The sequence below is a fragment of the Tasmannia lanceolata genome, unplaced genomic scaffold, assembly GCF_043159265.1.
Source record: "Tasmannia lanceolata isolate RefF3 unplaced genomic scaffold, GAP_Taslan_0.1 ptg000015l, whole genome shotgun sequence".
Taxonomy (NCBI): Eukaryota; Viridiplantae; Streptophyta; class Magnoliopsida; order Canellales; family Winteraceae; genus Tasmannia; species Tasmannia lanceolata.
Genome location: NW_027518692.1, coordinates 18,993,479 through 19,137,657, shown reverse-complemented (window position 1 = coordinate 19,137,657; position 144,179 = coordinate 18,993,479). Strand labels below are relative to the sequence as shown.

General features: G+C 39.8%; 3 protein-coding genes and 2 pseudogenes across 3 annotated transcripts; 4 read left to right on the top strand and 1 right to left on the bottom strand.

The window, feature by feature from the left end:
• Positions 1 to 33,133: 33,133 nt before the first annotated feature.
• Positions 33,134 to 33,679, top strand: LOC143891822 (secreted RxLR effector protein 161 pseudogene; annotated as a pseudogene).
• Positions 33,680 to 36,897: 3,218 nt separating this feature from the next.
• On the bottom strand, positions 36,898 to 39,062 carry LOC143893092 (3-hydroxy-3-methylglutaryl-coenzyme A reductase 1-like). The gene has a single exon (XM_077398046.1). It carries the CDS (start codon positions 38,914 to 38,916, stop codon positions 37,249 to 37,251), a length of 1,668 nt encoding a protein of 555 aa, XP_077254161.1. The 5' UTR covers positions 38,917 to 39,062; the 3' UTR covers positions 36,898 to 37,248.
• Positions 39,063 to 50,612: 11,550 nt separating this feature from the next.
• On the top strand, positions 50,613 to 52,789 carry LOC143846172 (3-hydroxy-3-methylglutaryl-coenzyme A reductase 1-like; annotated as a pseudogene).
• A 21,602-nt stretch (positions 52,790 to 74,391) lies between these two features.
• LOC143845427 (3-hydroxy-3-methylglutaryl-coenzyme A reductase 1-like) lies at positions 74,392 to 76,572 on the top strand. The gene has a single exon (XM_077353760.1). The coding sequence runs from the start codon at positions 74,672 to 74,674 to the stop codon at positions 76,337 to 76,339; it is 1,668 nt and encodes a 555-aa protein (XP_077209875.1). The 5' UTR covers positions 74,392 to 74,671; the 3' UTR covers positions 76,340 to 76,572.
• Positions 76,573 to 98,229: 21,657 nt separating this feature from the next.
• On the top strand, positions 98,230 to 100,226 carry LOC143846541 (3-hydroxy-3-methylglutaryl-coenzyme A reductase 1-like). The gene has a single exon (XM_077354996.1). It carries the CDS (start codon positions 98,406 to 98,408, stop codon positions 100,071 to 100,073), a length of 1,668 nt encoding a protein of 555 aa, XP_077211111.1. The 5' UTR covers positions 98,230 to 98,405; the 3' UTR covers positions 100,074 to 100,226.
• The last annotated feature ends 43,953 nt before the right edge of the window (positions 100,227 to 144,179 follow it).

The window sequence follows — 144,179 nt, the reverse complement described above, 5'->3', positions numbered from 1 at the left end:
GGAGAAGATCCAAGATGACGGTGGTATCAAGGTGTAGCAATTGAAATGAGCTTGATGTTGTGAAATGAATGCGATTTGTAAAGGTGACGGATTCCGGCGAAATGATCGGAGAAGCAAGCGGGAAAACCCCTCTTTTTCCTCTCTATTCCTTCTCTACCCAAATCTTAATCAGAGAAAGCCCCTCTCTCGAGCTTTCTCTCAACCCTGCTAACGAGAAACCGACGGTTGAGATGGGTTTTAATGGTTCTAAGAGGATGGAGGTAGTGGCGGCCATGGAGGAGGAGGAGAAGGGCGGTGGCGAGGTGAATATGGGTTACGGTGGCTGATGGTGGTTGCAGAGGTGGAGGTGGCTTAGGGAAGAAGGTGGGTTTGCAGAAAAAAGGGGTTGAAACATGGTGATGGTGGGTTTTCATGGGAGATGGGTTTTGAGGTTGAAGATGGAATGAGGGTTTGATGAGGGTGGTGGCTGGCTTGGACTTTGCCGAATTTCGGCCGGAGGAGGAGGCCGGAGCTCCTTTTTTCTCTTCTTCGCAGCTCTCCCTCAACTCCTCTCTAACTCTCTCTCTACAGCTGATGGGGTAAAAAAAATAAAATTAGGGCTTCTTTCCCCTCTCTTCGTTATATATAGGTAGGTTTTGGGGGAACGATATTGGCACACCAATCCTATAAGCGCACCAAAACCCACTCTTGATGAGAGCACGAATTTGGCTTCTTCTTTTTCCCGGGGACAACCCTCTTTTGGTTTATTTTCACTGGTTTTTCTCTGCCTAGGGCACCCCCCGACTTGACTAATTCGACCCTCTTCTGCACTATTTTTCGAAATAAACCCTATTACCCAGGTAAATTATGTTGAATCTCGACGAAACTTCATGGGGCCCACTGACGGTCTCGATCTATCCCAGATTTAACCCTGGAGCCTTAAGCTGCTAATTTATAGGTTATTATTATTTATTTTTTCTTTTCTTTTCTCGAGGACTTCTCCGGGTCCAGCTGCTCAGGGATTTTCTAATTTTTTAATTTTGTTTTGTTTTTGTTTTTAGGGCTTGGTCAAAATGTGGTGTCTACAACATGCCAGCCTTTAGTCATGACCATCTTATCACATCTGGCATGATGGAAAGAGACAAGTACCATAGACAAGCTGCGAATGACTGATTATTTGAAACCAATCAACTTGAGTCCTCCGAAGCTAAAATCTTGGAAGAGATGATGGGACATGACAAGCTCAAAGAATCAATTCTCTCTCCCAAGAGATTGTCAGTGGCCTTTGATAAAACATATGAGGCCAGACATGACAATATAGAATGGCTATAGATATAATTATGTAAAAGTATAGCCATAGGATCTTATCATGAAGAAAGATATATTTTTCTTCAAAAGCACATGATAAGAGACAACTTCATAGGTAATAACAATATCAACTCAAGCATTATCCAAAGAAGGAGAGTTCTAGAGATTTTTGAAACTCTAGAACAAGATACTTATCATTGGAAATGATGAAACCATATGAGTTCATCCAAGATAAGTATAAAGCCTGTAAGGATAAGAATTTAAGGCCCAGAATAAGGGATTTTGTCACAAATGAGAGATGATATCAAAATGTAAGCATAAGACAAATCCCTACTATCACACATATGAAGCAATAAAGTTCCATACGAGTGAACTCATCACATGTAGTGTGATACCCATATCAACCTACATATGACAAGATGGAAATGACAGCTATTTTAATGTATTGCTCCCATTTTGTCAGAGACTCATACATGGTATGAATCCAAAGAGTTGTCCTAACCACAGAGACACCAAGGGATTTAAAGATGAATGATTTTTCAAACCATCCTTGGGCCACTAATGCATGATTTGCTAGAGTTATTAAAGTACTAACCTAGCATACCATGCTCCCCCTAAATATGTGCATATTATATATATATATATATATATATATATATATTTGTATAACAGACAAGGCACATATGCCTTATCATGGTTAAGATGCTGGCTAAAAGCCAAAGAAATTAATATTTTAATTAAAGGTGAGTGTACACTCTCCATGTTACTAGGTAAGAGAACTAATAGTACCAATTGAGTGATTTTTAAATTAAGTTTACTTAGTAGCATATAAGGGGAAATAACTATAGATTATATAGATTATCAATTAAGCTTAAATCTATAGAACTTAGACATTATAAGAGGGATCAATAGAATTCCATGTCTAAGAGAGACATCCATGGCTCATGCAATGAGAGCATTCATGGATAGTCTACCACGTTTGGACACAAGAATCATGGTCTAAACATTTATGCCTACATCTACAAACCACTGTATATAAGATAGGGCATTTAAGCACAGAGTGCAAAAGGCCCATGAAAAATCAAGATGTGTGGGATACAAGTGTTCCCATCACAATGTGTTACATGATAACTACTACAATGAGTAGCTGCCCAATAGAGATACTAGATTCCTATGATATTTTCAATTTTACTCAATTGAGTTTCACACATTGAATCTAGACTCATTTTCAATTCTCTACAAGAAAAAAATATTCATGCAGGACTATAGAGAATAATCTAAGGACTTCTAGAGAATGTCAAGTGATGAACACCTTCGACACATGCATTCCAAAGTAAACTCCTATGACTAGATAGTTTTATCTTAGTTATGAGAAGATATTCATTTTAAGCTTTTTGGAATACATCAATTTAACCCATCAAGATTTCTTATGCATTTAATGATAATCATTAAGCATAAGAATGGGTTTGAAGGACAACTAGGTGCATAGTAATAAACATACTTATTCACCTAGGCCATAAGAGATGTCTAAGAAAGAATTTGAGTGGATTTCCTTAGACAAGGTTTTTAACACACAATCTTGCTAGAAATGATATTCTACCTAAGTTGAATATACCAAGATTTAACAAATGCCAAAATTATCATAAATAGAGTTCAAGAATGAAAGAAATGAACTTGAAAGATCAATTTGAACTCGAGGGCAAAAATGGTGGTCAATTTTTATGAAAGCACATATATGGTTTCCACATTAAATTTTCTATTGTGGATGCTAAGTGCACAAGTGATGTGATTTGCACTTAGATAGGCTTTTCAAAAAGGATATTCAACAAAGCACAAAAATATAGTCTAAGATAAGATATATCATTGAATTACTTTTAGACTATAGCAAGACAAAGATTTGATCATTTAACCACATATGAATATAAATACATTCAAGTTAGCACATCACACATATGAGTATCTATATTCAAGGATAACAAGATATATCAATTAAGCTCATGAAGACTAGATACAAAGAGTATTCAATGAATTAAAGTATCTAGTAAGAATGTTAATGATATAACAATTTAACATAGCCCCTAAACTAACTCATTCACTAATTAGTTTAGAGAAATTCTTTGGAACCCAAATTCCTTTGGTTCCATCCAAGTTTGTTTGTGGGAGTGTACATTTTCTTATTCAAACAAACTTGTTAGATTTCATAATTCTAAGCTTACACTCAGAATTGTGATGTTCAAATCTACTAAAATAATTACATGAGTAATGATTGATAGATGCAAATCTACCACAATAATTACATGAGTAATGATTGGTAGATGAGGAGCAATTAGAATCATAAAACTTTGAAGTATGTTTATCTTTTTCTTCATAAAGTCTTTGATTCTTAATGGAGAGTTCTTCATTTTCTTTGTTCTTCATTTTCACAAACATGTTTATGTTTTTCATTTAAAACGATGTTTGTGTTTGCAAGGCTTTTACTTTCTTTTCAAGGAAAATAATTTTAAATCTTTTTTAGTGCATTTCCTTGATAAAGAAAACCCATCTTCAGTGATATCTAAAATGTCATGATCTATGGATTTGAAATAGGCTTGCATTTGTGCTTTTCAAGCTCCATAATTCGTTCCATCAAAGAATGGAGGAATTAGGGTAGATCAGCCTTCCTCAAAATCCATTTGGATTGTCACAGATCTTTTCTCTTGTAGATTTTTAAAGTTAAAAATCTCTTTAAGAGCATAGGCTCTGATACCAAATGAAATGCAACTATGACAACTCAAGAGGGGAGGTGAACAATTAGAAATTTTAGGCTTAATTACGGAAAGATTAAAAGTTAACTACTAATTAAGCAATTATTAATCTAACCCTTGTTCAAATAGATATATTAATGAAAGCTAAGGTTTAGACATTCTAATCATGCACATTTACTAACCCTTGTTCAAATAAACATTATAATGCAACTAGGGTTTATATATTTCAATCAAGTGCATTTACTAACCCTTGTTCAATCAAAAACATAAATATAAGTTAAGGTTAGAGTTTACCAATCACCACACATGCAAAGGAAGAAGGAGAAGAAGAGTCATCCACAAAAGACACGAGATTTTTATAGTGGTTCGGTCTATCACAAGACCTACTCCACTCTTCCAAGTTTTTCTCCTTGGATGCTCCACTAAAGATGTGATTCTTGAATGGCGAATCACCAAGCCGTACACCACACCTTCTCAAACTCCAAAGGGCACACACCCTTTCTGCACGAAGCCTTGCGATGGACACTCCCTCTTACATGATTCACTTTTGTTAACGGGCCGAATCAGAGACCCTCCTCTTCACAATTCTTAACGGGCCGAAGAGAAGACCCTCATCTTCACAATTCTTAACAGGCCGAAGAGAAGACCCTCAATGAAGAACAAAAGAAAAGAAAAACACTCAATGCCTCTTAATAGGTGGATTACAACATTGTAAGCTCACAATCACTCCAAAGAAATAAGCAAATAAAAGCCCTATGGAGTGCCTCTTGATAAGATGTAGAAATACAAGCTCAAAGAGGTTTTTGCTTTTGATTTTCAAAGATGAAGCTCAAAGAGAAATGGGATTTTATCTTTCTCAAATGTTCAAAAGCTTGTTTAGATAGGTTTTGATAGTGTATATATAGTGTATTTAAAAATATGACCGTTTGGGGGTAAAACTGTAAAAAACTGGGTTGAAAAAGTCAACCTGCGCAAGCACCAACGGCTAGTTTGCCCGACCGTCGCGGTCGACCGAGCCACAACGGTCACCCGCCCCTATCGGGCGCCTTTTTTTATTTTCAAATTTCTTACCGTCGCGGTCGACCGGCCTATAGCGGTCATCCGGCGAAGTCAACTTGTTTGCTCAAAAATTCTGCTCAAAAACATATCTCGGTCAACCGACCTACTGTGGTCGCCCGCCCAAACCAATGACGGATTGTTCCTGGCGTTCCAGGGACACCTCCGCGGTCGCCCGGCCCAACCCGGTCGACCGGCCCGATAAAATTCAGCAAGTGTTGGATTTCCAGCTACCTTGCCGCGGTCGCCCGAGAGACCCCCGGTCGACCGGCCCTGGTAAAAATTCCATTTTTACTTTTAAGCTCAGGGGCTTTTGGGCCATGGTCTTTGGGCTTAAGTCCTAGGTTTTCAAAACACATTTTTGGGTGCGTTGATGGTTTTCAAGGATGTAAAATGTTAAGTGTAAAAACCATTTGAAAACCTTTTGAAAGTGCATTTAAACATAAAATTAAGAGGACTCCAAATACATTCTAAAAATAAGAACCTTGAGTCTTCATGGAATGTATCAGCTCCTTTGCACTTCCTTGGACTTCTTCGGCTTGAGTGAACACCTTAAACTTGATTCGGCTCTTATGACTTCTCTTCCAATCTTCAATACATGTTGAGGTACATGAGGTGTTATCATGGCATGTTCAACTCCAAGCTCCTTCTTGACACTTGTTGGAACTTGTGAAATCTTCATGATGAGCTTCTTGATTTGAACATCTTCAAATGAGGATGTCTTCACTGTAGGTGCAAGCTCTTGGTTCCTTTGCTCCTTGATCCACAAGCCATGTGTTGAGTTGAGTTGTGTAATGGCGATCATGACATGAAATCCTGTAAACAACACAACACCTCAAAGAAACACATCAGTCCATAAATGGTAATCAATTTTGTTTGCTAACATCAAAACAAGAAGGTAAGGTGAATGATTAACCCATGGGAACCCTTGAGCTTACAACTGCATATTATGGAAACTTTAATAGATTGGAGGGTTAGGTGTATCTTACCTTATTCTTACCTGTGCATATCTAGTAGGTTACTGTACTTGTCATTGTGGACCCCGATCCGACAGAGGCGGGGGACGAGCCCCCACGAGACAGAAGGTCTCTCTCTACAGATCATCCACGTGAATGGAGAGCTCTACTAAGGAACTCTCGAAAGAATATACCTCTCACAGCATGAGTGGCGATATAAAGGGAAATACCTCTCGATTCGGGGACTAGCCCGGATTCGAGGCGTATCTTAAACAAAGAAGAGTCGCCATCCAAGGAAGTGGGCACTGGATCCCATACTATGCTCTGTTGCAACGGATAACCAGAGATATAAAAGAAGGTTTATGTCTGGTTACGAATTTGGAAGGTCCGAAGAGCAACTCATCCGCCCAAGTGCAAACACCTGGTCTCTTATGCCATTTACTTAATGATTTTGAAGAGTTTTGGATGAAAGTCATGTGAAATGGGAACGAATATCACCGAAAAGACGTCTACCTAATCATGCATGTCTCGGAGATAATTAATAAGTACACATAAAAGAAATGAAATAAGTCTCACCTGAGAACAACTAGGTTATGAATGTCATACCTAATTGGTGTTTAAGTTCTAGTGTGCAAACACATGCATGCTACAGCTAAAGGTATAAGATCTGTACATGAAAGTAAGAAAACACAACAAAACACACAACACAAATCAACTCTATACATGACTGGACAAGACAAAATCCTAAAACTCTAATGCAGGACTTGACTCGGACCAGAATGGCCATCCACCCTGGCTGCTCTACGTATCTCGGCCTCGGGAAGAATCAGAGTCTATTCTAAACTACGATGCCTAACCATTTAGAACCGCTATCCTAGACTCGATCCACTAGACTCGACTAATTTTTTTAAAGCTTTTTGTACAATTGCTTAAGTTCATGTGAATTGGAATTTTTAAGACTCTCTATATGCCCTAACTAATGCAAATTGATTAGCCTTAAGCTAATGCAGGTGGGCCCTACATCCTATATGTAACTAGGCTATGAATCCTAACGAAAACCATGGGCTGACTATATGCTTCCTAGTCTAGCCATCGGTTCGACTAAATGTTTAACCGACAAACTTGAGGCTTCCTAACTCTAGCGACACTCACACGACAAGACACACCATATCAATACAAATCAGGACAGCCTCCTAATTCTGAAACACCCCAAATATCTAGGACAGACTCCTAACTCTAGGGGAAGATCTCTTTGAAAAAGGTTTTGAAGAATTTTTGTATTTTTGAAAATTTTGAAATGTTTATTTTGAAAGGTTTGGCTGGACCTGGGATAACGATCCCAAGCTGCACTACGTACCCTGTGGAAAGGGATCAAGCCAATGTAGTTCGGAACAGACTTTCCTAACTACTCCTATTGACTCTTGATTTTTGAGATTTTTGGGTTTTTCAGATATTTTTGAATTTTTGACACAAGAAGACAGAATCCTATCATCATAAGGGTAGGATAGACTCCTGATATCCCGCAAAGGTTGGACAGCATCCTATGCTTTGCGGGGGAATTGGACAGAAACACGACTCTGTAAGGGTTGGACAGCATCCTATACCTTGCAAGAGTGGATAAAAAAATCACATGATTTGATGAGAAGTTGGACGGAAATCTAACCCCTATGATGATAGGACTGACTCCTGAAACTGAAGGACTGACTCTCTAGCTAAGGAGAGATTCCTATGCTAAGGTCTGACTCTGAAATTAGTAATTCTAAGAAGGAGGTGTTAATGAGACAAAGCTTGTCTCTAAATGATTTGATTTTTTTACTGAGACATAGCTTGTCTCTTTAAAAATGGGTGGGCTCTAGATGACTCTTTCATTGCCCTTGCAATGAGTGGGTTTCTAATGTTCAAGGGTACATATCTAAAAAGACTGGGCAAGTCTTCTAAATGAGAGGGGAATGCTAGGTAAATCCCCTAAGGATGGGCTTGGGTTATCGCCTTCATCACCCTTGGAATAATAAGGGCAAGGGTTTAAAGGATATCTAAACATGTCTAAAGACTTGATAAGTCTTCTAAATAAGAGGGGGATTACTACTAAGACTGGGTAAGCCTCCTATAGGATGGGCTTGGGGTAACACCTTCATCACCCTTCCAAGAAAAGATGATAGGATTATATGAACTTTAATTTTAAGAAAAATTACCTATGGACTGAGAAAGCACAACTATTGAATCATAGAATTGCAAGAATTACCCTACCTCAATTGCATATAGTATCAACAACTCATATAATGAATAAGGATACATCCATTATGCTACACAATTTCCAAACAAACATAAATCACATCTATAGAATGGAAGAACCTATTTGGACAATAAATATATGTTTCGGTCATTACAAATTATAGATACAAAGTGCAGGAAACTATGGACAACAACTACACTGATATTGGCGTATCAAAATGAAAGGAAATGAAACCCCCTATGATCAGTTATGAGTTCTACAAAGTGCAGGGAATGATGGACAGCAGCTAAACTGATATTGGCATATCAAATATGAAAGGAAATGAAACCCCTATGATCAATTATGAGTGCTACAAAGTGCAGGAAATGATGGACAGCAGCTACACTGATATTGGCATATTAAAAATGAGAGGAAATGAAACCCCAATGATCAGTTATGAGTGCCACAAAGTGCAGGAAATGATGGACAGCAGCTATGTGCAACTGTAGACAGCAGTTATGTGCTTTTGAACTAAACCAATGGGCAGCAGTTATATGCGATAATGGACAGCAATCGTGTGCAACAACAGTTATGTGCTTTTGAACTGAAACAAATGGGCAGCAGTTATATGAAATAATGGATAGCAAGCAGTGGACAACAATGGACAACAGTTATATGCTTTTGAATTGAAACAATGGGCAGCAATTATATGAAATAATGGATAGCAAGCAATGAACAACAGTGGACAACAGTTATATGCTTTTGAACTGAACCAATGGACAGCAATTATATGAAATAATGGACAGTAAGCAATGGACAACAGTGGACAGCAATTATGTGCTTGTGAACCGAATCAATGGGCAGCAGTTATATGCAATAATGGACAGCAATTATGTGCTCAAGATTTGCCAAAGGATAACTATGATTATCAACACTACCCCTAGTGCAATCAAATCATAGTTAAACAAATCACAACATCTTACAGATAATATATTTCTACATTAATGCCTTGTGATATGACTAGAGTAAACCAAAATTGCATGAAACACCAAAATCTTTAACAAGGGTATGGTTAAAGTAGAAGTTGATAGTTAAGAGGGTAGTCACTCAGTCACCCTGAATTTGTAAACAAGATTAATGGGCCAAGAGATGCAAGACATTGGGCTGAAGCTTACGAACTTCAAGATATTAATAAGATGGGAATCCAGTAAAGCCATTGGATGTCACAAGCAACATCAGATTATAAGTTCAATCAAATGACAAAAATGAGCTCCTGTTTGAGTCAGCACCCTCACAAAATAAGATTGAATAGATGTTATGTGAAAATGAGTCAGCTTAGAAGATTCTTGGTTAGCTCAAACAATATCTAAGACACTATGTAGTGTGATTACCTAAAATTCCTAATGACCCTGTTTCAATGACCATATCAACATCATTTATTTTAAGACATTAACTGTCTGCAAGATTGGGAACTGATTTGGAAGGAAAGATTAAACTCTTGAAGAGGCTTCTTGACAATAGCAAGTCTAAAGATTTAACAAGTTCACCACTGAGATTTTACATCCACATACACAGAAGAATTCATACAAAAGTTTAAAGTTCTTCCCCCTGGCTTAACATTTTCTATTCATCCTTTTAGATTGCCACAGTCAAAATCAAGGTGAAAGGAAATTAAAAAAATAAAATAAAATCAGAGCTGGGCATTACATTTCTTTTTTTTTTTCTCTTTTTCTTCTTTAAACAGTACGTTCTCACGAGTCTAAAATCTATTCTTATATTTTCCTTTAAATGCAAATCCAAGTGCAGAGAAAAATTACATCCATGACTAACGATATAGTCAATTCAAAATTAAATTCAAAAAAAAAAAAAAAAACGAGCATTAGCAGCAATACTATGAAAGAAACATGAAGAAAAGAAAAATCATGTTATCTGCTTGGAGTAAATAGCAAATGCCAATGTCTCTTTGGAGCCTACCTTTCCTTCTCTGAAATTTTCTCCTCCAATCTCTCTTTTTGCTCTTCCTTTATATACAATAATTTTCCTGAAATGATAGCCGCTGTTCTTCTTCCTTTTTCCGAGCTTAAATCTCACTTTACCTCCTTTGAGCAACAATGTGATGTACTTTTTTTCTTTCTAAGGCATGCTTTAAGCTACAACAAAGATGAGGTTTGAAATTTCTGAAATTTTCGCCACAAAAATTAGACCTGAAACTTTTCTTCTCCAAGATTTCTGAGATGAAATCCTTGCCACAGAATTATCTACAAGATATTATCTTTTGACTGATTTTCAAAGAGATGAACTGAATCTAAAACTTTATGAAAATTCGAAAGGATTCCTAATATCAAAGAGTTAAAAATGCAATAACAATTCAAGGATTTAAAACAAGATCAAATTCTGGTGAGATTCCGGCAAGGTTGCCGGAATCAATGGTGACTAGGGCTTTCATTCAAAGAAAATGAAGAAGAAGAAAATCTGATCTGTTGATAGGGTTAGGGTTTAGAAAAATCTCAGATCCAAAGCTGTAGGTAAAGGAATTACAACTAAAAGGTGAAAATCATAGAGCTAATAAAGAATCAGTAAGAGGATGAAGAAAATTCGGCGAAGATTCTGGCAATCCTTGTCGAGGAAGATAACTCGAAGGTTAGGGTTTCGGAGTTTTAGATCTGAGATTTAGGGTTTGAAATTTGGGAAAAATCTCCAAGATCTGTTGAAAAGAGATGATTTCAATGGTGAAAAAGAAGGAATCAACTAAAGATATTATCGGCCGGAGATCGTTGGAGCTTAATCGGAGCGTGATCAGAGAAGAAAAAGAGGGTTTTGAGGAGTTTAGGAAGAAGGAAAATCTCTCGTCTTCTCTCTGCAAAAAAAATTTTCTTTCTTTTTTTTTCTTTTTTTGGAAAATGAGAGAAACTCAATATTTATAGGCATTTTCGAGAATTGATATCGGCACCCTGATTGATAAGGCGCGCGAAAAATTGATATGACGCGCCCGTAACTTTTGTCCTATTCGGCCCAGGTTCGGCCCCATCCAGGATAATCCACCCCCCTTTCTGGTTTATACTACGGTTCCCACTTGGCTAGTTCGCTAGGCAAACGTGCTCGGATTTCGACAAAATTTTGCAGGGACCTTGGTGGGACCCTAAGCTAGCTTGGGGTGAAATTTGGAACCCTAGTTGATTGATTTGGTGGGGTATATATTTACGCAAAGCCAATTAGGGCTCAGTCAAAATGGGGTGTCTACAGTCATTCAAAAAGGAAAAAAACAAGGAAAGTGGCCTTATCCATGGTTTTAAATTCCGACCGAAATCCGAACTGAAATCGAAATTCCCTAAATTTACAAAATTTCGTTCGAAATTTCAGAATCTCTTCGAAATTTCTATTAAAATAATTTTTTTATTGTGTTAAACTAATTTGGAACAAAATTACAGAAATTTCGCCTGAAATTTCGATCTAAATTTCGTCCCTAAAATCCGAGATTTTGTGCATCAATACCAAATTTCACCCGAAATTTTGAGATTTTGGCAGAAATTTTGGTTTTGGATAACTCTGAAATTCTAGCAGAAACCGAAATTTAAAACCATGGCCTTATCTAATAGTTAGTTGGTAACCTGGTAACTAGGTTACCATATCTTGGTAGCCTACGGTCGTAAGTAACAAAAGGCAAGGGTAAAAAAAGGAGGGAATGAGAGTTTCTTCTCTCTCTCTCTCTCTCTCTCTCTCTCTCTCTCTCTCCAATTTTTCTCTCCACTGTCACTCTCTTCATCGGGCCTTTTTGGGTGAGAATTAGGTCGCGACTTCGACACGACCATCCGGATGTCCAAATTGAGATCCACAAAAAGCATTGTGTTCCTTTCGGCATAACAGATAGATTAAACGGTTGATTCCCTCATATTTCAGCTCATAGATCATGAAGTAGTGGATAAGCGCTATTGGAGGTATTTTTCGACACCAATTCACAATGGCTTCACCATTTATTCCTTATTTTAATAGGTACGACGATGGCTACACTCCCTATTGTTATTATGAAGATGCATGTCGATGCTCTTGAGGTATACCATGAGTACTACGATTATGATCACCAAGCGGCGATCCGCTGAGTCTAGAGGTTCAACTCAGGTCAATTTTTGGGAGTTTGGGTCCAGCTTTTACCTTAAAATCGGGTCAGATTCAGGTTGATTCCTATTCATTTCTCAGCAAAAGCTCAACCCATCCCGACCCAAGTTGCACCCCTAGTTGAGTCAAAGTCACCGCGAGACGACATGCCAAGTTGTTGTGGAAACACATGGTGATGAAGTGCCGTGATTTAGGCGAACCTCCATTCCGTCGATGGGAGGAGGTCCATGATGAATTTATGAGGGCTTATGTGCCAGTGGCTCTTCATTGTAATGAACAGAGGTTGATACATGAAGAAGCAGCTCATCGTGAACGAGAAGCGAATATGAGGCCAGGATGAAAAGGGTGGAACTTCTCCTAAGTCAGTTTGATTTGCGGAGGAGCCGCTTAGCTACTTCTTCCCCTTTATCACCTGTCAATGATGTTAGTTCTCAAGGACAGGAGAAGGAAGTTGTGAGCACTGTTGAGGAGCCGCATGATGAGCTTAATGCCATTGTTGGTGAGACTGATGGTGAGCTCGAGCCTATTTCAGAACATGTTCAATCAGATCCTCTAGAACACCCAAAGAAAGAAGATTCAAAGCCAGAGAGTGCAGTGACTGATGAGACATTGTCAGAGTATGAAGAGCTGGAGCATTCCATTGAGGATGCATATTCCAGATCAGACAGGAGCATAGTTGCTGTGTTGAGTCTGCAGTACATGTCCAGACAAAAGATTTTAGCACACAGGATGACAACATTGAGCAAGATACGATACCAACATATGATTTTATTGGTGATTTGTTTTGGAGGCAGCTCATGGATTGGTATTGCCCACAACTATCACGCCGGTCTAGGAGGAGTACACTTCTATCTTCCCAGCCAATTCACTTCTCACGAGAGGTTTGAGTTCTATGGGTTCTAAATAGACTATTATTTTCCTATCATGCTGCTTACATTTTATATTATCTGTATAGGCGTCACAAAGTGTTATACAACACGATTGACTTTGACGGATTACGACTCCTACTGCTTAAATGGGTCGTCTACATATTTGATCCAGGCGGACTACCATGATGATGAGGCTAGTAAGGAACTCGAGGACGAGTTCTTTTCAAAAAGGAATAATGATGAGGATTGTAGGCGAATCGTGCCCGTGGGGCCCAATAAGTGGCATAGTTGCCCTTTAGACTTATTTTCGTCGCCCCTTTATATTTTAGTTTAATTTTATTCTAGGGAGTTTATTTTTCTTTATTTTATTTTATTTGTTGCCTATGTATAGCCTTGATGTCTTGGACTTTGAGTTTAGTTTTTGGAATAATATTATGTGAAATTTTCTCCCTTAAGATTTCTCCTTCTTTCCTTCTTTCCCTTCTTTCATTTCCCTTTCTTCTTTTCCCTTTCTTCCTTCTTCTTCCCCGTCTTTCCTTATCTTCCCTTGTTCCTCTTCTTCTCCTGCTATTCTTCCTCAATACTGCATCAAATAGCTATTCTGCTCAATTCAGATATGATTAGTTTGCACAACTCAAACAAAAAATATGCAGAAACAATGCAATAAATAGGCCAGAAACATTCATTTAGAATCAATTTGAGTATAAAATTTGAGTGAAAGCCCTAAAATCATAATCTAATCTGAGACTCAAGCAAACAAACTATAATCTGAACCAAGAATTCGTTGCAATAATCATCAGTACCAAGAATTCGTTGCAATAATCATCAGTATGTGTGCCTTTTTTTCCTATAATTCAAGAACAAATGTTCATCTCTTTACATGGCAAGCCAGGGACTCATCCAAAGTCTCAATTGCTAGTTCTTGACTTCCATCAAGGGCCACAAAACAGCCAATGGCATATTCCCTTTAAACCTGTTTAAGCTGGAATCAGCAAAATGATTTGAAGCATTAACCATTCTAGAGTTTAGAAAGGGTATGAGACTACCCTAGTCTTCATTTTTCAACACAAATAATCCAACTATACAGTACACTTTTAGAAGGGATTGTTGCTTTCCCATTGATTCCAATTCTAGTTCCATGCCTTTCTATTGAACTCTAATGGTGTTGGGCACCATCATGGTAGATCTTGGAGCTCTGCCTTGTCAAAGGAAAAGAAACTGACTCACCCATGCACTGCAAAACAGAACATTGCAGTTTTCTATTGCTTTTGATGGTGGGTTGCCCCAGCATATAAAATAGGAAAAGGATAGCATATGATTTTGCACGAAATATCAAATTACAGCCTAAATGAATGAAAAAAAAAATGCATTTATATTCCTCGGGAAATCCATGGTTAACACAGAGAACATCACTTAACACAACCAAATAAAAATCTCTAATGGTGCTGAGCCTCAATCCCATCATACCAAGCCGTGCATGCATTGTGCTCAAACGGCAATGCCCTGTCGTTTTGGATTTTGGAAAAAAATTGAGAGTCCAGAACTGATTTTTTGTCACAAAATTTAATGCCATTTTGCGCATCCGTAGGGAATAGTCCCGCCCTAAAAATTGGGGTGGGGATACCCTATGTAATAAAAAAAAATTGAGTCCAAGAACAGTTGGGCCTTCCTATACTGCAATTTTATGCTTGCCAATCTATTGGGTTCTTAGATAGGATTTCTTTGGGTTCGTATGGGTGGGAGGAAGTCATTGGGTTCATAGAGGGTTTGGATCAGCATCTACTTCTCAACTTGGATCACGGGGTTCGTGGGGGAGTTCAAGATGGGAGTGCAATCCGTAGTCGACCCCATAGTGTTTTGAGTGTTTCCAATAGGGTTCATCGTAGAAATAGTCTCAGAGGCAGGAATGATTTCCCTAGTCTCGTAGATGAAACATAAGTATCCCAGGCTTCCCTCCTCTGAAGAGGGTCTCATGTTTTCATCAGTCCCTAGCTATTGGGAGACCTATTTGGCTATTTTTATATCGTTGCCGAGCCGATTTGCAGGAGCTTCAAATCTATTTGTCTTGCTAGTGTTCCGAGATATGGGTGGAGGATTGTTCTTCCTAGCATTGAAAGAGAGACACTCTTTTTCCCCTTTTGAAAGTTTCATAGTTTTTTTCACTTCTCGCTTGGTTGAAGGAAGCATGATTGAAACTGTAGCATTGGGAGAAGATGAAGGTTTCCAATCGTAGTCTACTTTTTGGTACATGAATCCTTTTTGGATCTGAATAGGAAGATTTACCTATTTTGCTAAGGGCCTTTGGTGCCCAAAATTTTGGTCTTATCCAAATGGGTATAGAAAAATGTTGGATTTTGTTCTAATTAATTAGTTTCAAATTATCAAAATAAATTAATGAGGCTTTAATGGTTACTTTTCATAGTCATGGATAAGTGAATGAGTTGTAGCAATGAATCTATGTAATGGCTCACATTAATAGGCTCATGAAAGCTTTGACTCTTTGTGAGCAACTCTTCACATTCCATGAACATTTGGATTAGCCATTAATGGTGACTCTTGATTTTGAGTACCCCCATTAGTGATGACTCTTGGGATTAATTAGAGATTCATGTATGACTCGTAGTAGACTTTGAATCTACGAAGAGTCATCTAGAATTCTATGAATCCATTAATTGTCACATTAAATGGGTGTATCTCTTCAAGGAGTCCCTTGGTTTTCCAATGAGACCTTTGGGTTGCTATTTGAACTCTATAAATAGAGCCCTCATTCTAGCATCCAAAAAAAAATGAAAAGGAGACTACTCAAGAGCCTCAAGAAAAATAGAAAGTATTCAATGGAGAGCTTGCCTTATAGGATTGTTGAGTAGTGCATTACAACAATCAATTCTCATGCTGTTCCTGGAGGTGGTTCGGTCATGTGATCCTTGCACTGGAGTTAGGCCGAATAACACTTTAAGGTGGGCGTTCAAGGACGTACGACAGTATCGCAATCAAGATCGTTATTAATCCATCCTCCATTCAAGTCAGTATAATTTTATATTTTTGCACTGTTTTTCATTAGTAGATCCATTGTTTTCAACCGCTTGCTCCAACAATCTTAAAGTGTTATTCGTTGGAAAGCAATGGATGCTTCTACTATGGGCTTTAGCAACTTAAAATTGAAAACGTTTGATGGTTCTAATTTTAATGCTTGGTGCCAAAAAGTTGTTTTTGGCATGCAATTGCTTAAAATTTATTATACTGTGACCGACGCCAAACCTACATTTGGTGAGGATGATGCTACCGAAGATGCCCAATGGGAGCGTGAAAATGACTTCTGCAAGAGTTATTTGTTAAATAGCCTTTCCAACCACCTAGCAGATGTCTACACTCAAAAGGAGTGGTTTGGTCCAACAGTACCGAGATGATGAGAAGCTCTCCAAAACCCACCTTATCGACAAATTTCTTAACATGGAATTTGAAGATGACAAGGAGGTTTTACCTCAAGTTAAGGAGTTGGAGAAACTTGTTCAGAAGTTGAAAGAAGGGAAGGTGGAGCTCGACAACGTCTTTGTCGCTGGAGCAATTGTAAATAAGTTGCCTCCATCTTGGATGTCTTTCTCTACCGAAATGCACCGCAGAAAGAAGCAAGTGCCACTTTATGATTTGAGGCGTTTCATCAGGATTGAGGATGAAGTAAGGATTTGTTCCAAAAACGAATTGCTTGCTAATCAAAAAGCAATTGCAAACTTTGTAGTTCAGAATACTGGTGTAAGCCAGAAGAAGAAGAAGCAAACCAAGTTCCAGAAGAAAAAGGCGGTAGAATAGAAGTCTAACCTAAATGTTCAAAAGAAGACTTTTAAGAAGGAAATCTGCTACAACTGTGGAAAGCCTGGCCACTATGCTAGTGCTTGCAAGGCACCGAAGAAAGAGTCTGTAGCTGTAGTGGAGAATTTTGTGGCAATGATGTCAAAGGCTATGGATCCCTCTAATGTTTCGGACTGGTGGCTAGATACGGGTGCTACATGTCATGTCTGTGCCAACAAGTCCATATTCTCTACCTACACTGCACGATCAGAATCAGTGGCTATGGCAGATCGGTCTTCTGCTGCTATTCTCGGGGTCGGAACTGTGGTAGTGGAGTTCACATCTGGCAATACTCTTACACCGAAAGATGTGAAGCATGTTCCTTCAATCGCCAAGAATTTGGTATCAGAGAGTCTTCTTTGTGATGCTGGAATGTGCCTGGATTTTCAAGGCGGTAAGGCGGTGCTATCCTTTAAGAATTTGTACTTTGGGAATGCATACAAGACTAATGGTATGTTTAAGATGAGCGTTTTGACTCATGCCCCTGAATTAATAAATGAAGTTTCTACTTACTCTGAGTTGTGGCACAATAGGCTTGGTCATGTTAACTACAGAAAGTTGCATGACATGTGTAAGCTAGGTCTTCTACCCAACTGTGGGGGTGAGAAACCATGCAAATGTGAGGTTTGTGCGCAGGCCAAGATCACAAGGAAGCCTTTCCCCAGTGTCACTAGGAGTACAGAGGTGTTGGACCTAATTCACTCTAACACATGTGACTTCAAAAGTTTTGTTAGAAGAGGGGGCATGAAGTACTTTATCACCTTCATTGACGACCGGACAAGGTTCTGTCATGTCTATCTACTAAAGTCCAAAGATGAGGCTTTCGATAAGTTCGTCGAGTTTCTAACTCGAGTCGAGAAGCAGTTGGGATGTTCAGTGAAAAGACTTCGAAGCGACAGAGGAGGTGAATACCGCTCTAAAGATGTTGAGGCGTACTTCAAAGAACATGGGATTGCCGCTGAAACAACTGCTCCTTATTCTCCTTAGTGTAGACACCCCATTTTGCTCTACCTTAATCGATAAAGAAATTAGGGTTTGTTTTCCGTCGGTTTTCCAATGTCTTTCTTTCCCGCATCCGTTTGTTACATTTCTAAATATTTTTGGTCATTTCCGTCGTGTTTCGCATTTTCCCGCTAAATGTTGAGAAGGATTATTCAGAAAAATCTAAACTAGGCAGAATTTGTACCCGTTTGTGTGGGACCCGCTGGTGTGGGACCTGCTAGTGTGGGACCTGCTAGTGTGGGACTCGTTTGTGTGGGACCCGCTGATGTGGGACCCGTTTGTGTGGGACCCGCTGATGTGGGACCCGCTTGTGTAGGGCCCGCTGATGTGGGACCCGCTTGTGCGGAACCCGCTGATGTGGGACTCACCATTAGCATGACTTAACTTTCTCTACCATTTCCACTAACTTCATTTTTCCCTTTAAAATAACACCATTATCTCCATTACCATTATATATTCCATTATCCCCACCACCATTCCCACCATTACCATTATATATTCCATTATCCCCACCACCATTCCCACCATTACCATTATATATTCCATTATTCCCACCACCATTCCCACCATTACCATTATATATTCCATTATTCCCACCACCATTCCCACCATTACCATTATATATTCCATTATTCCCACCACCATTCCCACAATTACCATTGTTTATTTCCATTATTCTCCACCACACCCACCATTCACATTATATATTCCATTATTCCCCACCACAATTCCCACCATTACCATTATATATTCCATTATTCTCCACCACACCCACCATTCTCATTGTTTATTTCCATTATTCTCCACCACACCCACCATTCTCATTGTTTATTTCCACCTCTCCACTAAGTTTTTCACTATATAAAGAGAGGTGATGAGAGGAGAAAAAAAAAACAACACATTGTTTTTGGATAGTTTTCTCTTTCTCTCCCTCAATATCTCTCACTCTCTCACTCTCACATTATCATTATCTACTTTCTCTCCTTATTTGTTTCTCCCCATCTCTCTCCCTTGTTCCATATAAAAAAAAATATAAAAGAAAATAAAACAAAGAAAAAGAGAAAGAAAGCGGAAGCGGATCAAGCGGCGGTGCGATTTTCGAATTTTTCGGCTCTCGGATTCGGCGAGGATTTCGATCACAGGTAGGTACTTAATTTTTAGATTTTTCTAGAATTATTTGGTATATTTGCATGATTTTTAGTATTTAATTGGATTTAGTTGAAAATTAAATATGTATGCTCAAAATCATGATCTCCATGAGTGTTTCGAAAATAAAATATATACTAAATGAATTCCAAAATTAATGAAATTTCGTGGGAAACTAATATGATACCAGTACATTCTACCATGAAATTTTGAGAATTTTGAGAATTTGTTTGGTATATTATTTTATGCTTTCTTTGAAATTTACCAGCTTTTGGAGGAATTGTTACTGACATCAGATCACAACTTAAATTCTTAAAATTTTTACAGTAGTCTTCAATCTCACATTTCTAGTTACTGTAAAAGTTTCAAGTGATTTGGATCTGTTTTCATATGGGATGTAGGGTTAATTCATAATCTGGTCTGAAAATTAAAAAATCTGAAACTGATAGTAAATGGTTTCCAAAATTCATGAAAATTTCTCAGTATGTTATTTTTACTTATATCTTATTAATGTAGAAATTTCATTGAATTTAGATTCATATTTCTAGTGGTTTCTGTGTTATTTGTGCAATCTGGTCAATCAATTGTTAAATCGAAATTAAATATGAGCTTAATGTAAAAATCTGTAAAACTCTTTCCGTAAGCTACATTTCATCATATCTTGCTGCTGTAGAAATTTCAACTCATTTCGAATTCGTTTGCTACAATTTCACTTGTAAAATCACTCATATGTTTAAAATTGATAAAATTCATTGAAAATCCGAAATTAATTGAAAATCATCTGAATATTTCTAAAGAACCTTAAATCTCTGTCACACATTAACTCCTTAATCCATTGAAACAGAAATCTTAGGATCATTAGAATTCCCTGGAAAAATGGTCAGTGCATCCATAATCGTATCCCAATTGCAACCGATCTTTGACAATTTGAATACTTAAGCTATAGCATGTTGTTGGCTCCGAGGTTACTGTCCACGGAAATCCTGAGATATGCCAGGCAATAAGATGTTATAACCTAAGTATTAAATTGCGCAAGGAAAGAACGCACGATTCCCTTCCTTGGATGCTATTCTGGGCCGAAATTGGTGAACCCTAGAACCATTGGTAATCCTCAAGTGTCCATAAATCGAAAATCCATGAAATCTGAAATTAATTAACTTCAAGAATTTGAATTGATTTGTCTCGAGTCTTCCGGAACCATTGGATTATGGTTTCCAATCTAAGAACCATTAGAGCCCAATTTAGGAACACTAGTGTTGTGTCGTGTCCTAAGTTTTAGGGAGTCCTAGAGTTAGGAGTCCAGCCTCATCACGGACGTTTGTTATGTATAACAACCGTGCCATAGGTCTAGTCACACTAGTCACCCAATCTTTCCTTAAGACGAGCCTAGTAACCTAGGATGTAGGCAAACCTGCATTAGTCTAAGGAACAATTTGCATTTAGATAAGAATCATATAGCATCTCAGATGAAATCCTAAGATAATAAAATCCTCAACTTGAATTAAATAACTTCTCTCAAAACTGTTGAAACAGTCAATTCTGTCTAGGTCGGTGTCCTAGTTGAGTTAGGCATAAGTAGCTTGGCTTAGGTGCACCGAACTACGTCGACTCTGATCCCAGTGAGGCTTGGGTACGTAGGCAGCTTGGATGTCTGACGGCATACCACCCGCGAGTCGGCACCACAACAAATTGTGGTGTTTTGGATATTAATTTTCTTGTAAATGCTTAATCAAATCATTTAGGGCTTTCCATGAAATTAGAATTCTAGGAGAACTTTCACTTAGAATGAATCCAGACAAATTAATAAATCAAGATACACATCTAGGATTCACATTGAAATTAGATTCTAGGATGCATGTCACTTAGTTCGCACATTAACATAGAGTTGAATGAGCCATTTAAAATAAATTTAAAAGAGTTAGCTTTTGGAATCGAAGACCGATTATCGGACAAGAATGGTGCATGTGGTGGATAACTCCCCATACCTTCCATTCTCGTAACCAGGTAGCGAGTCTAGATTTCTGGTTAATTATGGGTCCTAGATCCCACATCTAGGTGGCGACTCTGTCAGTCTCTTTCGTGTGGAATTCGGATTGCCTTAGTGATCCCAAGTCCACAGGAAAGACGAATTCAAATCAATATTAAAATGCACACGCCAATCGCGTGGGAACGAGAGACCAAGAGAGAGAGCGCGGCGGCTCGCGCCCCACCCCTCTCGTGGGATCGTGTCCCACAGTCTGGCGACTCTGCTGGGGACCACCTAACTTCATTACAATTCCAAAGGATAACTCATTTGAATCTATTTTAACTGGCTCATAAAAACTCTATCTCTTTTATGCTTGTTAGATTAGTTTGTATGCTTTATTTTCTCATCACATATACTCAAACTTAATCTAACAAAACCTGAAGGCATCATAGATTGCGCGAACTTATTGCACACACTTACATCACTTTCATCTAAACCCCTGCATCTCACATGCACACACGTCCTATTTTAGGAACCCGGAGTGTTATCTAGCATGGTTGACTGGGATTTCATCACCTGGTGCCTCTGTGCTAGAGAAGCATTCCACCCTTAGCCTAGTACCTTTATGGTACGTAAACGGATCTCTTGTTCACGTACTGATACGCCGGACACTGGTACAGTATATCGAACAGGGATTCGCGCTAAGGGAACTCTTGGCCTTACCCCTAGATTAACCCACACATGCATGTAGTATACGAACACATGTGCATCACGTGTGTGAGCCTAGTTTAGGATATCTTACCCATTTGTGTCTAGATTAGGCCGTAGTCCATCTTCCAATGGCTACGATCGGTCCTAGGTACACAAACAAAGTCATGAGTCGAGATCCTCTCTCCACTCCGCTAGATTAGGATTAGGGTTGATGCCTTCAGGTAACACTGTTAAAATATGCGAAGACTAAAAACTTTTCCTTTGGGGTTAGGATATAAATCCCATCATTTCCAAAGATCTCATAGGATTAGTTATTCTTGATCTACCCGTTGAAAGTAATCCTATGCAATCTCACATTTTGATCATGTGTCTATCATTCGTCTCTTGTGGGATTCGATTGTATCTTCATTGGCGGAAATTGTGTCTCAATCATTTGATCGTGCAATCTTGATGATCCAATCTTGCCTATACCCTTGATCTCTTCCTCCTCTAGGGGCTACCTTTTTCAAGAATATTTCTGCTAAATCCTTCAGAGTTTACTCTCATAATCCTTGAACTAAGGGCATTCCCCTCATCATTTGGATTCATTCTATTGTCCCAATTACTTGATTAAATGTGTAATATTTTTCAGTCATTGAGAAGAAACACTCCATGAATGTCAAGCTCATATACCTCGTGTTCATTATTTCCATGACAGGGCACTAAACACCATAGCTAACCCTACTATTCCTTGGGTTCGGATCTCTTCTCGATTGCAGAGGAAATCTGTCTCCCCGCCACCTTCTCTGAGGACCCCAGCATCTCCTTCTTTCCCATCCTCATCCTCCCCAATGGCAGAAAACCAGAACAGTAGTCTTCCACCCGCTGCTATTACCGATACTCTCACCTTGATTCTCCGGCAGCTTCAAGAACTCAAAGAAGAGAACCAAGTTATCAAGGCCCAGCTTTCTGAAAAGTTGGGGCCATCGTTGTCCAAAGATAAAGGGTCCATGCACCATACAGTTACTTCAGCCGCACCTGCCCAGCCAGTGTTCATTCCTATCCCTGACAAAACTGAAGAAGATTTTGAAAAAGAGCAGTACAGCGAAGATCGCAGCAGGCCTTCTCAGTCCATGGTTGATAAAGTAGTTATGGAGAAATTAGAAAGTCTTACCAGGAAGGTTCAGGACATTCAGTTTCAGGACCAGGGTGGTTTCAATCCAAGTGACCTCACACTGTTCCCAGAAATCCGTCTCCCAGCCAATTTTCAAATGCCGGACTTTGATAAATATGATGGTGTGGGTTGTCCAATCACACATTTGCAAATGTTCACCATCATGTGTCAGCCTCAAGGCTTATCTTCTGAGCAAATGGCTCAATTGTTCCCGGTTTCCCTAACCAAGGTTGCCAGGAGGTGGTTCATGGTCTTGGACAAGACTCGTTACAGGACATGGAAGGATATCGGCGAGCAGTTCATCAGGCAATTCAAATATGATGACGGGACAGAAATCACCAGGAAGGATTTGGAAAGGACAAAGCAAGACTTGAGGGAATCCTTTCTGACCTTTGTGAAAAGATGGAGGAGAATAGCAGCTCAGATGATGGAGCGCCCTTCTGAGGAAGAGCAGGTCCAAATAATCATGAAAAATATTTCCCCCCAGCTCCAGTATCACATGTCGTTGCAGTATTATCCGGACTTCAAACACTTTATCGTGGCAGGCACCCAAATAGAGGAGGCTATGGCTCAAGGTGTGTTCAACCGAAGTAACCCGAATACCAAAGAATTCAGGAAGCCTCCATCAGCTGAAATTAATAACCTTTCCCGCTCCAAGCCTCAGCCTTCAAAACCTCAGAACCCCATGGTGATGGATTATACCCAACCTGCTGTCGCACCTCGGCCACAGGCCCAGACAGAATTTACCCCTCTCCCTCTTCCACCATCTGTGATACTCAAGGAGTGTCTAGCCTCAGGTCGCATAATCCTGCCCGACATTAGGGCTCTTCCTAATCCTTTACCAGCAAATTGGCGAACAGATCAACACTGCGAATACCATAGAAATTCTGGCCATCTCACTGATAATTGCATTGCCCTAAAATTCAGAATCCAGAGGTTGCTCGACAATAAAAGCCTTGTGTTTGAGCCAAGTTCCGTTGCTACCAATAACCCATTATCAAATCATGCAGTACTGCCGCCAGCCGTTCGCAATGCTTAAATAACTGAAGGTTCAAAGGGGCACAGGTCCGGTTGCAATGAAAAGAATCAGAAGTTGAAAGTACCATTTATGAGCCAGCTTTCGCCGAGCCTCCGAAGCTAGACAGTTGCGGCAGTTAAAGTTTTAGTCGTTTATTATTTTATTTTGAGTCAGCCATCATGGTCAGTACAATTGTTGAGTCCGGTTCTACAGTTCAAGGTTAATGCCTAGTCCAGGCAAGTTATCTTTTGCTTTTCTTTTAGAGTTGTGAATCCTGAACATGTTCAGGATAGGTTGTGAGATGTAGTATTTTTTTCTTTAAATAAAATTTCAAGTTTCAATAGTTCACTTGTGTCTGTTTCTTAAGTATGCTTCTGATCTTAAAGTAAGACTCCCTCCTCAAATGAGGACAAAATTGACGAAACTCCACTTGAGTCACAGCAATTACTTGAACAAGAGGAGGAGCGCCAATCTCAGCCTTTCAAAGATGAAATTGAAGTGGTAAACACTGGCACTAAAACCTTGATCCAGTAAATGCCGATTGAAAATACATTACCCTCTGAAGAGTGTGAAGAATTGGTAAACCCATTTTGAGGATAAAAAGATGGTCCGGTAAGCGTTACCATTAATGCCAAGAGAAAGACCCAGATAGAAGGTTCAAGAAAGAATGAAGTGAATATCATATGCTATGCAAAGGGCATGGAGTGGAAACAACTTTCATATTTCCAATCAATGACCTTGGTTCTCAAATTCATAACATGAAGCTAACAAATTCAAGATAAGAAGTTCAAGAGCAAGCATTGAAAAGTGATCATCAGATATCAAGAGTTACAAATCCATAGATGGAGGATGTCGAAGAACAAGTTTCGCTCTATGAAAGTCGAAGGCACGTATTAGAATCTTGAAAGAAGAAGATTTATTATCTCTTACCTGGAAATGCCGTCAAACTCCGTAAAAAAAAGAAAAAGAAAATAAAAAAATAAATAATCAGTACCAGAGGGACTCTAGTAAACTAGATCGACTCCCAATCTGAACATCGGAAGGCCTCCTTTGGCCGAATAAATCCCAAAATCAGAACCCAACGTCAAAAGAATACTGGTTTGCAAACCCTTCGAGCCTAAATGAAATTTTCTTGAAAACCCATCAAACTAGGGGCATTCGCCCCGAACTACGCGAGACCTGATCCCTACACTGGGGTACGTAGGCAGCTCGGTTAAACCGAGTTCGGTCGATTCAAAAAAAAAGAAAAAAGGAAAAGAAATGTAATCGTTCCAAAAAAAAAAAAAAAAAAAAAAAAAAAAAAAAAGAGGGACCAGTTCCAAAAGAAGCGAGGTCAATCATTCCAGAAAGAAAGAAAAAAAGGAAAAAATCAATTAACCTTCAAACAATTTATCTTCAAACTAGGGGCATTCGCCCTGAACTACACACGACCTGATTCCTATCTTGGGATATGTATGCAACCTATTCATAGGTTCGGTCGAAATCTTTGTCGAGCCTTAAGCCATTCTTTGAAAAACCCTATCCTACCTATAAAGTCCTTCCAGTGTTCAGAATTATTGATCTAGGTACCGAAAACACAAAAAGTAAAAAAAAAAAAGAACGGAGTTTGAAGATCTGCTAGACTGAAAACCTGAAAGGGCGGTCTAGGCAAAATTTAAGATCGTTCCCCTGCTAAGTTGAAAACCCGAAAGGGCGGCTTAGGCAAAAGCTAAGGGGATAGCCTGCTGAATCGAAAACCTAGAAGGGCGGTTCAGGCAAAAGTTAAGGCCACCACGGTCCGCCAAGTTAAAAACCCTGAAGAGGTGACTTGGTCATGATAAGAGAATCATTGTAAGAAGGCTACAGCCGGTATCAGGACTGAAGATCAACTGAAGTTCAAGCAAATTCAAGTGACATCCTCAAAACTGGGGGGCATTGGAGCTAAGCAATCCTAGGAGTTGTAATTAAATCATTGAGGCATTACTGTTTTAAGGAAAAAGTCCAGTGTTTACCAATTGAAAAAAATATTCCTTGAAAGGATAGACTTACCAAATAAAACGTTAACTAAGTCAGAAGCATTACTGTGTCTGTCAGTATAGTTAATCAATCGTTGTTATTCTATGTTCATTCCTTCAGAGCTCCTCAATCCTTTGAGTAGTGTCTTTTATCTAAGTTTTCTCTTTAAAAAGAGTCAATCGTCGTCCTTGTGTCCAAAATGATGCAACTGTCTCGGTGAAGGAGGCCCGGCTTCGTCAGCTCCCTGCGATTGTACCTGAAAGAGCTTGAGAATCCAGTCAAACAGCTTCATTTCAAAGATGATCAACCCAGAAGAATTCAGAAGTAGAAACATCAGAAAGCCCAGTTTCCGTAAAAAGATCATACTCCAGGAAGGCATCTTAAGCTTGGAAGAGCCTCAGATGCAATGATGGTCGAGCCAATTTCTCAGAAAGATGAACCGTTAAAATTCAGAATTTCCTTCCAGTTAGTTAAATACTATCTTGGTCAAGAAATGTTTATCTAAACACCTATCAAGAGGCAAGTCCCACTTTTCCATGATTATATCCAAGAGAGCCGTTGTTCTAGATTACCAATTTCAAGTGTCTTGTTCAAGGTTTCAGTCATCCAAATCCCCAAAGACAAGACCAGCAGTCTCTTTGAGAAAAATCTTGTTGAAGTTTCATAAAAGTGTTTCTAATCCATTCTTGTTAGTAATGGTTCTTTGGTTTGCCGTTTCATCATTCGTCACGGTTTGCCGTTTCATCATTCGTCAAAGTCCTAGTTTCCGATATCTTTGTCAAGCACGATCTGCAACATCCCCGATTTCATTAAGTTCAAAAAATCAAAAATTCATCAAATCCAATCCTATGTCAAATTCAAGTTCATGAAAAATCTCTAAATTCTTCGTTGTTGAATTCATCAATCAAAGCTATCTTGTTTCTTTGAGCCTGTTTGTGAATGGTGCCTCTTTTCTCGAGTCCATTTCTAAATGGTCTCATCTTCTCCTTGAACCCGTTTGTGAACGGTGTCTCATTTTTCTGAGTCCATTTATGGTCTCATGTCCTCCTTGAGCCCGTTTGTGGACGGTGCCTTATTTCTGAAAAATCAAAAATTCATCAAATCCAATCCTATGTCAAATTCAAGTTCATGAAAAATCTCTAAATTCTTCGTTATTGAATTCATCAATCAAAGCTATCTTGTTTCTTTGAGCCTGTTTGTGAACGGTGCCTCTTTTCTCGAGTCCATTTGTAAATGGTCTCGTCTTCTCCTTGAACCCGTTTGTGAACGGTGTCTCATTTTTCTGAGTCCATTTACGGTCTCATGTCCTCCTTGAGCCCGTTTGTGGACGGTGCCTTATTTCTGAAAAATCAAAAATTCATCAAATCCAATCCTATGTCAAATTCAAGTTCATGAAAAAACTCTAAATTCTTCGTTGTTGAATTCATCAATCAAAGCTATCTTGTTTCTTTGAGCCTGTTTGTGAACGGTGCCTCTTTTCTCGAGTCCATTTGTAAATGGTCTCGTCTTCTCCTTGAACCCGTTTGTGAACGGTGTCTCATTTTTCTGAGTCCATTTACGGTCTCATGTCCTCCTTGAGCCCGTTTGTGGACGGTGCCTTATTTCTGAAAAATCAAAAATTCATCAAATCCAATCCTATGTCAAATTCAAGTTCATGAAAAAACTCTAAATTCTTCGTTGTTGAGTTCATCAATCAAAGCTATCTTGTTTCTTTGAGCCCGTTTGTGAACGGTGCCTCATTTCTCGAGTCCATTTGTAAATGGTCCCGTCTTCTCCTTAAGCCCGTTTGTGAACGGTACTTCATTTTCTGAGTCTATTTGTGAATGGTCTCATGTCCTCCTTGAGCCCGTTTGTGGACGCTGCCTTATTTCTGAAAAATCAAAAATTCATCAAATCCAATCCTACGTCAAATTCAAGTTTATGAAAAATCTCTAAATTCTTCGTGGTTGAAGCTATCTTGTTTCTTTGAGCCCATTTGTGAACGGTGCCTCATTTCTCGAGTCCATTTATGAATGGTCTCATGTTCTCCTAGAGCCCGTTTGTGAACGGTGCCTCGTTTCTCGAGTCCATTTGTGAATGGTCTCGTCTTCTCCTTAAGCCCGTTTGTGAACGGTACCTCATTTTCTGAGTCTATTTGTGAATGGTCTCATGTTTTCCTTGAGCCCGTTTGTGAACGGTGCCTCGTTTCTCGAATCCATTTGTGAATGGTCTCGTCTTCTCCTTGAGCCCGTTGGTGAACGGTACCTCATTTTCTGAGCCCATTTGTGAATGGTCTTTTTATTCTCCTTGAGCCCGTTTGTGAACGGTACCTCATTTTCTGAGTCTATTTGTGAATGGTCTCATGTTTTCCTTGAGCCCGTTTGTGAACGGTGCCTCGTTTCTCGAGTCCATTTGTGAATGGTCTCATCTTCTCCTTGAGCCCGTTTGTGAACGGTGCCTCATTTCTCGAGTCCATTTGTGAATGGTCTCGTCTTCTTCTTGAGCCCGTTTGTGAACGGTACCTCATTTTCTGAGTCCATTTGTGAATGGTCTCTTATTCTCCTTGAGCCCGTTTGTGAACGGTGCCTCGTTTCTCGAGTCCATTTGTGAATGGTCTCGTCTTCTCCTTAAGCCCGTTTGTGAACAGTACCTCATTTTCTGAGTCTATTTGTGAATGGTCTCATGTTCTCCTTGAGCACGTTTGTGAACGGTGCCTCGTTTCTCGAGTCCATTTGTGAATGGTCTCATCTTCTCCTTCAGCCCGTTTGTGAACAGTACCTCATTTTCTGAGTCCATTTGTGAATGGTCTCGTCCTCTCCTTAAGCCCGTTTGTGAACGGTACCTCATTTTCTGAGTCCATTTGTGAATGGTCTCATCTTCTTCTTAAGCCCGTTTGTGAACGGTACCTCATTTTCTGAGTCCATTTGTGAATGGTCTCATATCCTCCTTGAGGCCGTTTGTGAATGGTACCTCATTGTCTGAGTCCATTTGTGAATGGTCTCTTATCCTCCTTGAGCACGCTTGTGAAAGATGTCTCATTTTCTTTAAAAAAAAAAAAAAAAAAAAAAAAAAAAAAAAAAAAAAACCGCTTGAGAACCATCAGGATTTCTTATTATGTTCTAATTCTAGGATTTCATTTAGGGCCTTGCATTAGGTAGTAAATGTTTGCGTCTAAGTTCCGTTTTGTGTAGAGTCTTTTGTCGATTAAAGCTACGCAAAATGGCTCTGTCATTTTGACTTTGGTATTCGATGACTACGTCATCTCTACCAAAGAGGGGCATCTGTAGACACCCCATTTTGCTCTACCTTAATCGATAAAGAAATTAGGGTTTGTTTTCCGTCGGTTTTCCAATGTCTTTCTTTCCCGCATCCGTTTGTTACATTTCTAAATATTTTTGGTCATTTCCGTCGTGTTTCGCATTTTCTCGCTAAATGTTGAGAAGGATTATTCAGAAAAATCTAAACTAGGCAGAATTTGTACCCGTTTGTGTGGGACCCGCTGGTGTGGGACCTGCTAGTGTGGGACCTGCTAGTGTGGGACTCGTTTGTGTGGGACCCGCTGATGTGGGACCCGTTTGTGTGGGACCCGCTGATGTGGGACCCGCTTGTGTAGGGCCCGCTGATGTGGGACCCGCTTGTGCGGAACCCGCTGATGTGGGACTCACCATTAGCATGACTTAACTTTCTCTACCATTTCCACTAACTTCATTTTTCCCTTTAAAATAACACCATTATCTCCATTACCATTATATATTCCATTATCCCCACCACCATTCCCACCATTACCATTATATATTCCATTATCCCCACCACCATTCCCACCATTACCATTATATATTCCATTATTCCCACCACCATTCCCACCATTACCATTATATATTCCATTATTCCCACCACCATTCCCACCATTACCATTATATATTCCATTATTCCCACCACCATTCCCACAATTACCATTGTTTATTTCCATTATTCTCCACCACACCCACCATTCACATTATATATTCCATTATTCCCCACCACAATTCCCACCATTACCATTATATATTCCATTATTCTCCACCACACCCACCATTCTCATTGTTTATTTCCATTATTCTCCACCACACCCACCATTCTCATTGTTTATTTCCACCTCTCCACTAAGTTTTTCACTATATAAAGAGAGGTGATGAGAGGAGAAAAAAAAAACAACACATTGTTTTTGGATAGTTTTCTCTTTCTCTCCCTCAATATCTCTCACTCTCTCACTCTCACATTATCATTATCTACTTTCTCTCCTTATTTGTTTCTCCCCATCTCTCTCCCTTGTTCCATATAAAAAAAAATATAAAAGAAAATAAAACAAAGAAAAAGAGAAAGAAAGCGGAAGCGGATCAAGCGGCGGTGCGATTTTCGAATTTTTCGGCTCTCGGATTCGGCGAGGATTTCGATCACAGGTAGGTACTTAATTTTTAGATTTTTCTAGAATTATTTGGTATATTTGCATGATTTTTAGTATTTAATTGGATTTAGTTGAAAATTAAATATGTATGCTCAAAATCATGATCTCCATGAGTGTTTCGAAAATAAAATATATACTAAATGAATTCCAAAATTAATGAAATTTCGTGGGAAACTAATATGATACCAGTACATTCTACCATGAAATTTTGAGAATTTTGAGAATTTGTTTGGTATATTATTTTATGCTTTCTTTGAAATTTACCAGCTTTTGGAGGAATTGTTACTGACATCAGATCACAACTTAAATTCTTAAAATTTTTACAGTAGTCTTCAATCTCACATTTCTAGTTACTGTAAAAGTTTCAAGTGATTTGGATCTGTTTTCATATGGGATGTAGGGTTAATTCATAATCTGGTCTGAAAATTAAAAAATCTGAAACTGATAGTAAATGGTTTCCAAAATTCATGAAAATTTCTCAGTATGTTATTTTTACTTATATCTTATTAATGTAGAAATTTCATTGAATTTAGATTCATATTTCTAGTGGTTTCTGTGTTATTTGTGCAATCTGGTCAATCAATTGTTAAATCGAAATTAAATATGAGCTTAATGTAAAAATCTGTAAAACTCTTTCCGTAAGCTACATTTCATCATATCTTGCTGCTGTAGAAATTTCAACTCATTTCGAATTCGTTTGCTACAATTTCACTTGTAAAATCACTCATATGTTTAAAATTGATAAAATTCATTGAAAATCCGAAATTAATTGAAAATCATCTGAATATTTCTAAAGAACCTTAAATCTCTGTCACACATTAACTCCTTAATCCATTGAAACAGAAATCTTAGGATCATTAGAATTCCCTGGAAAAATGGTCAGTGCATCCATAATCGTATCCCAATTGCAACCGATCTTTGACAATTTGAATACTTAAGCTATAGCATGTTGTTGGCTCCGAGGTTACTGTCCACGGAAATCCTGAGATATGCCAGGCAATAAGATGTTATAACCTAAGTATTAAATTGCGCAAGGAAAGAACGCACGATTCCCTTCCTTGGATGCTATTCTGGGCCGAAATTGGTGAACCCTAGAACCATTGGTAATCCTCAAGTGTCCATAAATCGAAAATCCATGAAATCTGAAATTAATTAACTTCAAGAATTTGAATTGATTTGTCTCGAGTCTTCCGGAACCATTGGATTATGGTTTCCAATCTAAGAACCATTAGAGCCCAATTTAGGAACACTAGTGTTGTGTCGTGTCCTAAGTTTTAGGGAGTCCTAGAGTTAGGAGTCCAGCCTCATCACGGACGTTTGTTATGTATAACAACCGTGCCATAGGTCTAGTCACACTAGTCACCCAATCTTTCCTTAAGACGAGCCTAGTAACCTAGGATGTAGGCAAACCTGCATTAGTCTAAGGAACAATTTGCATTTAGATAAGAATCATATAGCATCTCAGATGAAATCCTAAGATAATAAAATCCTCAACTTGAATTAAATAACTTCTCTCAAAACTGTTGAAACAGTCAATTCTGTCTAGGTCGGTGTCCTAGTTGAGTTAGGCATAAGTAGCTTGGCTTAGGTGCACCGAACTACGTCGACTCTGATCCCAGTGAGGCTTGGGTACGTAGGCAGCTTGGATGTCTGACGGCATACCACCCGCGAGTCGGCACCACAACAAATTGTGGTGTTTTGGATATTAATTTTCTTGTAAATGCTTAATCAAATCATTTAGGGCTTTCCATGAAATTAGAATTCTAGGAGAACTTTCACTTAGAATGAATCCAGACAAATTAATAAATCAAGATACACATCTAGGATTCACATTGAAATTAGATTCTAGGATGCATGTCACTTAGTTCGCACATTAACATAGAGTTGAATGAGCCATTTAAAATAAATTTAAAAGAGTTAGCTTTTGGAATCGAAGACCGATTATCGGACAAGAATGGTGCATGTGGTGGATAACTCCCCATACCTTCCATTCTCGTAACCAGGTAGCGAGTCTAGATTTCTGGTTAATTATGGGTCCTAGATCCCACATCTAGGTGGCGACTCTGTCAGTCTCTTTCGTGTGGAATTCGGATTGCCTTAGTGATCCCAAGTCCACAGGAAAGACGAATTCAAATCAATATTAAAATGCACACGCCAATCGCGTGGGAACGAGAGACCAAGAGAGAGAGCGCGGCGGCTCGCGCCCCACCCCTCTCGTGGGATCGTGTCCCACACTTAGTCAAATGGGATAGCAGAAAGGAAGAACCAACTTTGACCGAGATGGTGAATTCTATGCTTCTGACGTCTGGACTTCCAACCTGATATTGGGGTGAGACGCCATCTTGAACAGAGTTCCTTATGCCAAGACGAAGATCTCTTTGCATGAACTCTGGTCCATCTTTGGGAATGCTCAAAGTGTGGGGGTGTCTGGCTTATGTTAGAATGTGCCAGATGTTAGAAGGCCAAAGCTTGGAGCCAAGGCAAATAAGTGCCTTTATAGCAGAGTTGAGAAAGGCAAGTTTCTCTCAACATAGTTCAACGTGAATGATCTTAGAGCTGCTAACACAATCCTTGGGATCAAGATCTTAAGGACGAAGTTTGGGATTGTTCTATCTCAATCTCATTACATAGAAAAGATGATGAAGAAGTATGGCTACTTCGACTTACCAGAGCTGTATGTGCCGTATGATTACAACAAGAAGCTTGGACCCAACACTGGTAGGACGATCAGACTGTTGGAATACTCGAGGGTGATTGGCAGTCTGATATATGCCATGAGCTGTACAAGACCGGATATAGCCTTTGCTGTTGGGATGCTGAGTCGGTTTACTAGTAATCCGGGAAAGACGCATTGGGATGCAATTCAGAGACTAATGAGATATCTGAAAGCTACCCTTAGTTATGGATTACTATATTCTAGATATCCTGTAGTGGTAGAAGGTTTCTCAGATGCTAGTTGGTGTTCAGAGCCGGATGAGTGCAGATCGACATGTGGATTTGTTTTCACCCTGGGTGGTGCATCCGTGTTGTGGAAGTCTAAAAAACAGACTATGATAGTACAATCATCCATGGAATCTGAGTTCTTCGCCCTTTTAAGCGCAGGAGATGAGGCAGAGTGGCTCAGAGATCTCCTGTTGGATCTTCCGTTACAAAAGGAGCAGCTGACTGCGATCACAGTGTAATGTGACAATTAGGATGCTAGTGTTGTTGCTGAGAACTCGTTATTCAACGGAAGAAAGAGGATAGTTCGGGTGCATCACATCTATCTATCTAATTTGATGAGTCGATGAATCATTGCAGTGATCAATGTTCGATTATTAGAGAATGTTGCTGATCCTATGACAAAAGGTCTGAAAAGGAAGTTGGTCCTGCAGACATCCTCCAGAATGGGACTTATGTCCATTTGAGGTATGGTTATTTGCATTTGAATTATGGTCATTTCATTTGAGAATTGTCATTTGTGCTTATATCTACCATTGTAATGTCATTTATGGTTCAAAGACTTGTCTACCAAATTATGGCATTCATGGTTCAAAGAATAAAGCACAAATAGACTGATTCATGGTTGCTTGTATTTGTTGCAAAGTAGATTGTTTGCATGTGTTGCAAATCATATTATGTGCATGTGTTGCACAAAGGACTAAGTGCATGTGTTGCATAAGGGTCTAATTGCATGTGTTGCAAAAAGGACTATATGCATTTGTTGCAAAAATAGTTTCTTACTTGTCGGAATGGGTCTCATGCCTCGGTAATCTATTTGTATTTGTATCTACCATTAAACTATATTAGTGGTTCAAAGCTTAGTCTACCATCAAATATAGTTCATGGTTCAAAGAATGAAATACGAATGGATTTATTTTGGTGCACTTTAATATAAATTGTTTGAGACCATTCCTGTGTTAGTGCACTTAACCTGTCGGAGTAGATGATGGTTGTAAGCCTTAATGAGCCCAAAGCACTTTGCGTGCATGATGCCTGGCAGGTGCATGTCCTGAGGGATTCACCTTGTATGGGATATCACCTCTTATGTAGTTTGAGGATGGAAGATTGCTAGAGCCCATGCAGAAACATGAATGAGTTGAGGATGGCATTAGTGCCTTAATGAGTTTTGAGTATTTTGTATACTCTAAGGAGCTCACCTATGTGTGGGTGGAGATTTGCCATCTTCTATGTAGTCTGAAAGATTGCTATAGCCCACACAGAAACCTGTCATAGTAAAGAGGTTGGCTTTTAAGCCTTAATGTGGTCCGAAGTACTTCGGGTACGGGGTGTTGGACAGGAACACACTAAAGGACACACCTATGTTAGGGTGGAGACTATGTGTCTTCTATGGAGCTGGCAAACTCCTAGAGCCCTCGTAGAACTAGGACGAGCACTGTGTGTTTGCTATTTGTTTAAGGCAAGTTTGTGAGTAGTGTGATAGTTCAAAGCTTGGTCCACTATGCACACAGACTCTGGATCTAGTCATGTGTGATTACTGAAAAGTATAAAGGTGCTAGTTCAAGGCTAATTTCAACATGTACTTACACTACAATTCAGATAATCTATTTGAAAATTCAAGTTTTCGGACATTTTCATTATGCACAATGTGACTAGTGCTCTCTAATACTTGGTTGATAAGTTTGAAACTTGTGGGAGATTGTTGGATTTTGTTCCAATTAATTAGTTTCAAATTATCAAAATAAATTAATGAGGCTTTAATGGTTACTTTTCATAGTCATGGATAAGTGAATGAGTTGTAGCGATGAATCTATGTAATGGCTCACATTAATAGGTTCATGAAAGCTTTGACTCTTTGTGAGCAACTCTTCACATTCCATGAACCTTTGGATTAGCCATTAATGGTGACTCTTGGTTTTGAGTGCCCCCATTAGTGATGACTCTTGGGATTAATTAGAGATTCATGTATGACTCGTAGTAGACTTTGAATCTACGAAGAGTCATCTAGAATTCTATGAATCCATTAATTGTCACATTAAATGGGTGTATCTCTTCAAGGAGTCCCTTGGTTTTCCAATGAGACCTTTGGGTTGCTATTTGAACTCTATAAATAGAGCCCTCGTTCTAGCATCCAAAAAAAAATGAAAAGGAGACTACTCAAGAGCCTCAAGAAAAGTAGAAAGTATTTAATGGAGAGCTTGCCTTATAGGATTGTTGAGTGGTGCATTACAACAATACATTCTCCTGTTGTTCCTGGAGGTGGTTCGGTCATGTGATCCTTGCACTGGAGTTGGGCCGAATAATACTTTAAGGTGGGCGTTCAAGAACGTACGGCAGTATCGCAATCAAGATCGTTATTAATCCATCTTCCATTCAAGTCAGTATAATTTTATATTTTTGCACTGTTTTTATTAGTAGATCCATTGTTTTCAACCGCTTGGTCTAACAAAAAACACATCCTTTCCATAGCAATGTTTGAAGTCCAGCTTCCAATCACAATTGCACTACCCTTGAAGAAATGAGAATTCATTTCTAGGACATTGGGGCAGTCTTCTTCATAGCCAAGTTTGAAGAGGAAGAATCTCTAGGGAGAACAAATATCACCAACCACCCTTTTAGATTTCATTTGGGTTTGAGAGAAGCTTTAAGAGAAGAGAAACTAGCTCTCTTTCCCAGTAATAGCTCTACAAACAGTCATCCAATCTGCATGAGACTCTTCTTCAGTGAGAATGATTTGTTGCTCACCTGCCAAGCGCACTTCTAGCTCAAGGTGTTACAGTTTGGTTTTAGTGAGAGGACTTTTGACAATTGCAAAGAGGGAGGCTCAAGGTGTTACAGTTTGGTTTTAGTGAGAGGACTTTTGACAATTGCAAAGAGGGTGCTCCAAGAACAGATACTGTCCCATAGATTGGCAACCTTTTGAATAGAGGTTTGATACTTAGGAGGGGTCGGGATGGAGCAAGATGAGCCGCGAGTGGGCAGATTGTTTTCAGGGTTTTTTTTTTTTTTTTGCATGATTACTCCCTCTATGTATGTTCACGGAACCCACATTTTTTCACAGTAAATTCTGCTCAGTCTTGTGCTGGCTCACTCAAAAAGCAGTCCCAATTATCAGATTTATGTTCCAACCTGTTTGGTGCCTCGGCAAATGACTGTGGGTGGGTCATTTATATTCTTGACAGGATTTCCCTCTATTACCTCTTCTTTTAATGAATTCATTTGTTGAAAATCATTTTATTCATCTTTTCTGTGCATATTTTTTTTCTGACAATGGGTAAAAACCTTTTTTATTCACCATGAGGAATGGAACACGTACAGAAATACCTCCCTTCCCATTCCCATTTCTAGATAGAAAACGAGTGCAAAAACAAAGTAGATGCAGAAGAAAAGACCCAATTGTGTGGAATGCAAAAAATAAAAAGCATGAAGCAATTACTACACAGGGCTTGTGACCATGGGAGACTTGCAAGAAAATTATAGAAAGAAAGGAGGTGTACAAGAGATTTTGAACAAGATCGTTTCTTACAGAAATTCACTTCATTCAATCTCAACAATCTTAGGCCACACCCAATTTATTTACATTATGATCATCACACTACGCTTATATACTGACAAATAGAAGAACAGGAAATGGAAACAAATTAACCCTTGACCCAACTGAGATATCACTCGCCTGAAATGGATGTTTCCCCCTTGAAGAAAATCTCCAACAAGACTGAGTTCATGAACCTGTGGAGATTCCAATTGGTTGGTTGCTCCCTTTTATTTATTTATTTTTTTGGTGGGTCTTTCTCCTTCTGAATTTTTCCCATTAGACAGCTTTGCACACATCCTTGTTTGATCTGTTGTATTTCATGTGGCTCTTCACAAGCTGCCCTGCTGCAAGAGCAGACATGAGAGATAACTCTCCCGCGAGAACAGACCCCGCAATAATGGTGGCCAAGAGCCTGGCATTAGCCCCTGGTGATTCTTTGCAAGCACCCTTCACACCAAGCAGATTCAAACAAGCCGATTGAGAAGGGAGTTGGGTCCCACCTCCAACGGTACCCACTTCAATAGAAGGCATGGTCACAGAGATATGAAGATCCTTCCCATCATTAACAGCTTCCATCATTGTGATACAGTGAGAGCTCTCTATGTTCTGCGCCGGATCCTGACCGGTGGCAAGAAACACCGCCGACACAATATTACTAGCATGAGCATTGAATCCCCCCAATGCTCCCGCCACCGCCGAACCCGCGAGATTCTTAAGCATATTCAGCTCTACCAATGCAGCCACATTAGTTTTCAACACCTTCTTCACAACCTCCTCCTTAATAATCGCCTCACAAACAACTGATTTCCCACGCCCTTCAATCCAATTCACTGCGGCGGGTTTCTTATCAGAACAGAAGTTACCAGAAATGCTAATTACATCCATGTCAGGGAAATCAGTCTGAAGAAAATCCAACACATTTTGCACTCCTTTAGAGACCATATTCATGCCCATAGCATCACCAGTACTGCAAGTAAATCTAATATAGAGATTCTTCCCAGCCATAGAGCATTGAATCCTCTGAAGCCTCCCGAATCTACTAGATTTGTTAAAGGCGACCGCGATCGTCTCGAAATTGATGGGATCCTCCAAGAAGAACTTCAAATCAGCAGCCCTTTTGGCAGTCCCAAACCTCACAACAGGTGCTCTAGTCATTCCATCTTTCAAAAGCACACTAGTTGCCCCTCCAGAAGCAAAAATTGCCTTACAACCCCTATTAGTACTAGCCACTAAGGTCCCTTCTGTAGTCGCCATGGGGACTGAGAACTCCATCCCATTCATCAAAAGTGGGCCCACAACTCCCACCGGAATCTGAATGTACCCAACAGGCATCTCGCAGCACTGGCCTAGAATTGTCTCGTAATCAAAACCCTCTAGAGGAAGCCCTTCGAGGGATCTCTGGGTCGTCATCTGGAGAGCCTCACGGCGAATAGAGGCTGCTCTTTTACAGTCTCCGAGCTTGGATTCGAGTGAGTAAGAAGGAATAGATCCGGACACAACCATGGCTACAATTTCAGCATCCTCGCCCGAGATGGGTTCTTGTTTTGGGAGTACAGGAGTAAGAGAAGCAGTGGTGGGGGGAGTAGAAGATGGGTGTTGTTGGATTAAATCTTCTTCTTCATCCCATGGGTCAGACGAAGAGGAACGGGAGATGAAGGATACACCAAAAAAGGTGAGGAGGTAGATGAAGGAGGCAAGGAGAGAGATTATGGCGGCGAGTTCTGATAAGGTGAGGACATGGAGAGGGGTGGAGGTTCGGATTTTTTCTCTCCAACGGCCCATAAGGAAGTAGGCAGAGGCGAAGAAGAGAGGGAAGAAGAATTTGTCTGTGAGGCGGAGAGGGATTAGGAGTGCATCAGAGGCTTGGATTTTTGTTGGTGAGGAAGGGAAATCTTCCTTTGATTCTGTGAAAGAGGATTTGGAGAATTTCATTGGGGCCTCCATGATTGATTCTTCTTGATCTCTACCTCAATCTACTCTCTACTTTTCTCTCAATCTAGCAAAAGATTGAAGAGAATTTGTAGAAGAGAAGAGAGGGAAGAAAGGACAGAAGGCTTGAGGCTGATACTGATTTTGTCTTCCCTCACAATGCTCTACTTATAGATGAAGCTCTGCATTTAAAATACTAATTTTCTTTTACTAGTATAGTCAAATGTAATCTTGTAGAGTGGGCGTTACGTTGCTTCTTGGAACCCTTCCCCTTGGAAAATTAAAACTAGCGGTTTTCTATTTGAAACAACGGAAGTGATCAATTCGGACCCCTTTCTTCCCGAGCTACAATCATCTAGTTTATTTATGATTACTCATTTTACAGTACAGGGGGGTGGGCTGGGGAAGAATAGAGGGCGATTATATCATATCCTCGAAGCAAATACAAAACTAGACGTTTGTGTTGAGATTAAATTAAATTTAACTCGGCAAAAAACAAGTGGGGGCCCACATTGTTTGGGTGATGCAAGCCATTCATTTGCTGGACCCTCACATAGATAGGGTGTGCGAAGGGTTGGAATGATCCTATGGAGTTGATTTTTGGGGCGACATCCTATCTATGTGAGGGCCCATCAAATGAATGCTTTGGATCAACCAAACAATGTGGGCCCACTGTGTTTTTGTTTGGCCGGACCGACTAGAAACACTGTGCCCATTTAGTTTTCCATTTGTCATTATAGGAAGAAAAATATTTCCTCAATTGTGAAATGACAAGATACGCTTCTCTGAAACAATAATCTACACGGAGCATGAGATACCATATGGTGTCCCCACGTATGGCATGTATGTTTTTATAAGTGTAGTGGGGCCCACGTGGTTGGATCATCAGAACCATTCATCTGTTGGGTCATTAACGAGGTTATGCACCTGAAATAATTTCCATAGGATGATCCAACCCTCTGATCTATAGACGTTTCTCATCCGTAATTAGATCGGACGGTTAGGATCATTCTATGGGGTTGATTTTCTGGTCACCGCATATTTAAGTTGGGGTCTAATAAATGAATAGTTTAAATCATCCAATCATGTGTTCCCCACTAAATTATTTAAAAAATGCGAGTTGCTTTTAGGATGTTACGTCAATAATTTCTAAAAGCAGAGCCTAGTTGCAAATATGAAGTTTGTAAGGATCGTTAACCAATAATTTTGCAAAGCAAAGATTAATTGGCAAAAATCCTTAAAAACTTTAGGAAACAGATATAAAATTATAAATTTATGAAAGCCAAGTCAGGGCTCATTTTTTCACTAGCGAACATCCACCTGGGATGAATTAAATGAATAAGACAAAATATGCTTAAAAGTGAGCCAGTCTCTCTTCCAAAGTTGAGCCACAAAATGGCTTTCTGCAAAATTGCCTTGCAAATCCCTATGTATGTATGTATGTATGTATGTCCGTGTGTGTATTGTATTTGTGTGTGTCTCTCTCGTGAGAGAGAAAGAGAGAGGTGGAGAGAAAATTATTAGAATTTTTTTATATACCATACGACTAACGTGCATGTATGGAAGTTATTTTTTAACAAAGCTTACATGATGACAGTAGTAGCAAGTGTCAGCCCTGCCCAATCAGGGCCAGCACTGAACCTTGTAGGGCAGGCAATGGGTTGAGGTTTTTCGGCCCTGACTCAGGGTCAGGGCAGGTCAGGGCCGAGATAATGGGTTCCAGGATTGGGCTAGGGTTTTGAAAAACCCGACCCAACCCGACCCTGTTGCAGCCCTAATGATGACAGTAGTAGCAAGTGTCATGTTAGGAGAAAATGAAAAGAAAATATCATAGATGTATAATACCGATGTATGTGGACTTTATTTAATTTTCCCAAAGCATATTCATAAGCTAAGATGCTTTAGGATGTATCCAAATCGTTTTCTATAATATTAGGATTACCTAACCCAAACCCACTTATCAAGAGATTATTCATTACATAATGCCTCTATGTCGTTTTGTACGTGACTTTGTATTATAATCGTTTTGTTCGTGACTTTGTATTATAATCGTTTTGTACGTGACTTTGTATTATAAGATTTATATTATATGATTATGAACAGCTCACCCACCAGGTGAATAATAAATACTTTAGGACTTTAGTATGTTTCAAAACTTGCAAGTTTACATATAAATATTCCTTTATTTGGATACACATGTTGTGTGTACATAAATTTAAGAAAAATAACATCATTTTAAGGGATTTGCTAGGCAATTTCTCGGAAAAGCACTTTGGGGCTCACTTTTGCAGGAGAGAACAGCTACAAGCTCATGTCTTATTCATTAATTAATTCATAGGTGGTTGTTCCCTCCTGCAAAAGTGAGCCGCAAAATGACTTCATGCGTAATTGCCTAGCAAATCACTAATCTTGAATAATAGAGAAGGTTGTGTAGAAAGAATAGATGAAATAAATCAAAAAATGGATTTGGAGAATAATGAGGTGACTCACATGATCTTGGTCCTATACGGAAGAACAGACAAGCTTAATACAAGATAAAGGACTACAAAAATTAGGGATGCAACTCTGGTCGGTATTCGGGTTGAGGATCAACCCATATGATCATATGGGTTGATCCGCACCGAGATCATTAGCTTCCTCGATGCAACTCAACCGTTTAACTTTTCTTGGTGGACCCTAAAAGAGACATGATGGATCGAAGGACCTATGTTCTCAACGGCATCGAGGAAGCTTATGATCTCGGTGCGGATCAACCCATATGATCATGTAAACAAGGCTGAAGTGGGCCCCAATAAGTGTAATTTAGGAAGGAGCCTTAAAGAAAAACTTTTTTTTTTTTAGAATTTTCATTTTAAATTAGAAGCAATGATTTCATTATAAAAGCTTCATAAGTCTGGTGATTCGACTTATTCCAACTGAATTTAAGGTTGATTAAAGCTGGTTTTAGGCGTGCAGGCCGGACTGATATATGGCTCCATTGGGCTGAAATGGGCCCGGCTTGTATATATTATTTTAATGGTATTTTAGCACCCATATTTAGTGTTCATAGCTAGACTTTCTTGGGGAAAAAAAATCCCCACTTCTTAAAGAGTTTTTTTTTTTTTTTTTTTGGTGTAGAAAACCATTTTCTTTCATTATCTTTCTATTTAAAGGTGGGCATGACCGATTTGGCTCCATCGGGCTGAAATGGGCCACTACCGACTTGTCTCTATAATATCTCAATAGAATTCAAACACTCATAATCTCGTATATCATATTCATAGCTGGCCTTTCTTGAAAAAAAATCCCCACCTCTCAAAGGTCCTTTTTTTTTTTTGGTAGAAAACCATTTTCTTTCATTATCTTTCTATGGAAAGGCCGGCAGGACCAATTTGGATCCGTCAGGACTGACGGCTTCTCTCTAATATTTCAATAGAATTCTAACAGTCATACATCGTGTTCATAGCTGCACTTTCTTGAAAAAAAAACCCACTTCTTAGGGGTCTATTTTTTTGGAAGATGATTATTTGGCCCCTATGTAGGATAATGCGCCCCCCTGTTAAAGTGATTTGGCGTCAAGAAATAGTTAAAAGTCTGCGCACAATTCATGTTGGGGTGGGGCGCATTATCCTAAAGGGGGGCGAAAAATAATCTCCCTCTTTTTTTTGTAGAAAACCATTTTCTTTCATTAATTATTTTTCTATCTCCTCTGCATGATTGCTTGTCGTATTGGGCCTCTTCTGAAATCACCGTGCACCTGCTCTCTCTCTCTCTCTCTCTCTCTCTATCTCTCTCTCTCTCTCCGTGTGGCACGTTTAACAGAGTTCTATTGAATGATATTTAGTAGAATATAGTTGCCTATTCTGACCAAGAGAAGCAAACAAAATATGGCCGCCCAGTGCGACCAAGAAACTAAGTAGCTGAAAGAAGCACACTCCTCTCCCTCCCATTATCTTTTCATAGAAAATGAGGATCCCAACAAATTAAGTAGCTGAAAGAAATTAAGAGAAACCCCAAGTGGGTGGACAGCCAGATTGAATGCACGTTTGAATTCCACAGTTTCAATGAAGTTTGTCTTTTCCATCAGCCAATAAAATCATCACATGAACATATTGTTCATTGCCAACTTGTATGTAGGGCTGCAACTCGGGTCGGGCGGGTCGGGTTTTTTCACGTTGATGCAATTTTTTAAGGAAAATTCTTATTTGGCAAGGCAACTCAACTCATAGAAGTAGAAATTACACTCACAGTACACTTGAATCAAACAATGATGTAATTACACTCACATTACACTTGAATCAAACAATGTTGTAATTACAATCAAACAATGCTGAATCAAACACTTGAATCAACTCAACTCATAGAAGCAGAAATTACACTCACATACAATAACAGTGGGTGCGTGGGTTTTCACTTTTAACTTTTAACTAACAATAGAAAAAAATGTACATACTATAACTTACGTAACTCGGGTCGGGCCCCTTCAAACCCGGCTCGACCCGAGATTCATGCGGGCTTTTGAATGCTCAACCCGGCTTGACCTGAAACCCATGAAACCTGAACCCAGCCCAGGCTATTTTCAGGTCGGGTCGATGCGGGTCGGGTAAAACCCGGCTCGAGTTGCAGACTTGCAGCCCTACTTGTATGACTATTTTTTCTCTCTTGGACTTAATTTCTCAGCAGAGGCCAAAGGAATTTAAAAACATAAATTCCAATTTAAAGTCAGTTGGAACACTTTTATTTCTTTTTCAATAATGGCATTCAAATGTCACAGCCAATAAGATTGTGACTTGTAAGGACTTGCTAGGAAATTTAGGATAGTCAAAAAGATGGAATTGAGTAGCCACCACATAAAGAAAGAGAAGAATTCTGAATATGCTGCTAAAATTAGATGAGTTGACTCGGAATTCGTGGCCGAGTCAACCCGACTTGGAATGAAATTGTGTCAAATTGGGTTTTGCTAATGAGTGCCCCAAGGGCACTTGTTAGTTGATAAGGGGCATTTAATTGCCCCTGGGATCATGACTTTACACATAATTTGAGATTTTTACAAATCTTTTGAGATTTTATTATCAAATTATGTACTGTAAAATCATGATCCCAAGGGCAATTAAATGCCCCTTAACAAGTGCCCTAAGTGCCCTTAGGGCACTCAGTTAGCAAAACCCATAAAGTTTTTAGGCTATCATGTGACTCGAAATGCCCCTCTATTTTTAAGTTCAGAACATCTTAAGTCGAGTTGACCGAACCCAACTCACTTTCTGGGCCGAGTCCCTGTTTTTTTTTTTTTTGAGCGTTTGAACTCAGCTAAAAGGCGTGAGTAATTTTCGAGGAAGGCCCCAATACTACCAAAGTAGGTCCCTTATTTAATTGTGTGCCTTTCATATTTCGTCATCTATGAGAAAAATCACGAGGACTATTTCCATCTACTTCAATTTTTTTGAGACGTTCTTGGTACCTAGAGAGTTATACATGTTTAATGTCTAACAGATCCAGTAAAGACATGTCCAAAGCTGTCTCTTGAGGAAAGCCCATAAGGACTCTCAGATTTATGTCTCTTGGGAATGGCATTAATGGAAGAGAGTAGGGAGAAGAGTTTCACGTGTGTACTGAAAAAGGTCAAAAAATAAGAGAGTAGGGAGAAGAGAAAAGAAAAACAAGGGTTTTTGTGTGTGGTCCATCATGTACTTTACATCATAAATTGAATGCGCTCTATCGCTTGGTGGGCCACCCAATATTTTATCATGCTTTAAAGTGGTGTTTGTATAGAGGAAATTTTGAGAAAAATTCATGGAAAATAAGATTTCATGGAAAAGAAATCTAGGGTCAAGTAGTAGACTAGTAGTTTGTAGTTTTCCTTGTAAACAGGGAAATTTTCAATTTTGGATTAACAAACTTTCCATGAAAATGCGTTTACCAAAGATTAGAAATTTATTTTCCATAGAAAATTCCAATAATTTTTTTTCTTGCATCGAAATAATCCCTAAGGCCATGTTTGGAAACCATGAATTGTTTTCCATGATGAATTAGTTTCTCCCAGTAGTCAGAGAGGGGTCGTGCAAGTTAGAGAAGGAGAGACTTGAGAGGGCACAAATGAGTAGAGGGTGAGAAGTGTCTAGAAAATAAGAAAAAAGTTGGTCATATTTTGGATAGAGTTTTTTGTTTCCTTGTTTTCCAGGCTTTTCTTACCATCTCCTCACTCAATCCCTCTCGTATCTATCCCTCTCCCAGCCCCTCTCACCATTGGGTAAGCTGATATTCCAGGAAAAGAAATTCATGGTATGTGCCTGTAGGCCTCATTTGGATTGCAGGGATTTTCAAGTTTGGAAAGGAAAAATATTTCTAAATTTTCTTACTTTTTCACTAAAAATAGATGACTTGAACTAAACCTATTCATTTTTAACTTAAGAGGGACTTTCAATTTATGATAACATCCCTCTAAATTAACCACAATCATATCATTTCCCTCTAAATGGTAGAAAGAGAAAAAAAAAATTCATAAGAACATTTTTCCCAACAAAAATATTTTTCTTGCAATTCAAACAGGGCTGGCACCTTAGGACATGTTTGGCTACCATGAATTTTTTTCCTAGAAAATTAGCTTTCCCAATGATGATGATGGGTGGGAGAGGGATAGACGCGGGAGTAACTGAACGAGGAGATGGATTAATGCCTAATTATTAGCTGCTAGGTCATGGTTCCCTTGTCTACTTTTTGCTTGAATTATTAGGGATGTTAGGGCCCGTTTGGATATCCCTTGGATTTAGATTTGGAGGTGAATTTGAATTTTTAAATCCAAATTCGGCGTTTGGCAAGCCTTTATGGCATCTGGACTTGGATTTGAGTGAAATCCACAAGATTTACAAATTCCTCAAGTTAGTGTAATTTTTTGGATTTATAAATCCATTATGCGAGAGGTTATTTATAAATCTAAATCTCACCCGTAAGGGGTTAAAATGACCAAAATATATCAGAAAAGTGTTAAATGACCTAAGTACCCACATGACATTAAAAACTGATCAAAATACATCGTATTAGGCAAAATGACTAGAAAACCCCGAGTCAGGCAAAATGACCGAAATACCCCTATACTAGGTAAAAATGACAAAATACCCTTAAGTCGTTCAAATGACTAAACTACCCTTATGATATAAAAATGATCAAAATAACCTCATACGAGATGAAATGACTAGAATACCCCAGTATCATGAAAAATTACTAAAATACCCCTAAATCAAGTAAAAATAACCCATGGCTCATAAAAAATGATTAAAATGACTAAAAATATCATCATGAGATAAAAATACGCTATATTAGGTAAAATGACTAGAAATACCCCTATACCAGGTAAAAATGACAAAATACCCCCGAGTCGTACAACATGACTAAAATACCCTTATGACATAAAAATGATCAAAATAACCTCATATAAGGTAAAATAACTAAAATACCCCAAGATCATGGAAAATTATCGAAATACCCCTATGTGAAGTTAAAATGACCTATGGCTCTTGAAAAATGACTAAAAATACCCTCATGAGATAAAAATACGCCATATTAGGTAAAATGACTAGAATACCCCCGGGTCATGCAAAATGACCGGAATACACCTATACCGGGTGAAAATGACCAAATACCCTGAGTCATGGAAAATAACTAAAACACCTTTGTGACATAAAAAATGATCAAAATACCCCCATATAGGGTAAAATGACTAGAATACCTCTGGATCATGGCAAATGGCTGAAATGCCCCTATGTCAAGTATTTTAGGGCTTTTTGGCTTTGTTAGATTTCAAATTAAAATCCAAAGAGCATCCAAACAAAAAAAAATTAATTTAGATTTGAAATCCAAATCTATACGTGGTCATCCAAACGGAATTATTTATAAATTTGTGAATTTTAAAATTCTTGATTTCAAATCCATGGATTTTGGAAATCCAAATTCACCTCCAAATCCAAATCCAAGGGGTATCCAAACGGGCCCTTAATGAATTCACTTCCAATCGGATCCAGCTATATATCTTGGTCAGGCTCTGTTTGGATCCTTGTTAGGATCTTTTTTAGTGTACTTTTCAGAGCATACTTCCTGAGTCTAGGTCATGATCGGTCAGTACACTTTAAGTTCACAATTCGAGCTTAGAATTAATTGAGAGAGAGAGAGAGAGAGAGAGAGAGAGAGATCACCATGGATACCAAAAGTGAGAAAATGAAATATTATTTGTCATCTTCAGTAAGGTTTTTAAATTCACAATAATATCTCTCTTAAATAAACATAAATGAACAAAAATATGTAGGGCGTCTTCACACATTGGCTATCTCCATTCAGATCTACTGACCTAGGATGCTCTAACTGATTTTGTGGCTACATGGGTCATGATTCCAAATAATTTTGGACCTTAGGATATGGATCTAATGGGTACAGTTCGGATCTAGCTGATGTGCCCAAATCCCGTCCATTAACGTTCGGATCCTTTGGATCTATATCAGATTGCCGGCTCCATTGACACCCTATGAATCATGTTCAAACAGAATACAGGTTGTTTTTCTTGTAAAGTAATCATAAATGACTAGTCTATTTTTCACAATGCCAATCGTACGGGAAATGGGGACCTCTGGGCTCTGGCACCATATTCTTTAGCCTAATGTTTTAAGCATGCTACAATAATAATATTTTTTATCATCATCATTAGGCAATCCACATGGAATCATGCAATTTTTTAATGTACCCAAATAATCAGTAATATGCTCAGGTTGGAGTGTCACTCTCAAGACCAATTTCAATATTTTTTTAAAAAAGGAAAGGAAAAGAATGGAATCCTCCTCTAGTCCTCGGCATGAAGACAAATATTCACTAGAAGGCCAAGGCCTTGATTCAAACGATTAGGATTGGCTATTTGTTGAAGGGTTTTTTTTTTTTTTTTTGGAAAATATACAAGTACACTCCTTCAACTTTCTGACACGTTCAATAGTAACCCTAGGTTTTCAAAGTCATCAACGACACCCTTGTGGTTACAATGGGTGTTTTTAACGTGACGGAGTGGATGGCAAGGAGGAAATGACCATAATGCCCATCCTTATAAACCGAAAAGAAGACACTTCAACGTTCATTTTTTCCTCTACAACTAGGGTTTCACAGTTCGGCCAATGAATATTCCATGGAAAAAAATTTCATGGTTGCAAAACATGCACTGAAAGTGCATTTGGGTATACCCAAATTGCAAGTTGGTTATACATCCAATTCTACGTTAGCAATTTGGGCTTATATTAAAATATGGTGTTTAGCTCAGTTGTTCGCTGAGTTCATATTCAGTTTCATTATAACCTGATTAGATGGGGGAAGATAGTTAGGCTTCTTCAAACTGACTTTATTTTCAAGGGAAGACAAACAAATAGGGGTTGGAAAATATTAACCCGGGTAAGATTGAGTCTTCGGTCCGTCAACGGAGGGGGTTTAACATATACAAATTGTAACTACAGGGGTGTCGCATGAAAACATAGGGTTATTGTTGAATGTGTCCGAAAGTTGAGAGGGTGTTTATGTATTATTCCCTCTTTTTTCTTTTAATTGTGGCCCATTCACAGTAGAGGTCACGGTATGGACAGTTGAAATAGTCCGATCAGAGAGCCAGGAGGGTGTCAATGGACTCAAACGGTCTTCTAGATAAATTATCCAAACATTATAGACATGATTTGGGAACAACAGCTAGATCCGAATAGTCTCTCTGGCCCAAAATTGTTTCGCATCATGACCCATACGTAGTCACAAGATCAGATGGAGCATCTAGATCAAAATGGAGCGTGCCTATATTTGAAAGTACCCTACATATTTCGTTCATACATGTCTATTCATGAGAGGTATTTTCATGACATTTAAATCCTGATTGGGTTTTTCTATGATGGGTTGGAGATCCATAAATTAATAGATTGGGATTTGGATCCCAGATTCTATTCCATAGCTCTCTACTCAAGGAGACAAAATAGTCCCTTAAGTATTGTCATCCTGTGTTATTAGATGAATCTGAAGGCCAAACTATCATCTTCTTCGTCTTCTTCTTCTTCTTTTGAACTTGTCAGAATGTGCTCACTGATTGATGATCCAACGTCTGCCTTTTAAATTCCTCCTATATTCCTTCTTGATCATCGTAAAGACGAAATCATGTGTATCGTTCTATTTGTGGATGTACAATCTTATTTTCATATGTGATAGGGATGCAACTTGGGACGGACTCAACCCAAACTTGACGGGTTGAACCAGATTTTGGCTCGGGTTGGGTTGGCATTTCCTTGGGTCAGGTTAGGTTAGGGTTGGGAAAAACCAACTCGATTTAATTTCGGGTTGGGTTAGGGTTGAGGCCTTGGCAACATGACCCAACCCGAACCCAACTTCCGTCCTCTAATTTTATCATGATTTTCATTGGGTTATGGCTTTTTGTTTTTTTTCTGTTTGGCCCTTTGTGAACCGAACCCACCCGACTAAACCCGATTCGATTTCAGGTTAGATGGGTTGGGTTCGAGTTGAGAGATATAGGGGCAGATTGGGGTAGTGTTGATCATCCTCAACCCTCAAGGCTGGGGTTGTGTCGTGTTAGGGTTTTGGTATTGCTATCTCAGGTTGGGCTAGGGTTGGCCTCAATGCGATCCAACCCCAGAGTTGCACCCCTAATATGTGATGCAAGATCTAGGTTCAAGTATGGGACTGAGCCAAAGCTTAATTACATGTCATTGCTTTCAAAGGCTCTTACATGGTATGTCTTTAGTCCTGGTGTGCATGGCATTAAACTCCCGACCCGTTTTTGTCGCTTGTGGGTCCCTCTACGTAGGAAATGATATATTCGCCCCTTTCTCTTACTTGGGCCACCACCTTGTGGTGTAAAGAGTAGTCATAAACACAGTTAGCAAAACTCGCCAAAAAAACAGAACGGCAAAATTCGAGTTTAATACACTACTGGTTCAAAAAATATAGTAAAAAAAATTGGAAACACAAGAAAATGAGTTTAGAATTTTATCATTTACAAAATATGGTGGGGTAAAATTGGAACTTTGGCCCAAAAAAACGTGTTTAAAACACATTTTAAACGTGTTGAAAATGTTTGCCTAAAACAAACAGAGTTTTATTCGTTTTGAAAGTTTTAAACGGAGTTTTAAATGGCACACCAATAAAACACATTTTTTTTAAAAAAACCCGTAGTTTAAAGCGGAGTTTTGCTAACTATGGTCATAAGCATGGTTTTAACTGGAGACCGACACCAAAACCCATAAAAACCGAAACGCTCATTTATTTCGACCTCGGAATTTCGGCTGAAATTTTGGTATTCCCGAAATTTGACCCAAAAATTCTTTATTTTAATATTTCACCAAAATTACCGAAATTTCAGCCGAAATTACCGAAATTTAATATTGAATAAAATATTACTTTCGGGTTTTGTACCAGATTTCATGGTTGCCAAACATGGGCATAAGAGTAGGTGAAACTCTCAAATAATAGATCCAGTTGAATTAAATTTCTATCTCACAAATATGTCAAAAAATAAATGGAGCAATGATCAAGATTAAGCTTGATAAGGTTAGGGAGAGGGGGGGGATTCAACGCCTTCTGATAAGTCATTTTACTTCCAGGCATTTACCCCATAGAGGTGAGAAGACAGAAAAGGGAGTGCATGTATCATTTTACTTCTCCCATTAGTCAAAGTCAAGCTTCTTCTCATAATATCAAATGGATCTGATACACCCACTTTGTTTGGGTAGAGTGCAACCTATCCTACCCACTGAGCTTCAGCATCCAAGTGAAGGAAGCTCCCACGAAGTCTCTTACAGCCTACTTAGAAGACCACATTTGAGAACGAGTCTCAAAAAAAATACAGTATAGTATTATTATTTAAAGGATCAAGAGCAGACCAAAGACCCCAAGATCTATATAAATACGACATAGGGAAGAAAGAACGAACAGCATCGGCGGTGAGCGGTCTCTTACGCCTCTCTCTCTCTCTCTCCCCGAATTTCAGATTAAAATCAACAGATTCTGCAATGGAAACCCCCATGAAAATCTCTACACCATTCTCTGCAGAATCAAAGGAAGATTTCCCTTCCTCACCAACCAAAATCCAAGCATCTGATGCACTCCTAGTCCCTCTCCGCCTTACAGACAAATTCTTCTTCCCTCTCTTCTTCGCCTCTGCTTACTTCCTTATGGGCCGTTGGAGAGAGAAAATCCGAACCTCCACCCCTCTCCATCTTCTCACCTTCTCCGAACTCGTCGCCATAATCTCCCTCCTCGCCTCCTTCATATACCTCCTCACCTTTTTTGGTGTATCCTTCATCTCCCGCTCCTCTTCGTCTGACCCATGGGACGAAGAAGAAGATTTTATCCAACAACGCCCGTCTCCTACTCCCCCCACCACTACTTCTCTTACTCCTGTACTCCCAAAACAAGAACCCATCTCGGGTGAGGATGCTGAAATTGTAGACATGGTTGTGTCCGGATCTATTCCTTCTTACTCGCTAGAATCCAAGCTCGGTGACTGCAAAAGGGCAGCCTCCATTCGCCGTGAGGCTCTCCAGATCACGACCCAGAGATCCCTCGAAGGACTTCCTCTCGAGGGTTTTGATTACGAGACAATTCTAGGCCAGTGCTGTGAGATGCCCGTTGGGTACGTTCAGATTCCTGTGGGAATCGCGGGCCCACTTCTGATGGACGAGATGGAGTTCTCAGTCCCCATGGCCACCACAGAAGGTTGCTTAGTGGCTAGTACTAATAGGGGTTGTAAGGCAATTTATGCTTCTGGAGGGGCAACGAGTGTGCTTTTGAAGGATGGAATGACTAGAGCACCTGTTGTGAGGTTTGGGACTGCCAAAAGGGCTGCTGATTTGAAGTTCTTCTTGGAGGATCCCATCAATTTCGAGACGATCGCGGTCGCCTTTAACAAATCTAGCAGATTCGCGAGGCTTCAGAGGATTCAATGCTCTATGGCTGGGAAGAATCTCTATATTAGATTTACTTGCAGTACTGGTGATGCTATGGGGATGAATATGGTTTCTAAAGGAGTGCAAAATGTGTTGGATTTTCTTCAGACTGATTTCCCTGACATGGATGTAATTGGCATTTCTGGTAATTTCTGTTCTGATAAGAAGCCAGCGGCAGTGAATTGGATTGAAGGGCGTGGGAAATCAGTTGTTTGTGAGGCAATTATTAAAGAGGAGGTGGTGAAGAAGGTGTTGAAAACTAATGTGGCTGCTTTGGTAGAGCTGAATATGCTTAAGAATCTTGCGGGGTCGGCGGTGGCCGGAGCATTGGGGTGATTCAATGCTCATGCTAGTAATATTGTGTCTGCGGTGTTTCTTGCGACCGGTCAGGATCCTGCGCAGAACATAGAGAGCTCTCACTGTATCACCATGATGGAAGCTGTTAATGATGGGAAGGATCTTCATATCTCTGTCACCATGCCTTCTATTGAAGTGGGTACTGTTGGAGGAGGGACCCAACTCCCTTCTCAATCGGCTTGTTTGAATCTGCTTGGTGTGAAGGGTGCTTGCAAAGAATCACCAGGGGCTAATGCCAGGCTCCTGGCCACCATTATTGCGGGGTCTGTTCTTGCGGGAGAGTTATCTCTAATGTCTGCTCTTGCAGCAGGGCAGCTTGTGAAGAGCCACATGAAGTACAACAGATCAAACAAAGACGTCTGCAAAGCTGTCTAATGAGGAAAATTCAGAAGGAGAAAGGCTAAAAAAAGAAGAGGAAAATTAAGGCTTTGAGACTCCATTAAAAATGGAGAGGAATCAACTGACCTTGAACTAAAATAGCCAATGTCATAATTTTCATCCATTTTTTGTTGTTTTTTCACTCATGGGTTGGGCCACAAATCATTGTAAAAATGTCTATCTTGTAGGAAAGAAAATTTAAGAATGGGAAACGATAGCTCTTTGGTAAATTGCAATGAAGTACGATGGTTTCATCTGATGAAGAAACTAATGTGTGAGATGTGTCAGCTTCACTAAGAGACTAGATTATTGTGATCGTGAACAACTGTTGGAAAGAATCCATATCTTAAGAAGCCCAAATATGATTCTTAAGACTGTTGGATAAAATAGACGGATCAGATTTCTACAGATCTTATAAACAAATAATGAAAGAATGATATATGGCTTAGTTGAACCCAAAACACGTTACTTGAAACGAAAACATGTTACTCGACCTCAAAACAGTGCAAGTCGAAGCCAAAAATCCATGTATTGTAAATTAAACCATAATTGAAATAAAACATGGAAAACAGATTGCACTTATCTCTTTTTATGGAAAAACGTTTATGGGAAACCCGATTAAGAAGAAGAAGGCTGAGTCGTGCCACTGGTCACTCTCCTTAAAAATCGTATTCGCCCTCTACCGGTGCAACCGGAATCCGCAAACCGATGCTCCAAGATAAAACAGCCAAAGTTAGCTCCAGTCCACGTGCACTCGCTGACTGGTCCACCCAGAACCACCTTAGAACTGTGCTCAGACACAGAAGGAACAGAAGGAGATGGCCGTTGGAGATGAAACGGTTTTGCAACTTTAATAGGTGTTATTATCATAACCATTTAGCAATTAATGGGGTAAAATGGAAACCGTTTTGGGCATTAAAAAGAATCTTTTCATTTAAAAAAACACTCAAAAGTCACTAGCTTTTGAAATAAGAGGGAAACCAAATTTGAATCTTTTCCTCTAAATTTTAAAGACAAGGCAAAAATCACTTTTGGCTTTTCAAATTCTTTAAAATTTCCAACAATCCCCCACAAGATTCAAAATACAGTTACAATTTGAAAACGGAAGCATCTGAGCACATTAGAAAAATAGAGTGGATTCATACCGGCATCTTTTGGACTTCAACCGATATTTAGGATAAACAGATTACGTTACCGAGTACAGGTAGAGTTAGACTCCTTCAACCTTTCCTCATAGGTGTAACTGGCTAACCTGTTACCCACACCCTACCTTCGATTCCTTAGTGATTCATTCACAGTATTGGAACATTTTGGCCTTGTTCCTCTCTTGGTTCTCATGAATGTTCTAGAGATTTATCCGTTAAATTCTCATAGGAAGCGGCCTCACCTCCACATTCACTTAGGTCAGTTATCAAGTGTGCACCGCAAGTAACACACCACCCAATTCAGGTTATAAACTGATTAAGAGTCTCAAACTCATCCTACCGCATTTGCAGTGAATATTATCTTCTAATATTTTGCATCTAGAAGTGGGAGTGATAGTGTTAACATACCATCTGGTGACTTGTTAGTACCCATTGAACCTAATTCCAGGGATCTCCTTTCACATAGGTTGGGTGTCCATCACTAATGGTTAATGCCTCGGGCTTTAACCCCATTCCTTTCCGATGCCTTATACACCACTTTATGTGGCTTTACCAGAGGATTTGCAGACTCCTCTTCGCCTTTACAAAGTCGAGTGTTATTGTCCCTCATCTGCTTTACCAACTTATGCCTGAGGCAATCATGCCCCTTTTGCCATTTAAGGTCTTACATTTGGCCTTGGCTAAAGTAGTTTTTTGGCAGTCACTATATAAAATTACTGAGGGAACCGGTCTTGGCCATAACAGCCCACTGCCATAAAAACATACTTGAGCCATTTGGCTCCACCTGCTACTAGGGATAAGGCTATAATCTTGCTATCATAGTGGGTCTTTACAATACATTTGTTTAACCAATTCTCATGAAATCGCTCCACCACTTAAGGTGAATAAGTACCCATTGGTATACCTGGATTCTCTCTATTAGAGATCCATTAGCACAACCTAGCCTTCTTGAACAGCAGAGCCCCCACAATTTGAACAATTACCTCTTAATTCTGAGTTACCAGGTAATACCCACCCCAATTTGATGTACACATGTACCTTTCGAGCAACAAACCCTAAGTGAGTACATGGCATTTACATTTTAAGCCGCCATACTCCAAAAATTATGGTTAGCCTCCCATTCAAGAATTTAGAGTCATGTCCATACGATACTCATACGCAATTACATTCAATTATCCAATCTTTATATAAGTATTCTTATGGACTTACTTTCTGCAACCTGCAGAATATGTATATAATAGGCACATAATGCATATATTGTTCAAATTTTGTTCCAATATGCCAAATCTACTTATTTTCCAAAAAAAAATACGAAAAATTAGAATGACATTTCAACATGCATTATATTGATGAATTTCATCAATTCTTCTTTAGATGGAATAAACTAGTAGGGTAATGCCAAACCCAATTTGGCTCTTAGAGTTCCCATGCCATAGTACATATAAAACATCATTTCCAATACATGACGGCAATACACCAAGTTCCTTAACAAGAACAAGAACTTTAAACTTTAATAGTGTATGAACTATATAGCATTCCCATTCAAGTAATGCAGATTTTTTCTTATTGAAAATGAATCATTACTTATATTGCCATTAGATTCATTTACAAGCATTCAACAAGACAAGCTTATCTCTTAAAGGCGTTTTAGAAAACACTTGACAAGCATCATTTTCTAACCATGTACCATTATCAAAACAAACAAGTGTCAAAACATTTAACTAGGTAAATGGGTGTTGATATCAAAACATAGGCTACTAATTTTATGATCCACCACAAATGGTCCAAATATCAAGCCCATATGATGATCAACCATGAATTCCCTTTTCTTTTATCAACAAACCAATAAAATTTCTTAAAACAGAAATTTAACATGTTGAGGCAATTGTATAAAGATACAATAAGGAAATCCATCATCAAAGCCAAACAAGTATAATCTACTAGTTTGGGTGCCAATAACAATATTGAGTGCTAAGGTACTCAACCTTTTAATTTGCCAAACCAAATAAGAGATGGGTTTTTACACCAATTTAAAAACAAGGTGTTTCCTAAACCCCATCCATATGATCCATTTAGTTCCAAACATCAAAAGAGTTTTAACTAAATGATGAAAAAAAACATCATACGAGTTTCAACTAAGCATGTAAAATTCCAAAACTGTAATTGAAGTAAATTATAAAACTTTTCATGTTTTAAAGAGCAAACATAAACGGATCAACAATCAACATCACAACATGAGGCTAAAAATCATTAAAATGTTCTATTTTCTTTTCAGAAATCTGAACATATCTTTTGACTTTTTTTGCACCAAAATTGGGTTTTTTTTTATAAAGCCATAGATCATAGATCAATAACAAGTTTGACCCTTATAAGAGAAGTAGTAAATCTGAAATACTACGATTCTTAAGTTTGTTGGATAGAATCCATATCTTAAGAAGCCCAAATATGATTTTTAAGACTGTTGGATAAAATAGACGGATCATATTTATACAGATCTTATAAACAAATAATTAAAGAATGATATATGGCTTAGTTGAACCGAAAACACGTTACTTGAAACGAAAACATGTTACTCGACCTCAAAACAGTACAAGTCGAAGCCAAAAATCCATGTATTGTAAATTAAACCATAATTGAAATAAAACATGGAAAACAGATTGCACTTATCTCTTTTTATGGAAAAACGTTTATGGGAAACCCGATTAAGAAGAAGAAGGCTGAGTCGTGCCACTGGTCACTCTCCTTAAGAATCGTATCCGCCCCCTACCGGTGCAACCGGGATCCGCGAACCGATGCTCCAAGATAAAACATCTAAAGTTGGCTCCAGTCCACGTACACTCGCTGACTGGTCCACCCAAAACCACCTTAGAACTGTGCTCAGACACGGAAGGAACTGAAGGAGATGAAGCAAAACCAGAAAACATAACCCTTTTTCTGTTGGCAAAAGCCACCCCAAACGTAGACCCCAAAAACTCTTAGCCTTACCCAAACCGTATTCTCTTCTCCTTTTTATAGACACCAAAGTGTCAGTTGGAAAGAGCCACCATTTATGGGTATTAATGTTGAGAAAAGCCACCATTAAGAGCCTTGAATGTTTCTCTTCCAACATTCATATTTGTGACCGGTGGAGATGAAACGGTTTTGCAACTTTAAAAGGTGTTATTATCATAACCATTTAGCAATTAATGGGGTAAAATGGAAACCGTTTTGGGCATTAAAAAGAATCTTTTCATTTAAAAAAGCACTCAAAAGTCACTAGCTTTTGAAATAAGAGGGAAACCAAAATTTGAATCTTTTCCTCTAAATTTTAAAGACAAGGCAAAAATCACTTTTGGCTTTTCAAATTCTTTAAAATTTCCAACAAGAACTGAATTGCCAAGCATCATATCAAGATGTTTATTCTCTGTTGCCATTAATAGATAAGTAGGATAGGCCAGGGATCCTCTGTATTTTTTTCTTCTTGAGGAGCAGCATCTGATTTTGCCTGGACTTCCATTTGGCTGATTCAGTTATTTGCAATCACAGCTATAGTTGGGAGCAGTCCAGCAACTTCAAATCCTCATATTTTTGTTTAAACTATTACCATGTCTGGTAATTCAAGCAGGGGCGGAGGCACATATAGCATGAGGGGGCCATGCCCCCCCCCCCCCAACAATGACTTGCAAAGTCTCCTTTTTTTTGTAAATGGATGTACATGCATGCATCCTTAGCTAGTTTAGGGGCCATGGCCCTCCAATGACCAATGCAGACTACTGTAAGTTAGTCCGGCCCCTGCAAGTGTAAATTCCTGGCTCTGCCCCTGAATTCAATATCGCTGATTTCAATTTATGAGTCCACTATCATCTAGTAGTTGGAAGACATAGTCCAAGTGCACATAATCCACATGAATGAATGCAGGTATCTTGTTTCATGAATGCTCTCAATCAAACCCATAAAAAAAATTCAACAATATCTTTTAGAATCAGCATTAGTTAAGAAGAAAAAATAAAGCACAGTTTTTGTTAAATTTATATATTGGGTAATCCTATAATAAAATCACGAGGACTATTTCCATCTACTTCAATTTTTTTGAGACATTCTTGGTACCTAGAGAGTTATACATGTTTAATGTCTACTTCTTGCAGCAGGGTAGCTTTCCAAGAGACACATGTGAAAAAAAACAGATCAAGTAAGGACATGTCCAAAGCTGTCTCTTGAGGATAGCCCATAAGGACTCTCAGATTTATGTCTCTTGGGAATGGCATTAATGGAAGAGAGTAGGGAGAAGAGTTTCACGTGTGTACTGAAAAAAGGTCAAAAAATAAGAGTAGGGAGAAGAGAAAAGAAAAACAAGGGTTTTTTGTGTGTGGTCCTGTAGACACCCCATTTTGACCGGACCATATTCCTCAAAGCTGAATAAAGTTTTGAAAACGAATAAAGTCCCAAAGTTGGACAGGTCCCGAAACCAAATTTCAAGCCCAAAGTCAAGTTTCAAGCACCTGAAACCTATCTCCGAAATTTCCAAAGAACTGAGCCCGAAATCGAAAGAACCCGAAATATCCTCATTTTCAAATAATTTTTGAAGTCCCTTGAAACTCAGATAATCACCAGGTCCCATTTGTACCCTCTGTTTGCAAGTCCCAACCTTCCCTTGCATTTTCAATAAAATTGAAAATGTACCAGGATGCGTCTCGCATTTCGGTGTGGGTGCCCCTCTATTTGGATTCCCCGAGTTTTGATGATACCCCACACCATATTTTTGATGTGCGCTAACTCACTTCGTCTTAGTGTTTAAAGAGCTGTTAAGAAGTTATTACATCTCCCAAGACAGCTCTTGCAAGCTAATTAAAGGGCAAAAGACGAACTGAGTCGGTACCCATATCAAAATATGGTTGTGTCAATATCGTTTCCCTAAATAAAGATATATATATATATATATATATATAATAATTAACTCTTCCCCTGTTCTTGCGTAGCCCCCCCTCCCACGCCCCCTCAAGCGTAGAAAGTACGCTAAAAAAGGTTGTCCATGGAAGAAAGGGAGGGCAAATATATGTTTCTCTTTGTAAAAAGGGGTGGGATAGCCGAGCATGGGTGCTCATTAAAGCAAAAAAAGAAAAAAAAAAAAGGGGGTAATTGGGATGTTGATAAAAGTGTAAAATCCTCCTCTCAGAAGGGCATTTTTGGAAGCTTGCATTTCTTTCTCTACAAGCCACAAGCATAGGCCATTAGATCAAAGAGGTGAAGTGTAGGGCTTAGATCAACTAGAATATTCTAGGTTTTAGGGTTTCTAGGAGGGCATTAAGGCTAAAAGAGGGAGATGGATGGCTGAGATGAGAAGGCAACAAATGGATGACTAGGATTAGAGTGAGAAAAAAAACCCTAGGTATAAAATTCCATGGGAGCTCGTGAGAAGGGAGGAGGATTTTCCCATTTTGTTTTAGCAGAGGGAGGGAGAGAAAAGGGGAGAAAAAAGGGGCAAAACAGAGAGAGGAAGGAGAAGGAGACCAGCTAAACCAACTCCACCACCACCGTCATCCACCACCACCATCCTCAACTCCACCATCACCATCATCCTACATCTCAACCACCATTAAACTCTTTTTCCTTTTCATCTAAAAACCAGAGAGAAAATCCAGAGAGAGAGAGAGAGAGAGGGGGGAGATTTGTGGGTTTGGAGGTCAGCCACCATTGGCACCACCATCATCTCTGCAAAGCCGGCCGGTTCCGACCACCCTACCTTCGATCCGACATCCGACCATCACCCTCCCATTTTTGCCTCCATTGAAACCCTATTTTCTTCCCCAAACTACCATCACTAGCTATACCTTCCCTCCGGCCATCTTCACCACTAATTCTAACCCATTTCCACTCCCAACCACCATCCCCATCATATCCTCTTCTTGTTTTCCCCAAAATTATCATACCCATTTCCACCATTGCTTCAACCACCATCCTCTCTAGCCCCAAACCTGGAAGCCCCATTCACCTAATCCAAACCCATATCAAACCCACTTTGATTTTTATCAACCTCTCTCTCCCTCTCAGATCGTTGCGGAGATTTCGCGGCATTGTCAAGAATTCTAGGAAGGGCAAAGGCAAAAAGGCACGATTCTCACCGGCCTTTCACTCGAATTACTCTGGTAATTTGGCTGACCCCTTTATCTCCTCTCTATGGTGCTTAATTTTCTCTTGTTAAAGCTTGGATTCTTTTTTCTCTCTCTTGGATTGGCTCAGAAATTTCAATATCCATTGATTTTGTTTAATAGCTTTATGGGTTTTTGAAGCAAATGTCCTTTTTATTTAGGAAAATTTTAACAGCCAATATTTTTTGACTTTGATAAAATTGAACCCCATTCAATTTCCAGATCTAGGATTATATATCTTACCTGAAGATAGTTCATTCGCTTGCTTGCTAAATTCATGAGAATGATGTACATGGTTGCAATTTGTGTTTCCTTGTCAAATGATTCATGGGTCCGGACTACCCCATATCATAGCAGGCATTTGGGGCCATAATTTTCGTCCATTGAATTGACTCATGTTCTTCATTTTATGGGATGACAATGGTTATTACAATCCCAGGGGAGCACCCATGATCCTTCAAGCTATTGAGTTAGAAAAGGCAAGTTGAGCTCACCCTATTGTGGAGGGGTATAGTTTTGCAAATGTTAGTAGTTTCCTCAGCCATTTCATCTTTTATGTGCTCAGTTTCTGCTTCTAGCTAGAGCCTCATCCCATTGCATTCCCATCCCATCTCATCTGGATCAATGTTTTGAGTGTGACTATAGGCAACCAAGCCTTCATCATGTAGCAGCCCATTTATCCTTTGAATCCTTTCACTAAGAATGCCCCACCTTCGTGACTAGTGGCTTGATGTATCGAGAGTACTTTCAGGGCCTTTAACCTATTATAATGGCTCAAAATTTGTTTGCTTATATCATGGTTATTGGGCAAATTGGACATTCTCTTTAGTTTGTATTGAAATGGGTTCATTGCTATTGAGGAGATTGACGAGGAGTCTTTGGGATTATTTCCCCCCTGGTCATTACTACGTTTTACAAAGAAATGATTGAGGATGAGAAGCATAGTAACTCTCAAAATGTGGTAAGACTGATTTCAAGGGAGGCTTGTTTCATTGCTCATTAATTCAATTGCGAACAATATCAGTCCAACAATATTTTGGCAATTGTGTGGTCCCCAGCTTGTCTTTTCTTTCTAACCAGCTTGCAAGCCCTCTTAAGAATTAAAATAATGTCTTTGTTGCCATTCGATTTTTGATAGACAAGTTGGAGCAGTGTGTATCTTAGAACATTGGTGGTATTGTTACCATACTTTCATTTTTGCTGAATTTTCATTCTACATCCGTTTCATGTTTCTTGGCCTCTGGGCAGATACATAAATTTACATTGCCCTCGCTTTCAACCCATCGTAAAAGTTGTACGGGCTCTTGAAATAGGAGATTCTCATAAAAATCACTTGGGATAAAAGAGCAAGGTGGGTTAGGGATAATCATTGTGGTGTTACAAATGCCAATGCTTCTTGGAATCACTCCTTTCTATATGCTTTGCCTACTTGTTATTTTCGGGATGTGTTCTTTCAAGCTTAGTCAACGGGTGAACGTCCTTATTCCAAAGTTGAACTATCTCATGGCTGCTTATCTCTGTCATCTTTAGCTGAAAGAATAAAAGTAGTGCTCATTTTCTCACTCGCGCCTATTTGAGTTCCAGGCGATGACGGAATGTTTCTTGAGCCACCCCTTTGCCCTTCATGTCTCTTTGCTTATCTCTTCATTTCTCACGTGCTTAGGGATTTTCCCTTCTTGGAGGCCATCCTTTCTTACAGGGCTTAAGGATTCCTTCCTCTCTGAGATGATTATTTTCTGCACGGTTAGGGATTCATTTCTTCCCTTCTTTGGGTTCATCTTTTCACACGTTCCTTGGGATTCTCTTTGCATTTCGGAATCCCCATCGATTTTGGGAGCACTTGTTCGGGTTTAGGCGATGACGGACAGCAACCTCTTCAGCCAAAATCCCCTTTCAATCAAAAGGGATAAAAAATAATTAAAAATCAAATAACAAAAATCCAAAAAAACACTCAAAGCATATTTTGAAATGCTGTTTCGAACTACGTTGGCTTGATCCCTTTCCATAGGGTACGTAGGCAGCTTCGAATTCTCGTCCCAAGTTCAGTCAAACTTTTCAATAAAATCATTTAAACCATTTAAAAAATCATTCAAGCATCAAAAAAATCTTTCAAACCTTTCACACCAAAAATCAAAATGGGCAAGGATGAATGATTACCAGGTCACTCGGAGCCTTCCTTTCATTTCATTTCCGATTTTGATCGTGGTTTTCCGGTTTTATCGGTTTTTCTGATGTTTTATCGGGTTTTGGACGGGCGACGACGTAGCGTGGCCCCTTCACAGGGATTGTCCTCGCTGAGCCCAACGATAGGCTATGACGATCGTGAGACTTATCCGATCTTTAGCGGATCAGGATCGCTGAGCTTGATTCATTAGAATCGCTCCCTGAGCCTATCGTACGCTCCCTTTTCTTTTCCCTGGCATTCTTTGTCCTCATGTACCGTTGATTTTCTGATTCATTTCTTTCCCTGTATCTTTTAGCTCATTGTGTGTTTATCTTTGACTTCTTATGTGCTATTGTTAGCTTGCTTACTTTCCTAGCATGAGATTGATTATTAATTTCGTAGCATTATCTCTTACATAGGCTCGCATGCTAGTGTGTTTATTCTATTGCTTTGGTAGTTTACTGCTGTGCTTATCTGTCCTCTCACCTGCTTAGTTGTAGCATTTATTCATCTTATCTTGATTATCTGCTTAGTTGTAGCTGTGCGTGCAGATGTTACTGCTTTCCGAGATGTGATGGGTTAGGATTAGATGTGGTGAGTTAGGATTTGGATGTTTATTTTCTTTTGCCCATCCCCGGGTCATGCATGCTTAGATAGATGTTTTCTCGGGGATACTCCGTCCCATTTCACATGATTTTAGCCCAAAACTCTTCAAAATTAATTAAAAATGGCATAAGAGACCAGGTGCTTGCACTTGGGCGAATTGGGGGCGCTTAACAACTTCCCCATTCGTCATCAGGCACGGACTTTTGTATCTCTGGTTATCCGTTGTAACAGAGTATTTCATGGGATCCAGGGCCTACTTCCTTGGAATTTCGACTCTTCTTTGTTATAGGTATATCTTGGTTCCGGGCTAGTCCTTGAATCGAGAGGTATCTCATTTATATCGCCACCCATGCTGTGAGTGGCACCATTTCGAGAGTTCCTTGGTTGAGCTCTCCTTCACAATGTGGAGATCTTAGAGGATCGACTTGGGATCTCGTGTCCCTCGCCATTCGTCCTCGGGATCGGAGTCCACAGGTCCATCATGTATTCATGTACTTCACATCATCGTTTGAATGTGCTCTATCGCTTGGTGGGCCACCCAATATTTTATCATGCTTTAAAGTGGTGTTTGTGTAGAGAAAAGGAAATTTTGAGAAAAATTCATGGAAAATAAGATTTCATGGAAAAGAAATCTAGGGTCGAGTAGTAGGTTTGTAGTTTTCCTCGTAAAGAGGGAAATTTTCAATTTTGGATTAACAAACTTTCCATGAAAATGAGTTTACCAAACATTAGAAAATTTATTTTCCATAGAAAATTCCAATAATTTTTTTTCCTGCATCAAAATAATCCCTAAGGCCATGTTTGGAAACCATGAATTTTTTTTCATGATGAATTAGTTTCTCCCAGTGGTCAGAGAGGGGTCGTGCAAGTTAGAGAAGGAGAGACTTGAGAGGGCACAAATGAGTAGAGGGTGAGAAGTGTCTAGAAAATAAGGAAAAAGTTGGTCATATTTTGGATAGAGTTTTTTGTTTCCTTGTTTTCCAGGCTTTACTTACCATCTCCTCACTCAATCCCTCTCGTATCTATCCATCTCCCAGCCCCTCTCACCATTGGGTAAGCTGATATTCCAGGAAAAGAAATTCATGGTATGTGCCCGTAGGCCTCATTTGGATTGCAGGGATTTTCAAGTTTGGAAAGGAAAAATATTACTAAATTTTCTTACTTTTTCACTAAAAATAGATGACTTGAACTAAACCTATTCATTTTTAACTTAAGAGGGACTTTCAATTTATGATAACATCCCTCTAAATTAACCACAATCATATCATTTCCCTCTAAATGGTAGAAAGAGAAAAAAAATCATAAGAACATTTTTCCCAACAAAAATATTTTCCTTGCAATTCAAACAGGGCCGACACCTTAGGACATGTTTGGCTACCATGAATTTTTTTCCTAGAAAATTAGCTTTCCCAATGATGATGGTGGGTGGGAGAGGGATAGACGCGAGAGGGACTGAACGAGGAGATGGATTAATGCCTAATTATTAGCTGCTAGGTCATGGTTCCCTTGTCTACTTTTTGCATGAATTATTAGGGATGTTAATGAATTCAATTCCAATTGGATCCAGCTATATATCTTGGTCAGGCTCCGTTTGGATCCCTTGTTGTTAGGATCTTTTTTAGTGTACTTTTCGGAGCATACTTCCTGAGTCTAGGTTATGATCCATTTCAAATCGGACCATCAATCAGTACACTTTAAGTTCACAATTCGAGCTTTGTATTAATCAAGGAAGCAGGATTCTTCCCTGGGAGCCTTCGATTCCCGCTTTCAATTCCCGCTCTGGCAACCTTGAGCAGGATTCTTCCCTGGGAGCCTTCGATTCCCGCTTTCGATTCCCGCTCTGGCAACCTTGAGCAGGATTCTTCCCTTGGAGCCTTCGATTCCCGCTCTAGCAACCTTGGTATTATTTTTATTTTATTTTTATTGGCAAGCTGGGGTTAGGCAGGACCCCCACCAGATATATTAAAAACATAAATGAGAATTACAATGGGGGCCCGCAAGGGCAGCATAAACACAAAAGGAGAACCAACAAAAGAGAACGAAGAACAGGCCTGGGGGAACTGTTATAGGCGCAGATATTGGGATCCTTTTCCATCTTCATCAATAATGTTGGAAAGCTCATAAGTGGATCTCGAACCGAGCACATTCCAACCTTTTATAGGACAATTCCTCTTTGAGAGGTAATCAGCAGCAGAGTTCGCCTCCCTCCAGATGTGGGTTATCTTGTGATGGATGAAAGCACATAGAGCAAATTTAATTCTTCGGATTCTCATTGTCTGCTCCATGGGATCGCCAAGGAACCATTTAAGATATCAACGGCGAACTTGGAATCAGATTCCACCCAGATATTTCTTGCAGAGAGAGTAGAAGCCAGTTGAATACCTTTTTCAATAGCATAGAGTTCAAGCTCGAAGATTCTTCTTTGTTCACATTTTGCGAGAAAAGAGAAATGCAGGTGCCTGAATTGTCTCGAATCAACCCACCGATACCTCCTCCATCATCATCCAGAGATGTATCCACATTAATTTTTAGTTCATCAAGACTGGGGGAATCCAAGAACACCAGTTTTGACTCGGGTGAGGGAGATTTAATCTATACCCGAAAAAGGATGCTATTTTGGTATTTTCTGCAGAATCTGTATCAGTAAAATTTAGAGAATTGATTTTATGCTTGGCTTCGAAGAAAATGTCCTTGAGGATGAGGGATTATGCTTTCTTGTACCTTCAAAGATACGAGAGTTTCTTTCTCTCCAAATTTTTGCAATGGCATTGGAAAAGCATAATTTAAACACAATAGAGGACTAACAATTCGCACGACATTTCTTCTTGAGCCAATTTGCTTCTTCAAGCAGAGAGGTCTTTAGGTTTCTATGATGCCCAGCTCTCCAAAGAATTTGTCTCCAGACCCAAGCAGAATACCCGCATTTAAAGAACAGGTGATTCACTGATTCAGTGGACGAATTACATAGAACACAAGAGGAATCAGATTGGGTGCCTCTGCTGAATATTCGATCTTTTGTGCTCATCTTATTAAGGAGAGCCTTCAATGATGTGATGGCATATTTAGGGACATGACCTTTGAACCACACAATATCAGTCCAGGGATGATTTGAGTTGTGGACTCGAATAGAATTCCAGGCACTTTTGGTGCTAAAAGCTCCGTCTGTAGAGGGAATCCAGATAGGATAGTTTTTATTATCCTCATTTGAGATTAGATGTTGGAGAAGCTTGAATTCATCTTTAAGAGAGTCTTTGCGCATAGAGTTGATCCAACCATCTCTTCTCAAGATCAGGGAGAGGATATTTGCAGATGCTAGGGACGATGCAGTGCGAGCTCTCGAAAATAGGGAAGAAAGGATGCCTTTGGGGTGCTAAGGCTGATTCCAAAGATCGATCTCTTATGCTTTACCTACATTGTAGCAAATGAAAGGTTTAGAAAGATTACGAGCTTTAATCATACCTCTAACACCCCACGAAGGCTTAGCTGGCATTTTCATAGTCCAAATGTTTCTGGCCTTAAGGTATTTGCTTTTAAACCACTTGGCCCAGAGAGAGTCTTCTTTATTGATAGTGTTCCAGAACAATTTCATTTGAAGAGCGTTGTTAACATCTGAGAATTTTCGGATACCCATCCCTCTTTCATTCTTTGGTCTACACAAATCTTCCCAACCACTAGAATGGTATTTGATTTGACCTGTATCATGACTCCATATAAAGGCTCTGCAAATTTTTTCAATCTCTGCCATGACTCCTTTAGGTAAATTAAAGGCTAATGACGAGTAGATTTGGAAAGAGTTAATAACTGATTTTATGAGTTCCACTCTACCCGCTTGACTTAAAAATTTTGTGCTCCACCCTGAAATCCTTCTTCTGATTTTAGATATGAGCGACGAACAATCTTGAATTCTCAGATTTGATGTGAAGAGAGGGATCCCCAGATATCTTATTGGAAATTTTCCTTCTTGGATATTGAGAGTGTCGGAAATTCTTCGTTTTACTCTAGAGCCTGTTCCAGAGAAGAACACTTCGCTTTTATCAAGATTTGCTTCCAAGCCAGAGATCTTACAGAAAGATTTTAGGCAATATAGAATACCCTTTGCTGAAGCTAAATCTCCATTCAGAAAAAACATGAGATCATCTGCAAAAAGTAAATGGGAGATGGAAATATCTTTGAAGTGGAATGGCGTAGTAATTTTTCCTTTTGCGAGAGCCTTTTCAACAGAGATGGAAAGCATTTCCATAGCTATGGTAAAAAGAAGGGGGGATAATGGCTCCCCTTGCCTTAAACCATTTGAGGAAGTGAAATGCCCTTGGGGAGTGCCATTAATCAAGACCGAAAAGGAGGGTTTTTCAATACAAGCTCTGATCCATTGAATCCAGGTATTGTTAAATCCCTGAGCTGACATGAAGGAGAGGAGGGCCTCCCTGTTAATGTTATCAAAGGCTTTGGCTAAATCCACTTTAAGGCACATAGAAGGTTGGGAGGATTCCAGATGAAATTTATGAAGGATATCGTGAGTTAATATGATGTTTTCATGAATATTTATACCTTTAATGAAAGCAGATTGGGCGGGGTTTATAAGATTATGGATTTTGGTTCTTAGTCTATCAGCAAGGATTTTAGTTATGATTTTGTAAGAGAAATTGCAAAGGGAAATCGGACGAAATTTAGAAGGCAGGGAGGCATCAGGGCCTTTGGGAATGAGAGAGATGAAAGTGTCATTTACCTCCGAGAGAAGCTTGCCATGATTGAAGAAGTTCTTGATAGCTTTAATGAAATCTTTACCTACAACATACCAGAATTGTTTGAAGAATGAGGCATTGAAGCCATCGGGACCCGGAGCTTTGTCTCCATTTGCTTTAAAAACTGCAGAGGTGATTTCTTCGTCGGTGACGGGGATAGAAAGACTATCTGCATCTTCGGTGGATAGGAATCTGCAAGGGGAAGGACTTCTTTTCTGCTGAGATTTTCCATTGTTCAGCGTTTTGTTGAAAAATTCGATGAAAATTTGGGCTATTTCCTTAGGATCAGAGGCAGTAGAACCATCAGCTCTAAGAATGGCTCTGATATTATTTCGGTTCTGACGGCTCTTAATGGAAGAATAGAAGAATTTGGAATTTGAATCTCCAAGATTCAGCCATTGGATGCGAGATTTTTGCCTGAGGAAACTCTCTTCTTTATCCATGGCAAATTTGAGATCGGCACACTGATTTTCTTCCGCCGGATAGAGATCTGAATTTCCCAGATTTGAAGCAATTAAGGATTGAATGTGATCCAAATCTCTTCGAATAAAAGGGACGACATTATCAACCCTCCCAAACACCTAATGGTTCCACTCCTTGATTTTCAATCTAACTTCTCTCAATTTCTTAGTAAGCACATACATTGGGTTTCCGAGAATTTTGATATTCCAGGCTCTTTCAACAACCGGGTAGAGAGACAAGTCTTGAAGCCACATGTTCATAAATTTGAAAGGTTTGGGACCAAGGCTGACATAGGGGGAAAGAGTGACCGTGAATTTGGAGTGGTCAGAAATTCCTTCGGTTAAGAATTCGGCAAATGATTGAGAATTTTGAGTGATCCAGAGATCATTTACTAACACCCGATCGAGCTTTGCAAATTTCCTCTGCACTTGTTTATTTGATATAATTGTGACCAACGGAGAATAAGTCGTCTAGAAAGCAATTTGCAATGCAACTATTAAGCTCTTCCATTTCAGAAATGGATCCCAAGCTCCCTCCCAATCTTTCATTTTGGAAGCGGACAACATTAAAATCTCCAGCAACCAGCCAAGGACGAGAAATTCTAGAGGCTATTTCTTCCAAATCAGACCAAAGAGATCTGCGGGAGATATAGTAATTGTGGGCATAGACTACAGTTAGATCGAACAAAAACTTAGATTGAAGGAAAAGAATCTCACAGTGAATGAGTTGGCTGGATTCTTCTTTTATTTTAATTTCTACAATGGAAGGATCCCAAAGAATCCAAATCCTCCCTTTGATGACAGATGAATAATTACCATGAGATTTCCAACCCTGACAAATTTTGCCAGTGATTTCATCAAGATTATGGGCTTTAGCTTTAGTTTCAAGCAGGCAACAGATTGGGAGATTTTTTGATCGAATAAAGTTTGTGATCTCCTTTCTCTTTGGGTTAGAACAGATTCCTCTAATGTTCCAGGATCCTAAAATCATTGGGAAACATTGGGGGATTTTTGGGAAAAGGTGGCTCTTTTGGAGTCAGCAATGAAGAGAGATTGAGTCGATTTGGAGGGGGAATTTGACTGAGCTGGGGGATCAGAGGGATTGGATCCAGAGGTGCAAAAAATGTGAGCAGGGGGAAATTTTGATTCCGGGATCTTTGGTTTGTTCCTAATTTGGTCCTCCAATGACATAGTATCAGAAGGGCCAATGGAACAATTCAGAGAGATTTGGTTACCAGGGATTGGGGTTAGGGGTGGCAACGGGGCGGGTCGGGGCCGGATGTTGGGGTCCCCTACCCCTTCCCCTCTGCGGGGAATTTTCCCCCTCCCCTTCCCCTTCCCCTTTGCGGGGATGGTGGGGAATCCCCCTCCCCTCCCCGCGGGGAATATCTAATCCCCTTCCCCTTCAGGGACAAAATCCCCGCCCCGCCCCGCCCCCTCTTTGGAACCCAACCAAACCAGCAAACAGAGCTTCTTTCTTCTACGTCCATTACAGACAATATTGTGATGAATGCTATGATTCTATTCATGTGATCAACAAACAGATGGACAAAATCAGAAATGCATGGATGAGACAACAAACATAAATAACAACAGGACCTCATCTTTCAGCAATATTCTGCATAAATTATGGAACGATAAATAGGAAATGAGCACCAGGATTACCTTCATTAACATGCAGCCAATGTGCAAAAAGTAACTATTTCAGTAGTCACAATGAACTTAAAAAGTCCATAAGTGGGCGCTCACACACGCAAAATAATGTTCATTAGTTCATTCTGTATAGCATGTTAACCCCCAGATGAGCATGAGAAATGAGAATGGAGAAGAGAACAAAATCAACAAATGACTTATTTCTTTAACTGCAATTCAGTCTAGTGCTGACATGAAACAAATTTCTAGTAGCTAAAATTTTCTTGTTGAAAATCAAAACCTGCAATCCAACCCTAAAATTCTGTTGGCACTACGATTTTTTTATAATTGCATACGCTCAGCGTCTCAGGCTCTCAGCTTGTCTTTATTATTTCAACATCTGTGAAAAGGTTATTATGGTTCCCAAAATGCTCTTAGAAGCTAATTAAAAGGAAAAGACAAGCTAAGTTTATGTTTGGGGGAATCTTGTAGCCGATCCACAGAGTTTCTAGTAGTTTTCCTTAAAAAAAACACTTAAAAATTTACAAAAAAAATGGCACTGATTAGCGGGGCGGGTCGGGGCGGGGCGGGGCGGGGCGGGGCGGGGACAACTCCATCCCCTTCCCCTTCCCCTCCCCGCACCGGGGAATTTTTATATTCCCCTTCCCCTTCCCCTTCCCCTCTCAAATCGGGGAATCCCCTCCCCAAACGGGGCGGGGCGGGGCGGATCCCCGCTTTTTCGGGTGAAATTGCCAGCCCTAATTGGGGTAGGACTATTGGTAAGGTCTAGATGATTTGGGATTGGGTTTGGAGATCTACTCGAATTGTTAGGATTTAAGGGAATGGTTTCGGCAGCAACTGGGATATTTTCTAGGGAACAGGGGTCGGGGGATTGGGATATTTGAGTAGCTACTATGCAGAGATTGAGGGGATCTAACTTTTTCCGGTGGACATGAAATAATGGGAGAGTGTTCTTCCTCCACATCAGCAAGAGTACTAAATTTGTTAGAAGCACAAGGGGTGAAGGAGTCCAGATTTTGGGAGGTTTTGGATATTGAGACTTGAGCTTTTCCTTTATCGGGTTTGTAGGGATGGACCTGAGATTTCGGGATCCACTCTTGTTTTTGAACTTGCTTATGAACTTTTTGGGTCAAGGGGCATCTGGACGGGGGATGACTGAAATCTTGGCAGGATTTACAGGCAGAGGGTTTCCAATCATATTCGACTGGCTGAATTTCAATACCTGTGGGAGTGTGGATTCTAACATGGTCGGGAAGGGGGCTGTCTGGAAAAACTTCAATACACACGCGAGCAAATCCGAGCCTTGGTATTAATTGAGAGAGAGAGAGAGAGAGAGAGAGAGAGAGAGAGAGAGAGAGAGAGAGAGTTATCATCATGGAAACCAAAAGTGAGAAAATGAAATATTATTTGTCATTTTCAGTAAGGTTTTTAAATTCACAATAATATCTCTCATAAATGAACAAAAATACGTAGGGCGTCTTCACACATTGGCAATCTCCATTCAGATCTACTGACCTAGGATGCTCTAACTGATTTTGTGGCTACATGGGTCATGATTCCAAATAATTTTAGACCTTAGGATATGGATCTAATGGGTACAGTTCGGATCTAGCTAATGTGCCCAAATCCCGTCCATTAACGTTCGGATCCTTTGGATCTATATCAGATTGCCGGCTCCATTGACACCCTATGAATCATGTTCAAGCAAAATACAGGTTGTTTTTCTTGTAAAGTAATCATAAATCACTAGTCTATTTTTTACAATGCCAATCGTATGGGAAATGGGGACCTCTGGGCTCTGGCACCATATTCTTTAGCCTAATGTTTTAAGCATGCTACAATAATAATATTTTTTATCATCATCATTAGGCAATCCACATGGAATCATGCAATTTTTAAATGTACCCAAATAATCAGTAATATGCTCTGGTTGGAGTGTCACTCTCAAGACCGATTTCAGTATTTTTTTTTAAAAAGGAAAGGAAAAGAATGGAATCCTCCTCTAGTCCTCGGCATGAATACAAATATTCACTAGAAGGCCAAGGCCTTGATTCAAACGGTTAGGATTGGCTATTTGTTGAAGGGTTTTTTTTTTTTAATTTTTGGGAAATATACAAGTACACTCCTTCAACTTTCTAACACATTCAACAGTAACCCTAGGTTTTCAAAGTCATCAACGACACCCTTGTGGTTACAATGGGTGTTTTTAACGTGACGGAGTGGAATGCAAGGAGGAAATGACCATAATGCCCATCCTTATAAACCAAAAAGAAGTCACTTCAACGTTCATTTTTTCCTCTACAACTAGGGTTTCACAGTTCGGCCAATGAATATTCCATGGAAAAAAATTTCATGGTTGCAAAGTGCATTTGGGTATACCCAAATTGCAAGTTGGTTATACATCCAATTCTACGTTAGCAATTTGGGCTTATATTAAAATATGGTGTTTAGCTCAGTTGTTCGCTGAGTTCATATTCAGTTTCATTATAACCTGATTAGATGGGGGAAGATAGTTAGGCTTCCTCAAACTGACTTTATTTTCAAGGGAAGACAAACAAATAGGGGTTGGAAAATATTAACCCGGGTAAGATTGAGTCTTCGGTCCGTCAACGGAGGGGGTTTAACATATACAAATTGTAACTACAGGGGTGTCGCATGAAAACATAGGGTTATTGTTGAATGTGTCCGAAAGTTGAGAGGGTGTTTATGTATTATTCCCTCCTCTTTTTTCTTTTAATTGTGGCCCATTCACAGTAGAGGTCACGGTATGGACAGTTGAAATAGTCCGATCAGAGAGCCAGGAGGGTGTCAATGGACTCAAACGGTCTTCTAGATAAATTATCCAAACATTATAGACATGATTTGGGAACAACAGCTAGATCCGAATAGTCTCTCTGGCCCAAAATTGTTTCGCATCATGACCCATACGTAGTCACAAGATCAGATGGAGCATCTAGATCAAAATGGAGCGTGCCTATATTTGAAAGTACCCTACATATTTCGTTCATACATGTCTATTCATGAGAGGTATTTTCATGACATTTAAATCCTGATTGGGTTTTTCTATGATGGGTTGGAGATCCATAAATTAATAGATTGGGATTTGGATCCCAGATTCTATTCCATAGCTCTCTACTCAAGGAGACAAAATAGTCCCTTAAGTATTGTCATCCTGTGTTATTAGATGAATCTGAAGGCCAAACTATCATCTTCTTCGTCTTCTTCTTCTTTTGAACTTGTCAGAATGTGCTCACTGATTGATGATCCAACGTCTGCCTTTTAAATTCCTCCTATATTCCTTCTTGATCATCGTAAAGACGAAATCATGTGTATCGTTCTATTTGTGGATGTACAATCTTATTTTCATATGTGATAGTGATGCAACTTGGGACGGACTCAACCCAAACTTGACGGGTTGAACCAGATTTTGGCTCGGGTTGGGTTGGCATTTCCTTGGGTCAGGTTAGGTTAGGGTTGGGAAAAACCAACTCGATTTAATTTAATCGGGTTGGGTTAGGGTTGAGGCCTTGGCAACATGACCCAACCCGAACCCAACTTCCGTCCTCTAATTTTATCATGATTTTCATTGGGTTATGGCTTTTTGTTTTTTTTCTGTTTGGCCCTTTGTGAACCGAACCCACCCGACTAAACCCGATTCGATTTCAGGTTAGATGGGTTGGGTTCGAGTTGAGAGATATAGGGGCAGATTGGGGTAGTGTTGATCATCCTCAACCCTCAAGGCTGGGGTTGTGTCGGGTTAGGGTTTTGGTATTGCTATCTCAGGTTGGGCTAGGGTTGGCCTCAATGCGATCCAACCCCAGAGTTGCACCCCTAATATGTGATGCAAGATCTAGGTTCAAGTATGGGACTGAGCCAAAGCTTAATTACATGTCATTGCTTTCAAAGGCTCTTACATGGTATGTCTTTAGTCCTGGTGTGCATGGCATTAAATTCCCGACCCGTTTTTGTCGCTTGTGGGTCCCTCTACGTAGGAAATGATATATTCGCCCCTTTCTCTTACTTGGGCCACCACCTTGTGGTGTAAAGAGTAGTCATAAACACAGTTAGCAAAACTCGCCAAAAAAACAGAACGGCAAAATTCGAGTTTAATACACTACTGGTTCAAAAAATATAGTAAAAAAAATTGGAAACACAAGAAAATGAGTTTAGAATTTTATCATTTACAAAATATGGTGGGGTAAAATTGGAACTTTGGCCCAAAAAAACGTGTTTAAAACGCATTTTAAACGTGTTGAAAATGTTTGCCTAAAACATACAGAGTTTTATTCGTTGTGAAAGTTTTAAACGGAGTTTTAAATGGCACACCAATAAAACACATTTTTTTTAAAAAAACCCGTAGTTTAAAGCGGAGTTTTGCTAACTATGGTCATAAGCATGGTTTTAACTGGAGACCGACACCAAAACCCATAAAAACCGAAACGCTCATTTATTTCGACCTCGGAATTTCGGCCGAAATTTCGGTATTCCCGAAATTTGACCCAAAAATTCTTTATTTTAATATTTCACCAAAATTACCGAAATTTCAGCCGAAATTACCGAAATTTAATATTGAATAAAATATTACTTTCGGGTTTTGTACCAGATTTCATGGTTGCCAAACATGGGCATAAGAGTAGGTGAAACTCTCAAATAATAGATCCAGTTGAATTAAATTTCTATCTCACAAATATGTCAAAAAATAAATGGAGCAATGATCAAGATTAAGCTTGATAAGGTTAGGGAGAGGGGGGGGATTCAACGCCTTCTGATAAGTCATTTTACTTCCAGGCATTTACCCCATAGAGGTGAGAAGACAGAAAAGGGAGTGCATGTATCATTTTACTTCTCCCATTAGTCAAAGTCAAGCTTCTTCTCATAATATCAAATGGATCTGATACACCCACTTTGTTTGGGTAGAGTGCAACCTATCCTACCCACTGAGCTTCAGCATCCAAGTGAAGGAAGCTCCCACGAAGTCTCTTACAGCCTACTTAGAAGACCACATTTGAGAACGAGTCTCAAAAAAAATACAGTATAGTATTATTATTTAAAGGATCAAGAGCAGACCAAAGACCCCAAGATCTATATAAATACGACATAGGGAAGAAAGAACGAACAGCATCGGCGGTGAGCGGTCTCTTACGCCTCTCTCTCTCTCTCTCTCTCCGAATTTCAGATTAAAATCAACAGATTCTGCAATGGAAACCCCCATGAAAATCTCTACACCATTCTCTGCAGAATCAAAGGAAGATTTCCCTTCCTCACCAACCAAAATCCAAGCATCTGATGCACTCCTAGTCCCTCTCCGCCTTACAGACAAATTCTTCTTCCCTCTCTTCTTCGCCTCTGCTTACTTCCTTATGGGCCGTTGGAGAGAGAAAATCCGAACCTCCACCCCTCTCCATCTTCTCACCTTCTCCGAACTCGTCGCCATAATCTCCCTCCTCGCCTCCTTCATATACCTCCTCACCTTTTTTGGTGTATCCTTCATCTCCCGCTCCTCTTCGTCTGACCCATGGGACGAAGAAGAAGATTTTATCCAACAACGCCCGTCTCCTACTCCCCCCACTACTACTTCTCTTACTCCTGTACTCCCAAAACAAGAACCCATCTCGGGTGAGGATGCTGAAATTGTAGACATGGTTGTGTCCGGATCTATTCCTTCTTACTCGCTAGAATCCAAGCTCGGTGACTGCAAAAGGGCAGCCTCCATTCGCCGTGAGGCTCTCCAGATCACGACCCAGAGATCCCTCGAAGGACTTCCTCTGGAGGGTTTTGATTACGAGACAATTCTAGGCCAGTGCTGTGAGATGCCCGTTGGGTACGTTCAGATTCCTGTGGGAATCGCGGGCCCACTTCTGATGGACGAGATGGAGTTCTCAGTCCCCATGGCCACCACAGAAGGTTGCTTAGTGGCTAGTACTAATAGGGGTTGTAAGGCAATTTATGCTTCTGGAGGGGCAACGAGTGTGCTTTTGAAGGATGGAATGACTAGAGCACCTGTTGTGAGGTTTGGGACTGCCAAAAGGGCTGCTGATTTGAAGTTCTTCTTGGAGGATCCCATCAATTTCGAGACGATCGCGGTCGCCTTTAACAAATCTAGCAGATTCGCGAGGCTTCAGAGGATTCAATGCTCTATGGCTGGGAAGAATCTCTATATTAGATTTACTTGCAGTACTGGTGATGCTATGGGGATGAATATGGTTTCTAAAGGAGTGCAAAATGTGTTGGATTTTCTTCAGACTGATTTCCCTGACATGGATGTAATTGGCATTTCTGGTAATTTCTGTTCTGATAAGAAGCCAGCGGCAGTGAATTGGATTGAAGGGCGTGGGAAATCAGTTGTTTGTGAGGCAATTATTAAAGAGGAGGTGGTGAAGAAGGTGTTGAAAACTAATGTGGCTGCTTTGGTAGAGCTCAATATGCTTAAGAATCTTGCGGGGTCGGCTGTGGCCGGAGCATTGGGGGGATTCAATGCTCATGCTAGTAATATTGTGTCTGCGGTGTTTCTTGCGACCGGTCAGGATCCGGCGCAGAACATAGAGAGCTCTCACTGTATCACCATGATGGAAGCTGTTAATGATGGGAAGGATCTTCATATCTCTGTCACCATGCCTTCTATTGAAGTGGGTACTGTTGGAGGAGGGACCCAACTCCCTTCTCAATCGGCTTGTTTGAATCTGCTTGGTGTGAAGGGTGCTTGCAAAGAATCACCAGGGGCTAATGCCAGGCTCCTGGCCACCATTATTGCGGGGTCTGTTCTTGCGGGAGAGTTATCTCTAATGTCTGCTCTTGCAGCAGGGCAGCTTGTGAAGAGCCACATGAAGTACAACAGATCAAACAAAGACGTCTGCAAAGCTGTCTAATGAGGAAAATTCAGAAGGAGAAAGGCTAAAAAAAGAAGAGGAAAATTAAGGCTTTGAGACTCCATTAAAAATGGAGAGCAATCAACTGACCTTGAACTAAAATAGCCAATGTCATAATTTTCATCCATTTTTTGTTGTTTTTTCACTCATGGGTTGGGCCACAAATCATTGTAAAAATGTCTATCTTGTAGGAAAGAAAATTTAAGAATGGGAAACGATCGCTCTTTGGTAAATTGCAATGAAGTACGATGGTTTCATCTGATGAAGAAACTAATGTGTGAGATGAGTCAGCTTCACTAAGAGACTAGATTAATGTGAGCGTGAACAACTGTTGGAAAGAATCCATATCTTAAGAAGCCCAAATATGATTCTTAAGACTGTTGGATAAAATAGACGGATCAGATTTCTACAGATCTTATAAACAAATAATGAAAGAATGATATATGGCTTAGTTGAACCCAAAACACGTTACTTGAAACGAAAACATGTTACTCGACCTCAAAACAGTGCAAGTCGAAGCCAAAAATTCATGTATTGTAAATTAAACCATAATTGAAATAAAATATGGAAAACAGATTGCACTTATCTCTTTTTATGGAAAAACGTTTATGGGAAACCCGATTAAGAAGAAGAAGGCTGAGTTGTGCCACTGGTCACTCTCCTTAAGAATCGTATCCACCCTCTACCGGTGCAACCGGAATCCGCAAACCGATGCTCCAAGATAAAACAGCCAAAGTTGGCTCCAGTCCACGTGCACTCGCTGACTGGTCCACCCAGAACCACCTTAGAACTGTGCTCAGACACAGAAGGAACAGAAGGAGATGAAGCAAAACCAGAAAACATAACCCTTTTTCTGTGTAAACCTCTTTCTTTTTCTGTTGGCAAAAGCTACCCCAAACGTAGACCCCAAAAACTCTTAGCTTTACCCAAACCGTATTCTCTTCTCCTTTTTATAGACACCAAAGTGTCAGTTGGAAAGAGCCACCATTTATGAGTATTAATGTTGAGAAAACCCATCATTAAGAGCCTTGAACGTTTCTCTTCCAACATTCATATTTGTGGCCGTTGGAGATGAAACGGTTTTACAACTTTAATAGGTGTTATTATCATAACCATTTAGCAATTAATGGGGTAAAATGGAAACCGTTTTGGGCATTAAAAAGAATCTTTTCATTTAAAAAAACACTCAAAAGTCACTAGCTTTTGAAATAAGAGGGAAACCAAAATTTGAATCTTTTCCTCTAAATTTTAAAGACAAGGCAAAAATCACTTTTGGCTTTTCAAATTCTTTAAAATTTCCAACAATCCCCCACAAGATTCAAAATACAGTTACAATTTGAAAACGGAAGCATCTGAGCACATTAGAAAAATAGAGTGGATTCATACCGGTATCTTTTGGACTTCAACCGATATTTAGGATAAACAGATTACGTTACCGAGTACAGGTAGAGTTAGACTCTTTCAACCTTTCCTCATAGGTGTAATTGGCTAACCTGTTACCCACACCCTACCTTCGATTCCTTAGTGATTCATTCACAGTATTGGAACATTTTGGCCTTGTTCCCCTCTTGGTTCTCATAAATGTTCTAGAGAATTACCCGTTAAATTCTCATAGGAAGCGGCCTCACCTCCACATTCACTTAGGTCAGTCATCAAGTGTGCACCGCAAGTAACACACCACCCAATTCAGGTTATGAACTGATTAAGAGTTTCAAACTCATCCTAACGCATTTGCAGTGAACATTATCTTCTAATATTTTGCATCTAGAAGTGGGAGTGATAGTGTTAACATACCATCTGGTGACTTGTTAGTACCCATTGAACCTAATTCCAGGGATCTCCTTTCACATAGGTTGGGTGTCCATCACTAATGGTTAATGCCTCGGGCTTTAACCCCATTCCTTTCCGATGCCTTATACACCACTTTATGTGGCTTTACCAGAGGATCTGCAGACTCCTCTTCGCCTTTACAAAGTTGAGTGTTATTGTCCCTCATCTGCTTTACCAACTTATGCCTGAGGCAATCATGCCCCTTTTGCCATTTAAGGTCTTACATTTGGCCTTCGCTAAAGTAGTTTTTTGGCAGTCACTATATAAAATTACTGAGGGAACCGGTCTTGGCCATAACAACCCACTGCCATAAAAACATACTTGAGCCATTTGGCTCCACCTGCTGCTAGGGATAAGGCTATAATCTTGCTATCATAGTGGGTCTTTACAATACATTTGTTTAACCAATTCTCATGAAATCGCTCCACCACTTAAGGTGAATAAGTACCCATTGGTATACCTGGATTCTCTCAATTAGAGATCCATTAGCACAACCTAGCCTTCTTGAACAGCAGAGCCCCCACAATTTGAACAATTACCTCTTAATTCTGAGTTACCAGGTAATACCCATCCCAATTTGATGTACACATGTACCTTTCGAGCAACAAACCCTAAGTGAGTACATGGCATTTACATTTTAAGCCGCCATACTCCAAAAATTATGGTTAACCTCCCATTCAAGAATTTAGAGTCATGTCCATACGATACGCATACTCAATTACATTCAATTATCCAATATTTATATAAGTATTCTTATGGACTTACTTTCTGCAACCTGCAGAATATGTATATAATAGGCACATAATGCATATATTGTTCAAATTTTGTTCCAATATGCCAAATCTACTTATTGTCCAAAAAAAATACGAAAAATTAGAATGACATTTTAACATGCATTATATTGATGAATTTCATCAATTCTTCTTTAGATGGAATAAACTAGTTAGGGTAATGCCAAACCCAATTTGGCTCTTAGAGTTCCCATGCCATAGTGCATATAAAACATCATTTCCAATACATGATGGCAATACACCAAGTTCCTTAACAAGAACAAGAACTTTAAACTTTAATAGTGTATGAACTATATAGCATTCCCATTCAAGTAAGGCAGATTTTTTCTTATTGAAAATGAATCATTACTTATATTGCCATTAGATTTATTTACAAGCATTCAACAAGACAAGCTTATCTCTTAAAGGCGTTTTAGCAAACACTTGACAAGCATCATTTTCTAACCATGTACCATTATCAAAACAAACAAGTGTCAAAACATTTAACTAGGTAAATGGGTGTTGATATCAAAACATAGGCTACTAATTTTATGAGCCACCACAAATGGTCCAAATATCAAGCCCATATGATGATCAACCATGAATTCCCTTTTTCTTTTATCAACAAACCAATAAAATTTCTTAAAACAGAAATTTAACATGTTGAGGCAATTGTATAAAGATACAATAAGGAAATCCATCATCAAAGTCAAACAAGTATAATCTATTAGTTTGGGTGCCAATAACAATATTGAGTGCTAAGGTACTCAACCTTTTAATTTGCCAAACCAAATAAGAGATGGGTTTTTACACCAATTTAAAAACAAGGTGTTTCCTAAACCCCATCCATATGATCCATTTAGTTCCAAACATCAAAAGAGTTTTAACTAAATGATGAAAAAAAAAACATCATACGAGTTTCAACTAAGCATGTAAAATTCCAAAACTGTAATTGAAGTAAATTATAAAACTTTTCATGTTTTGAAGAGCAAACATAAACGGATCAACAATCAACATCACAACATGAGGCTAAAAATCATTAAAATGTTCTATTTTCTTTTCAGAAATCTGAACATATCTTTTGACTTTGTTTGCACCAAAATTGGGTTTTTTTTATAAAGCCATAGATCATAGATCAATAACAAGTTTGACCCTTATAAGAGAAGCAGTAAATCTGAAATACTACGATTCTTAAGTTTGTTGGATAGAATCCATATCTTAAGAAGCCCAAATATGATTTTTAAGATTGTTGGATAAAATAGACGGATCAGATTTATACAGATCTTATAAACAAATAATGAAAGAATGATATATGGCTTAGTTGAACCCAAAACACGTTACTTGAAACGAAAACATATTACTCGACCTTAAAACAGTGCAAGTCGAAGCCAAAAATCCATGTATTGTAAATTAAACCATAATTGAAATAAAACATGGAAAACAGATTGTACTTATCTCTTTTTATGGAAAAACGTTTATGGGAAACCCGATTAAGAAGAAGAAGGCTGAGTCGTGCCACTGGTCACTCTCCTTAAGAATCGTATCCGCCCCCTACCGGTGCAACCGGGATCCGCGAACCGATGCTCCAAGATAAAACATCTAAAGTTGGCTCCAGTCCACGTACACTCGCTGACTGGTCCACCCAGAACCACCTTAGAACTGTGCTTAGACACGGAAGGAACTGAAGGAGATGAAGCAAAACCAGAAAACATAACCCTTTTTCTGTTGGCAAAAGCCACCCCAAACGTAGACCCCAAAAACTCTTAGCCTTACCCAAACCATATTCTCTTCTCCTTTTTATAGACACCAAAGTGTCAGTTGGAAAGAGCCACCATTTATGGGTATTAATGTTGAGAAAAGCCACCATTAAGAGCCTTGCATGTTTCTCTTCCAACATTCATATTTGTGACCGTTGGAGATGAAACGGTTTTGCAACTTTAATAGGTGTTATTATCATAACCATTTAGCAATTAATGGGGTAAAGTGGAAACCGTTTTGGGCATTAAAAAGAATCTTTTCATTTAAAAAAGCACTCAAAAGTCACTAGCTTTTGAAATAAGAGGGAAACCAAAATTTGAATCTTTTCCTCTAAATTTTAAAGACAAGGCAAAAATCACTTTTGGCTTTTCAAATTCTTTAAAATTTCCAACAAGAACTGAATTGCCAAGCATCATATCAAGATGTTTATTCTCTGTTGCCATTAATAGATAACTAGGATAGGCCAGTGATCCTCTGTATTTTTTTCTTCTTGAGGAGCAGCATCTGATTTTGCCTGGACTTCCATTTGGCTGATTCAGTTATTTGCAATCACAGCTATAGTTGGGAGCAGTCCAGCAACTTCAAATCCTCATATTTTTGTTTAAACTATTACCATGTCTGGTAATTCAAGCAAGGGCGGAGACACATATAGCATGAGGGGGCCATGCCCCCCCCCCCCCCCCCACAACAATGACTTGCAAAGTCTCCTTTTTTTTTGTAAATGGATGTACATGCATGCATCCTTAGCTAGTTTAGTGGCTATGGCCCTCCAATGACCAATGCAGACTACTGTAAGTTAGTCCGGCCCCTGCAAGTGTAAATTCCTGGCTCTGCCCCTGAATTCAATATCGCTGATTTCAATTTATGAGTCCACTATCATCTAGTAGTTGGAAGACATAGTCCAAGTGCACATAATCCACATGAATGAATGCAGGTATCTTGTTTCATGAATGCTCTCAATCAAACCCATAAAAAAAATTCAACAATATCTTTTAGAATCAGCATTAGTTAAGAAGAAAAAATAAAGCACAGTTTTTGTTAAATTTATATATTGGGTAATCTTATAATAAAATCACGAGGACTATTTCCATCTACTTCAATTTTTTTGAGACGTTCTTGGTACCTAGAGAGTTATACATGTTTAATGTCTACTTCTTGCAGCAGGGTAGCTTTCCAAGAGACACATGTGAAAAAAAACAGATCAAGTAAGGACATGTCCAAAGCTGTCTCTTGAGGATAGCCCATAAGGACTCTCAGATTTATGTCTCTTGGGAATGGCATTAATGGAAGAGAGTAGGGAGAAGAGTTTCACGTGTGTACTGAAAAAAGGTCAAAAAATAAGAGTAGGGAGAAGAGAAAAGAAAAACAAGGGTTTTTTGTGTGTGGTCCTGTAGACACCCCATTTTGACCGGACCATATTCCTCAAAGCTGAATAAAGTTTTGAAATCGAATAAAGTCCCAAAGTTGGACAGGTCCCGAAACCAAATTTCAAGCCCAAAGTCAAGTTTCAAGCGCCTGAAACCTATCTCCGAAATTTCCAAAGAACTGAGCCCGAAATCGAAAGAACCCGAAATATCCTCATTTTCAAATAATTTTTGAAGTCCCTTGAAACTCAGATAATCACCAGGTCCCATTTGTACCCTCTGTTTGCAAGTCCCAACCTTCCCTTGCATTTTCAATAAAATTGAAAATGTACCAGGATGAGTCTCGCATTTCGGTGTGGGCGCCCCTCTATTTGGATTCCCCGACTTTTGATGATACCCCACACCATATTTTTGATGTGCGCTAACTCACTTCGTCTTAGTGTTTAAAGAGCTGTCAAGAAGTTATTACATCTCCCAAGATAGTTCTTGCAAGCTAATGAAAGGGCAAAAGACGAACTGAGTTGGTACCCATATCAAAATATGGTTGTGTCAATATCATTTCCCTAAATATATATATATATATATATATATATATATATAATAATTAACTCTTCCCCGTTCTTGCGTAGCCCCTCCCCCTCCCTCCCACGCCCCCTCAAGCGTAGAAAGTACGCTAAAAAAGGTTGTCCATGGAAGAAAGGGAGGGCAAATATATGTTTCTCTTTGTAAAAAGGGGTGGGATAGCCGAGCATGGGTGCTCATTAAAGCAAAAAACAAAAAAAAAGGGGTAATAGGGATGTTGATAAAAGTGTAAAATCCTCCTCTCAGAAGGGCATTTTTTGAAGCTTGCATTTCTTTCTCTACAAGCCACAAGCATAGGCCATTAGATCAAAGAGGTGAAGTGTAGGGCTTAGATCAACTAGAATATTCTAGGTTTTAGGGTTTCTAGGAGGGCATTAAGGCTAAAAGAGGGAGATGGATGGCTGAGATGAGAAGGCAACAAATGGATGGCTAGGATTAGAGTGAGAAAAAAAAACCCTAGGTATAAAATTCCATGGGAGCTTGTGAGAAGGGAGGAGGATTTTCCCATTTTGTTTTAGCAGAGGGAGGGAGAGAAAAGGGGAGAAAAAAAGGGGCAAAACAGAGAGAGGAAGGAGAAGGAGACCGGCCAAACCAACTCCACCACCACCGTCATCCACCACCACCATCCTCAACTCCACCATCACCATCATCCTACATCTCAACCACCATCGAACTCTTTTTCCTTTTCATCTAAAAACCAGAGAGAAAATCCAGAGAGAGAGAGAGAGAGAGAGAGAGAGAGAGAGAGAGAGAGAGAGAGAGAGAGAGGGGAGATTTGTGGGTTTGGAGGTCAGCCACCATTGGCACCACCATCATCTCTGCAAATTCGGCCGGTTCCGACCACCCTACCTTCGATCCGACATCCGACCATCACCCTCCCATTTTTGCCTCCATTGAAACTCTATTTTCTTCCCCAAGCTACCATCACTAGCTATACCTTCCCTCCGGCCATCTTCACCACTAATTCTAACCCATTTCCACTCCCAACCGCCATCCCCATCATATCCTCTTCTTGTTTCCCCCAAAATTATCAAACCCATTTCCACCATTGCTTCAACCACCATCCTCTCTAGCCCCAAACCTGGAAGCCCCATTCACCTAATCCAAACCCATATCAAACCCACTTTGATTTTTATCAACCTCTCTCTCCCTCTCAGATCGTTGCGGAGATTTCGCGGCATTGTCAAGAATTCTAGGAAGGACAAAGGCAAAAAGGCACGATTCTCACCGGCCTTTCACTCGAATTACTCTGGTAATTTGGCTGACCCCTTTATCTCCTCTCTATGGTGCTTAATTTTCTCTTGTTAAAGCTTGGATTCTTTGTTCTCTCTCTTGGATTGGCTCAGAAATTTCAATATCCATTGATTTTGTTTAATAGCTTTATGGGTTTTTGAAGCAAATGTCCTTTTTATTTAGGAAAATTTTAACAACCAATATTTTTTGACTTTGATAAAATTGAACCCCATTCAATTTCCAGATCTAGGATTATATATCTTACCTGAAGATAGTTCATTCGCCTGCTTGCTAAATTCATGAGAATGATGTACATGGTTGCAATTTGTGTTTCCTTGTCAAATGATTCATGGGTCCGGACTACCCCATATCATAGCAGGCATTTGGGGCCATAATTTTCGTCCATTGAATTGACTCATGTTCTTCATTTTATGGGATGGCAATGGTTATTACAATCCCAGGGGAGCTCCCATGATCCTTCAAGCTATTGAGTTAGAAAAGGCAAGTTGAGCTCACCCTATTGTGGAGGGGTATAGTTTTGCAAATGTTAGTAGTTTCCTCAGCCATTTCATCTTTTATGTGCTCAGTTTCTGCTTCTAGCTAGAGCCTCATCCCATTGCATTCCCATCCCATCTCATCTGGATCAATGTTTTGAGTGTGACTATAGGCAACCAAGCCTTCATCATGTAGCCGCCCATTTATCCTTCGAATCCTTTCACTAAGAATGCCCCACCTTCGTGACTAGTGGCTTGATGTATCGAGAGTACTTTCAGGGCCTTTAACCTATTATAATGGCTCAAAATTTGTTTGCTTATATCATGGTTATTGGGCAAATTGGACATTCTCTTTAGTTTGTATTGAAATGGGTTCATTGCTATTGAGGAGATTGACGAGGAGTCTTTGGGATTATTTCCCCCCTGGTCATTACTACGTTTTACAAAGAAATGATTGAGGATGAGAAGCATAGTAACTCTCAAAATGTGGTGAGACTGATTTCAAGGGAGGCTTGTTTCATTGCTCATTAATTCAATTGCGAACAATATTAGTCCAACAATATTTTGGCAATTGTGTGGTCCCCAGCTTGTCTTTTCTTTCTAACCAGCTTGCAAGCCCTCTTAAGAATTAAAATAATGTCTTTGTTGCCATTCGATTTTTGATAGACAAGTTGGAGCAGTGTGTATCTTAGAACATTGGTGGTATTGTTACCATAATTTCATTTTTGCTGAATTTTCATTCTACATCCGTTTCATGTTTCTTGGCCTCTAAGCAGATACATAAATTTACATTGCCCTCACTTTCAACCCATCGTAAAAGTTGTACGGGCTCTTGAAATAGGAGATTCTCATAAAAATCACTTGGGATAAAAGAGCAAGGTGGGTTAGGGATAATCATGGTGGTGTTACAAATGCCAATGCTTCTTGGAATCACTCCTTTCTATATGCTTTGCCTACTTGTTATTTTCGGGATGTGTTCTTTCAAGCTTAGTCAACGGGTGAACGTCCTTGTTCCAAAGTTGAACTATCTCATGGCTGCTTATCTCTGTCATCTTTAGCTGAAAGAATAAAAGTAGTGCTCATTTTCTCACTCGCGCCTATTTGAGTTCCAGGCGATGACGGAATGTTTCTTGAGCCACCCCTTTGCCCTTCTTGTTTCTTTGCTTATCTCTTCATTTCTCACGGGCTTAGGAATTTTCCCTTCTTGGAGGCCATCCTTTCTTACAGGGCTTAAGGATTCCTTCCTCTCTGAGATGATTATTTTCTGCACCGTTAGGGATTCATTTCTTCCCTTCTTTGGGTTCATCTTTTCACACTTTCTTTGGGATTCTCTTTGCATTTCGGAATCCCCATCGATTTTGGGAGCACTTGTTCGGGTTTAGGCGATGACGGACGGCAACCTCTTGAGCCAAAATCCCCTTTCAATCAAAAGGGATAAAAAATAATTAAAAATCAAATAACAAAAATCCAAAAAAACACTCAAAGCGTATTTCGAAATGCTGTTTCGAACTACGTTGGCTTGATCCCTTTCCATAGGGTACGTAGGCAGCTTGGGATTCTCGTCCCAAGTTCAGTCAAACTTTTCAATAAAATCATTTAAACCCTTTAAAAAATCATTCAAGCATCAAAAAAATCTTTCAAACCTTTCACACCAAAAATCAAAATGGGCAAGGATGAATGATTACCAGGTCACTCGGAGCCTTCCTTTCATTTCATTTCCGATTTTGATCGTGGTTTTCCGGTTTTATCGGTTTTTCTGATGTTTTATCGGGTTTTGGACGGGCGACGACGTAGCGTGGCCCCTTCACAGGGATTGTCCTCGCTGAGCCCAACGATAGGCTATGACGATCGTGAGATTTATCTGATCTTTAGCGGATCAAGATCGCTGAGCTTGATTCATTAGAATCGCTCCCTGAGCCTATCGTACGCTCCATTTTCTTTTCCCTGGCATTCTTTGTCCTCATGTACCGTTGATTTTCTGATTCATTTCTTTCCCTGTATCTTTTAGCTCATTGTGTGTTTATCTTTGACTTCTTATGTGCTATTGTTAGCTTGCTTACTTTCCTAGCATGAGATTGATTATTATTTTCTTAGCATTATCTCTTACATAGGCTCGCATGCTAGTGTGTTTATTCTATTGCTTTGGTAGTTTACTGTTGTGCTTATCTGTCCTCTCACCTGCTTAGTTGTAGCATTTATTCATCTTATCTTGATTATCTGCTTAGTTGTAGCTGTGCGTGCGGATGTTACTGCTTTCCTAGATGTGATGGGTTAGGATTAGATGTGGTGAGTTAGGATTTGGATATTTATTTTCTTTTGCCCATCCCCGGGTCATGCATGCTTAGATAGACGTTTTCTCGGGCATACTCCTTCCCATTTCACATGATTTTAGCCCAAAACTCTTCAAAATTAATTAAAAATGGCATAAGAGACCAGGTGCTTGCACTTGGGCGAATTGGGGGCGCTTAACAACTTCCCCATTCGTCATCAGGCACGGACTTTTGTATCTCTGGTTATCCGTTGTAACAGAGTATTTCATGGGATCCAGGGCCTACTTCCTTGGAATTTCGACTCTTCTTTGTTATAGGTATATCTTGGTTCCGGGCTAGTCCTTGAATCGAGAGGTATCTCATTTATATCGCCACCCATGCTGTGAGTGGCACCATTTCGAGAGTTCCTTCGTAGAGCTCTCCTTCACAATGTGGAGATCTTAGAGGATCGGCTTGGGATCTCGTGTCCCTCGCCATTCGTCCTCGGGATCGGAGTCCACAGGTCCATCATGTACTTCACATCATCGTTTGAATGTGCTCTATCGCTTGGTGGGCCACCCAATATTTTATCATGCTTTAAAGTGGTGTTTGTGTAGAGAAAAGGAAATTTTGAGAAAAATTCATGGAAAATAAGATTTCATGGAAAAGAAATCTAGGGTCGAGTAGTAGGTTTGTAGTTTTCCTCGTAAAGAGGGAAATTTTCAATTTTGGATTAACAAACTTTCCATGAAAATGAGTTTACCAAACATTAGAAAATTTATTTTCCATAGAAAATTCCAATAATTTTTTTTCATGCATCAAAATAATCCCTAAGGCCATGTTTGGAAACCATGAATTTTTTTTCATGATGAATTAGTTTCTCCCAGTGGTCAGAGAGGGGTCGTGCAAGTTAGAGAAGGAGAGACTTGAGAGGGCACAAATGAGTAGAGGGTGAGAAGTGTCTAGAAAATAAGGAAAAAGTTGGTCATTTTTTGGATAGAGTTTTTTGTTTCCTTGTTTTCCAGGCTTTACTTACCATCTCCTCACTCAATCCCTCTCGTATCTATCCCTCTCCCAGCCCCTCTCACCATTGGGTAAGCTGATATTCCAGGAAAAGAAATTCATGGTATGTGCCCGTAGGCCTCATTTGGATTGCAGGGATTTTCAAGTTTGGAAAGGAAAAATATTACTAAATTTTCGTACTTTTTCACTAAAAATAGATGACTTGAACTAAACCTATTCATTTTTAACTTAAGAGGGAATTTCAATTTATGATAACATCCCTCTAAATTAACCACAATCATATCATTTCCCTCTAAATGGTAGAAAGAGAAAAAAAATCATAAGAACATTTTTCCCAACAAAAATATTTTCCTTGCAATTCAAACAGGGCCGGCACCTTAGGACATGTTTGGCTACCATGAATTTTTTTCCTAGAAAATTAGCTTTCCCAATGATGATGGTGGGTGGGAGAGGGATAGACGCGAGAGGGACTGAACGAGGAGATGGATTAATGCCTAATTATTAGCTGCTAGGTCATGGTTCCCTTGTCTACTTTTTGCATGAATTATTAGGGATGTTAATGAATTCACTTCCAATTGGATCCAGCTATATATCTTGGTCAGGCTCCGTTTGGATCCCTTGTTGTTAGGATCTTTTTTAGTGTACTTTTCGGAGCATACTTCCTGAGTCTAGGTTATGATCCATTTCAAATCGGACCATCAATCAGTACACTTTAAGTTCACAATTCGAGCTTTGTATTAATCAAGGAAGCAGGATTCTTCCCTGGGAGCCTTCGATTCCCGCTTTCGATTCCCGTTTCGATTCCCGCTCTGGCAACCTTGAGCAGGATTCTTCCGTTGGAGCCTTCGATTCCCGCTTTCGATTCCTGCTCTAGCAACCTTGGTATTATTTTTATTTTATTTTTATTGGCAAGCTGGGGTTAGGCAGGACCCCCACCAGATATATTAAAAACAGAAATGAGAATTACAAGGGGGGCCCGCAAGGGCAGTATAAACACAAAAGGAGAACCAATAAAAGAGAACGAAGAACAGGCCTGGGGGAACTGTTATAGGCGCAGATATTGGGATCCTTTTCCATCTTCATCAATAATGTTGGAAAGCTCATAAGTGGATCTCGAACCGAGCACATTCCAACCTTTTATAGGACAATTCCTCTTTGAGAGGGTTATCTTGTGATGGATGAAAGCACATAGAGCAAATTTAATTCTTCGGATTCTCATTGTCTGCTCCATGGGATCGCCAAGGAACCATTTAAGATATCAACGGCGAACTTGGAATTAGATTCCACCCAGATATTTCTTGCAGAGAGAGTAGAAGCCAGTTGAATACCTTTTTCAATAGCATAGAGTTCAAGCTCGAAGATTTCTTCTTTGTTCACATTTTGCGAGAAAAGAGAAATGCAGGTGCCTGAATTGTCTCGAATCAACCCACCGATACCTCCTCCATCATCATCCAGAGAAGTCTCCACATTAATTTTTAGTTCATCAAGACTGGGGGAATCCAGGAACACCAGTTTTGACTCAGGTGAGGGAGATTTAATCTATACCCAAAAAAGGATGCTATTTTGGTATTTTCTGCAGAATCTGTATCAGGAAAATTCAGAGAATTGATTTTATGCTTGGCTTCGAAGAGAATGTCCTTGAGGATGAGGGATTTTGCTTTCTTGTACCTTCAAAGATTCGAGAGTTTCTTTCTCTCCAAATTTTTGCAATGGCATTGGAAAAGCATAATTTAAACACAATAGAGGACTGACAATTCCCACGGCATTTCTTCTTGAGCCAATTTGCTTCTTCAAGCAGAGAGGTCTTTAGGTTTCTATGATGCCCAGCTCTCCAGAGAATTTGTCTCCAGACCCAAGCAGAATACACACATTTAAAGAACAGGTGATTCACTGATTCAGTGGCCGAATTACATAGAACACAGGAGGAATCAGATTGGGTGCCTCTGCTGAATATTCGATCTTTTGTGCTCATCTTATTAAGGAGAGCCTTCAATGATGTGATGGCATATTTAGGGACATGACCTTTGAACCACACAATATCAGTCCAGGGATGATTTGAGTTGTGGACTCGAATAGAATTCCAGGCACTTTTGGTGCTAAAAGCTCCATCTGTAGAGGGAATCCAGATAGGATAGTTTTTATTATCCTCATTTGAGATTAGATGTTGGAGAAGCTTGAATTCATCTTTAAGAGAGTCTTTGCGCATAGAGTTGATCCAACCATCTCTTCTCAAGATCAGGGAGAGGATATTTGCAGAGGCTAGGGACGATACAGTGCGGGCTCTCGGAAATAGGGAAGAAAGGATGCCTTTGGGGTGCCAAGGCTGATTCCAAAGATCGATCTCTTCTGCTTTACCTACATTGTAGCAAATGAAAGGTTTAGAAAGATTACGAGCTTTAATCATACCTCTAACACCACACGAAGGCTTAGCTGGCATTTTCATAGTCCAAATGTTTCTGGCCTTAAGGTATTTGCTTTTAAACCACTTGGCCCAGAGAAAGTCTTCTTTATTGATAGTGTTCCAGAACAATTTCATTTGAAGAGCGTTGTTAACATCTGAGAATTTTCGGATACCCATCCCTCTTTCATTCTTTGGTCTACAAAAATCTTGCCAACCAGTAGAATGGTATTTGATTTGACCTGTATCATGACTCCATATAAAGGCTCTGCAAATTTTTTCAATCTCTGCCATGACTCCTTTAGGTAAATTAAAGGCTGATGACCAGTAGATTTGGAAAGAGTTAATAACTGATTTTATGAGTTCCACTCTACCCGCTTGACTTAAAAATTTTGTGCTCCACCCTGAAATCCTTCTTCTGATTTTAGATATGAGCGACGAACAATCTTGAATTCTCAGATTTGATGTGAAGAGAGGGATCCCCAGATATCTTATTGGAAATTTTCCTTCCTGGATATTGAGAGTGTCGGAAATTCTTCTTTTTACTCTAGAGCTTGTTCCAGAGAAGAACACTTCGCTTTTATCAAGATTTGCTTCCAAGCCAGAGATCTTAGAGAAAGATTTTAGGCAATACAGAATACCCTTTGCTGAAGCTAAATCTCCATTCAGAAAAAACATGAGATCATCTGCAAAAAGTAAATGGGAGATGGAAATATCTTTGAAGTGGAATGGCATAGTAATTTTTCCTTTTGCGAGAGCCTTTTCAACAGAGATGGAAAGCATTTCCATAGCTATGGTAAAAAGAAGGGGGGATAATGGGTCCCCTTGCCTTAAACCATTTGAGGAAGTGAAATGCCCTTGGGGAGTGCCATTAATCAAGACCGAAAAGGAGGGTTTTTTAATACAAGCTCTGATCCATTGAATCCAGGTATTGTTAAATCCCTGAGCTGACATGAAGGAGAGGAGGGCCTCCCTGTTAATGTTATCAAAGGCTTTGGCTAAATCCACTTTAAGGCACATAGAAGGTTGGGAGGATTCCAGATGAAATTTATGAAGGATATCGAGAGTTAATATGATGTTTTCATGAATATTTCTACCTTTAATGAAAGCAGATTGGGCGGGGTTTATAAGACTATGGATTTTGGTTCTTAGTCTATCAGCAAGGATTTTAGTTATGATTTTGTAAGAGAAATTGCAAAGGGAAATCGGACGAAATTTAGAAGGCAGGGAGGCATCAGGGCCTTTGGGAATGAGAGAGATGAAAGTGTCATTTACCTCCAAGAGAAGCTTGCCATGATTGAAGAAGTTCTTGATAGCTTTAATGAAATCTTTACCTACAACATACCAGAATTGTTTGAAGAATGAGGCATTGAAGCCATCGGGACCCGGAGCTTTGTCTCCATTTGCTTTAAAAACTACAGAGGTGATTTCTTTGTCGGTGACAGGGATAGAAAGACTATCTGCATCTTCGGTGGATAGGAATCTGCAAGGGGAAGGACTTCTTTTTTGCTGAGATTTTTCATTGTTGAGCGCTTTGTTGAAAAATTCGATGAAAATTTGGGCTATTTCCTTAGGATCAGAGGCAGTAGAACCATCAGCTCTAAGAATGGCTCTGATATTATTTCTGTTCTGACGGCTCTTAATGGAAGAATATAAGAATTTGGAATTTGAATCTCCAAGATTCAGCCATTGGATGCGAGATTTTTGCCTGAGGAAACTCTCTTCTTTATCCATGGCAAATTTGAGATTGGCACATTGATTTTCTTCCGCCGGATAGAGATCTGAATTTCCAGGATTTGAAGCAATTAAGGATTGAATGTGATCCAAATCTCTTCGAATAAAAGGGACAACATTATCAACCCTCCCAAACACCTCATGGTTCCACTCCTTGAATTTCAATCTAACTTCTCTCAATTTCTTAGTAAGCACATACATTGGATTTCCGAGAATTTTGATATTCCAGGCTCTTTCAACAACCGGGTAGAGAGACAAGTCTTGAAGCCACATGTTCATAAATTTGAAAGGTTTGGGACCAAGGCTGACATAGGGGGAAAGAGTGACCGTGAATTTGGAGTGGTCAGAAATTCCTTCGGTTAAGAATTCGGCAAATGATTGAGAATTTTGAGTGATCCAGAGATCATTTACTAACACCCGATCGAGCTTTGCAAATTTCCTCTGCACTTGTTTATTTGACCAGGTATAATTGTGACCAATGGAGAATAAGTCGTCTAGAAAGCAATTTGCAATGCAACTATTAAGCTCTTCCATTTCAGAAATGGATCCCAAGCTCCCTCCCAATCTTTCATTTTGGAAGCGGACAACATTAAAATCTCCAGCAACCAGCCAAGGACGAGAAATTCTAGAGGCTATTTCTTCCAAATCAGACCAAAGAGATCTGTGGGATATATAGTAATTGTGGGCATAAACTACAGTTAGATCGAACAAAAACTTAGATTGAAGGAAAAGAATCTCACAGTGAATGAGTTGGCTGGATTCTTCTTTTATTTTAATTTCTACAATGGAAGGATCCCAAAGAATCCAAATCCTCCCTTTGATGACAGATGAATAATTACAATGAGATTTCCAACCCTGACAAATTTTGCCAGTGATTTCATCAAGATTATGGGCTTTAGCTTTAGTTTCAAGCAGGCAACAGATTGGGAGATTTTTTGATCGAATAACGTTTGTGATCTCCTTTCTCTTTGGGTTAGAACAGATTCCACTAATGTTCCAGGATCCTAAAATCAATGGGAAACATTGGGGGATTTTTGGGAAAAGGTGGCTCTTTTGGAGTCAGCAATGAAGAGAGATTGAGTCGATTTGGATGGAGAATTTGACTGAGCTGGGGGATCAGAGGGATTGGATCTAGAGGTGCAAAAAATGTGAGCAGGGGAAAATTTTGATTCCGGGATCTTTGGTTTGTTCCTAATTTGGTCCTCCAATGACATAGTATCAGAAGGGCCAATGGAACAATTCAGAGAGATTTGGTTACCAGGGATTGGGGTAGGACTATTGGTAAGGTCTAGATGATTTGGGATTGGGTTTGGAGATCTACTCGAATTGTTAGGATTTAAGGGAATGGTTTCGGCAGCAACTGGGATATTTTCCAGGGAACAGGGGTCGGGGGATTGGGATATTTGAGTAGCTACTATGCAGAGATTGAGGGGATCTAACTTTTTCCGGTGGACATGAAATAATAGGAGAGTGTTCTTCCTCCACATCAGCAAGAGTACTAAATTTGTTAGAAGCACAAGGGGTGAAGCATTACAGATTTTGGGAGGTTTTGGATATTGAGACTTGAGCTTTTCCTTTATCGGGTTTGTAGGGATGGACCTGAGATTTCCGGATCCACTCTTGTTTTTGAACTTGCTTATGAACTTCTTGGGTCAAGGGGCATCTGAACGGGGGATGATTGAAATCTTGGCAGGATTTACAGGCAGAGGGTTTCCAATCATATTCGACTGGCTGAATTTCAATACCTGTGGGAGTGTGGATTCTAACATGGTCGGGAAGGGGGCTGTCTGGAAAAACTTCAATACACACGCGAGCAAATCCGAGCCTTGGTATTAATTGAGAGAGAGAGAGAGAGAGAGAGAGAGAGAGAGAGAGAGAGAGAGAGAGAGTTATCATCATGGAAACCAAATGTGAGAAAATGAAATATTATTTGTCATTTTCAGTAAGGTTTTTAAATTCACAATAAAAGCTCTCATAAATAAACATAAATGAACAAAAATATGTAGGGCGTCTTCACACATTGGCAATCTCCATTCAGATCTACTGACCTAGGATGCTCTAACTGATTTTGTGGCTACATGGGTCATGATTCCAAATAATTTTAGACCTTAGGATATGGATCTAATGGGTACAGTTCGGATCTAGCTAATGTGCCCAAATCCCGTCCATTAACGTTCGGATCCTTTGGATCTATATCAGATTGCCGGCTCCATTGACACCCTATGAATCATGTTCAAGCAAAATACAGGTTGTTTTTCTTGTAAAGTAATCATAAATCACTAGTCTATTTTTTACAATGCCAATCGTATGGGAAATGGGGACCTCTGTGCTCTGGTACCATATTCTTTAGCCTAATGTTTTAAGGATGCTACAATAATAATATTTTTTATCATCATCATTAGGCAATCCACATGGAATCATGCAATTTTTTAATGTACCCAAATAATCAGTAATATGCTCCGGTTGGAGTGTCACTCTTAAGACCAATTTCAATATTGTGTTCACTTCTTTTCCCTGGTGCAGCCTTTTTTTTCATGACAAGACCTTGACAAGACAGAATTTTTGTGTTCACTTCTTTTCCAGGGAAAAATATTATCAGATGTGGAATTTCTTATTTAAAAGCTGAAAATGACGTGGAAATTGACTTTTTCCCTGTTACTCGAGATTTGGTTTCCGATTAAATATATCGGAAAGAGGCTTTCCAAGGAAAACGAAACATTTTCCTTGACAGTTTTCCCGGATTCCTTTTCCTTCTGCCATGTCACCTGGAAAGGAAAGAAAAACGAAATCCTTTCCTTTCCTTTCCGGGGAAAAGAAGTGAACAGAGCCATTTTAAAACAAAAGGTAAAAGGAAAAGAATGGAATCCTCCTCTAGTCCTCGGCATGAAGACAAATATTCACTAGAAGGCCAAGGCCATGATTCAAACGGTTAGGATAGGCTATTTGTTGAAGGTTTTTTTTTTTTTTTGGGAAAAATACAAATACACCCCCTCAACTTTCTGACACATTCAACAACAACCCTGAGTTTTCAAAGCCATCAACGACACCCTTGTGGTTACAATGGGTGTTTTTAACGTGACGGAGTGGATGGCGAGGAGGAAATGACCATAATGCCCATCCTTATAAACCGAAAAGAAGACACTTCAACGTTCATTTTTTCCTCTACAACTAGGGTTTCACAGTTCGGCCAATGAATATTCCATGGAAAAAAATTTCATGGTTGCAAAACATGCACTGAAAGTGCATTTGGGTATACCCAAATTGCAAGTTGGTTATACATCCAATTCTACGTTAGCAATTTGCGCTTATATTAAAATATGGTGTTTAGCTCAGTTGTTCGCTGAGTTCATATTCAGTTTCATTTTAACCTGATTAGATGGGGGAAGATAGTTAGGCTTCGTCAAACTGACTTTATTTTCAAGGGAAGACAAACAAATAGGGGTTGGAAAATATTAACCCGGGTAAGATTGAGTCTTCGGTCCATCAAGGGAGGGGGTCTAACATATACAAATTGTAACTACAGGGGGGTGTCGCTGATGACTTTGAAAACATAGGGTTATTGTTGAATGTGTCAGAAAGTTGAGAGGGTGTTTATGTATTATTCCCTACTTTTTTTTAATTGTGGCCCATTCACAGTAGAGGTCACGGTATGGACAGTTGAAATAGTCCGATCAGAGAGCCAGGAGGGTGTCAATGGACTCAAACGGTCTTGTAGATAAATTATCCAAACATTATAGACATGATTTGGGAACAACAGCTAGATCCGAATAGTCTCTCTGGCCCAAAATTGTTTCGCATCATGACCCATACGTAGTCACAAGATCAGATGGAGCATCTAGATCAAAATGGAGCGTGCCTATATTTGAAAGTACCCTACATATTTCGTTCATACATGTCTATTCATGAGAGGTATTTTCATGACATTTAAATCCTGATTGGGTTTTTCTATGATGGGTTGGAGATCCATAAATTAATAGATTGGGATTTGGATCCCAGATTCTATTCCATAGCTCTCTACTCAAGGAGACAAAATAGTCCCTTAAGTATTGTCATCCTGTGTTATTAGATGAATCTGAAGGCCAAACTATCATCTTCTTCGTCTTCTTCTTCTTTTGAACTTGTCAGAATGTGCTCACTGATTGATGATCCAACGTCTGCCTTTTAAATTCCTCCTATATTCCTTCTTGATCATCGTAAAGACGAAATCATGTGTATCGTTCTATTTGTGGATGTACAATCTCATTTTCGTATGTGATAGGGATGCAACTTGGGACGGGCTCAACCCAAACTTGACGGGTTGAACCAGATTTGGGCTCGGGTTGGGTTGGGTTAGGTTAGGGTTGGGAAAAACCAACCCGATTTAATTTCGGGTTGGGTTAGGGTTGAGGCCTTGGCAACATGACCCAACCCGAACCCAACTTCCGTCCTCTAATTTTATCATGATTTTCATTGGGTTATGGTTTTTTGTTTTTTTTCTGTTTGGCCCTTTGTGAACCGAACCCACCCTACTAAACCCGATTAGAATTCAGATTAGATGGGATGGGTTAGGGTTGAGAGATATAGGGGCAGGTTGTGTTAGTGTTGACCATCCTCAACCCTCGAGGCTTGGGTTGGGTCGGGTTAGGGTTGAGGTATTGCTAGGGTTGGCCTCAATGCGATCCAACCCAACCAGAGTTGCACCCCTAATATGTGATGCAAGATCTAGGTTCAAGTACGGGACCGAGCGAAAGCTTAATTACATGTCATTGCTTTCAAAGGCTCTTACATGGTATGTCTTTAGTCCTGGTGTGCAGGGCATTAAACTCCCGACCCTTTTTTGTCGCTTGTGGGTCCTCTACGTAGGAAATGATATATTCGCCCCTTTCTCTTACTTGGGCCACCAGCTTGTGGTGTAAAGAGTAGTCATAAACACAGTTAGCAAAACGTGATTCGCCAAAAAAACGGAAAGGTAAAAATTCAAGTTTAATACAATACTGGTTCAAAAAACATAGTAAAAAAAAATGGAAACACAAGAAAATGAGTTTAGAATTTTGTCATTTACAAAATATGGTGGGGTAAAATTGGAAAGTTGGCACAAAAAAACGTGTTTAAAACGCATTTTAAACGTGTTGAAAATGTTTGCCTAAAACAAACAGAGTTTTATTCGTTGTGAAAGTTCTAAACGGAGTTTTAAAAAAAATCCGTAGTTTAAAACGGAGTTTTGCTAACCATGGTCATAAGCATGGTTTTAAATTACGACCAAAATCCGAAATTACCGACACCAAAACCCATAAAAACCGAAACGCTCATTTATTTTGACCGAAATTTTGGTTTTCCCGAAATTTGACCCAAAAAATCTTTTTTTTAATATTATTTTAATATTTCACCAAAATTACCGAAATTTCAGCCGAAATTGTCGAAATTTAATATTGATTAAAATATTACTTTCGGGTTTTGTACAAATTTCAAACTCCGAAACCGTACCAAAACCGAAATTTTGAACCTAGGTCATAAATACACTACAGGGGCTGGCCAGGGAAGAAAAGGGGATGAAAATGTCACTTATCTTTACTTTTACTTTTACTTTACCTCTTTGTTGTGACCAGTGGAGCCACCTTAAATTGGCATGGGACCTTCGTACGTTCATGGGTCCAATTCACAACAGCATATGAATGAACGTTCGTGCCCTCTAGCTCTCCTTCCACTCACCCTACACTAGGGCTGCAAATGAGCCGAGCCGAGCCGAGCTTTGGGGTGTTCGGGCTCGGCTCGTTTAGTTTTTATGAAGGCTTGTGTTCAGCTCGGCTCGTGAAATATTCGAGAAAGCTCAGCTCGTTAAGTGGAACGAATGATAAAATCATACATCCGTAGGATTTGAACCCAAGCTCCCTCTAAATCCAGCACCTCAACCACTCGGCCAAACTTTCATTTGTGATAAATTATCCACATTTTTTTATTACATATATAAAAAGCAAACATAATCCAAGCTTTAAAGCTCGGCTCGGCTTATTTATGAACCGAGTCTAAAAAGCTCGCGAGCTTTTCCGAGCCGAACTATACATAGCTCAAGTTCGGCTCGTTTATTTGGCGAGCCTAATTTTTGGGCTCGAGTTTGGCTCGTTTAGTAAACGAACGAGCCCGGGCCAAGCTTTTAACGAGCCGAACCCAAACATGTTCTCCGGGGAAGTTATAAATTCGTTCATTTTCTTCCCTGGGCCACCCCCTCTACTCTTTATTTGGTTCCAGGCATTTACCCCATTGGGTGAGAAGACAGAAAAGGGAGTGAATGTATCATTTTACTTCTCCATTAGTCAAAGTCAAGCTTCTTCTCATAATATCAAATGGATCTGATACACCCACTTTGAATGTATCCTACCCACTGAGCTTCAGCATGCAAGTGAAGGAAGCTCCCACGAAGTCTCTTACAGCCTACTTAGAAGACCACATTTGAGAACGAGTCTCAAAAAAAATACCGTATAGTATTATTATTTAAAGGATCAAGAGCAGACCAAATACCCCAAGATCTATATAAATACGACATAGGGAAGAAAGAACGAACAGCATCGGTGGTGAGCGGTCTCTTACGCCTCTCTCTCTCTCTCTCTCTCTCTCTCTCTCTCCGAATTTCAGATTAAAATCAACAGATTCTGCAATGGAAACCCCCATGAAAATCTCTACACCATTCTCTGCAGAATCAAAGGAAGATTTCTTTTCCTCACCAACCAAAATCCAAGCATCTGATGCACTCCTAGTCCCTCTCCGCCTTACAGACAAATTCTTCTTCCCTCTCTTCTTCGCCTCTGCTTACTTCCTTATGGGCCGTTGGAGAGAAAAAATCCGAACCTCCACCCCTCTCCATCTTCTCACCTTCTCCGAACTCGTCGCCATAATCTCCCTCCTCGCCTCCTTCATCTACCTCCTCACCTTTTTTGGTGTATCCTTCATCTCCCGCTCCTCTTCGTCTGACCCATGGGACGAAGAAGAAGATTTTATCCAACAACGCCCGTCTCCTACTCCACCCACCACTACTTCTCTTACTCCTGTACTCCCAAAACAAGAACCCATCTCGGGTGAGGATGCTGAAATTGTAGCCATGGTTGTATCCGGATCTATTCCTTCTTACTCGCTAGAATCCAAGCTCGGAGACTGCAAAAGGGCAGCCTCCATTCGCCGTGAGGCTCTCCAGATCACGACCCAGAGATCCCTCGAAGGACTTCCTCTAGAGGGTTTTGATTACGAGACAATTCTAGGCCAGTGCTGTGAGATGCCCGTTGGGTACGTTCAGATTCCTGTGGGAATCGCGGGCCCACTTCTGATGGACGGGATGGAGTTCTCAGTCCCCATGGCCACCACAGAAGGGTGCTTAGTGGCTAGTACTAATAGGGGTTGTAAGGCAATTTATGCTTCTGGAGGGGCAACGAGTGTGCTTTTGAAGGATGGAATGACTAGAGCACCTGTTGTGAGATTTGGGACTGCCAAAAGGGCTGCTGATTTGAAGTTCTTCTTGGAGGATCCCATCAATTTCGAGACGATCGCGGTCGCCTTTAACAAATCTAGTAGATTCGCGAGGCTTCAGAGGATTCAATGCTCTATGGCTGGGAAGAATCTCTATATTAGATTTACTTGCAGCACTGGTGATGCTATGGGGATGAATATGGTTTCTAAAGGAGTGCAAAATGTGTTGGATTTTCTTCAGACTGATTTCCCTGACATGGATGTAATTGGCATTTCTGGTAATTTCTGTTCTGATAAGAAGCCAGCGGCAGTGAATTGGATTGAAGGGCGTGGGAAATCAGTTGTTTGTGAGGCAATTATTAAAGAGGAGGTGGTGAAGAAGGTGTTGAAAACTAATGTGGCTGCTTTGGTAGAGCTGAATATGCTTAAGAATCTTGCGGGGTCGGCGGTGGCCGGAGCATTGGGTGGATTCAATGCTCATGCTAGTAACATTGTGTCTGCGGTGTTTCTTGCGACCGGTCAGGATCCGGCACAGAACATAGAGAGCTCTCACTGTATCACCATGATGGAAGCTGTTAATGATGGGAAGGATCTTCATATCTCTGTCACCATGCCTTCTATTGAAGTGGGTACTGTTGGAGGAGGGACCCAACTCCCTTCTCAATCGGCTTGTTTGAATCTGCTTGGTGTGAAGGGTGCTTGCAAAGAATCACCAGGGGCTAATGCGAGGCTCTTGGCCACCATTATTGCGGGGTCTGTTCTTGCGGGAGAGTTATCTCTAATGTCTGCTCTTGCAGCAGGGCAGCTTGTGAAGAGCCACATGAAGTACAACAGATCAAACAAAGACGTGTGCAAAGCTGTCTAATGAGGAAAATTCAGAAGGAGAAAGGCTAAAAAAAGAAGAGGAAAATTAAGGCTTTGAGACTCCATTAAAAATGGAGAGCAATCAACTGACCTTGAACTGAAATAGCCAATGTCAAAATTTTCATCCATTTTTTGTTGTTTTTTCACTCAATGGGTTGGGCCACAAATCATTGTAAAAATGTCTATGTTGTACGAAAGAAAATTTAAGAATGGGAAACGATCGCTCTTTGGTAAACTGCAATGAAGTACGATGGTTTCATCTGATGAAGAAACTAATGTGTGAGATGAGTCAGCTTCAGTAGGAGACTAGATTAATGTCAGCGTAAAGAACTATCGGAAAGAATCCATATCTTAAGAAGCCCAAATATGATTCTTAAGACTGTTGGATAAAATAGACGGATCAGATTTCTACAGATCTTATAAACAAATAATGAAATAATGATATATGGCTTAGTTGAACCCAAAACACGTTACTTGAAACGAAAACATGTTACTCGACCTCAAAACAGTGCAAGTCAAAGCCAAAAATTCATATATTGTAAATTAAACCATAATTGAAATAAAACATGGAAAACAGATTGCACTTATCTCTTTTTATGAAAAAACGTTTATGGGAAACCCGATTAAGAAGAAGAAGGCTGAGTCGTGCCACTGGTCACTCTCCTTAAGAATCGTATCCGCCCCCTACCGGTTCAACCGGGATCCGCGAACCGATGCTCCAAGATAAAACAGCCAAAGTTGGCTCCAGTCCACGTTCACTCGCTGACTGGTCCACCCAGAACCACCTTAGAACTGTGCTCAGACACGGAATGAACAGAAGGAGATGAAGCAAAACCAGAAAACATAACCCTTTTTCTGTGTAAACCTCTTTCTTTTTCTGTTGGCAAAAGCCACCCAAACGTAGACCCCAAAAACTCTTAGCCTTACCCAAACCGTATTCTCTTCTCCTTTTTATAGACACCAAAGTGTCAGTTGGAAAGAGCCACCATTTATGGGTATTAATCTTGAGAAAAGTCACCATTAAGAGCCTAGAACGTTTCTCTTCCAACATTCATATTTGTAACCGTTGGAGATGAAACGGTTTTACAACTTTAATAGGTGTTATTATCATAATCATTTAGCAATTAATGGGGTAAAATGAAAACCGTTTTGGGCATTAAAAAGAATCTTTTCATTTAAAAAAACACTCAAAAGTCACTAGCTTTTGAAATAAGAGGGAAACCAAAATTTGAATCTTTTCCTATAAATTTTAAAGACAAGGCAAAAATCAGTTTTGGCTTTTCAAATTCTTTAAAATTTCCAATAATCCCCCACAAGATTCAAAATACAGTTACAATTTGAAAACGGAAGCATCTAAGCACATTAGAAAATTAGAGTGGAGTCATACCGGTGTCTTTTAGACTTCAACCGATATTTAGGATAAACAGATTACGTTACCGAGTATAGTTAGAGTTAGACTTCTTAAACCTTTCCTTGTAGGTGTAACTGGCTAACCTGTTACCCACACCCTACCTTTGATTCATTGGTGATTCATTCACAGTATTGGAACATTTTGGCCTTGTTCCCCTCTTGGTTCTCATGAATGTTCTAGAGAATTACCCGTTAAATTCTCATAGGAAGCGGCTTCACCTCCACATTCACTTAAGTCAGTCATCAAGTGTGCACCGCCAGCAACACACCAACCAATTCAGGTTATGAACTGATTAAGAGTCTCAAACTCATCCTACCGCATTTGCAGTGAACACTATCTTCCAATATTTTGCATCTAGAAGTGGGGGTAATAGTGTTAACAAACCATCTGGTGACTTGTTACTACCCATTGAACCTAACTCCAGGGATCTCCTTTTACATGGGTTGGGTGTCCATCACTAATGGTTAATGCCTCCGGCTTTAACCCCATTCCTTTCTGATGCCTTATACGCCACTTTATGTGGCTTTACCAGAGGATCTGCAGACTCCTCTTCGCCTTTACAAAGTCCAGTGTTATTATCCCACATCTGCTTTACCAACTTATGCCTGAGGCAATCATGCCCCTTTTGCCATTTAAGGTCTTACATTTGGCCTTGGCTAAAGCATTTTTTTGGCAGTCACTATATAAAATTACCGAGGGAACCGGTCTTGGCCATAATAGCCCATCTGCCATAAAAACATAACTTGAGCCATTTGGCTCCACCTTCTGCTAGGGATAAGGCTATAATCTTGCTATCATAGTGGGTCTTTACAATACATTTGTTTAACCGATTCTCATGAAATCGCTCCACCACTTAAGGTGAATAAGTGCCCATTGGTATACCTGGATTCTCTCAATTAGAGATCCATTAGCACAACCTAGCCTTCTTGAACAGCAGGGCCCCCACAATTTGAACAATTACCTCTTAATTCTAAGTTACCAGGTAATACCCATCCCAATTTGATGTACACATGTACCTTTCGAGCAACAAACCATAAGTGAGTACATGGCATTTACATTTTAAGCCGCCATAATCCAAAAATTATGGTTAGCCTCCCATTCAAGAATTTAGAGTCATGTCCATACGATACATTCAATTATCCAATCTTTATATAAGTATTCTTATGGACTTACTTTCTGCAACCTGCAGAATATATATATAATAGGCACATAATGCATATATTGTTCAAATTTTGTTCCAATATGCCAAATCTACTTATTTTCTAAAAAAATATAGAAAATTAGAATGACATTTTAACATGCATTATATTGATGAATTTCATCAATTCTTCTTTAGATAGAATAAACTAGTTAGGGTATTGCCAAACCCAATTTAGCTCTTAGAGTTCCCATGCCATAGTATATATAAAACATCATTTTCAATACATGATGGCAATACACCAAGTTCCTTAACAAAAACAAGAACTTTAAACTTTAATAGTGTATGAACTATATAGCATTCCAATTCAAGTAATGCAGATTTTTTCTCATTGAAAATGAATCATTACTTATATTGCCATTAGATTCATTTACAAGCATTCAACAAGACAAGCTTATCTCTTAAAGGCGTTTTAGCAAACACTTGACAAGCATCATTTTCTAACCATGTACCATTATCAAAACAAATAAGTGTCAAAACATTTAACTAGGTAAATGAGTGTTGATATCAAAACATAGGCTACTAATTTTATGAGCCACCACAAACGGTACAAATATCAAGCCCATATGATGATCAACCATGAATTCCCTTTTCTTTTATCAACAAACTAATAAAATTTCTTAAAACAGAAATTTAAGATGTTGAGGCAATTGCATAAAGATACAATAAGGAAATCCATCATCAAAGCCAAACAAGTATAATCTACTAGTTTGGGTGCCAATAACAATATTGAGTGCTAAGGTACTCAATCTTTTAATTTGCCAAACCAAATAAGAGATGGGTTTTTACACCAATTTAAAAATAAGGTGTTTCCTAAACCCCATCCATGTGATCCATTTAGTTCCAAACATTAAAAGAGTTTTAACTAAATGATGAAAAAAAACATCATATGAATTTCAACCAAGCATGTAAAATTCCAAAACTGTAATTGAAATAAATTATGGTACTTTTCATGTTTTAAAGAGTAAACATAAACGAATCAACAATTAACATCATAACATGAGGCTAAAAATCATTAAAATGTTCTATTTTCTTTTGAGAAATCTGAACATATCTTTTGACTTTGTTTGCACCAAAATTGGGTTTTTTTTATAAAGCCATATATCATAGATCAATAACAAGTTTGACCCTTATAAGAGAAGTAGTAAATCTGAAATACTACGATTCTTAAGTTTGTTGGATAGAATCCATATCTTAAGAAGCCAAAATATGATTCTTAAGACTGTTGGATAAAATAGATAGATCAGATTTCTACAGATCTTATAAACAAATAATGAAAGAATGATATATGGCTTAGTTGAACCCAAAATACGTTACTTGAAACAAAAACATGTTACTCGACCTCAAAACAGTGCAAGTCGAAGCCAAAAATCCATGTATTGTAAATTAAACCATAATTGAAATAAAACATGGAAAACAGATTGCACTTATCTCTTTTGATGGAAAAATATTTATGGGAAACCCGATTAAGAAGAAGAAGGCTGAGTCGTGCCATTGGTCACTCTCCTTAAGAATCGTATCCGCCCCCTACCGGTGCAACCAGGATCCGGGAACTGATGCTCTAAGATAAAACAGCCAAAGTTGGCTCCAGTCCACGTGCACTCGTGACTGGTCCACCCATAACCACCTTAGAACTGTGCTCAGACACGGAAGGAACAGAAGGAGATAAAGCAAAACTAGAAAACATTACCCTTTTTCTGTGTAAACATCTTTCTTTTTCTGTTGGCAAAAGTCACCCCAAACGTACACCCCAAAAACTCTTAGCCTTACCCAAACCCTATTCTCTTCTCCTTTTTATAGACACCAAAGTGTCAGTTGGAAAGAGCCACCATTTATGGGTATTAATGTTGAGAAAAGCCACCATTAAGAGCCTTGAACGTTTCTCTTCCAACATTCATATTTGTGACCGTTGGAGATGAAACGGTTTTGCAACTTTAATAGGTGTTATTATCATAACCATTTTGTAATTAATTGGGTAAAATGGAAACCGTTTTGGGCATTAAAAAGAATCTTTTCATTTAAAAAAGCACTCAAAAGTCACTAGCTTTTGAAATAAGAGGGAAACCAAAATTTGAATCTTTTCCTATAAATTTTAAAGACAAGGCAAAAATTACTTTTGGCTTTTCAAATTCTTTAAAATTTCCAACAAGAATTGAATTGCCAAGCATCATATCAAGATGTTTATTCTCTGTTGCCATTAATAGATAAGTAGGATAGGCCAGGGATCCTCTGTATTTTTTTCTTCTTGAGGAGCAGCATCTGATTTTGCCTGGACTTCCATTTGGCTGATTCAGTTATTTGCAATCACTGCTACAGTTGGGAGCAGTCCAGCAACTTCAAATCCTCATATTTTTGTTTAAACTATTACCATGTCTGGTAATTCAAGCAGGAGCGGAGGCACATATAGCATGAGGGGGGCCATGCCCCCCCGCGCCCCCCCCCCCCCCCCACACACACACACACAACAACAATGACTTGCAAAGTCTCCTTTTTTTTGTAAATGGATGTACATGCATGCATCCTTAGCTAGTTTAGTGGCCATGGCCCTCCAATGACCAATGCAGACTACTGTAAGTTAGTCCGGCCCCTGCCCTTGAATTCAATATCGTTGATTTCAATTTATGAGTCCACCATCATCTAGTAGTTGGAAGACATAGTCCAAGTGCACATAATCCACATGAATGAATGCAGGTATCTTGTTTCATGAATGCTCTCAATATCTTTTAGAATCAGCATTAGTTAAGAAGAAAAAATAATGCACAGTTTTTGTTAAATTTATATATTGGATAATCCTATAATAAAATCACAAGGACTATTTCCATCTGCTTCAATTTTTTTGAGACGTACCTAGAGAGTTATACATGTTTAATGTCTACTTTGTGCAGCATGGTAGCTTTCCAAGAGACACATGTGAAACAAAACAGATCATGTAAAGACATGTCCAAAGCTGTCTCTTGAGGAAAGCCCATAAGGACTCTCAGATTTATGTCTCTTGGGAATGGCATTAATGGAAGAGAGTAGGGAGAAGAGTTTCACGTGTGTACTGAAAAAGGTCAAAAATTAAGAGAGTAGGGAGAAGAGAAAGAAAAACAAGGGTTTTTTGTGTGTGGTCCATCATGTACTTCACATCATCGTTTGAATCCGCTCTTTCGCTTGGTGGGCCACCTAATATTTTATCATGCTTTAAAGTGGTGTTTGTATAGAGAAAAGGAAATTTCGAGAAAAATTCATGGAAAATAAGATTTCATGGAAAAGAAATCTAGGCTCAAGTAGTAGACTAGTAGGCTTGTAGTTTTCCTTGTAAACAGGGAAATTTTCAATTTTGGATTAACAAACTTTCCATGAAAATGAGTTTACCAAACATTAGAAAATTTATTTTCCATAGAAAATTCCAATAATTTTTTTTCATGGATCAAAATAATCCCTAAGGCCATGTTTGGAAACCATGAATTTTTTTTAATGATGAATTAGTTTCTCCCAGTGGCCAGAGAGCGGTCGTGCAAGTTAGAGAAGGAGAGACTTGAGAGGGCACAAATGAGTAGAGGGTGAGAAGTGTCTAGAAAATAAGGAAAAAGTTGGTCATATTTTGGATAGAGTTTTTTGTTTCCTTGTTTTCCAGGCTTTTCTTACCATCTCCTCACACTATCCCTCTCCCAGCCCCTCTCACCATTGGGTAAGCTGATATTCCAGGAAAAGAAATTCATGGTATGTGCCCGTAGGCCTCATTTGGATTGCAGGGATTTCAAGTTTGGAAAGGAAAAATATTTCTAAATTTTCTTACTTTTTCACTAAAAATAGATGACTTGAACTAAACCTATTCATTTTTAACTTAAGAGGGACTTTCAATTTATGATAACATCCATCTAAATTAACCACAATCATATCATTTCCCTCTAAATGGTAGAAAGAGAAAAAAAAAATCATAAGAACATTTTTCCCAACAAAAATATTTTTCTTGCAATTCAAACAGGGCCGGCACCTTAGGACATGTTTGGCTACCATGAATTTTTTTCCTAGAAAATTAGCTTTCCCAATGATGATGGTGGGTGGGAGAGGGATACACGCGAGAGGGACTGAACGAGGAGATGGATTAATGCCTAATTATTAACTGCTAGGTCATGGTTCCCTTGTCTACTTTTTGGATGAATTATTAGGGATGTTAATGAATTCACTTCCAATTGGATCCAGCTATATATCTTGGTCAGGCTCCGTTTGGATCCCTTGTTGTTAGGATCTTTTTTAGTGTACGTTTCGGAGCATACTTCCAGAGTCTAGGTTATGATCCATTTCAAATCGGACCATCAATCAGTACACATTAAGTTCACAATTCGAGCTTTGTATTAATCAAGGAAGCAGGATTCTTCCCTGGGAGCCTTCGATTCCCGCTTTCGATTCCTGCTTTCGATTCCCGTTTCGATCCCGCTCGGCAACCTTGAGCAGGATTCTTCCCTGGGAGCCTTCGATTCCCGCTTTCGATTCCCGTTTTGATTCCCGCTTTCGATTCCCGCTCTAGCAACCTTGGTATTAATTTTTTTTTATTTTTTATTGGTAAGCTGGGGTTAGGCAGGACCCCCACCAGATTTATTAAAAACAGAAATGAGAGTTACAAGGGGGCCCGCAAGGGCAGCATAAACACAAAAGGAGAACCAACAAAAGAGAACGAAGAACAGGCCTGGTGGAACTGTTATAGGCGCAGATATTGGGATCCTTTTCCATTTTGATCAATAATGTTGGAAAGCTCCTAAGTGGATCTCGAACCGGGCACATTCCAACCTTTTGTAGGACAATTCCTCTTTGAGAGGTAATCAGCAGCAGAGTTTGCCTCCCTCCAGATGTGGGTTATCTTGTGATGGATGAAAGCACATAGAGCAAATTTAATTCTTCGGATTCTCATTGTCTGCTCCATGGGATCGCCAAGGAACCATTTAAGATATCAACGGCGAACTTGGAATCAAATTCCACCCAGATATTTCTTGTAGAGAGAGTAGAAGCCAGTTGAATACATTTTTCAATAGCATAGAGTTCAAGCTCGAAGATTTCTTCTTTGTTCACATTTTGCGAGAAAAGAGAAATGCAGGTGTCTGAATTGTCTCGAATCAACCCACCGATACCTCCTCCATCATCATCCAGAGAAGCATCCACATTAATTTTTAGTTCATCAAGACTGGGGGGAATCCAGGAACACCAGTTTTGACTCAGGTGAGGGAGATTTAATCTATACCCGAAAAAGGATGCTATTTTGGTATTTTCTGCAGAATCTGTATCGGTAAAATTCAGAGAATTGATTTTATGCTTGGCTTCGAAGAGAATGTCCTTGAGGATGAGGGATTTATGCTTTCTTGTACCTTCAAAGATACGAGAGTTTCTTTCTCTCTAAATTTTTGCAATGGCATTGGAAAAGCAGAATTTAAGCACAATAGAGGATTGACAATTCCCACGACATTTCTTCTTGAGCCAATTTGCTTCTTCAAGCAGAGAGGTCTTTAGGTTTCTATGATGCCCAGCTCTCTAGAGAATTTTTCTCCAGACCCAAGCAGAATACCCGCATTTAAAGAACAGGTGATTCACTGATTCAGTGGCCGAATTACATAGAACACAGGAGGAATCAGATTGGGTGCCTCTACTGAATATTCGATCTTTTGTGCTCATCTTATTAAGGAGAGCCTTCCATGATGTGATGGCATATTTAGGGACATGACCTTTGAACCACACAATATCAGTCCAGGGATGATTTGAGTTGTGGACTCGAATAGAATTCCAGGCACTTTTGGTGCTAAAAGCTCCGTCTATAGAGGGAATCCAGATAGGATAGTTTTTATTATCCTCATTTGAGATTAGATGTTGCAGAAGCTTGAATTCATCTTTAAGAGAGTCTTTGCGCATAAAGTTGATCCAACCATCTCTTCTCAAGATCAGGGAGAGGATATTTACAGAGGCTAGGGACGATGGAGTGCGAGCTCTCGGAAATGGGGAAGAAATGATGCCTTTGGGGTGCCAAGGCTGATTCCAAAGATCGATCTCTTTTGCTTTACCTACATTGTAGCAAATGAATGGTTTAGAAAGATTACGAGCTTTAATCATACCTCTAACACCCCACAAAGGCTTAGCTGGCATTTTCATAGTCCAAATGTTTCTGGCCTTAAGGTATTTGCTTTTAAACCACTTGGCCCAGAGAGAGTCTTCTTTATTGATAGTGTTCCAGAACAATTTCATTTGAAGAGCGTTGTTAACATCTGAGAATTTTCGGATACCCATCCCTCCTTCATTCTTTGGTCTACAAAAATCTTCCCAACCAGTAGAATGGTATTTGATTTGACCTGTATCATGACTCCATATAAAGGCTCTGCAAATTTTTTCAATCTCTGCCATGACTCCTTTAGGTAAATTAAAGGCTGATGACCAGTAGATTTGGAAAGAGTTAATAACTGATTTTATGAGTTCCACTCTACCCGCTTGACTTAAAAATTTTGTGCTCCACCCTGAAATCCTTCTTCTGATTTTAGATATGAGCGACGAACAATCTTGAATTCTCAGATTTGATGTGACGAGAGGGATCCCCTGATATCTTATTGGAAATTTTCCTTCTTGGATATTGAGAGTGTTGAAAATTCTTCTTTTCACTCTAGAGCTTGTTCCAGAGAAGAACACTTCGCTTTTATCAAGATTTGCTTCCAAGCCAGAGATCTTAGAGAAAGATTTTAGGCAATATAAAATACCCTTTGCTGAAGCTAAATCTCCATTGAGAAAAAACATGAGATCATCTGCAAAAAGTAAATGGGAGATGGAAATATCTTTGAAGTGGAATGGCGTAGTAATTTTTCCTTTTGCGAGAGCCTTTTCAACAGAGATGGAAAGCATTTCCATAGCTATGGTAAAAAGAAGGGGGGATAATGGGTCCCCTTGCCTTAAACCATTTGAGGAAGTGAAATGCCCTTGGGGAGTGCCATTAATCAAGACTGAAAAGGAGGGTTCTTCAATACAAGCTCTGATCCACTGAATCCAGGTATTGTTAAATCCCTGAGCTGACATGAAGGAGAGGAGGGCCTCCCTGTTAATGTTATCAAAGGCTTTGGCTAAATCCACTTTAAGGCACATAGAAGGTTGGGAGGATTCCAGATGGAATTTATGAAGGATATCGTGAGTTAATAGGATGTTTTCATGAATATTTCTACCTTTAATGAAAGCAGATTGGGTGGGGTTTATAAGACTATGAGTTTTGGTTCTTAGAAGGATTTTAGTTATGATTTTGTAAGAGAAATTGCAAAGGAAAATCGGACGAAATTTAGAAGGCAGGGAGGCATCAGGGCCTTTGGGAATGAGAGAGATGAAAGTGTCATTTACCTTCGAGAGAAGCTTGCCATGATTGAAGAAGTTCTTGATAGCTTTAATGAAATCTTTACCTACAACATACCAGAATTGTTTGAAGAATGAGGCATTGAAGCCATCGGGACCCGGAGCTTTGTCTCCATTTGTTTTAAAAACTGCAGAGGTGATTTCTTCGTCGGTGACGGGGATAGAAAGACTATCTGCATCTTCGGTGGATAGGAATCTGCAAGGGGAAAGGCTTCTTTTCTACTGAAATTTTCCATTGTTCAGCACTTTGTTGAAAAATTCGATGAAAATTTGGGCTATTTCCTTAGGATCAGAGGCAGTAGAACCATCAGCTCTAAGAATGGCTCTGATATTATTTATGTTATGACGGCTCTTAATGGAAGAATATAAGAATTTGGAATTTGAATCTCCAAGATTCAGCCATTGGATGCGAGATTTTTGCCTGAGGAAACTCTCTTCTTTATCCATGGCAAATTTGAGATCGGCACACAGATTTTCTTCCGCTGGATAGAGATCTGAATTTTCAGGATTTGCAGCAATTAAGGATTGAATGTGATCCAAATCTCTTCGAATAAAAGGGACAACATTATCAACCCTCCGAAACACCTGATGGTTCCACTCCTTGATTTTCAATCTAACTTCTCTCAATTTCTTAGTAAGCACATACATTGGGTTTCCGATAATTTTGATATTCCAGGCTCTTTCAACAACCGGGTAGAGAGACAAGTCTTGAAGCCACATGTTCATAAATTTGAAAGGTTTGGGACCAAGACTGACATAGGAGGAAAGAGTGACCGTCAATTTGGAGTGGTCAGAAATTCCTTCGGTTAAGAATTCGGCAAATGATTGAGAATTTTGAGTGATCCAGAGATCATTTACTAACACCCGATCGAGCTTTGCAAATTTCCTCTGCACTTGTTTATTTGACCAGGTATAATTGTGACCAACGGAGAATAAGTCTTCTAGAAAGCAATTTGCAATGCAACTATTAAGCTCTTCCATTTCAGAAATGGATCCCAAGTTCCCTCCCAATCTTTCATTTTGGAAGCGGACAACATTAAAATCTCCAGCAACCAGTCAAGGACGAGAAATTCTAGAGGCTATTTCTTCCAAATCAGACCAAAGAGATCTGCGGGGGATATAGTAATTGTGGGCATAGACTACAGTTAGATCGAACAAAAACTTAGATTGAAGGAAAAGAATCTCACAGTGAATGAGTTGGCTGGATTCTTCTTTTATTTTAATTTCTACAATGGAAGGATCCCAAAGAATCCAAATCCTCCCTTTGATGATAGATGAATAATTTCCATGAGATTTCCAACCCTCACAAATTTTGCCAGTGATTTCATCAAGATTATGGGCTTTAGCTTTAATTTCAAGCAGGCAACAGATTGGGAGATTTTTTGATTGAATAAAGTTTGTGATCTCCTTTCTCTTTGGGTTAGAACAGACTCCTCTAATGTTCCAGGATCCTAAAATCATTGGGAAACATTAGGGGATTTTTGGGAAAAGGTGGCTCTTTTGGAGTCAGCAATGAAGAGAGATTGAGTCGATTTGGAGGGGGAATTTGACTGAGCTGGGGGATCCGAGGTGCGGCGAGAGGGAACGGGTCCCTAACACCTTCTGGATCATCCACGTGTGAAGGAGAGCTCTACCAGGGAACTCTCGAAACGGATGCCACCCTCATAGCATAGCACGAGTGGCGATGTAAAAAGAAAGAGATATGTCTTGATCCGGAACCAAGGTTCGAAACCGAGACATACCTAAAATAAACTCAGAGTCGCCATCTATGGATATGCCATGGAACCCTAAAATCAAATCCTCTGTGCAATGGATAACCAGAAATATATATATGGGTTCGTGCCTGGTTACGAATGGAGAAGGTCTGAGAGCACCCCCAATTCGTCCGAGTGCAAGCACTTGGTCTCTTATGCCATTTATTATTAACTCCAAAGAAGTTTAGGTAAAAATCATGTGAAATGGGAACAATCCTCAGGAGTCGTCTACCTAAGCTTGCATTTCCTGAGAATATAAATAATAAGCACACATAAAATAAAGTGAAAGATGTGTCACCTAATGCATAGCTAGGTTATGAGTGACATGCCTAATAGGTGTCTAAGTTCTGATGTGCGAACACATGCAAGCTACAGCTAAAGGTATAGGATCAGTACAAAAAAGTAAGAAAACATATCAAATCATACAATAACTACACAACAAATCCTAAGACTCTAAATTATTAGCCCGAGTCCTCGGATGGTCTGGTCTTCATCCAAAGAAGCCTACGTATCCCCGCCTCCACGAGAATCAAGGCAACGTAGTTCTTCGCGCCTATTCTAAGCTATGATGCCTAAGACACCTAGCCCTCTATCCAAGACTCGATCTAAAAGACCGGACCAGTTATTAAAGTTTCTTGTACGATTATTTAAATTCCAGTGAATTGTGGATTTTAGGACACCCTATATGCCCTAACTAAATGCAGATTAGCCCTAAGCTAATGCAGGTGATTCCTACAACCTATGTGTACTAGGCTGTATTTCCTAAGGAAAACAAAGGGTGGACTAACGTATCCAAGACCTAGTCATCAGTCGGCGATGTGAATCGCCAACTGACCGGACGGAGGCGCTCCTATAACTCTAGGACAGACCCCTAACTTTAAAACAAGCACACAACAAATAGTCAATCAAACAACTTATCAAAAGAAAAACCCTAACTCTAAAACTCTCTATCTAGGAGAAACTCCTAACTCTAGAGGAAGATCTTTTGAAAACAAGATTTTAAAGGTTTTTGAAGAAGGTTTAAAACATTATTTACAAAAAGTTTGGCTGGACTTGGGATGAAGATCCCAAGCTGCACTACGTACCTCGTGAGAGATGATCAAGCCAACGTAGTTCGAAACGAACTCTCCTAATACGCTATAAAACTCAACACTTTATATTTTTTAAAGGTTTTTTATATTTTCAAATGCTTTTGATGCGTTTTTATATTTTTGGTGATTAAAAGAAAACAAAAAATGCGTTAACACCCTTTCAGCTAAAGGGGATCCGACAGAAGAGCCTCTATACCCACCATATCGCGGTAGCGTATCACAGAGGGAAACGGGATCCCCAAAGCCTTGGGGGAAAGAAGACAAAACGGGGGAACTAAAGTTCCGATACGAGAAAAATAATCTCAAAGAGATGACCAAAAGCTGATGAGGCTTAGCCAGCGAGGGAAAACCCTAAATAAACGAGAGATGAAAAACTTCTAACCCTAAGGGTAGAATTCTAAACAAAAGGAACAGACAAATCCTTATAAAAAGAACTACTAAATCGATAGAATCCCGAAACTCGAAAAGGATCCCGAGGAACGTGCCAAGAATAGTCCCGGAAAGAAAGGAAACCCCTTAAACCCTGCGAAGACCCTAAGATGGGAAAAATGATAAAAAGGGCAAGGGGTTGGCTCAAGAAATATTCGTCATCGCCATTTCAGCCCCTCTGAAATGCCGATACCGAAACTCCAAACCATCTGAATTCAAAGGTCAAGCTTCAACCCTGTGCTAGCAGGATTATACTTTGAGTCCAAAATTGTGGGAAGGTGGGAACTAAATATCACGATAGCATTATCCAGACAGGCATGCTAAGAACAACCAAATCAGGACAAACTGAAGCTCAAAGCCAAACCACGCCACAGCTCTCTGAATACAAAACCCAATCGGGAACAAGATCTTCCGGTTGCTTCACCATCAATATATGCTTGGGATAATGTTGTTCCCAATTGGATTGATGAGAGATGAAGCCTTCTTTATGCAAACATAATTGATGCAATCCTACTTTGAGAATACAGTATTTCAACCCCAATGAATTTGGAAAATTGCAGTTGGAGTAAAAAAACATTGGGGATAACCTGAAGGGTCTCTAACCCACCCACCTAATAGAGATTGACCCACCTTCATTTAATGGCCCAAATTAACCTTGAAGTTGCTAAGAACCAATCGGACATATTCAAAGAAGAGTAGATTAAATAGGACCTTATCAAGAATTAATACTAGCTTGGATAACTCTGTTTTTAGTAATGGCACTGAACCAATCGAATCAAGGGAGCTAGAACAAGGGACTCGGCGCTTGTAATAAAAACATGGTCATGCTGTCTATCACAAAGTTTGGAAGAACTTAAAGATAGCCCTATTTAATAGCCAAAGACTTAGCAACATTATCAGAGACCCTTGCAATTATTTACGTATTATGCGAAATTAACAAAGGCCCTGGAAACTAACAGATTGCATACAAATATATATATATATATATATATATATATATATATATATATATATATATATATATATATATATACAGGGGACCTCATATCAAACAGCATGCTATCCAGATATACACTTCGGATTAACAGACGAAACATAAATCATAACCAAGAAGAAATCTGCATCCCATCCTTTTCTGCAATGAAATATTTAAAGCAAACACCCGAAAGGAGAGTAATTAACGAAATTCAAGGAGAATTAGCTAATCCCCAAAATTAGAGAAAATAGCAATTTAAAGAACCCAAAAGAAATCATCTCTATTATAGCTAATTTTCTTTTAGAATATCAGCCACTGATGTAAAAGCCAAGCGACACAAGCAAGAGATGGGATCTAGATAACTTTATAAAGAAGAAATGAGAAGAGTTTCACCTCCTTGTCATTGTCCTTCTTCTCCTGCTATGATTTCTCCGAGATTCGAATCGCGGGTCCACGAAATCAACTCCTTCTCCCCTTCTTGAGATCGAACCACTAAGACCTTCAAGTATACCTCAAGCTCTAACTCAATCTCTCTTCAAACCCTACTTCACAAATCCAATTTAGGCTTGAGACCAACAGAAATAGAGGTAGGTGATAATAGGATCTGCAAATTAGGGATTGGGGTGGCATATGATGAGAAAGAGAAGAGAATAGGGGTTGGTTTGGGTTCTCAAGTGAGGACAAGGTGGGTTTGGGCTTGGGAACACGATCAGGGAGATGGGTTTTGGTGAATGAGATGATGCAGAAACAGGGGATGGGGTGGCCGGAGTTAGGGATGGCGTTGGCTGAAATTGTAGAGGTTAAGATGGGTTTCCAGGGGAAGAAGAAGGAGGAGGAGAAGATTCGGATTTGGGTTTTGGGTTAAATGGGGTTTGGTAGTAAAAATAGAAGAAGAAGAAGAAGTGGAGGTGGTAGCGGCCGATCGGAGGCCGATCGGAGCTGAGATTCCTCAGATAAATGGCTGCTAATAGGAGAGAAATTAAGTGGGTTTGGGATAGAAGTAAAATGGGAAGAAGATGGTGGGCGGATTTAGGAGGTGCCCGGAGTATGCGATGGTGGAGGGTTTGGGAGAAGAGGAGTTTTGATTGGAGTGGGTTTAATCAAATGAAGAAGATGATGGGGATGGCAGAGGTGGAGGTTATATTGGCAGGGAGGAATGCCGGATTCCGGTGAGGTTGGTGGATGAGGGATGGAAGAGATGATTGGTGGGGATTGGAAGAGGTGGTAGGTTAGGAATGGAAAAGGGGTAAAACAGGGGAGATTAAATTGGTGGTGGTGATGGGGTTTTGTTGTGAAGATGGGCTGTTACGGTAGAGGAAATGAGAGTTCGGTCGATGGATGAGGGATTTCGGCAATCCTGCCGAAGAAGGAGGTGGCTCGGGTTCTGGTGATGGTGGTGGTGGTGCAGATAAGACAAAGAATAAGAAGAAGAAGAAGAGAAGATGGTGGCTGGCCTCAAAACCCCTCTCGTTCTCTGCAATCTTCCCCCTTCTCCTCTCTCTGCAAAAAAAATTCCTTGCGGCTGCAGAAATGAGGTTTCTCTCTTGGGGAGAATAAAAAAAATGAAGACTCCCCTTCCTCCAAACCCTAGCCGATCCCTTCTTATGTAAGGGACATGCTATATTCGGCCTCCCCCCCAAACCTCCCTTGGACAGCCCATTCGAGTATATTATAATTACTCTCTTTGCACTATATGGGGGGATCTTGGGTAGAAAGAGGGGTGATAAAAAAACAATGATAATACTTGCTCCCTGTTTTTCCTATGGACAACCCTCTTAAAATAATCCACCCTCCTTCTATGGGTTGATATAGGCATAAACTTGGCTTGCCATTTCGTCCATTTTCTATCCAATTGCCACGAAATCTTGTTGGGGTATCCTTGGGGCCATTGATAATCTCTCGGGAATTTTGCGCCCGCAAATGCGCGCAATAGGATGGTAGAAGCTCATGTTCTCTCCTCATTTGGACCCACTCTCTCTAGATTTTATTCAACTTCAAGAGTTTTATTCGACTGGGCCCGGTCAAAATGGGGTGTCTACACATAGTATCAGAAGGGCCAATGGAACAATTTAGAGAGATTTGGTTACCAGCGATTGGGGTAGGACTATTGGTAAGGTCTAGATGATTTGGGATTGGGTTTGGAGATCTACTCGATTTGTTAGGATTTAAGGGAATGGTTTCGGCAGCAACTGGGATATTTTCCAGGGAACGGGGGTCGGGGGATTGGGTTATTTGAGTGGCTACTATGCAGAGAGTGACGGGAGGGGATCTAACTTTTTCCGTTGGACATGAAATAATGGGAGAGTGTTCTTACTCCACATCAGCAAGAGTACTAAATTTGTTAGAAGCACAGGGGGTGAAGGACTCTAGATTTTGGGAGGTTTTGGATATCGAGACTTGAGCTTTTCCTTTATCGGGTTTGTAGGGATGGACCTGAGATTTCCGGATCCACTCTTGTTTTTGAACTTGCTTATGAACTTCTTGGGTCAAGGGGCATCTGGACGGGGGATGACCGAAATCTTGGCAGGATTTACAGGCAGAGGGTTGTGGACCCCGATCCGAGGACGGTGAGGGAACGGGTCCCTAACACCCTCCTCTAGATCTCCACAACGAGAAGGAGAGCTCTGCCAAGGAACTCTCGAAACGGATGCCACCCTCACAGCATAGCATGAGTGGCGATATAAAAAGAATGAGATACATCCTAATCCGGAGCCAGGGCTCGAAACCAAGATATATCTAGAAATAACTCAGAATCGCCATCCATGGATGCGCCATGGAACCAAAACAAATGCTCTGTTTGCAATGGATAACCAGAGATACGAAAGGTCTGTGCCTGATGACGAATGGAGAAGGTCCAAAGAGCGCCCCCAATTCGCCCGAGTGCGAACACTTGGTCTCTTATGCCATTTATTATTAACCTCGAAGAGTTTTGGGCAAAAATCATGTGAAATGGGAACAATCCTCAGGAGTCGTCTACCTAAGCATGCATTTCCTGAGGATAAAGATAATAACCACCCATAAAATAAAATGAAAGATGTGTTACCTAAGCATAGCTAGGTTATGAGTGACATGCCTAAAGGGTGTCTAAGTTTTGATATGCAAACACATGCAAGCTATAGCTAAAGGTACAGGATCAGTACAAGAAAGTAAGAAAACATATCAAAAGAAATACAATAATTACACAACAAATCCTAAGACTCTAAACGATTTAGCCCGAGTCCTCGGATGGTCTGGTATTCATCCAAAGAAGCCTACGTATCCCCGCCTCCACGAGAATCAAGGCAACGTAGTTCTTCGCACTTATTCTAAACTATGATGCCTAAGACACCTAGACCTCTATCTTAGACTCGATCTAAAAGACCGGACTAGTTCTTAAAGCTTATTGAACGATTATTTAAATTCCAGTGAATTGTAGATTTTAGGACACCCTATATGCCCTAACTAAATGCAGGTTAGCCCTAAGCTAATGCAGGTGGTTCCTACAACCTATGTGTAACTAGGCTGTATTTTCTAAGAAAAACAATGGGATCACTAGCGCATTCAAGACCTAGTCATCAGTCGGCGATGTGAATCGCCAACTGACCGGACGGAGGCGCTCCTATAACTCTAGGACAAACCCTTAACTCTAAAACAAGCACACAATAACCACAACAAATCAAAGACAAACCCCCTAACTCTAAAAGAAACTCCAAACTCTAAAACTCTCTATCTAGGAGAAGCTCCTAACACTAGGGGAAGAGTTTTTTGAAAACACGATTTTAAAGAAAAAATGGTTAAAGTAGATTTATTTACAAAGTTTGGCTGGACTTGGGATGAAAATCCCAAGCTGCACTACGTACCTCGTGGAAGAGGATCAAGCCAACGTAGTTCGAAACGAACTCTCAAACTGCGCTTCTAAAAGAAACACTCAACACTTTAGATGATTTTGGATTTTTTCTGGTTTTCAAATGTTTTTGAAATGCTTTTTTATATTTTTTACGATTTAAAAGAAGTGTGTTAACACTCTTTCAGCTAAAGGAGATCCGATAAAAGAGCCTCTATACCCACCATATCGCGGTAGAGTATTACAGAGGGAAACGGGATCCCTAAAGCCTAAGGGGAAAGAAATCAAAACAGGAAGGACTAAATACTCAAAGAAAAGAACAATCTCGAAGAGACGAAAACAAAACTAACAAGCCCTAATCAATCTCCAAAGGAGACGATATCTAACCTGCGAGGGAAAACCCTAAACAAACGAGAGATTAAAAGCCTCTAACCCTAAGGGTAAACTTCTAAACAAAAGGAACAGACAAAATCCTATAAAAAGAACTACTAAATCGATAGAATACCGAAACTCGAAAAGGATCCCGAGGAACGTGCAAAGAATAGTCCCGAAAAAGAAAGAAAACCCCTCAAACCCTGCGAAGACCCTAAGATGGGAAAAATGATAAGAAGGGCAAGGGGTTGGCTCAAGAAACATTCTGTCATCGCCGATGAAGAAAAAGGGGCCCGATCACCGATGATATCAAAGAATCCCCACAAGAAGTTAAATGATCTAATCAAGCTGACAAAAATCTCAACAGATGCAATAGCTAAATGGACCTGATCATTAGCAAAGCAAACCACCCAACATAATTCCTCACACTAAAAAAAATCCTAGGCCCGAATCAGTATAGCCCAAGCTCCATTTTCATTTAAATTGGCTGCCAAGCTCATTTTCAACAGGTGCAATAGCTGAATTAGTTTGAAATTAAAGGATGGCGCTTGAAACGAGATATGAAAGCGTATAAATTGAAGCATGCTTTGATCACATATCTAATATCAGCATCATTTTTTTTGTAACTAACCAGAAAATCCAGGACAATTATTCCCACAAGAAAGTAGACATGCAGATATTCAAAACCAAAGAAACAAGGAATTTGTATCAGAGTGTAAAGAAATAAGGGAGACAATATCAACAGTTCCATGCTCAAATACTTGCATTGACACCCACAAAGGCAAGAGAAAACTGATATGGACACCCTTGCCTCGACAATGGTGTAAAGCCAATTTATCCCTTACAACAGACCATAACAAAATCTTAAGAGCATGCCAAGGGAGAGAAAAATCCAATCACAATTGGACAAAATTTCCATGCCCTCACCTTACGCTAAAAAAGCTAGCTTAAAAAAAATACCCTCCATTAATCCTATTGGGATATTAAAGAACCATTTTATTTTGGAAATCCAAGAGGCCATTATGCAAAACTAGCGGGATTTGAAATTCGTAAACCAATTCCTGAAACAAAACCGAGAATCCAATCCTTTTATGCATAACAAGAGAAGCATTGCACAACAAGAGAAGCACACCAAGTATCACAGAGCGAAGAAATAGAAAGTCAGTTCAATCACCTGATTAGCTCAAACGGAGGGCTAGATGAGAATCGCCAATTCGCCTTTTATCTTTCCCAAAATCTTCATCGACACCGCGAAACCTCGGCGGAGGAAAAGATAAAAATGGGTTTGATTCTAGTTGGGGCAAAGTAACCGGTATCAATGGTGTGGATGGTTGGTGGTGGCAGTGAAGATAGGATTGGGTTTCAATGGATATGGTTTTGGGGGAAGGAGACGATGGTGGAGGTGGGTTTGGGTGGTAGTGGTGGAGGCGGGTTGCAGAAAAATGGGGGATGTGGCAGTGGAAGAGGAGGTCGAAAAGATGGAGTTTGAGAGAAAGCTATGGCTGAGATGGGTTTGGGTTGAAGAAAACAGGGGAAATAATTAAAAAAAAAAGTAATGGTGGTAGTGAGGGCCGATGGAGGTAGGAGATGAGAAAAAGGGTGGATGGGGTGGCCGATGGAGATCGTCGGATTCCGGGCCGGAATCTACCAATTTCGCCGGTAGAAGAGGTGTTGGGGTTGAAATGGGTCTTGCCGGATTTAATGGCGACCGGATGGAATCCGATGGGTTTGGAGGTGGAGATGATAATGGAAATGGGGGTTTGTGATTTGGGTTTAAGGAGAAAATGGGAATGGGTTGAAATGGTGGTTTTCTTGGAGGTGGAATCAAGAGGAAAATGATGGTCGGAGGTGGGTTTGGGATCGGATTCCGGCAAGATTGCCGGAATTAATCGGGGAGGGTTTAGGTGCGAAAATGAGGTGGCTGCTATGGATGGTCGGAGGATGAAGATGATGGTGCCGGATTGTGGGTTCGAGGGAGGAGAATGAGCTCGATGATGATGGTGGCTTGGATGATGGCAAAAATATATAAGAAGAAAAAGAAGAAGGTGGTCGCGGCCGATCGGAGAAGAAAAAGAAGAGGAAGAAGAAGGCGGAGGTCGGAGGTGGATGTCAACGGAGAAGATGGGGCGAAGCTGGTGGCCGCACTCCCCTCTCCTCTGTTTCTCCTTTTTTTCTTTTGCTGCCAATGAGAAGAGCCCTCTCTAACCCTAATTCGTTGGGCTTTTTTTTAACCTAAGAGAAATGAGATATTAGTACCCCCCCTTTCCCCTTGGACAGCCCCCTAATGTATTGATTATTACTCTTTTTACTCTGCAGGGGGGGTGCATGGGTAAACCAAGCCTACGCAAAATAAAAATGAATTTAACCCCCCTCCTTCCATGGACCACCGACCTTAGTGCAATCCCTGACAACCTTTAACCTGCAGGGGGGCCAAACAAAAAACAGGGGGAGATATTTTTGCGAAAATATCTTCTCATCCCTTTTGATCCTAGCCCTTCAAATCAGCTTTTTGTTTAAGGGCTAGGATCAGAGGAAGCCTAACCACCCAGGAAGCTTCCAAAGATTCTCCCCTAACTAATTTTGTTACACATTAATCCGTATACTCCTGTATCTCCCTGGACAGCCCATAATGGCAATTGGAACTGGTTTTCCAGACTTCAGCACAACCCCTTTTCTGGCTAAATCGCCACCCTTCTGAACTTGTACCACGATACCGCCTTAGCTCGTTCACTAGGCATATGTGCACGGATCTTAACGAAATTTCATAGGGACCTTGGTAGGACCCTAAGCTAACCTAGGGCACAATTTGGGACCTCAGATCACTAGTTTAGTAGGGTAATTATTTAAAACAAAAAGCAAAAGGGGTCGGTCAAAATGGGGTGTCTACAGATGCCCCTATTTGGCAGAGTGTGCTTGTCACACGAATGACAAAGCTGAACAGACAACATATTTTGATCGACCCGAACACAAAGCAAAGCAAATTTTTTTTTTGGGGTTTTGATTTTGAGACACAAAGGTAAACTGGCAAAAAGACTCTTAACAAAACTCTAAAACTGCAAGCAATAGGGAGATAGTCTCTCTCTGACCCTTAACTCTGCAATTGGTACATCTCAATGAGATGGCCTCTCTTGAAACTCTTAACTCTACAAAACATATCGCATTAGTGAAACTACTTTCCACCTCAAGCATTTAAAACAATGGGGAAACTGCTTTCAAACAAGCACTGTAAATTGAAAGAAACTACTTTTCTCTCGAACAAACAAAACGAAAAGGAAACTACTTTTCCGACAAACATAAAAAACACGAGAAACTACTTTTCTCCAAAAACTCTATCTTTGAGAAACTACTTTTCTCCAAAAACCATATCTGAGAAACTACTTTTCTCTAAAAACTTTCTCCGAGAAACTACTTTTCTCTCTAAAACTCTACCTTTGAGAAACTACTTTTCTCTTCCAAAAATCTTCAAATAATTGAGAAACTACTTTTCTCCTCAAAACGTATCTTTGAGAAACTACTTTTCTCTTCCAAAATCTTCCAATCAAAGGAGAAACTACTTTTCGCCCAATTTTTCAATCAACAGGGAAACTACTTTTCGCCCAATTTTCAATCAAACGGGGAAACAACTTTTCGCCCAATCTTTAAATCAAAGGGGAAACTACTTTTCACCCAAAACTTTCAATTAAAAGGGGAAACTACTTCTCGCCCAGTTTTTCAATCAACGGGGAAACTACTTTTCACCCAAACTTTCAATCAAAAGGGGAAACTACTTTTCGCCCAATGTTCCAATTCAAAGGGGAAACTACTTTTCGCTCAATCTTCCAAATAACGGGGAAACTACTTCTCGCCCGAAACTTTCAATCAACGGGGAAACTACTTCTCGCCCGATCTTCCAAACAACGGGGAAACTACTTCTCGCCCGATTCTTCAATCAACGGGGAAACTACTTCTCGCCCGATCTTTTAAACAACGGGGAAACTACTTCTCGCCCGATCTTCCAAATAACGGGGAAACTACTTCTCACCCGATCTTCCAAATAACAGGGAAACTACTTCTCGCCCGAAACTTTCAATCAACGGGGAAACTACTTCTCGCCCGATCTTCCAAACAACGGAGAAACTATTTCTCGCCCGATCCTTCAATCAACGGGGAAACTCTTTCAAACAACGGGGAAACTACTTCTCGCCCGATCTTCCAAATAACGGGGAAACTACTTCTCACCCGATCTTCCAAATAACGGGGAAACTACTTCTCGCCCGATCTTCCAAATAACGGGGAAACTACTTCTTGCCCGAAACTTTCAATCAACGGGGAAACTACTTCTCGCCCGATCTTTCAAATCAAAGGGGAAACTACTTTTCGCCCAAACTTTTAAATCATGGGGAAACTACTTCTCGCCTAATCTTTAAATCAAAGGGGAAACTACTTTTCGCCCAAACTTTCAAAACACGGGGAAACTACTTCTCGCCCAAAAAACAAATAAACAGCCACTACGTGGCACCTCACCGATTAATAATCAAAAGATTTTTTTCTTCTTAAAAAAATGCCCCTTGTTTGGGTTTAACAAAGAAAAGATTTTTTTGGGCCCAAAGGGCTTGCAAACATGATTGATGGGTTCATCGATCTTATATCGAGTTCATTGATAGCATAGCTATCTCCTGCCGAGAATAAATGGGAGTGCATGATCATTGCTAAAGACCAGACTCGAAAAACTTGATAGAATTTTCAGGTATTGACTCTTTTAAAGAGAGGAAAAGCATTCTGCTAAGATTTGAAGATTGCAAAAGTGAATTCTAGACTCCGTTGGGTACTAGATTTTCTGAAACATTGACTCTTTCAAAGAATGAGTTCAATTGATGAAATTGATTCAAGAGAGCGTTCAAGCTTCTCTTGCTTCTATTTGCTGAAAATATTTATCTCAATTATCTTGTATTTGATATCTTTTATGACGGAAGTCATAAAAGATGCCCCTAGTATGATTACTTCCATGACAGGATTCATAGGAGAGCAAAACCAGGATTAGGTAAGAAAAGTTTAAGCTTGCATGGGTTCTTTCTTTGGCATATGAGTAAAAGGATATCCACAATGGCTGGATCTAAAAATTTCTCTTTCATTGCTCACTACTTGAGGCTTGATGTCTCTGGCAAGTTTGAACAAAATGTCTCTTGCCCTTCTTTGATTCCTAACCAGGATCCACTTTGAATTCTCTTCACATTTCAAAAGATGTACTATCGTTCTTCCAGTGCCAAACACTTCGGACATTGAGAGAGAGAAAAAGATAAAGATAAGGGAAAGACTTTCAAAGACTCGATCAAAGAAGACTCAAATTACTCAAGAGACTTGACTCACTTTTGATTCACCCTTAGATAAAAATGTGTTATTTTATTATGGTAAGGCTAGCCACTCTTAGAGTACTCTCGAAAACCAAGTCAAAAAGGCTCTAATTTTCTTCATCGGGACTTCCGTCATGGTTATTGCCCCCTTCGGATTGCTCAGTCTTAATGCCCCTAGTTTAAAAGGATATCAAAGTAAGTCTTATCGACACTACTCGGATTCTGGGATCCTGCCCTATGTGAAGACTACTTCTCCATCTCCTTGATTTCTCTCTTCAAAAGAAGTAAAAACTAATGCCGACCACTTGTCTCAACTTTTGCTTGTTTCACCAGAAAGACTTTCTAGGAAGGCTTGGGATCAAAATGGTGGGATATTTAAAGTTCAAACGATTTGGACCGAATCTGGTCTAGCCAGACTACCTACGTACCCCAAAAATGGAGGATCAGATCCGCGTAGTTCGCTTTCGGATTTTTCAAATGATGGTTTAGCATTTAGCTTCAAAATTTTGAAAGGAATTTTATCCCAAGGTTTGACCGAACCCAAATTAATCAGGTTGCCTACGTACCCCTGAAGAGTTAGGGATCAGGTCCGACTTAGTTCGGGCGCATAAATGCCCCGGGTTTATAATGTGTTTGAAAAGAAATGGTTTAATTTTACTTTTGGCCCAAAGGGTTTACAAAAAGATTTTTTTTAAACATTGGGATTTTGGCCATAAAAGTTCAGACGTCCTAGGATGGCCTCCTGATGTATTTGATGTACAAGCTCCTTTGCTTAAGGTTCAAAGACTTAAAAAATTTTCTAGGAGTCTGACGGCATGTCAGGCAAAACTTCAACCGCTGCGCTCCACTCCCATCTCGAAGATCTTGAATTTATGCTCAAGGTTCCACAACTCCTTGTCTCTTTCTTCTTCTTTTTTCATTCATTTCTTTTAAACGGTCTCTTTCTTTTGAACATTGAGAATGTCCTCATTCATGGAATATTCCATCTCGAAATCATAATGAAAATACACAGCACAAATCTCCCTTTTTTTTTTTTTTTAGGCTCAAATTTATGGTACAACTTTCTTGCCTGAAAGTCTTCTCTCAATATCTCATCAACTCCACAGGATGTCTGATGCTTCACTCTTCAAAATCTTCACTTTCAACTAGATGTTTAAAGCCGATGAAGTCTTGCTTTGCTCAACGACAGGGTATTCCCCTGGTTTATCCTTATAGGATCAAGCAAGACTACCTCAAACTCCTCTAAACTGGTTTATCAATTCTTTGCGCTCCTCGGGAGATAAAGTTTTGTCACTCCATCTTTCTCGAGTTTTGGATTTCGATACCACTATCAATGGCTTTGATTTCTTCTTTAAGTGGCTATGCTCGACGCTCTTCCTCTCGTTTGACCTTTTTCAGATCTCGAGGAGAATTTCGTCTGTATTCTCATCCGAGAAGGGGGCTTTAGTTGTTTAAACATTAGATCTAAAGAGTGAATCAAAATAACATTGATAACATTGAAATCAAACTTTCATTGAATTGAAAACTTTTAAGTACATTGATGACTCACAGACATGCCTCTATGGGCTTTACATCAGATTTAACACAGGACCGAATACTGACTCGATGAGAAGACTAACAGACACAACACCTTTTTTTTCTTTTTCTTTTTGACATTGACACTACACGACTCACCAACTTTCAAAAACTTGACAAAATACAAATCTTGAAACAAGATACTTGACATATGACTCTTAAAACACTTGAACAGAGGCAAGGACTTGGCACTGAAGTTCACAAGTAGCACGCCTTCCTCCATGATAATACTGGCTAAGGAGTTCGACCCTGGTTCAGAAACCTTGGAAAGGGTGGTCCTCTGAAGTCATGTTGACTTGACCCAAATTGCCTTTGAAAACCTGCTGGTGACATCACCCTCTCTGCCTCAACATTCTTAGGAGATTCAAACTCTGCTATTTTTTCTTTTCCCTTCAACTTATTCCCCGGCTCTGAAGTGACATAAGTAACGGGATCCTCAGGAGCTTGAATGGTTCTTTCAAGTGTCTGGTTCGCAAAAGCATAGATTTCAGCAAGAGCATAAAAGTCTTTCTCTATCCGGTTCTGGATTGCATGCTTCAAAGCTAAACAATTCTCTGTCAGGTGACCCGGGCCTCTATGATACTCACAGTATTGATCCATCCTCCAATTGTTGGGGAATGGTTCAGGCACAAGTTTAATATCTGGAAGTCTCAAACAACCTTCACTGACCCATTTCATGATGGCTATAAGAGAACAAGGCATTTGAGTGAATTCTCTTTCCCATTTCTGACCCATTTTTTCTTCCTCTGCCACTGGCTTCTTTAGATGTTGGCGAGAAGGTCCAACATTCTTAACCTCTCTCGGAGCAATGAGAGGCTTCTTAAGAGGTTGGCGAGAAGGTCCAACACTTTTAACTTTCTTTGGAGCAATGTAAGGCTTTTTCCCATTATGCAAATCAACATATCTATCAAGGATTAAACTCTGAACCGAGGCCTCTTCAGTCATAGTACACATATCAACAAGTTGCTTTGGAGCAGAGTCACATTTAATGGACAAGTGCTGCATCTGAATTTTCATCTCCCTCACCTCCTCAGTTAGCATAGCCATCTGACCAAAGAGCTTGACCATCCATTTTTCCATTCTGACGAGTGTAGTCTTCTCAACAGATTCTTCTTCAGATCGAGTGCTTGATGGGACAAGTGGAGAAATAGGGTGAATGAGAGATGCAGGATCCAAGATTGCTCCTTCAGTAGAAATGACATTTATCGAAGCTAGCGGCGGGACAGCATGAGCATCGAAAGGCTCTTCAATACTGAGCTCGCCTTCATCGATCATATCTTGCACTTTATGCTTCAGAGTATAACATTTATCGATCGTATGACCCGAGCCACGATGATATGCACAAAATAAATCCTTTCTCCAATTCTTAGGCAAAGGATTAGGTAGGGCCCTTTGTTCAGGCAATTCAATCTTGTTGTCCTTGATCAATCTCCTGAGAAGGTAGGATAACGAGCAAGGAAGCGGAGTAAATTTTCTTGTTTTCTTTTCTGCTGATTCTTCCCCTTCTACTACTGTTTTGGCTGGAGTCCTAACAAAATTGACGTTATGTACCTGTAGACACCCCATTTTGACCTGACCCAAATTTCCCAAAAATTGAATAAATCCTGAAATCTGAGTCTCAGAACCAAATTCGAAGTCCCTAAGAATCAAAGTCAGTCTCAAGTTCCCGAAGTGTCTGAAACCTATTCCCGAAAAGTTCAAGAACCAAATGCGAAGAAAACCCGAATGATTACTTACCCATTGTGCCCATTCTTGGGTGCAAAATTCCCAAGAGGTTGTTGATGTTCCCAAGAGGCCCCTGCAAATTTTTAGATAAGTTGGGCGAAAAATTGCCAAAAATGGACAAGCCGAGCTTGTGCCATTACCAAAGCTAGGTTGAGCTAATATCAGTTGCAAGAAAAAGGGGTGTGAATTTAAATTTCAAAGGTGTGCCTATACCAACCCAGGTGCATTGAAACCAAGATTCAAATGACATCCCCCTTTCTACCCAGACCACCCCTGTAGATTAAAAAGAATAATGAAATTGCACTAGATGGGGCTGTCCATGGAAGAAGTAGGGGCAAAAATGCCATTTTCCCGTTATAGAGGGTCGATTAGGGCTTGAAAGGGGAGAGCTTCATCTGGATTGAAAAGAGAAAAAACAACTGAAGAGCATAGAAAAATCGGAGGGAGAGGGAGAAATTGCAGAGGGAGCCTGAGCTCCACCCACAAACCGCCGGCTTCTCCGCCCTCCTGCTACCTCCACACACCATTTTCACCCACCCACCATCTGATCTGCCCATTTCCTTTACCCTTTTCACCAAACCCATTTCATTTTTCCCATCTCCTCTTCTCCGACCACCTTCAAGCACCTTCCCGCCGGCCACCGACCCTACCTTCACCATCTTCCCCATCCCACCGACACCACCATTAAAAAAAAAAAAAAAAAACAGAGGAGAGTAACAGAGAGAGAGAGAGAGGAAGGAGGAGGAGACCGGCCGAACCACCATCATCCGGCACCACCACCATCGCCGCTCGACCCCACCTTATCTCCGAACATCCCCATCTCTTTTCCCCCTTGAAACCCACATCAGCTAGCCGCCTCCCTTGAAACCATCTCTGCGCCAACCGGCCACCACCACCTTGTGGTACCCTGATCCCGCGAGAGGGGTGGGGCGCGAGCCGCCGCGCTCTCTCTCTTGGTCTCTCGTACCCACGCGATTGGCGTGTGCATTTTAATGTTGATTTGAATTAATCTTTCCTGTGAACTTGGGATCACTAAGGCAATCCGAATTCCACACGAAAGAGACTGACAGAGTCGCCACCTAGATGTGGGATCTAGGACCCGTAATTAACCAGAAATCTAGACTTGCTACCTGGTTACGAGAATGGAAGGTATGGGGAGTTATCCGCCACATGCACCATTCCTGCCCGATAATCGGTCTTCGATTCCAAAAGCTAATTCTTTTAAATTTATTTTAAATGGCTCATTCAACTCTATGTTAATGTGCGAACTAAGTGACATGCATCCTATGATCTAATTTTAATGTGAATCCTAGATGTGTATCTTGATTTATTAATTTGTCTGGATTCATTCTAAGTGAAAGTTCTCCTAGAATTCTAATTTCATGGAAAATCCTAAGTGATTTGATTAACCATTTACAAGAAAATTAATATACAAAACACCACAATTTGTTTGTGGTGCCGACTCGCGGGTGGTATGCCATCAGACATCCAAGCTGCCTACGTACCCAAGCCTTACTGGGATCAGAGTCGACGTAGTTCGGTGCACCTAAGCTAAGCTACTTATGCCTAACTCAACTAGGACACCGACCTAGACGGGATTGACTGTTTCAACAGTTTTTAGGAGAAGTTATTTAATTCAAGTTGAGGATTTTATTATCTTAGGATTTCATCTAAGATGCTATATGATTCTCATCTAAATGCAAATGGTCCCTTAGACTAATGCAGGTTTGCCTACATCCTAGTTTACTAGGCTTGTCCTAGGGAAAGATTGGGTGACTAGTGTAACTAGACCTATGGCACGGTTGCTATACATAGCAAACGTCCGTGATGAGGCTGGACTCCTAACTCTAGGACTCCCTAAAACCTAAGACTCCCTAAAACTTAGGACACGACACGACACGACACCAGTGTTCCTAAATTGGGCTCTAAGGGTTCCTAAAGGAATTTTGAATCCACCGGCTCTTGGGAATCTCGAATTCTTTTGGGTTTGTGGAAACTTTTAGAGTTTTCTTGAAGCTTTTATTATCTGAAGGTATTTAGTGTGTTTGGTAGCTTTTAAAGTTGTTTATTTAGAAGGTTTTAGTTTCATTTGAAATTTTTAGTGGTCTTTTGGTTAATGGCTTTTAACGGATTTTTATCAGTGGATTTTAAATGGGTGAATTTTAGTTTTGTTAATTTTAGGTTGGATGTACTTTAGATTAATGTCTTTCAATTTTGGTTTGGAAAATGACGTTAACACAACCAAGTTTTGACAATTGCACAAATTCGACAAACCATTGACCATTAAAAGATCTGACAAATGCAGCCCACTAAAACTGTCGTAACTCTTTAACCGCTTGGCCAAATTCAACGTACAAACATGCGTTGGAAAGATCTTTTATAGGGCTACAACTTTGTAGTTCTCCATTGTTTGTAAATCTGTGATTTAGAGGTTCGAATTTGTGTTGCAAACAAAAGGACAGCAACATTAAACTGGAAATGCCTAAAGGTGTGCCGCAACCATTTTGGACTTAACTTTTTAACCGCTCGCTGTCTGATCTAGCACGAATACTCGTTGGAAACGGCACGAAAATATCTACGACTTTGTAGTTAACCATTTCCCACGATTCTGTTGTTTAGAGGTCGAAAAATCTGTTTAAAGTCTAACAGCTAGCACTATGACGGGAATGATATTGGCACCCCCATGTTTTCTTTTGATAGTTCTTATTTTTTTAGTGATTAAAAGACGGTGAATATGAAAAATGGCTTGAATGGGCCTGAGATTAGATTCAAATGGGATGTTTGAAAAAGGGGTTGTTTTTATCTACTTGGCAAGGTGGGGTATGGATATTGGGTTCTTGAGATTGAGTGGGGGCTGTTGTTATCAAATTGGAGTGGGGGCTGTTGTTATCAATTGAAAGATGGAGGTTTTGTAAGCCAAATTAAATGGGTTTTGATAATTCATGTAAAATTCAAGTTTTCTTTCTTGTAAATGTTCAAAATTTTTAATGAATTGTTTTCCCAAAAGAAATCTAAATTCCCTAACAAGCCAATGATTTCAACATCCCATCGCAAATAGGTTCTAATGACCCTAACACATTAATTATATTTAGCATAAGTGAGAACATGACCAAGGCCAAACTAGTACAAAATTAAACATGACATCAACCAAAATATACGCAAAACAACACTCAATCCTACAAATATAGAAAAGAAAATAAAATTCCAAAAGACATACCTTTTTGTAGACGATATTCCATGCAAACTTATGGAGAAGAGGGATTTGGTCTAGAGAGAGGGCTTGAATTTTCTAAGAGAGGGGTTCTCTCCTCTTTTCTTTTTTTTCCTCCTTTTCTTTGGTGAGATGAGAGGGTATTTATAGGAGAATGGGATAGGAGGTTAGGTGAGGTTAGGTGAGGTTAGGTAAGGTTAGGTGAGGTTAGGTGATGTTAGGTGAGGTTAGGTGAGGTTAGGTGAGGTTTGGATGGTTATGATGGGAGGAGAGGTTAGGTGAGGTTAGGTGAGGTTTGAATGGTTAGGATGAGAGGAGAGGTTAGGTGGTTTTGGATGGTTAGACCCAGGTCATGATCTGCCATTGATCTAACGATTTACGGAAATCGGGTCTCGGAATGGAATCAGGGTCCGGGCTATGAAGTGACCCTAGCTTATTTTGTCCCGATTGATGATCCGTAAAGTCAGATCAAGATATTAATGACCTAAAACATATAAATCAATGATAGAGGGGGTTCTCACATGGATTTAACACACTAATTTATTTGTTGATTAAAACAAAACAAAATGGGGTGTCTACACACCTTCGCTCAACCACCTCTAGCCACCACCACTTCGAAAACCCAAGCCGCCTCCACCTCCTCCATTACCGCCGGCTATTAAACCCAAAATCCAAACCCTCTTCTCCAAATCCCCACTCCATTACCGCCGGCCATTAAACCCAAACCCTCTTCTCCAAATCCCCATTCTCTCCACCATCATTAAACCCATTTCACCCTCACCTCTGCATTTCTTCTTCCACCAACAGCCACCTCCAAAAACCGAAATCCATCCCCCCCCAAACCCACTTCGAAAATCCTCTTAAACCCTCATCTTCTCCAACCACCACCTCAAAAAAACCGAAACCCATCTCAAGCTCTACCTCCACTTTATTCTACTTGCAGCCAACAATCCCCATCACCTCTATAATCTTCTCTTCCCGACAACCATTTCCAATCACCACTACAAAAGCTGTCCGCCCTCATCGACAGATGCAGGTAACATTGGAGTTTCTTTTGGATTCCTTTGCTAATCCATTTCTCTGCGATTCATTTTATTTCCAAAGAGGGATTTGGTCATAATGGTTTGCTCTTAATGAATTATGTGATTGTATGATTGTGCATTTTTTTATTGATTTTGATAAACAAAGAGGTTGGTTTTTATTGGGGATAGGTAACAGGGGTTTTCATGGTTTTCCTGCTTCAAACCAATCAATAAAAATGTATTTCTATGGAAGGGTTGCTGTTTGGATTAATCTTGGTTGGGTTTATTAAAATGGACGAGAATTAATCCCAAACCACTCTAGACTAATGCAAAATTTCAGTTCAAGTTTTCCAGGAGCAAGTCCCCCAAGATTCTTAATGTAGAAATCATTGTGGTGTTATGTTGGTGTATGGTTCCTGTGCTTTTCCTTCTAATGTTATGACTTGTAGAATGCCCAGTTCGTGTTAATTCTTAGTCAAGATAATTTTGGGTTGTATGAGCCATAACAGGTCGGGGAATCACTTTTACTAAGAACTCTTTCAAGAATGGTATATTGTCCATAATTCTTAGTCAAGTGTCTGGCCTGAGCTGCCATTTATTCAAGCTTCGCATTTGCTTTGTGAATTGAGCGGGTTCTTGAATCTCCCAATTGTTGCTTGAATTCTCTAGACCCAAGCCAGATTGATGGCAGCTTATTATTGACCAAACACTCAGCGCTTGATGAACATTTGATGTAAATATCCTACAACTTTTGGAAAGATGGGAACAATGTCTCATTCCTTGTCCGGATCTTAACCTTTGTCCTAATAATCCTTATGTTGGACTTCAATGTTGTGAATGTAAATAATATGTTTACACTAGGAGGCTGAAGAGAAAGGTCTGGATCATCAAATTTCGCTCCATATTCGCCATTGTTTCTTGATTAGAGGCTCGGGGATTTGTCACCTGATCTTTTTCTTTTATATTCCAATCGTATCCTTGGTATATGGCCTCTGGCGCAGGAATCCAACGCTCGTAATTCCAATGTTGGAATGTCCCATTCAGAGTCTTTGCAGGGTATTTGCGACCTTCATCTACATTCGCGGTCCCATTAGGATTTTTGAGATCTTTGTCTGTTGGGATCCATCTTGGTGTTCACGATTGCACGCTTCTTGCGTTTTGGGATTTTCTCCGACTCTGAGTATCCCATCAGTTTCGACATTGTTTCGATGGGTTCAGGCGATGACGGAATGCTTCTTGAGCCAACCCCTTGCCCTTCCTCTCATTTCCCCCATCTCAGGATTTTCACAGAGTTTGAGGGGTTTCCTTTCTCTTCGGGACTACTCATTGCATGTTCTTTGGGATACTCTTCGCATTTTGGGATTCCACCGATTTTGGGAACATTTCGTTATCCTCTTCGGGTTTAGGCGATGACGGACGGCAACCTCTTGAGCCAAAAACCCCTTTCAATCAAAGGGATAAACAAAAACACATAAAAATCAAATAACAAAAATCCAAAAAACATCAAAAAACACTCAAAGCGTTTTTCGAAAAGCTGTTTCGAACTACGTTGGCTTGATCCCTTTTCACAGGGTACGTAGGCAGCTTGGGACTGTCATCCCAAGTTCAGTCAAACTTTTCAATAAAATCATTTAAACCCTTCAAAAAAAATTATTTTAGCATCTAAAAATATCTTTCAAGCTGTTCCCAAAAATACAAAAACCAAAATGGGCAAGGATGGTGATTGCCAAGTCACTCAGAGCCTTCTTTTCTTTTCATTTCCGATTTTGATCATGGTTTGTCAGTTTTATCGGTTTTCCGATGTTTTATCAGGTTTTGGGATGGGCGACGACGTAGCGTGGCCCCTTTACAGGGATTGTCCTCGCTGAGCCCAACATAGGCTATGACGATCGCGAGACTTGTCCGATCTTTAGCGGATCAGGATCATTGAGCTCGATTCCTTTAGAATCGCTCCCTGAGTCTATCGTATGTCCCATTTTCTTTTCCCTGGCATTTTGGGTTTGCGCATACCGTCTATTTTCTGATTCCTTTCTTCCCTCGCATCTTTTAGTTTATCGTGTATTTGTCTTTGGTTCCTTGTGTGTTTACTTTCAGCTTGCTTATTCCTTGTGCGTTTAGTTTCACATGCTTATTTACATGCTTAGCTGTGACATTTATTTTCTTATTTATCATGATCATATGCTTAGCTGTAGATATTTACTACTTTTCTGCTTATCATATCTGATATTACTTGCTTAGCTGTAGCTGTGCATGCGGATGTTACTGCTTTCCTAGATGTGATGGTTAGGAGTAGATGTGGTGAGTTAGGATTTGGATGTTTATTTTCTTTTGCCCATCCCCAGGTCATGCATGCTTAGCTAGATGTTTCTTCGGGGATACGTGTTCCCATTTCACATGATTTTAGCCCAAAACTCTTCAAAATTAATTTTAAATGGCATAAGAGACCAGGTGCTTGCACTTGGGCGAATTGGGGGCGCTTAATACCTTCCCCATTCGTCATCAGGCACGGACTTTTGTATCTCTGGTTATCCGTTGCAACAGAGCATTTCATGGGATCTAGGGCCCATTTCCTTGGATGGCGACTCTTCTTTGTTATAGGTACATCTTGGTTCTGGGCTAGTCCTTGAATTGAGAGGTATCTCATTTATATCGCCACCCATGCTGTGAGTGGCACCATTTCGAGAGTTCCTTGGTAGAGCTCTCCTTCACATTGTGGAGATCTTAGAGGATCGGTGTGGGATCTCGTGTCCCTCGCTCACCGTCCTCTCGGGATCGGGGTCCACAGTACCTCATTTGGCTCGACCATCGGTTTTTTACCTTCTTTGATTTCAGATAAAGTCTTGGACCTCAAGCCTTTTACCAAAGCATCTTCAATTTGAGTTCCCGTCTTTATCAGATGATCAAAACTTGGGTAGTGCTGAGGTGCCATGAAATGAAAATATTCGGAGGATAGGCTCTTTACTACCAGCTTGATTTGATCTGCCTCTGAGAGTGCTTGACTCAATTGCGCTAACTTTCTTTTCCATCGCCGGATGAAAGAGGTAAAGGTCTCCTGCGGACCTTGTTTCAACTGCTTCAAATCCCTCTTCGTAACCTCTATTCCGTCCTCCATTGAAAATTGTTCGACCAGTTTGTTTGCTATGGCCTCCATAGTTCTGACTTCCTCGGGTTTCAGGCGCAAGAACCACTGTTTTGCGATTCCCACAAGGGACACAGGGAATAGTTGTGCCATCTGCTCGGGGTTGAGTCCATATTGTTGGGAAAGCTTTATGAACCATCCTACATGACTCCGAGGACACCCAATCCCATCATATTTATCATAGTCAGGGGTTTTGAATTTGGGTGGCAGAATAGCCTTAGGAGGTATCATAAACTCAGAAATATCGAACTTCTTTGGTCCCTGAAATTTCATATTCTCTACATCTTGAGCCAACTTTTTGAACTTGTCGTACATCTCTTTCTCTAACTTGTCATACATCTCTTTTTCTTTATTGACCACAGGTACACAATATTCTTTAGCATATTGCTCATCTTCTAAATTGATTTCAAATGGTGAAACAACTGGTCTGTTCGAATCTGGAGACGCAACTTGAGGAAATTGGGGTACTGGCCCTCTAGAATTGGAGGCCTTGTCAGTACTTTGAACTTTCAAATGGGTAATCTCTTCCTTCATGCCCGCCATGTCGCGAGTAAGATTCTTCAACATCTCCTGAATGGCTATCATAGGATCAACTGGGTCAGCCATTGGATGAACCTCTGGTAATTCAGACAACTCAAACAAAGAGAGTAAAGGTATTCTCGATGTAATGGGAGGATTAACTAAGTCTAGATACCAAAGATGGTCTAGACCAAGCAGGTTTGGCTTAATTATCTCTTTTGAGGGTGATAGCGACAATTGCTCACCTTAAGAATCCTGAAATTGAGGTTAAAACACTAGGTTAAATGAATGATAATGGGGATAAAATATCCTCTACAAATAGAGACAAGAATAATCCTGAACATGTTTGAATTACAAAACAGGTAAGTCAATCTATGAAGGTCAAAGAAAGGTAGGCACTGATAACATGACCTACACAACAGGATCTCAAGGAATCTTCAATTTATCCCTTTAAGTCTTTTTGAGATATGGCTGCTCTCTTTTGAGGTATGAAAAAAATTAGGAATGATAACACCCATAATCTAAATGAGTTTAGACCTCAGCAATAATCATGCACTTGCGACAGATAGGCAAGATTTAGCTAATCCACCAATGATCATGGTATAAGAAAGGTAAATCCATGATGGAAAATATGAATCAATTATATGTACAAAAGATCAAAAAATAGATTATGACTAAAGTCAAGAATCTGATGATAATCCACAAATGGATAAATAGGAATAAACAAAATGATCTCGATACAACAAACTCATGGTTTATCCCCGACTTTGGAGAATAACAGTCATGCTCAAAATGTTCCAGGTAAAATTCGGCAGCATAACAGCTATACAAGAAGGTCGAAGTAAGGTAAACTCATGGTTTAACTAACTCTAAAGGATAGCCGTCATGCTCAAAATATTCTGCGAAGAATTCGGCAGCATAATGACTAGACAAGAAAGCCAAGGTAAGGTAAACTCATGGTTTAACTAACTCTAAAGGATAGCCGTCATGCTCAAAAATATTCTGGATAAAATCCGGCAGCATAACAGCGCTAGACAAGAAAGCCAAGAAAAGGTAAACTCATGGTTCTCCTAACTCTAAGAAATAGCGGTCATGCCCAAAAAATGTTCTGGATAAAATTCGGCAGCATAACGGCTATACAGGGGATCCCCACGACTAAACAAAAGGGTATATGAATAACGGTGGCAAAATCAACTCATAATCGGTAAACGAAAATAGGTTACCAAAGAAAGATAAGCAAACGAAGGACTGACCAAAGGTGAGAACATATGACAACGGGTCAAATCCTATAAACAACAGATCGAAGGACAGATCATGGCCAAGGTAATGGCAAGCAAAAGCCACTGACTAGATCTAGATCTGAACAGAGAATGAATATAACCAATTGAAATGAATAAGGAACTCTAACTAAGAGGAAAATCCTAATATATATAATCAGTATATATATATATATATATATACACACACATATACATATATCCTAACCAGGGGCACCAGCCCTAATCTATCTAACGGAGTCGAGAAAGTCTCGACTCGCGACATACCAGTGAGTGTGCTAGGACCGCGTTGTAGCCATATAAAATGAGCTACCCTAGTCTATAAATGGGACAAGGCTCCTAACTCTAGGCTTTACATGTGTAAGCAACACATGTTCGTCCCTATGTGAATGCAATACAGATGTATATAAACACAGGTACTTCCTAGTTGGGTTTCACTAAGTCAGTAAGTATATACATAATATATATAAAACAAAGTAGGGCTCCGGACTCAATCTAATGGGTACTATGCATATGACCATACCCTTGATGTATAACGCCAGCACGCCCAGCATTATACAGAGTATGTTCACCGCTCATCGGCTGCTGTAGAACACCAGCACACCCAGTGTCTACGGCTGCAGCTCCGGCGCATAGCTTGGAAATAGATTCAACAGTACCATCAAGGTGTAATAACATCCCAGTCGGGCACGCATTGAGTCTATCCCGTGGAGCCAATAATGAAAAACAATGAAAGAAATTAAATAAAATAATAAAATAAAATAAAAAAACAATACAATATATAGAAGGGGTACCGCTGCAAGGTCCACCTGGCCGAGTGCATAGTTACTTGTACACTGTGACATAGAGTCCAGTGTACGAACTATGTCCGTTTTACACACGAAGTGTCCAGGTGCTAAGTATACTACTGGTGCGGTGGCACTAGAAGGCGGGTATAGCCCTCACGGCTCCTACTCATAGTATCTCGAATAGGTCATCTGATAGTATATCCACAGCAAACCATAGCAGAAAGTAACCACAAAACAGATAATACAAGCATGGATGAAAGTGGTGTGTGAATCCCTCGTTTTATTTACGCACCTATCTGGTGCCCCTGGATTCTAACGATAGAATTCCCATTTAAAATGATTTTAACTCAAATTTCTCCCAAGTTAATAAAAATGGCATTTTTAAAGAGTTAGGCAATGTTTCAAAAACTCCCCAGCAGAGTCGCCATCCTGTGGACCCCGATCCGAGGACGGTGAGGGAACGGGTCCCTAACACCCTCCTCCAGATCTCCACAACGAGAAGGAGAGCTCTGCCAAGGAACTCTCGAAACGGATGCCACCCTCACAGCATAGCATGAGTGGCGATATAAAAAGAATGAGATACATCCTGATCCGGAGCCAGGGCTCGAAACCAAGATATATCTATAAATAACTCAGAGTCGCCATCCATGGATGCGCCATGGAACCAAAACAAATGCTCTGTTTGCAATGGATAACCAGAGATACGAAAGGTCCGTGCCTGATGACGAATGGAGAAGGTCCGAAGAGCGCCCCCAATTCGCCCGAGTGCGAACACTTGGTCTCTTATGCCATTTATTATTAACCTCGAAGAGTTTTGGGCAAAAATCATGTGAAATGGGAACAATCCTCAGGAGTCGTCTACCTAAGCATGCATTTCCTGAGGATAAAGATAATAACCACCCATAAAATAAAATGAAAGATGTGTTGCCTAAGCATAGCTAGGTTATGAGTGACATGCCTAAAGGGTGTCTAAGTTCTGATATGCAAACACATGCAAGCTATAGCTAAAGGTACAGGATCAGTACAAGAAAGTAAGAAAACATATCAAAAGAAATACAATAATTACACAACAAATCCTAAGACTCTAAACGATTTAGCCCGAGTCCTCGGATGGTCTGGTATTCATCCAAAGAAGCCTACGTATCCCCGCCTCCACGAGAATCAAGGCAACGTAGTTCTTCGCACTTATTCTAAACTATGATGCCTAAGACACCTAGACCTCTATCTTAGACTCGATCTAAAAGACCGGACTAGTTCGTAAAGCTTATTGAACGATTATTTAAATTCCAGTGAATTGTAGATTTTAGGACACCCTATATGCCCTAACTAAATGCAGGTTAGCCCTAAGCTAATGCAGGTGGTTCCTACAACCTATGTGTAACTAGGCTGTATTTTCTAAGAAAAATAATGGGATCACTAGCGCATTCAAGACCTAGTCATCAGTCGGCGATGTGAATCGCCAACTGACCGGACGGAGGCGCTCCTATAATTCTAGGACAAACCCTTAACTCTAAAACAAGCACACAATAACCACAACAAATCAAAGACAAACCCCCTAACTCTAAAAGAAACTCCAAACTCTAAAACTCTCTATCTAGGAGAAGCTCCTAACACTAGGGGAAGAGCTTTTTGAAAACACGGTTTTAAAGAAAAAATGGTTAAAGTAGATTTATTTACAAAGTTTGGCTGGACTTGGGATGAAAATCCCAAGCTGCACTACGTACCTCGTGGAAGAGGATCAAGCCAACGTAGTTCGAAACGAACTCTCAAACTGCGCTTCTAAAAGAAACACTCAACACTTTAGATGATTTTGGATTTTTTCTGGTTTTCAAATGTTTTTGAAATGCTTTTTTATATTTTTTACGATTTAAAAGAAGTGTGTTAACACCCTTTCAGCTAAAGGAGATCCGATAAAAGAGCCTCTATACCCACCATATCGCGGTAGAGTATTACAGAGGGAAACGGGATCCCTAAAGCCTAAGGGGAAAGAAATCAAAATAGGGAGGGCTAAAAACCCAAAGAAAAGAACAATCTCGAAGAGACGAAAACAAAACTAACGAGCCATAATCAATCTCCAAAGGAGACGATATCTAACCTGCGAGGGAAAACCCTAAACAAACGAGAGATTAAAAGCCTCTAACCCTAAGGGTAAACTTCTAAACAAAAGGAACAGACAAAATCCTATAAAAAGAACTACTAAATCGATAGAATTCCGAAACTCGAAAAGGATTCCGAGGAACGTGCAAAGAATAGTCCCGAAAAAGAAAGAAAACCCCTCAAACCCTGCGAAGACCCTAAGATGGGAAAAATGATAAGAAGGGCAAGGGGTTGGCTCAAGAAACATTCTGTCATCGCCGATGAAGAAAAAGGGGCCCGATCACCGATGATATCAAAGAATCCCCATCGTACATCTTCTTTGAAGGGAAGAAGTAAGACATACTACGGGCCACCTACCCATTCTACCAACATCTCTACCCAGTGGACTGATATAAACTGCTAGACGCTTGCGTATAAAGGGAGGCTAGGATTGCCACCCACGATACGCAAGAGATGCTCCGGATAGAAAAGCAGGCTAATTGAGTCTAATGCTTGCCTGCCTATCTAATCACATAAAAATAATCAGTCATCATCCGTTTTCCTTCAAATAACAGGGAGGAGCAACAAATAATGCTTGACACGCATGGATACAAGGATGCAAGCATCTCTTCTTATACTCATCCATCCTAATTAAAGTTAGCAGACGGGCGATTTCGACTGGCAAAGGAATGAAATAGATTCAACTATCCCACAAAATGATTGACAACATGCTTATTGTAAGCCCAATGGTTTTTACCTTGGCATTCCCATCTTGTTTTGATGATTCCAATACACAAGTGATCATTTATCACTAATGTGTTTGTTTGTCTAAGTTGTAGATCTTGATAAAGTAAGATCAAGGATGCTTGGATTATAGGCCAAGAAGCCCACATTGGACCACTAATTGGAAGGCCTAAGTCATCAAGCAAGAAGTCATGAAGACTTGAAGACATGAAGAAATTCATATTGAAGACCATTTTTTGTCTTTTAGAATGTATTTGATCCAAACCTAGATTAGGTTTTTAGAGGCATAATTAAGTTAATCTCACACACCCTAAATAAACAAGTGATTGTATTTGTGGAGTTCCAACACCTTGGAACCCTCATAGCAATCCCATCTTGGTTGAGAATTGGAAGCCCAAAACAGAATTGAAAATCTGCTCTGCATAGGCTTCTCGGAACTCCGAGAGTTTTTCTCGGAACTCCGAGAATTCTCGGAACTCCGAGAATTATTCTCGGAACTCTGAGAAATGGTCCAATAGACTTTTTCCAATTTCTGTGTGGCTTCTCGGAACTCCGAGAATTCTCGGAACTCCGAGAACACTCCAACGGTCTGAAAAAGAGCCGTTTGGAATTTTTGCTGGAATTACCTCAATGCCATTGAACGGTCATATTTTGGATCTCCTATAAATATGGGTGTTCTAAACATACAAACTATCAATCCTAACACTCTTAAACTTCATTTGAATACCCAAGAGTGAATCAAGCTTCAATTGTGCCTCTCATCACCAACTCTAGGATTTGGATCATAGGCTCTCAATTGTACATCTTTTGTAACCCTTGTGAAGGGATTTTTTAGTTCTTTCTTTCATCTTTCAAGATTTGTATTCGGGCGAGTATTCGGAGAAGCGGAGCCCTTTTTCTCCGTGGTGAGGATTGCCACCAAGGTTAAAGCAATTGTAATTGGCACCGATCTTCGCCAAGGTTAAGAAGATCAAATAGTGAAGCCATCAACGGGTTTGGTTGGTGGAGTGGAGTAGGCCTCGGGTTTGAGGACCGAACCACTTTAAATCTCGGGTGCACTCTTTCTATCTCTTTGCTCTTTCATTTGCATTGCACCATTAGATTTAACTTGTATGCTTAAAATATTGTTTTTGATCCCTTAATCGGTTTAAGTTTTTCAAATTGGTAAATTCTAGTTTTCTTAAACAACCGCATTCTCCCTCCTCATAGTTGCCATTTCTATTACAACTTAGGACCCCCTATATCGGATTTTCACTTGGTATCAGAGCCTTGGCTCTTAAAAGATTTTAAAATTTTTGTGAAAGTTATTTCAAAATCTAACTAGGGAAAGATTTTATTTGGCAACTTCTAATTGTGAAATGGCACACCAAATTGGAACCGGACTTCCGGAAGGCCATTCCACAACTAGACCTCCTTTCTTCAATGGGCCAAACTATGGACATTGGAAAACAAGGATGCGCATCTATCTTCTTTCGATAGATGTGGAACTTTGGTACATTGTCATACCTTTTGAAGAATGGAATGTGGTAGAGAAAAGGCAAGCTAATTTGAACTACAAAGCAATAAATTCCTTGTTTTGTGCCTTAGCTACCGAGGAGTTTAATAGAGTTGCTCTTTTTGATTCCGCCAAGACTATTTGGGATACCCTTGCAACTACCCATGAGGGAACATCACAAGTCAAGGATTCCAAAATAAACTTGTTAAAGAGCAAGTATGAAATGTTTAGAATGAGTCCAAACGAGAGTATTTCGGAAATGTATACTCGTTTTTCTATTATTTCTAACGAACTAGCTAATCTTGGTAAATCTTATCCTAACGATGAGCTTGTGAGTAAGTTACTTAGGTCTCTTCCTCCCCATTGGGATCCAAAGGTGACCGCGATTCAAGAGTCAAAAAATCTCAAGACGCTAACCATAGAGGAGCTTGTAGGATCTCTCATCACCCATGAGATGCTCCTTACTAGCCGACAAGAGGAAAAGAAGCCAAAGGAGAAGGAGAGGGAATTTAGATCCCTAGCACTCAAGGCTTCCAAGGAAGACTCATCAAGTGAAGCGGATAGTGACGAAGAAGAAGCTTTACGAAGATTCAAGAGCTTGTGGAGAAAGAAGCATAAGAAAGATAAGAAAAAGAAAGAAGAAAGTGATGTTGATGGAGCCTTAAGATGCTTCAATTGCAAGAAGATAGGACACAAAAGACCGGATTGTCCACTTCTAAAATCAACTTCCTCTAAGTACAAGGGTAAGAAGGATTGGAAGAAGCATAAGGCTCTTGCCGCCGGTTGGGATGCGTTAAGCACATCGGGCAAAAGCTCGAGTGAAGGGGAAGAAAATAAAAAAGATGATCTTTGCTTCATGACATTCACCCATGAAGTTGAGGTAAACTCTAACCCCTCATATTCTTCATCTAGTAGTAAAAGTGATAGCATACCTTATGATGAATTATGTGAAACCTTGCATACCCAAATTTCCAAAAACAAAGTTCTTAAAAAATCCATTTTAAAGTTAGAAAAAGAACTTGAATTTTTGAAAAGTGATTTATCTTCTTCCATATCTCAAGAACAAGTTACACTTGAAAATCATAAACTTGAGATTAATACCCTTAAGGGTAGTTTGGATGAGAAAACTTGCCAACTTTTAAAATTTCAAAATATGGCAAGCTCCTCCAATTCTTATGAAGATGAAAGAAATGAGCTTTTAGTTCAAACATCCCATCTTCATAATGAAAATGAAAGACTTAGATTATGTTTACATGGATTTCTAAATGAAAATAAAATTATTGACATAATCCTAAGTAACACTAGTCTTAGACCTCAACATGCTTATCATGATAGAACTAGTGTATCTAACCCTCTTGTTAGATGCCATTTTTGTGGAATGAATGGTCATTACCAATTCCAATGTGCATCCAAGAGTAGGGCTAGATGTGGGACCAAGAAATCTTGGGTTCCCAAAACCCCCATATGATGATATTCATATTGTGTAGATTAGGGGTTTTTAAACCTAAAATTGAATATATTTCATTTGTATATTTTTTTTAACCCCTCTTGTAATTGTAAAATTATTTTAACTAGGGGGAGTTAAAATTGAATTTTTCTTTGAAAAAGGGGGAGCTTTAAAATTGTATATTTTAAACCCTTGTTTTTCTTACCCCTTCTTTTTGTTGATGACAAAGGGGGAGAAGAATCTAGAGTAAAGTCTCTAGTGTAAGAAAAATGTGAAAAGAGTATATGCCTTGATTTGTAAAATCTCTTGTGCTTGTCATCATCAAAAAGGGGGAGATTGTAAGCCCAATGGTTTTTACCTTGGCATTCCCATCTTGTTTTGATGATTCCAATACACAAGTGATCATTTATCACTAATGTGTTTGTTTGTCTAAGTTGTAGATCTTGATAAAGTAAGATCAAGGATGCTTGGATTGTAGGCCAAGAAGCCCACATTGGACCACTAATTGGAAGGCCTAAGTCATCAAGCAAGAAGTCATGAAGACTTGAAGACATGAAGAAATTCATATTGAAGACCATTTTTTGTCTTTTAGAATGTATTTGATCCAAACCATTTTTTAAACCCTTATTTTTCTTACCCCTTCTTTTTGTTGATGACAAAGGGGGAGAAGAATCTAGAGTAAAGTCTCTAGTGTAAGAAAAATGTGAAAAGAGTATATGCCTTGATTTGTAAAATCTCTTGTGCTTGTCATCATCAAAAAGGGGGAGATTGTAAGCCCAATGGTTTTTACCTTGGCATTCCCATCTTGTTTTGATGATTCCAATACACAAGTGATCATTTATCACTAATGTGTTTGTTTGTCTAAGTTGTAGATCTTGATAAAGTAAGATCAAGGATGCTTGGATTGTAGGCCAAGAAGCCCACATTGGACCACTAATTGGAAGGCCTAAGTCATCAAGCAAGAAGTCATGAAGACTTAAAGACATGAAGAAATTCATATTGAAGACCATTTTTTGTCTTTTAGAATGTATTTGATCCAAACCTAGATTAGGTTTTTAGAGGCATAATTAAGTTAATCTCACACACCCTAAATAAACAAGTGATTGTATTTGTGGAGTTCCAACACCTTGGAACCCTCATAGCAATCCCATCTTGGTTGAGAATTGGAAGCCCAAAACAGAATTGAAAATCTGCTCTGCATAGGCTTCTCGGAACTCCGAGAGTTTTTCTCGGAACTCCGAGAATTCTCCGAGAATTCTCGGAACTCCGAGAAATGGTCCAGTAGACTTTTTCCAATTTCTGTGTGGCTTCTCGGAACTTCGAGATTTTTTCTCGGAACTCCGAGAATTATT

Bases quoted from the DNA above. Each gene is read 5' to 3' on its own strand.
- LOC143845427 (XM_077353760.1), top strand. From the start codon at position 74,672: ATGGAAACCCCCATGAAAATCTCTACACCATTCTCTGCAGAATCAAAG.
- LOC143893092 (XM_077398046.1), bottom strand. From the start codon at position 38,916: ATGGAGGCCCCAATGAAATTCTCCAAATCCTCTTTCACAGAATCAAAG.
- LOC143846541 (XM_077354996.1), top strand. From the start codon at position 98,406: ATGGAAACCCCCATGAAAATCTCTACACCATTCTCTGCAGAATCAAAG.